The sequence below is a fragment of the Hibiscus syriacus genome, unplaced genomic scaffold (genome assembly GCF_006381635.1).
Source record: "Hibiscus syriacus cultivar Baekdansim isolate YM2019G1 unplaced genomic scaffold, ASM638163v2 tig00111947_pilon, whole genome shotgun sequence".
NCBI classification, from domain to species: Eukaryota; Viridiplantae; Streptophyta; class Magnoliopsida; order Malvales; family Malvaceae; genus Hibiscus; species Hibiscus syriacus.
The window spans coordinates 1317566-1461744 of record NW_024063219.1 but is presented as its reverse complement, the minus strand read 5'-3'; the positions used below and the strand labels follow the sequence as shown (position 1 = coordinate 1461744).

Below are 144179 nucleotides of genomic sequence, written 5' to 3'. Positions count from 1 at the left end.
TGGTCTTTTAGACATTCAATAACTTAAGTAAAAAGGTACAAAAATGTGACCTTTTACGGAGTTATCATACCCCCAAACTTAAGCTATTGCTTGTCCTCAAGCAATGGATAGTATTAAGCAAAACAAAAATATCATGGCAAGTTCAGAAGTAGAATAGTTTTATGGTATAAAATTTCAGCCCTCAGCACATATGACTTCAACATGCTAGACTAGTTTGAAAAATCAAGTACCGTCCCCTAGGGCAAGATTCTTTATGTGGGTGTGTGCGTGTTTGTATCCAGTCCATGCTTAACAAACCTAAAAATTTTATACTCAAGCTTTCTCAATTTACCATGACATTTTCAAATTACTACTCCCCTTTGTTTTCTTTGATTACTTCTGCTACGAGGAGAGTCAGCCCATCACTCTACCATCCCACACTCTAGATGAAAGGGAGCATACCTTTCACCCCCGAGCTAGTCAGGTAGAGTCATCCTGTGACTACTTTCATTCACTCATATGCCAAGACATAGCGGAGTGTTCCTCTACAGATATGCCAAGGCATTTATTTATAATTTATATTTCTCTCTTTCTTTCTTTTTCCTTTTTTTTATATGCGGGGTTTTCAACATTCACAGTTTTATGCCACGACATTTAAGAATTCTCTTATAAAAAATTTCTAAGTTTCTCAAGCATGGAAAACATACACTCGTGTTCAAGGGTTTCAAAGAAGCAAGTCCTAGAGTTGGTTCTATCATCCTCAACCAGTCATATACATTCTATCCTAGCCATCAAGAATTCTTCATCATCGGGCATCCTTAATTAATTCCAGAAAACTAATTCTATATTTACTAATGTCATGGCATATTCATTTTACTAATACTATCATACAATGATGCGAGAACCCTACTTCCCCCAAACTTGAGAGAAGCATTGTCCCCAATGCTTACTAAATCTAAGAAAAATGAAAACTACATGCTATGAATGCAATGCAATGCAAGGTACCTAGGCTTTATGGTGGTGGTGCATCAGTCGCACGGCGAGTGCGCTTGCGGAGCTTAGCGGGGCTGGAATGCTCGAAGTCAGAAGCTGGTGCAGCTGGAGGAGTGCTAGGGCCTTCTTGAACAGTTGGGAGCGGGGGCTCCTGATGTTGAGATGCCTTTCGTAGGCGACGTCTGCTCCTACGTAAAGGAGCTTGCCGTGGCATATCCGATTGTGACTCCTCGGCTGACTTAGTAGGTTGTGATACTTCGGGGTTGTCTGTTTCCATCGGTACAGTAGTTGGTGGCATTGCTGGATGTTCTTCTACGAATGGTTCAACAAATTGGGCAGGCTCCGAGAAATTAGCAAGTTGGAGGTTGGCTTCTCTGTCTACATCAGGCGAAACTGCGTGGATCGGATCAGGGTCCACTGGCTCCTCTACTTCAGCTCGCTGGGGACTGTCTTTACTCGATGAATGTTGAGCAGCAGCTGGGGCGGGTGGAGGTACTTCTGCAGATGCCTCGGCATCTCCATGCGATGGGACGAGCTCATCAGGAAAATGGGGAATTGTAAAGTTAGTGTGCGGGAGGAACTCCATCAGTGCGCTGGTGAGAAAGGCATCACGTTGTTTGGCATAAGCAAAATAGACCATTAGTTTGTTGGACAGCTGCCCAACATGCTGGTGAGTACGCTGGACAGCTTGCTCTAGGGCGTTTGAGGATGCCCTGACATGTGGTGATGAAGCAACGCGAGATGTGGTTGCCTCGTGTTCCTTTCCTTTGGCTTTCTTGTAGCCCAGCAACATAGGTATTTTCGCTTTGTTGAGTCCAGCAATGCCCGGTAAAATCTCATCAAACATTTATTCTCGAACTTTCTTCTTTCGGCATAAAGCAGTGATGAGATTTGGGAATACCAAGGCACTTGCCTATCGCTTTAGGCATAGATGAGCTTGTTCCACGATAATCTTCCCTATATTGATGGTTCGTCCGGCGATGATAGAGTGCAGCAAAAGCACCCGCTAGCATGATACAGTTGTATTGCGGAAGGTTGGCATAAGCTTGTGCTTCATGAAATGGTTCCACAATTTAACCTAGGGGAGCAATTGATCCCTATCCACGGTCTTTCTTTTTAGTTGCTGACTGTTCCACTGAGTACCGGGAAGACACAAGTCTTCCAGGATGCCTTGGTAAGTTTCATGGTCGGACTCTTGGGCAAAGCTCGCATGGTGGTCATCAGCACCCTGCAGTTTAAAATAACGGTTAATAGCGGTAGGAGTAAAACGAATAGAAATGCCGCGAACCATCACGGCATGCTGATTTGGCTCGGTAATGTTAGAATAAAACTCCTTCACTAATGTGGCGTTGACAGGGGCATGATGTTTGGCAAACTTCTGCCACTGATGCTTAGTGACCACGTCCAGCACTTCGCTGCCCAAATCGGCGCTCTCCTTCTCGAAGAAGACAAAGCCCAACTCGAAAAAGACTCGCCGGTTCTTTATGGTTTGATAGCGTTCCTTGGCAACCTCGTCGACAAAGCGTGGTGGTGAGGGTGGTGGGGCTGGTCGTGAGCGAACCATCGTGAGAAGACAAAAATGAAAGACGGGAGAAAGCTTTTTGAGGTGGCTGCTATGGCGGTCGACGGCAATTGGAAAGGAGAAGAGGAAACTAGAAAGTGAATGTAAAAAAAAGAAAGTGAAAAGTAAAACGTAAGTGGGGTAGGCTAGTTAAATGGAAATATTTTGGGGGGGGGAAATAGATGAGCGGTGAGGTTGGGCGGGAAAAAGACAAAATGAAAAAAATTCATTCCTAAGTCAAAAGTCAAAATAAAATTTCCCTCCTTTTTCCTTTTCATTTTGCCGCCCAAAGTGTTCTCAACTTTGTCAACACGCCTCACGTGCTTAGTGCGTGGGATTCCCTTACAAAAATATGAAATGAAAATAATTACTGAATAATGAGAAATATTAAAATAAAGGCTAAACAAAAATAATTTATGTACAGATGTAAGTTAAAAATGCCACGACATCCTTAAGATGTCGGACCAGTGTCAACGTCGTGCAAGAGCAACGCCGACTTGTCACGTGCAAGTGGGACTCCTTGATAAGCCTTCAGGCACTGTCCATTGACTTTGAAGATGGATCTATCTTCTAGGTTCTTGATGTCAACAGCACCATAAGGGTAAACATGATGAACTTCGAATGGTCCAGACCAGCGTGACTTTAATTTGCCTGAGAAGAGCTTGAGCCTAGAATTGAACAACAGTACTTTCTGACCCATATGAAATTGTTGTGGCAAAAGCATTCTGTCGTGCCACTTTTTGGGTTTTTCTTTGTAGAGCTTGGCATTTTCATATGCTTGCACTCGAAACTCTTCCATCTCATTTAGATCAAGTAATCGTTTCTCCCCAGCTAGTTGCTCGTCAAAGTTTAACTTTTTGATTGCCCAGTACGCCTTGTGCTCTAGTTCAACAGGGAGGTGGCAGGCTTTTCCATATACCATCTTAAAGGGCGACATTCCTAAAGGTGTTTTGAATGTTGTCCTATATGCCCATAATGCTTTGTCAAGTTTTGGGGACCAGTCTTTCCTTCGGGGGTTAACCACCTTCTCCAGGATTTGCTTAACTTCTCGATTTGAGATTTCAGCCAGTCCATTCGTCTGCGGATGATATGCCGTGGCAATATTATGTCGCACTCCATATTTCTGTAATGCCTTGGCAATCAACTTGTTGTCAAAGTGAGTGCCCTCATCGCTGATAATAGCTCTTGGGACTCCAAAATGAGTGAAGATGTTCTTATGAAGGAACTTGAGCACAGTCTTTGAGTCGTTTCTCGGCGTAGCAATTGCTTCAACCCACTTTGAAACGTAATCCACCGCTAGCAAGATGTATAAATCTCCAAAGGAAGATGGGAATGGTCCCATGAAATCGATGCCCCAAACATCAAAGAGCTCAATCTCCAGAATATTTTGCAGCGGCATTTCGTGTCGTCTGGAAATATTTCCAGTGCGCTGGCATCTGTCGCACGCCTTGCAAAATGCGTGGGCATCTTTAAATAATGATGGCCAATAAAAACCTGACTGGAGGATCTTTGCAGCAGTCCTCGAACCTCCAAAATGCCCTCCACAAGTTGATGTGTGGCAATGGTGTAAGATATCGCTTTGTTCTTCTTCGGGGACACACCGTCGAATCATTTGATCAGCACATTGCTTGAATAAGTACGGTTCGTCCCAAAAGTAGAACTTGACATCATGCATAAACCTCTTTTTGTCCTGGCTGTTCAGTTCATAAGGAAAAACACCACTAACAAGAAAGTTAACCAGGTCAGCGTACCACAGAATTGCCGTGGCATATAAAATTTTCTCGTCACGGAATTCTTCTTTAATATCAAAAATGTCATGGCATTCTGAAATATTTTCTAGCCTAGATAAGTGGTCTGCAACCTGATTTTCAGTACCTTTCCTATCAATTATCTCTAAGTCGAATTCTTGCAGAAGTAATATCCACCTGATCAGCCTAGGCTTGGCATCTTTCTTGTTCACTAAATATTTTATAGCTGAATGATCAGTGTGAACTATAACCTTGGTGCCTATCAAGTATAGCCTAAATTTGTCAAATGCAAATACCACGGCAAGTAATTCTTTCTCAGTGGTTGTGTAATTTAATTGTGCATCATTTAAGGTACGGCTAGCATAATATATGACATGAAAGATTTTACCTTTACGCTGCCTAAGCACAGCTCCCACGGCAAAATCACTTGCATCACACATTAGTTCGAATGGGGCCGTCTAATCTGGGGGAACTATAATTGGTGTAGAGATAAGTTTCTGCTTCAGCTCTTTGAATGCGCCATGGCATTTCTGATCGAACACAAAGGGTTGGTTCTGTTGCAGCAAGGTGCACAAAGGCTTGGATAGTGTGGAAAAATCTTTGATGAATCATCTGTAAAAACCAGCGTGGCCAAGGAAACTCTGAATGCCCTTGATAGAATTTGGTGGGGGAAGCTTCTCGATCACCTCGATCTTAGCCTTGTCGACCTCAATGCCCTTTGCAGAAATTTTATGTCCTAGAACAATGCCTTCAGTCACCATGAAGTGGCATTTTTCCCAGTTTAGTACGAGATCAGCCTCCTCGCATCGCTTCAGTACCTTTGCCAAATTGCCGAGGCATTTTTGAAAATCGTCTCCGGAAACAGAAAAAACGTCCATAAAAATTTCCAAAAAATCCTCCACCATGTCAGAAAAGATGGCTTGCATGCAACGCTGAAAAGTTGTCGGGGCATTACAGAGTCCAAAAGGCATTCTTCAAAAAGCGTATGTGCCATACGGGCACGTGAATGTGGTCTTCTCTTGGTCCTCTGGTGCGATGGCAATCTAGTTATACCCCGAGTAACCGTCCAAGAAACAATAATATGCCTTGCCAGTAAGTCGATCCAGTATTTGATCGATAAACGGCAATGGGAAGTGATCCTTCTTGGTGGCCTTGTTAAGCTTGCGGTAGTCCATGCAGATTCGCCACCCTGTGACCGTGCGAGTAGGTATCAACTCGTTGTCTTCACTCGTCACCACGGTCATGCCTCTCTTCTTTGGCACGCATTGAACGGGAATTACCCACGAACTATCCGAAATAGGGTATATTACTCCAGCGTCAAGCCATTTGAGAATCTCTTTCATCACAACTTGTTTCATGATTGGGTTTAATCTTCGTTGTGGCTCTATGGACTTGCCGGGGCATTCTTCCAGCAAAATTTTGTGCATGCAGATTGTTGGACTTATTCCCTTGAGATCTGCCATCGTCCACCCTAACGCTTTCTTATGCTGTGACAAAACACTTAGCAAACTAGATTCTTGGTTAGGAGTAAGGGTAGAGGAAATAATCACAGGCAAAGTGTCATTACTACCCAAATAAGCATATTTAAGATGTTGTGGCAAATTTTTAAGTTCAAGGGTAGGTGCATGCTGTAATGAAGGCTTAGGAGGAACAAATTCTTCGAATTTCAAAGGTTCAAAACGCGTACCTGGGCTAGCTTTAAGGAAGCTAGCCTGCTGTTCCTCGGATGAAAAGTCATTCGGCTCTTCAAGGAGCCTCTCATCAATATCCAGCTGAATGAAATTGTCGTGGCAAAATTGATATGCTTCTTTTATAATTTTCGTGTCTAGCTCAACAATGCTCTGACATTCTTCATAATCATCCATGTATTTGAGAGATCGGAAAATATTAACAGTGATCTGTTGTTCGGCCACTCGCATGGTTAGCTCACCCTTCTCGTAATCGATGAGAATACGACCTGTAGCTAGGAAGGGTCTCCCCAATATAATGGGCGTTGTGGCGTCAACCTCACAGTCCAGAATCAGAAAATCGATAGGGAAAACGAACTTGTCAACCCTCACGATGACATCTTCAATTCGCCCTTCGAGACGCACATGTGAACGATCGGCAAGTTGCAAGATGACTGAAGTAGGTCTCGCGTTTCCTATCCCCAGTTTTACGAAAATAGACTTAGGCATCAAGTTTACACTTGAGCCAAGGTCACACAGTGCTTTTCCAACAAATTTGTTTCCAATCGAACATGGAATGATAAAGCTGCCCGAATCACGTCTTTTTGGTGGTAGCTTGCTTAAAGAAGAGCAAAATTCTTTTGCCGTGGCAATTGTTTCGTACTGCTCAACCTTTCTCTTCTTGGTGACGATTTCTTTTAGAAATTTAGCATATGTGGGCATTTGTTCCATTGCTTCAAGAAAAGGAACATTGATCTGCAGTTGACCCAGAATGTCAACAAATTTTTTAAACTGAATGTCCTCGTTATGTTTCTTCAGTCTTTGTGGAAAATGAGGCGGGGGTCTGGCTTCTTGTAATGATGGGGTGCAAACAGAAGTTGCCGTGGCATTTCTATTTGCTCCCTCATCTTTGTTACTTGATGAACCTTCAGATTTATCTTCTTCCTTCGGTACTTCCTCCTGCAATTCTTTATCAACTTGACAAGTTGTGGGGGTTGAATCTTCCTTCGGTTTTCCCCCAGACTTATCTTCTATATTAATTTGTGTACCGCTTCGGAGAGTTAGCACATTGCATTATTCTTTGCTATGAGGTTTGGTGACTTCAGTGTCACTTGGCAAATGTCCGGGTTTGCGTTCTTGTAATGCCGCGGCAATCTGACCTACTTGACTCTCTAGTGCCCTTAACGATGAATTATGGCTCTGGAGTAGAGCTCCTTGATTTTTTATAGAGGTCGAGTGGTCTTGCAGCATTGTTTTTGTTGTTGCAATGAATTCTTGCATTGTGGCCTCCAAAGAACTAGTATTTGATGAAGATGGCCCTCCCTTGTTTTGATTATGCCATGGTATATTCGATTGATAGCCCTGGGAATCATTAAAATTCTACTGACGAGCTGGCTGTTGAGCAGTGCTGTTTCCTTGATTTCCCCAAGAAAAATTTGGATGCTGACGCCATCCAGGATTATAGGTGTTTGAATAGGGGTTATTATTGCCTCGATTAAAATTGCCAACAAAGTTGATGGATTCTTGATTGGTTGGGCAATTACTCTCATTGTGATTGCCTTGGCATGATAAACAAACTGAACAGGCTGCCTTTGCTTCCCTTACCTCACTTGGCCTTTTTAAATTCTTTAGCATGTTGGTAATGGTAGCAAGTTGGGCTGACACGGCATCATTAGAATCTAGCTCGAGAGCTCCATGTGTCTTACGCCCAAACCCATTCTTAGTTGAGGGAAACTGATAATCATTTTTAGGAATCCTATCGAAGATGTCAAATGCCTCTGCTAGTAATTTATCCAGTAACGTCCCATTTGCCGAGGCATCAAGCATCATCCTCGTGGGTGCGTTTACTCCATTATAGAACATCACTACTTGTGTCCAATCTTGAAAACCATGGTTTGAACACTTGCGAAGCAGTGCTTTGTATCTATCTCGGTACTCATGAATCGACTCATCATCAGCTTGACGGAATGAAGCAATGTCGTTCCTAAGTTGGGTGTTCATGTTCGGAGGATTATACCGCAGCAAAAAATATTTGCACATATCTGTCCACGACTCCATAGAACCCGCTGGAACTCCACTCAACTATGCCCTTGCTCTGTCTCATAGGGAATATGGAAATAGCTTTAATTTCAGAACATCTTCGTGCACCCCTTGTTGGCGAAAAGAATCGCACACTTCCAAGAAGTTACGAATATGCTGCCTGGCATCTTCATTTGGCATGCCCCCAAACTGCCCTATAGAGTTTAACATGTTGAACATGACAGGTTTCAGATCGAAATGGGCTGCTTGAATATCGGGTGCCACAATTCCTGGGTTGAGATCCTCTAAGATTGGATTTAAATGATCACGAATAGCCCGAGGCCTAGCTGCATTCCCAACATTTGGATTTGCCTCGGCATTTTGATCGCCCTCATGGCCAATGCCCTGATTTCTGAGTTGGTACATATTGACACGTTGTGCTCGTCTTCTTTGTCTAAAGAGCCTTTCAATTTCAGGATCAATAGGCTCCAATGGCTCTTCAGGGTTGCTTCTGGTCATAAACTGAAAAAATCTGAAAAATTAAAGAAAATATAAAGTAAAGAGAACTAAAAGAGAAAAATTTACACAAGTAATATAAAAATGCTATGACAAATCAATTTAACTTCTAGTTGTAATTCCCCGGCAACGGCGCCAAAAACTTGTCCGCTGTTTGTGAGTACTAAAATATGATGCGGATATGTGTGCAAGAATACACAATCGAACAAGTAATACAGTGATAAGTAGAGTATCGTCTCCACAGGGAATTGGGGAAATCAAATAGGTTTGTCAAGGCACTTTACTTTGTCACCTAAGTAAAGTTAGTTATGGTATATACAGATGAGAATGCAGTGGCAAAATGGAATGGACGTAGTGGAAATGGAATGGTGATAGTGTGGTAGTAGATGGATATGTCATGGCAAATTAAATTGCGATACGTGAAAACAAATGGAAATGTCAAGGCAAAATAAAAATGAAAATACTAGATTTAATATATGTAGGACTTTAGCTTTCTCACAAGACAAGCAGCAATGTAAATGAGTGATGGGAGACACAAGGAAAACTTAAGTATATTTCTCTGAATGGTGCTTCTTCTCTGCTTACCCTGCCCGATAGAGTCTACTGATGTGCCCTATGCTATCTCTAGTAAGGGACTCGACAGACTAAAGATGCCCTGGCAAAACCGATTGGCGTAAGCCCAAGTAGTGATCCTATTGACTCAGCTAATAGAATATGTCTTGGCAATACCTTTTTGCGGCAGCATTAACATCTAACCTATCGTTTATACACAACTCCTTTTAGTCGAATGAAATCATATTCTTATCTCTAAGGTGGATTAGGCCTAGTTACTATCTAGAACCCATTGTTTATGTAGTTCCTCCCTAGCTTCTCTCGAAGACTAAAGATAAATTGCCAAGGCATTCTCTCGAACCTCATGAACCCTCCTAAGGAAAGGCTACTCTCGTAGCTCCTACAACCTCAAGGCTTTAAGCATCATAAACAAAACAGAATAGAGCATGAAACAACAACCATTCATTAAAATAACAACTTAAATAACCATGCGAACTCCCACCAAATAGGATTAGTTCATGGTGGGGGTCGAAATCAACAAGCACAAAGCAAGATTCATTCGTTCCTTACAACCCAACAGCAAAATATAAAAGCAAAGACTAAGGGGAGGAGAGAAAGCCTTCGACGTGCACTTCCAAATGCCTTCCTCGGCCACCAAGGACTGCTCCCAGCGGACTAGCTCCTCTCGGATGCTTAGAACGCCACTCCCTTCTTCTAGTCAAAGAGAAATGCCACGGCAAGTGGGATTGACAGAGAAAGATGAGACTTTCTCTCTCTAACTTTTTAAGATCAAATGTGGCTGGAACTCAAATCCCCATCAATATGGCTTCCTCCTCTATTTATAGGGGAAAATAAATCCTAAGGTTTAGTGTTAACCATCCTAGGAAACCCCAAAACCATAGTTAAGTTGTTTGGAAGTCTGGCAGACTGGCATAATCCTGCTACAGGCGCCCTAGGACCGACAGGATCTGCATGGTCAGACTAGGCAATGTCATCAACAGAACCGGTGGTTGAAGCGCCATGCTGCGGTGGGTATCTCGGGCAGAGCATGCATAAAATCCGGGACAGCTGGCTAGAAAATATCTTCTCTCTCCTTGTACGCTCCTGAAATGCCATTTGAACTTGGCATTTTTATTTAGCTTAGCAATATCCTTATGTCACGGCATTTTAAATCCTCTTTTCATTGCTTTCAACACTTGCACATCATTAGACAAGTACCTTTCCCATAAAGCAGCACCGCTGTAAAAATAAAATGCCACGATAAACTGAAATCCACCACATGCAACTATATGCTCCTAAATACATCTAAATGGTTCTAAATGGTCTTTTAGACATTCAATAACTTAAGTAAAAAGGTACAAAAATGTGACCTTTTACGGAGTTATCACACCCCCAAAATTTACTTCATTTATCTTGTTTAAAATCTTTATATCTAATTATATTTTAAATATTTATAAAAACGGAAAAATCTTAATTATATCTCAAACCCAAAGTTGTTTATTGGTTTGTTTTTTTTTTTTTGTTTAAAATGAATATTAATATGATTGGTGTATAGCATGGAGAAATGCAGTTGTTCTGGACGCTAGTCCATATAGAGGCAAAACTTTCGAGATAATGTTATCGAATAAATTAATTCACGAGATAATGCACTCCCCATATTAATTGCTCAAATAGGGTGAAATCCACAGTGTTGGCCGTAGGTCGCCATGCCATCCGGGTGACCTACTACGTGGCCAGCTTCCCAACGAACACACATAGAGAATGAACGTTTTGCATGGCACATGCACGTCCCTAAGCATAGGTCGCCATGCCCTCCGGGCAACCTTGTAGGTCGCCATGCACTCCTGCTCCTCGTGTGATTCCTCTTGCAGCTGCTCAGGAGACCTCATGCATGCAGCTGTAATAGCTGCATTATTGCAGCATGATTTGAGCTGCAAAGTGTCCAAGCTTCGTGCCCTAGCTTCGAGACATAGCTGCTCCCCGTGCCATAGCTTCGAGGTTGTCCCCTCTCGTTATCATAGCTGCATTGTTGCAACGTAAAATCAACTGCTGCATGCAGCAATTAGTGTTGTATTATTGCAGCGTTCAACGGTTGAAAAATTTACAGCCTTCAACGTGAATTATACAGCTCAAATTGATTGTAGCTTACCAACCGTGCAAAGATCATTATATATTGGACATGAGGGGTTTAGGGTAGAATCATAAGAAAGAAAGAAAATTTGGCGAGAGAAAGGAAAGGAAATGAAAAGAAGAAGAAGAAAGGGAGATAAAGGCTCAAACATCATTCGTAATGTAATTTTTAATTGTTTAATTTTGTTTATTATATGAAATAATTAGTTTGTTAGTTTAGGGTTTAGGGTAAAACAAAAATTTAGTTAATTAGTTTGTTAGTATAAATTATTAGTTTGTTAGTTTAAGTTATATTATATTAATTTGTTAGTTTAAGTTATATATTAGATTCTATAAAAAATTAGTTAAGTAGTTTCTTAGTTTAAGTTATTAAATGTAAAAAAAATATTTAATTAATTTGTTAGTGTGTTTAAACGTATATTAGGTTGTTTGTTGAAGTTTAAGTTATATTATAAAAAAGTTAATTAGTGCTTAATTAGTTTGTTAGTTTGTTATTTTAACTAAATTATATTATAATAAAGAAATAGTTTATTAGTTTAAGTTATATTATAATATATTAGATTATATAAATTTAATTTGTTTAATTTATTGTTGTTTAAAGAAATAATTTTTTTACACGTACAGGACATTACTCCACAACATTTTCCCACTTACAGATTGATTCGAAGAAAGAAACAAGAAAGGAAAAGAAAGGAAAGGAAGAAAGCATAAATACGGGGTAATTTATTATTTTTTGTTGTTCATTTTTTGTTGTTGTGTATGTGTAAATTAGTTAGTTAGTTAGTTTATATTAGAGTATATAAAATTAATTTGTTTAATTTATTCTCGTTTAAAAAAATATTGTATTTAAAAATATTTAGTGTTTATTTTATATTAGATTATATAAAATTAATTTGTTTAATTTATTCCATTTAAAAAAATATTGTGTTTAAAAATATTAAGTGTTGTTTTAAAAAGAATTGTTTAATTTATATTAGATTATATAATCTTAAATTTTATAACAATTATTAACAAATTTGTTTGATATTTAAAAAAATAAAAATATTATCAAACTAATCATTACTAAATGATTTATGAAATTATCTTATCTATTTTTTTTAATCTAAATTTATTTATTTATTTATTTGTAGAGAAAATGAGCAACAACTTTTTCACAATTGTCCATTATAATGGACAGATTATGGAAAATGAGGTCGGAGTAGTTTTTCAGTCTGAAAAACCAATAAATATGATGGTTAAAAAAGACATCACATTTATAGAAATGAAGAATAAGATAGAAAGAAAAATTTGAGCTGCAGTTGATGGTTTGAGGTGTAGGTTTATGATATGTCCCAACCCAGTCAAATATGATGCAGTTCCACTTGAAGAAGATGATGATATTGGAACCATGGTTTGATTACATGAGTCAACCAATATAGCAGTTATTGAGTTATTTGTTGATGTGCGTAACATATGTGATGTTCCTGGGTCATCAAGAGGAGTGGCTCAAAATCTATCTGAAATGGCTTTATATAATCAGTTTGAGGAGCCGACATACAGGTTCCCAGTTTTATGGCACTATTGGAAAGTGTAAATGAAGTCAGGGGACATCTGCAGTAGCAGAGTATAAGACAAGAAATATACCAGAATTGGTTGTTGATATTGATGTTGAAAATCAATGGGGAGAAATTCATGATGATTCAAGCGAAGATGAAGAAACCGAAGAACCCGTTTTGGGCGACGATGAAAATATTTTCGATGGAGGTGCAATTGATGAAATTCCGACACCGTATGAAGCTACTCCTCACATGTATGAGATAGACTATGATGCAATGAGGGCACCTGAATTCCCAGACATGCCACATTTACCTTCGTACCAAATGACTGAATCATTCGATAATTCTGGTGAATTTTCAGTTGGGGTGCAATTCAGCGGAAAAATGAAGCTACGCTGGCGATTAAAGAGTACTGCATCAAATGTCATGTTGATGTCCATGTTGCAGAGTCATACCAGAAAACCCTGTACACGAGGTGTGTAAAATATGGCCCAGAGTGCAAGTGGAAGACCAGAGTGTCGAAAAATCAAAGGCACGATGTTTGGGTCATCACGAGGTACAATGGTCCGCACACATGTTTGCAAAACTCCATCAAACAAGACCACCGACTATTGAACTCCGATGTAATATGCAAATATGTGAAGGCGATGGTTGAAAAGGATCCAAGGATATCTTGTTCAGTGTTAGCTGCATCTATTCGAAGCCAATTTGGATATCAAGTAAAATATGGCAAGGTGTGGAATGCGAAGATGAAGGCAATGAAGCTGACGTATGGAGATTGGGATACATCGTACAATGAGCTACCACATTTGCTACAAACAATGAAGCGATTTATCCCAGGAACCATAGTGAATTCTCAAACTATGCTCGCATATGACGAAGAAGGTCAACTTCTGCCAGGGAAGAAAATATTTCATAGATTATTTTGGGCATTCAAGGCATGTATTGAAGGATTTCCATTTTGCAAACGTATGATCCAAGTAGATGGTACGTGGTTGTATGGTCAATATATGCATGTACTTTTGATGGCAGTTGCTCAAGATGGTGAGCAAAATATCTTCCCAATTGCATTCGTCATTGTTGAGGGAGAGACAACAGAGGCTTGAGATTTCTTTATGACCAATCTACATCAATATGTCGTTCATGAAGATGGAGTTTGCTTGATATCCGATAGAGGAACGGGTATTTTGGCGGTAATTGAACAACCAGGAAGTCGTTGGATACCTCCGTATGCATATCCGACATTTTGTATCCGTCAAATTGGCAATAATAGTATCGACCAGTTTCATAACGCACACATTCGTAGCGAGATATTCAGCATGGGTAAGTTTTATTTTCAATATTTGTGCATTTTTTAAGTGGTTTTTTTAATTGCGGTTTAACACAATATATTATGAAACAGGATACGAACTACGTCGACCAAATTTTGACAAGAGATTAGAGAATTTGAAGGTATTTTACGTTGATCAGCGTGTTTGGAAGTGGGCTTCAAAAATACCGCGGGAAAAATGGTCGCAAGCATACGATGAAGGTCGGAGATACGGGCACATGACCACAAACCTTGCTGAGGCCATTAATTCGGTACTAAAAGGTATACGCCATCTCCCAACAGCAAGTGTGGTGAAAGAGACATACTTTAGATTGACTAAAGTTTGATCGGATAAAGGCAAGGAAATTGAGAGTCTCATAAATAGAGGAAAAACTTGAGCTCCTACAGTGGTGGAATCAATAGAAGCAAATGAGTGATTGGAAACATCAATGGTTGTTCATAATTTCGATCGAGTTGGTCATATTTTTATCGTGTCGTGCATACGTCGTAACGTCGGAGGAGAAGACCAAACATTTAGAGTTGATTTACGACACAAATGGTGTGATTGTGGTCATTTTCTGGCATGGAAATATCCATGTGCTCATGCAGTCGTTGCATGTATGTATGCTGGTGTAAGCACATACACTTATGTTGATGAATGTTTTCACCTACGTAGGATATTAAATATCTACAGCTATGCGTTCAGACAGATCCCAAATGAATCATATTGGCCCAAAAAAGATCATAATGAATGGCTGCCAAATCCAATGCTTTGCAGAAGTCCAAAGGGTCGACCTGAGTCCACTCGTATTCATACCAGTATGGATTTCCATGATAGAGAGAGGTCAAGCAAAGAGATGCAGATTATGTAGGGGTGAAGGCCATTCAAAAAACAATTATCCTAATTTACCAAGATATAGGTTTCATCATTAGTACTCATATATGTATTTTTATGTATTTATCCGGATTTAATTTTGTAATGATTTATAATTCAAGGACTTGAACAGATTTGAATGGACGTGTGGTTCAATTAACATCATTTTCGTTACATAACTAATACTCATCCATGGAACACTTGTTTGATTTGTAATAATGATATGATTTGATTTAGTAATGATTTGCTAATCATGATTTAATAATGAATTTATATTTAAAATTATAATAATTATTTAGTAATGATTAGTAATAATGAAATTATTATTAATATTTAATGATTTGATAGTAATGATTAATAAAAATGAAATTATTATTAATATTTAATGATTTGGTAGTAATGATTAGTAATAATGAAATTATTATTAATATTTAATGATTTGGTAGTAATGATTAGTAATAATGAAATTATCATTAATATTTAATGATTTGGTAGTAATGATTTGTAATAATGAAACTATTATTAATATTTAATGATTTGATGGTAATGATTTAGTAATTATTAGTAATAATGAAATTATAATAATAATTTGATACTAATAGGGTGATAAATTATTATATCTTCATATTGAAGTTGAATTTATGTAATTTTTGTCGATAAATTATTCGAGCGGAGTTTTTAAATAGAGGGACCTAATTGATATGACATTTATAATTCGAGGACTTGAACAGATTTGAATGGATGTGTGCTTCAATTAACCATAAAAATGATTTAATAATGATTTAAATATTTAATGATTTAGTCATGATTTTAATATTTAATGAGTTGATGATTTAGTAATGATTTGATGATTTAGTAATGATTTTAATATTATGATTTAATAATAATTTAATAATGATTTAGTAATAATCATTATAATAATGATTTAATAATGATTTTAATATTTAATGATTTGATGATTTAGTAATGATTTGATAATAATCATTATAATAATGATTTTAATATTTAATGATTTGATGATTTAGTAATAATGATAATACTGATTTAATAATAATCATTATAATAATGATTTAATAGTAATGGTTTAATAATGATTTAGTAATGATTTTATAATAATGATTTAATACTAATGATTTAATAATTATTACTAATAATTATGGAATAATAACAAATGAGTGTACAAGTGTGGACTACTCGAATTTAAATTTATACATAGTCGAATTTATTAATGATTTTTAAATATTTAATGATTTGATACTAATGATTTACTAATTATTATTAATAATGATTTATTATTAATATTTAATTATTTGATACTAATGATTTACTAATTATTACTAGTAATGAAATTATAATAATGATTTGATACTAAAAATCATTGTTAAGGTTAAAAAACTAGTCTAATTTCAATATATAATTTGTAACAAATAGCAAACGAGTTTACAATTGTTGTCGATGTCGGGGTGTTGTTGAATGATAATGTCGGGGCGAACTTCTGATACGTTGTGGCCGTTGCGGTTGCTCAGGAGGTGGTACCCATCCTCCTCATTCATTAGGGGCATTTGAATTGCCATGTGTTCAAAGTCATACGTCGACGAAAACATGGGAGAGTAGATTGGTGCCTCAGGCTGCACAAACTCTGGTATGTATGTCGGGATAGTAGAATTATCAACTGCGTGATACAACGATCCCACATCGTCGAACGGTTGTGGTGCGCTATTATCCACATCGGTCATTTCCGCTTCAGGTTGTTGAGATGAACTCTCACTCCCACTCGGTAGAGAGTATTCAGCATTACAAATCTTTTCTTAAACCTCAAAAATTATCGCCTCTCTACCATTGTTGTTAGGAACGGCTTTTCATTATCCCAAAAATAAGCAAGGTAAGCCGAAGTCTTAAAATTAAAGTCGTCGTCTTGAATGTCGTCAAGAGTTGGCATGAATGAAGCCCTATTGTTCCGAGCATTAATGTAGGTTGCATGCTTCTCAACCCAATTAACATTCTCTTTACGACGACCATCAAATCTGTGCAGGTCGTCATGCGTCTCAACCCAATTCACCTGACGACGACCATCTAAGTTTTGGAGGAGGTCATGATCCCATGGACTCCGCGGAATATGTTGGTGGAAGTGGAATTGCCTCAACACTCTATCCCCAAATTAGATCTCAACAAAAGCAAAATTGATCAATGGTGTAACAGCACACCAATATTGAAACCCATCTAAAATATCGTGCGGTATCAACGCAAAAATTTCTTCATTCATGTATGGTCTCCAATTAAACTGTAAAATTACAAAAATAATAAAATTGATTTAAATCAAATAATATAGTTAATTTAAATAATAATTAAAAATAACAGATTATACATACCTCCTTTTTGGCTTTAATGACGATCTTCAGCCTGAACTCTTTAATGTTGTTGTGCACCAACCTCGTGCCTTCAATTTTATGCCTCCATCTATATATCAATTAAAACAAAAATATGAACATTTTGTTCAATAATTTTAATCAAAATAAATATTTTCTAATTAATATTTTATATTAAAATAGAGGATTCATATTACCTTCCAGCAAGTGGAAAGTCAACCGCAGTCCGACTAATTAGTGTCAAAAATGGAAGTCTATGCCAAGCCCATGATTGTAGCAGCAACAGACATCCACCGATTTCTGCTGTATTATTATCATTCACGACTAATGACGCCTTGCACATCTCACGATACAAGAATGCCAATATCGTCGAACCCCATCTATATTGCCTACTATTCTCAAAATTTGTTAAAAAAATAAGATACTGAGTGTGAAAATAACTACCAGATTTATCAGGCATCAAAAATTCCCCAATCAACTGTAATATATAAACTCGTGTTGCATATATAATTTTGTGCTCCGTACTATTTGGTTGAAGCTGAAATTCATTCTTCAACCATGACAACCTCACACGCCACCCTCTACACTCTGGTGGTACGGGCGCTTTCCCAAGAAACAAGTTGCAAAGTTGTGCCACATTATTAAACTCATGTGACATTACCACCGGCATCCCATTAGTTTGGACCCCGAGTTGCATTGCCACATCCTCCAGAGTTATCGTACATTCGCCACACGACAAGTGAAACGTGTGCGTTTCTGGTCTCCAACGTTCAATCAACGCACTGATCAAACCTGGGACCAACTTGTAATCTCGTACAAATGTTACATACCAAAATCCAGCCTCTTGCAAGTTTTCTTCTATCAATGGGTGTGGCTTGGGCACTTTATGTAGACGAAGACAAAGGACTCGCTGCTCGTCCTCCTACAATTAAATAATGCAAAAAATTTATCACAATCATCATAAAATAATATTCAAATATTTATTAATTATAATTCATTAAACAAATATTTTATTCACCATTATTCCCAAATGACTTGAAATATGTTCATTGTCAAGTCTCAACAGTGGAATTTGGTCAGCCATTGGAATGAATCTGTAAAAAAATTAAACACCAGTATTTAAAAAATCATTTAATATAATCTAATGTTAAGTAACTAACTAATTTACAACACAACAAAAAAAATTAATAACAAAAAAAATTAATATAATAACTTATAATATAATAAACTTATAAAGTAACAAACTAAACTTTTTAAAATATAACTTAAACATGAATTTTCCCTTAAACAACTAATAAACTATTCTTTAATATAACTTCAACTAATAAACTATTCTTTAATATAACTTAAACTAATAAACGATTTTTTAATTATAATTTACTACTAAAAAACTAATTAACTAAATTTTTTATATAATATAAATTCAACAAATCATATGACAACTTAACTATTTAACTAACACAAACTAATTACATATTTTTTTCTATATAACTAACTACTAACAAACTAACTAATTAAGTAAATTTTTAACCCTAACCCTGAACTAACCCTAACCTTAAACTAACAAACTAATAATTTAAAATAATAAACTAATTTAAATTAAATGAAATGAAAATTTACCTCGATGTTTGCTTGTCGAACTCCCTTTCTTCTTCTTCCTCTTATTCCTTTCATTTCTCTCGACACTCTTCTCCCTTTCTTTCTTATGCTTCCTTAACCCCATATCATACCCCATATATATTAAAGGGTTGGCTGCCATGCACCAATAATTGAAGAATCACGAGCCGTTGATTATCGTGGATTGCAATAATAATTGCTGCATGAAGCAACAAATGATGTTGCTGCATGAAGCATCGAAAATTATGCTGCAATAATGCAGCGATAAAGGTGCATGGAGCAGCGGGAGCAGGCGAGCATGCAGTGGGGAGCAGGAGAGCACTGCATGCTCGCATGCAGCGGGGAGCAGGGCGCAGGACAAGGTCGCCCAGCGTGCATGGCGACCTATCATGTCACCTGACGTGCATGGCGACCTACCCTTGCTTGAATGCCCTCGGATGCGCTCGGATGCTCTCGCATAGCTCGCTCGGATGACCTCGGATGCCCAGCGTGTTGGGACGTGCATGGCACATGCAAAATCTCTCGTAACTCGCCGGGAAGAAATGACAACCTAGTAGGTCACCCGGATGGCATGGCGACCTACGACCAACACTGTGGATTTCACCCTATTTGAGCTATTAATCTGGGGAGTGCATTATATCGTGAATTAATTTATTCGAGAACATTATCTCGAAAGTTTTGCCCCATATAGATGGGTGGTGATCAAGAATAAGAGCAGAGAGGAACCCACCAATAAAAAGAGAGAGAGAAAAAAAAAACGACTGATATTCTTATATACCAGCAGTTCAACCAAATCTGATTTGGAGAATATATATATGTATTACAGAATGAGAATTTTATTTATATTTCTCACTATCATGTTTTATCACATAAATTGTAACAAATAACCATATTTTCACGTGCCAAAAAACTAGATTTACAAAATATTTATAGCTTACGACACCTATTTTTAATTTTTTTTGGTACAACCTTTTTTAAATTTTTAACAAGGCATTTCTTTACTTAAAAAATAAATAAACCCGTTTTTCATTGTTTAAATTTTAAACCCATTTTTTTGAAGTGCTTTAAACGCATATTTACACGTGGATGAAGGGGGAAAATATATTTGCTCATAGTAAGACTCTAAATAACACTTTCCTCGTGTTTATGTGAGTAGAATGTGTTACAGAATTATTTCAAGTGTGCACGTTAATTAATATGGGGAACTTCTTTATTTTTAACCACTACCCAATCAAAGGTTTGCGATTTTTCAATTGCTTTCTCTAAAGCATCAATCTTTAATCTATAAAAGCATACAGCCTTCCTAATAAAATACCATTACTTTCTCAAAAGAAACCAAAGAGCCTCTCCTTTTGTTACATAATACTAACAAGTCGAAGTTACCCATTAAACTCTAAGCCAAGAATAGTTAACAATCTCGCACCAGAAGTAATTCTTTATATTAACCACAAGTTCAAACTTTCCGCCCAAAATACACAGGGACAAATCTAAAAATACTTTTTATGGTTAGTACATATGTTCTAATAATTAAAATTTTTTCATATAGAACAAATATAAATAAATTTTCAAAATGACATTATCATTAAAATGGACAAATAATATAAAAAAATATGTGTCCACCCTATATATATATATATATATATATATATATATATATATATATATGAGTAAATTATAAATTTCATTATTGGGTAAATTATAAATTTCATAACTAAAATTTACTATTTCTCCTATTTTGCTCGTGGAACTTTAAAAGTTATTAATTTCCTCACTAGACTTAATACATTAGGTTTTTTTTTGTTATTCTATCGTTAAATAGTTAATGGGTTAAAACGACGCACTATTTTTTAAAAAACAAAAATTTCACTAAAATGATGTCATTTTGCATCTATATAAAAAACTCATTTATAATGTTCTTAATTTGTGAGAAAACAATTGAGTGACAAAAAAACTCAATTTATTATGTTAAGTGAAAAAATTAAAAAAATTTAAAATGTAATAAGTGAAATAAAAACAATAGTAAAATTCAATTATTACCCTATATATACTCGCACGAGTTAGCCATTTTCCTATAATTAAAGGTGAAACCGGAAGAGAGGGTTAGGTCAAGTTGGACGACAACCCAATCCCATAGCAAATATCTCCGCATCTCAAAAAACATGAAGCCGAATTTGGTACAGCTGCTTTATATGGTTGGACCATCAATAACAATAAAAAGATTGTTGCAACACGTACGTTAGGTTTTATCTGCTTGTTTTCTGCCAAAACAGAACTTCACAAATCATAAACAAGAAGACCATCTTATATAGTACTAATATATATTCGTGGATGGATGAAAAAAACATATGTATAATGAAAAAAAGTAAATTATTAGACAAGAAAGATGGAGAAGTGAGAAAGGGAAGAGGAAGAAATATCCACATCAAGATCAAGCACAAGCGACAGTGATGCATAGTTATGTGAGCCACAGGTTGATTGAAAACGATGCCACGTCCCATACATCCCCACCCTTGCATTTGAAATCTCCTAAAAAACGACGGGTAATTTTACAGACTCAAGCAACTTATATCAGACATAATAATTAGGTAACTGATTTTGAGAGCCTTAAATGCCACGTCCCTCTATTTTTATCTCCCTATTTCACCCTTTGTCGCTATATTATTTATAATTAAATGATATTTTTCCTATATAGGACATTTTTCATTTACCTTTTTAGAATCCCATGTTAAAAATTCAATCCCTTGTCTGCAAGGACTTTACGTGCAAACATGGAATACGTGACGTTTTTTAATTTTAGGGTTAGGGTTTGGTTTTGTAGGGTCAAACAGTCTACACACATCCACAATGACTTTTATAATTAAAATATAAGAAAATTATTTGATATACACATAGTATAAATTAAGATTTTGGGTTCAAAATACTCGGATTGTGAAAAAAATATTATTAGATAATAACTTAAAATATATATTTTATATTTTGTAAGATATAATAATAATATAAATTAAATATAGGTTAAAAGTTAATATTATTGTTCAGCTATTCAATAAATATAACTATCTTTTGTTTTTGATAGTTGCAGACCCAACTTTAAATTTTGTTGTTCAACTGATCTATCTATTTCCAGAGTTTAATGGATCTTTCTTCTTCTTCCTGGAATAATTTTTTTATGCTGTAATTAATTGTATTATTTTATTACTAATACTGTATCGAATTATAATTTATATATTATATTAAATTTTTATAATAGTAAAATATATTTTTTCTACAAACCAAAAGTTTTCTTCTCTAAAAAGCAAAGAGTAAGGGGAGGGGGGAGATTAACTAAGAAAGGCCTTTCCCGCCTTCAAAGAAACTCTAGTTTCGTTTTATCCATAGATTCTGCAAACCAATAGATTCTGCGAACCATTTAGTTTTAAGTTCCTTTGTTTAATTTATTAGATGCCCTTTTGTTGGAAAGGCAGAGTAAAAAAGCAAAAACAAAACACTGTCTTGTGTTTCTTTGCAGATCAGAGCTTTAAAGACAACATGGGTACTTTCCGATAACTCCTCTTCCAGAAGATCTTCCTCTTTCTTCTCCTTTTTCTTCGTTTATATTGCCTTTTCATGCTTTGTTTTTGCTGTATCTTTTTTCTTCAATCTCTTCACCGTAAAAAAAGGGGGGGGACTCCATATCTGATATCTTTTGTCTTCCTTTTACGTCTTTCCTTGTTTTTGCTATCTCTGGTCTGTGTATCTCTTCTAATGGATTCTGGTAACAGTGGTAGTGTGCAATCTTCGAGTTGCGGCAGTGAAGAGTTTGATTCACGAGCTGACTCAATCTCAGCTTTTTTTAACAGTAACCCATCCACCCATATTTGTCATGGTCCTTCCGGTATCCAACCGCCGCCGCTGATGCAACCCCAAAGGCACTCTCCATCGTCTATGTTGATTGACCCTTTATCGAGCTACTTCGATCATCCTTTATCAAGTGCGACGAACCCAAATTCACAGCTCAACCTCGACTCGGTTTGGTCCAAAAATATAAGATCTGAGCCCAATTGCAATGATCTTGGTGGTGGGTTTATGGCCTCACAACAAGCACAAAGCGGAGCCACGTTTTCTTCTGTGCAGATCCCTCAAGGACCAGAAAGCGGTACAAAAGCTTCAGTTTCAGGCACAACTGACCAACCCGCCAACACCAATATGGTGCGTAACTCAAAGAAGAGATCCAGAGCTTCTTGGCGTGCACCGACGACTGTTTTGACGACAGACACGAGCAATTTTCGAGCCATGGTTCAGGAGTTCACCGGGATCCCTGCACCGCCCTTTACCTCCTCGCCTTTCCCAAGAACCAGGCTTGATCTATTTGGTACAACTCAGTTAGACCCTTGTTCTCCCCATTATCTTTTAAGACCATTTGCCCAAAAACTGCAGTATCCTCCCCCATTTATGTCTTCTTCTACACCTTCCTCTTCCATGGTCGATGCTATAGCTTCTACACCTAGCACTATTCCTACTTTTAGTACAACTTCCATTAACTACCAACTACCATCCGAGTTAGGCCTTTCAAAGCAGCTGCCTCAAAATCCACTCAACAACAACAACAGCATCAACATGCAAAACCTGATGCTTAATCTCTTTCAAGCCCCTCCAAAATACCCGATTTCCGATTCTATAGAGTCCTTCGGTTTTCCTTCGAACGAGTCTGCTCTCAAAATGGGTGTTTTTGAAGAGTTGGGTTTGAGTCAGGGGCATGGAAATACCAACCTCGGCGGGGTTCAAAACATGGTTCCTTCATCAGATATTGGACCATTGCCAAGGAACGAAAATAGTGCTATTCCTTCGAGCTGGGGAGAATCAACTGGGATTCGACAATATGATCGAAGTCTTTTGAGGTCCATCAATGGCAGCTACAACAGTAACACGCAAAAAGTACTTACAAATGGGGATTTTTATGGCGATAAAGGGTCAGATAGTGTAGCTACAAAAAGTGAAGGTATGGCGGGACCATGGATATGTTCATCTGAGTAGAATTATCTAATCATATTATCAACAGAATGATAAAAATCTTGACAAAGAATATCAAGGAAATGATGGTGAATATATATATCATCATGATGCATGAAAGAGATGGAATCTTTCTTGTTCACATTTTAACCATGATTTTCAAACATATATGTAAATCAAAACAGTACTCCCCCTTTCTTTGAAGTTTAAACTCCTCTTGGATTTATAAATTATATTGTAAATGCTGTGAAGTATCATTAGAGAATAAAAAGATCTATGATGAAATGGTGTAGACTATCCGAAGGAGTATTGAACAAGAAACACCTAATAAGGAACAAGAAACAATAAAATTAGGAAGTATAATTGGAGAAGAAAAATATCACTTTAATGAAATATAGAAAAAATAAATAAAAATAATATTATTAAAGAAAATATATATAAAATTTTAAAATTGGAGTCAAAGGTACATTGAAAAAATTAATGAAAATACTGTAATTAAATACATCAAAGGATGATTAACCAAAATTCTACTATTTACTAAAAATAAAATAAAATAAAAAACAAGACAAAAATATCTTCAAGTTAGGTATATATATTTAGGTGTCATAATGAATACAATAAGAACATTATATAAAAAAGACATGATATTCTAATATTGATGGTATTAATAAAATGTTTGAAAACCACATAAAAACACTTATAAGTGGAATTCAATCTAATAAGGGTATATTATCACTATTAGTTTCTTCTATTATAGAAAAAAATTAATTTATATTGTTTAGCTCTGATACCAATTGAAGGAGATAAGAGTGTGGAAACCATTTTATTACAAGTATTTTAAAAAGATAGATGATGGTTGTACAAAAAAAAAAGAAAATGAAATATTACAAGAAAACTTAAGAGACTAAGCTTGGAGAGGAGAGTTGATGCTAAAGGTGATTAGAGTTGTAGCGGGATAAGTTGATGCTAAAGGTGATGTTTTGCTTGCTCGCTTGCAAGCTTCTCCTTTTATAGGCTTCATTTAATAGCTACTTTCAAATTATTTTGAAGTCCGCCATGATAATTTTTCATGTGTTGTTGCTTTTAATTTCTGTCGTCTTGTAGTGTCTTTCATATCTTGTACTTTTTTCTTTGTGGTGACTTCTACGTCTTGTACTGTCTTCCTTCTTTTTAAGGCTCTGACAACTTTTCTGACTTTTTGTCATGTTCACCCTTCTAGCATGTTGTCCAAATTCATGGTCTCGATTTCGTCCAAGTTTAAAGATTGCGGTGATAATGATGGTGAGTTTCAATCGTCCCATGAGTAGTTTATTCCTTCGATTATATTGTTTGGGTAGTCCTCAATTTCCATGTTGTTGAAAACATTTTGATATTTCGATATAACAAATTAAGTTAAATGAATTTTAAGATTTTCCAAAATGATTTTCTAAGTATATTCGATATAATTATTCGAATATCAAAACATTACTCCAAATATTTCAAAAATCATTTTTAATCCTTACTTAAGTGTAAAATTAAGTTTTAATCTTAAAACAATTTCAAAATAATCTTTCAAAGTATTTCGAACCATTTCAAAGTCAAAAATTCCAGATTGCTCAGAGGGAACCGATCCCCCCCAACGGGGTACCGATTCCCCCCTGAATGGTTTGGCTCCGAGATTTCCAGAATGCTCGGAGGGAATCGATTCCCCCATAGGGGGTACCGATTCCCCCCTGTTCAACGGTCGAAATATTTGAATTTTACACTTAGGGAACCGATTCCCTATGAGGGGGAACCGATTCCCCCCACGCTCCAAGAATTTTTATTAAATGTTTTCACACTTAAACGGATATATTATCTTCATTAATTATCCCCAACGTTCAGAAGTGATTCAAGGTGTATTTAAACAAGTTCTGAAGCCCTTGATCAATAAGAAATTATAGAGAAACAAGAGAGAAAGCATCAAACACCAAGTGTGTGCAAATCAAGCCAATTTTCCTTTCAATATTCATTTTGCTTTCAAGAAAACCATTTGTGCTCATTTGTAATTATCTTTGAGTGTTCTGTTCTTGTTCTAGAATTGTGCAAACATCTTACCTTGTGAGGTTTTCCTTGTAAGTTTGCAAATTTGTAATATTCTCTTTGGGAAAGAGTGTTCTCAAGAATTGGGGTATATTCTTGAGGGTGTTGTAAGGTTATCTTTTTGGCCTCAAAAGAAAGAACAAATTAGTGAATTTGTTGGAAAATCCTTAGTGTGGATAGCTAAGGTAGTGGACGTAGACTTTGATTGAGAAAGTCGAACCACTCTAAATCACTGTGCAATTACTTTCAATTTTCTGCAAAAGCTTCCACCAAATTTTTAATTGCCAATTCATCCCCCTCTTGGCCAAATCCGGCAATCAATTAACTCAACAATTGGCATCAGAGCCTAACTCATTTGAATGTTTAATCGCCTCTTGAGTCGATTCGGGAAGAGTTATATCGATTATCAAAGTCATCAATGGCCTCCGCTTCAAACTTCGACTCCGGTCTCGATTCGATGCCCGTCAACAAGCCTCCTTTCTTCAATGGAGTTAACTATGCTTATTGGAAGAATATAATGATGTACTTCATTCAAGCAAGTGACATGGGAGCATGGAATGCTGTAGAAGAAGGATACATCAAACCTCTCACTCATCCAAGGTTGTGGAGTGAAGGAGTGACAAGAATGTTCCAGCTCAACTCCAAAGCCATCCATATCATTTTTTGTGCTCTTGGACCAGATGAATACGGAAGAGTTTCATCGTGTACAACCGCCAAAGAAATATGGGACAAACTTCAAGTCACTCATGAAGGTACCGATGAGGTAAAGAAATCTAAAATTAGTATTCTAACGCATAGCTATGAAAATTTCAGGATGAAACCAAATGAAGATATCAAAGCTATGACGGATAGATTTTCAACGATTGTCAATGGTCTCAAATCATATGGAGAGATCATTTAAAATGAAAAGCTTGTGAGGAAGTTAGTCTACTCCATCCCAAAATCGTGGCAATCAAAGAAGACGACAATCATCGAGTATAAGGACTTAACGTCCTTAACTCTTGAAGAGCTAATTGGGTCACTCCTTACTCATGAAATGATGCTTGAAGATGAGGTGGACCTCGACAAAATTGACGAGACACCAAAGGAGAAGGAGAAGAAGAAAAACATTGGAGTTGCTCTCAAATCCACAAAAGATGAGAGTGATTCGAATAACGATGACGATGACGAGGAAATGGCATTGTTTGCCAAACGGTTCAGAAAAATGATGAGACCTTATCGAGGAAGAAAATTCAAACGAAATGAAGGCCTCAAAAATGAACCGAAAGAGAATGACTCAATCATTTGATACGAATGCAAAAAGCCAGAGCATGTTAAATATGATTGCCCACAATTGAAGAAAAATGCTTAATCAAAGAATAAGCACAAGGCTCATGTGGCTACATGGAGCGATGAAGAAAGTTCCGATGAAGAGGAACAAGAAGTAGCTAACTTGTGTTTGATGGCATTTGGGGAAGATTCTAAGGTAACCTCTAACTCATCCGATTTTGATGATTTATCCTATGATGAGTTATTAGAGGAATATAATGGGTTGGCTTCGGATTATGAGAAATTATTTTTAAAATATAAAAACGATGTTTCAAAATTGAAAAATGAAAACAAACTCATATCCAAAACCAACAACGATCTTGAAAGTAAAATCAAAGATTTGCAAATCAAACTAGAAGAGTTTGAAAAGAAAAATTTAGATTTGCAAAATTTACTTTCAAAGATCAATGATGATCATCAAAAGAAAATTGATGATCTTAAAACTTCTTTTGATAAAGTTGGAACAAAACATTTTGAAAAAGGTGGAAATTCAAAATCCAACTTTGTTAGAAAAAGTTTTAGAAACTACAATCATAGAGGTCCCCAAAGAACCTCTAATGGAAAAATCGTTAGAAGTATGTGGGTTCCTAAAGAACTCATTACTACTAAAGATAAAAATATCCTACACAAATGGATACCTAAGGGGACTAGGATTTTGGAAACTAATGAATATGGACCCAAAAGAATTTGGGTACCAAAAATCAAAAATTAATCTATGTTTGTAGGGAAAGGAGCATTGCTACAAGGCACGGAAAACAAATTCAAATTCATGGTACCTTGATAGTGGATGCTCAAGACACATGACCGGAGACAAAAGCCGGTTCATTGAGCTTAACGCCAAAAATGGAGGAGAAGTGACTTTTGGAGACAATTCAAAAGGTCACATTGAAGGTATTGATACAATAGGTAATACCTCTTCCATACAAATTAAGAATGTTTTATATATGAATGGATTAAATCATAATCTATTGAGTATTAGTCAATTATGCGATAAAGGATTCAATGTCTTATTTGAAATTAATGGTTGTAAAGTTATTGACATTGCATCTAATCGGATTATGCTTATTGGTCATAGAATAGGGAACATTTACATGGTGCATTTAGATTCTTTTGATATGACTAGTTGCTAAAGATGAACATGATAGTTGGTTATGGCATAGGAGACTAGGACATGCTAGTATGAGTGTTTTGCAACGGCTTATTCAAGGTGATTTAGTTCGAGGGTTGCCTAAGCTTAAATTTGATAATGATAAAATCTGTGATGCTTGTGATAAAGGAAAACAAAAGCTTGTTTCTTTTAAATCCATTAATGACGTATCAACTAGTAGAGTATTACAATTGATCCATGTAGATCTTTTTGGGCCAACTAGGACTACTAGCTTGGGTGGAAAACAATATGCATTTGTCTTGGTAGATGACTATTCTAGATATACTTGGGTTCTATTTTTAAGTACTAAAGATGAAGCATTAGAACAGTTCATCACATTTTCAAAAATAATCCAAAATGAAAAGGGTTACTCTATAACTAGTGTTAGGAGTGATCATGGCACTGAATTTGAAAATCTTGGATTTATTGAATTTTGTAATTCTAATGGTATTAGTCATAATTTTTCAGCACCTAGAACCCCTCAACAAAATGGAGTTGTTGAGAGGAAAAATCGAACTTTAGAAGAAATGGCTAGAACCATGCTTTGTGAAAATAATTTGCCAAAATATTTTTAGGCGGAAGCCACAAATACTGCTTGTTATGTTGTTAATCGAGTAATGATTAGGCCAATTTTAAAGAAAACTCCATATGAAATTTTCAAAAATAAAAATCCTAACATTAGCTATTTTCATCCTTTTGGATGTAAATGTTTTGTTTTAAACAACGGTAAAGAAAACCTTGGCAAATTTGATGCTAAAAGTGATGAAGAAATTTTTCTGGTTTACTCCTTAAATTCTAAAGCTTATCGAGTATTTAATAAAAGAACTTTAGTTGTAGAAGAGTCTATACATGTTGTTTTCGATGATAATCCCCTTCCAAGGAAGGATTCTTGTGTGAATGATGATGTAGGTATTATAAATACAAATGATGTTAGACATGAAGTTGGAGAACCATCATCAAAGGAAGAAACGAAAAATGAGGAAACTCATGATCCTCTTGAGAATCCAACCATTGAAGAAAGGGAAGTATCTTATCCAAGAGAGTACAACTATGTCAAGGGTGGTGAGATTATAGGTGATCCATCCAAAGGGGTAACAACTCGATCTTCTCTTAGAAATATTTGTAATTATGTTGCATTTATTTCATGCCTAGAGCCTAAGAATATTAAAGAAGCATTAAATGATGAACTTTGGATTATGGCTATGCAAGAAGAATTAAATCAATTTGAGAGAAGTAAAGTATGGACATTAGTTGAAAGGCCTAGTAATAAATCTACTGTAGGTACTAGATGGGTATTTAGGAATAAGCTTGATGAGAGTGGTAATATAGTGAGAAACAAGGCTAGACTTGTTGCTCAAGGGTATACTCAAGAAGAGGGCATAGACTATGATGAAACATATGCTCCCGTAGCTAGTATGGAAGCAATTAGAATGTTATTAGCATTTGCATGTTTTCATGAATTTAAATTATATAAAATGGATGTTAAAAGTGCATTTTTAAATGGTTTTATAAAAGAAGAAGTGTATGTGGAATAACCTCCAGGTTTTGAAGATTCAAAATTTCCAGATCATGTTCTTAAATTGACAAAAGCTCTTTATGGTTTAAAACAAGCTCCTAGAGCTTGGTATGAAAGATTGTCAAATTTTTTAATTGAAAAAGGTTTTTCAAAAGGAAAGGTTGACACTACATTGTTTTTAAAGCATAAAGGTAAAGATTTATTAGTAGTTCAAATTTATGTTGATGATATAATATTTGGTTCTACTAATGATGTTCTTTGCCAAGAATTTTCTAAGCTAATGCAAAGTGAGTTTGAGATGAGCATGATGGGGGAGCTCTCATTTTTCTTGGGACTCCAAATCAAGCAAAGAAAAGATGGCATCTTCATTAATCAAGCTAAGTACGTCAAAGATATGCTCAAGAAGTTTGGACTGGAAAATGGGAAACCTTATGACACTCCAATGAGCTCTTCAACAAAGCTTGACTTAGATGAAGGAGGTAAATGTGTAGATGTTAAATTATATAGGTCAATGATTGGATCTCTACTTTATCTAACTGTAAGTAGACCAGACATTATGTTTAGTGTTTGCTTATGTGCTAGATTTCAATCATGCCCTAAGGAATCACATTTACTAGCTGTTAAGAGAATCTTTAGATACCTTAAGGACACTCCAAGTTTAGGACTTTGGTATCCTAGAGACTCTAGCTTTAGCTTGCATGCTTTTTCTGATGCGGATTATGGAGGATGTAAATTAGATAGGAAAAGCACCTCCGGTACTTGCCAATTCCTTGGAAATATGCTGATTTCTTGGTTTTCAAAGAAACAAAATTGTGTTGCATTATCTACCACTGAAGCATAATATATTTCAGCCGGTAGTTATTGTGCACAAGTTTTATGGATGAAACAACAACTTTTTGATTATGGAATTGAAGTAGGTACTATTCCTATCAAGTGTGACAATACTAGTGCTATTTGTCTCACTAAAAATCTCATACAACACTCTATAACTAAACACATTGAAATTAGACATCACTTCATTAGAGACCATGTCACTAAGGAAGATGTAGTTCTAGAATTTGTTGATACTTTGCATCAATTAGCGGATATTTTTACAAAACCCTTAGATAAGGAAAGGTTTTGGACACTTAGGAGAGAATTAGGTTTAACTGACCTATCTTCACTTAGTGTTTAAAATAATTAAGCACTTTTAATAAATACTGAAAAATGCTCATAATAGTAATTTTTAATTGCATTCATTGCTATTAGTTAGGGGGAGTTTATGATTCTTGATGAAAAATTAATTTTATGTTCAAATATCGATTAAAGATTAATTTAATTGTTTGAACATAATTATTTTTCAATATATGAGTTGCCTATACCACTAGAGAAGATTAATTTAGCATTTTGTGTGCTTAAAAATCAGATTTTAGCATTTTGGTGCAGAGGGAATCGATCCCCCCCATGAGGAAACCGATTCCCCCTTTGAAGAGGAACCGATTCCCCCCACAGGGGAATCGATACCCCCCTGGGGTTCTGTTAAAATCAGGCAGAACACCCCAAAATTCCCAAAACCCTTCTTCTATCTTCAAGCCGTTTCTCACCCTCAAACACTCAAATCTCTATTCTTGCCTCAAATCATTGATTTTAATCGGAATTCACTTCAAATATCATCTTCTAAACTTGCAATCATCATTAAAATTGTGCAAACAACATCTAAATCCCCTCAATCTTCATCTTTCAAGGTAAATTTTTCTAAACTCTCTATTTCATTGATTTTGAACATAGGATTAGTTTTAATTAGTTCTAGGTTGAAATAGTGATCGGGCATTGATTGTTTAGTGATTAGAAACTAGATGTTACAACTAATTTCATCAAAAACACAAGAATTTTCCAAAAATTTTAAATTTTCAAAATTAAAAAAAAAATTGTTTTTCAAATTATTGTGTTTTGATTAAATTATATTGTTGTTATGAAAACTATACATATATTGTTTCTCAAAACCATATTTTTCAAAAAAGATTTCAAAAACTTTGCCCATTAGGATTGATTTAGAGAACCTTGAAATATTGAGGACTCAATTGAGTTTTGGGATTAATTGAATTGCATACATTTGTTTTTAAAATTGCAGGTTATCCAATCTATTCCGATTTCCTTCACCATGTTTAATCCTAAACGTGCTAGGTCTTCATCTAGTCGTTCTAGTCGTCAACCAAATCCTCCTCCAAATCCTCCTCCTATTCCTCAAAATCCTATTCCAAATCTTGATCCTAACTTGACTATCCAAAATTCTTGTTTCAATCAACCGGGTCCTAAAGATTATCGTTATTGGTTTTACCAATATTTTGACTCGTATAAGATTAGGGAAGAACGTATCCCATCTCTTCAAGCTATGGTTGCTATTAACTTTAAATATCTCCCTATCTTGCACGAATGGAAATTTGATAAACTTTTCAAACTTGAACCCGTTGTCTATCATCAACTTGTCCGTATCTTCTATTGTAATGCCGTTTGTATCAAAAATCGTGACAAAACCAAAACCATAGGAGTACGTTCCTACCTCCTAGGTCAATATTTCCATCTTGATCCGGCTTACATAGCGAATGCCTTAGGCTTGGATAATGAAGGTTTATCAAATAAAAAACAAGTTTTAGGCTCACGATATAAACGAAATGATAGTGCAAGTGTTCTAGATCTTCATGAGCGCTTTCTTCATCTTATGATCACTTGGTGGTTTCGACCATCCGGGGGTCGTTATTCTACTCTCAGAGCTTTAGATCTTTGGTGGTTGCATTGTTTTGAACACAATATAAAAATAAACCTTTCCGAGATTATCTTTGCTGAGATTGTTGAAACCGTTAACCTAGTGCCAAATAAGAAACTTTGTTCTTCACTAGTTTACGGTTGTATCCTTAGTAATCTCTTTTCTAAAGCCGAGCTTCGAGTTGGTCTAGATGCCTCATTTCCTCTTAAGAAACAAATCAATCTTCTTTCTTTAACAAGAGCGGGATCGGTCAAAAATAAAGAATCCGGTGAATGGGTTCGATCTTCTGTAACTACTCTGGGAGCTAGTTCTTCACAAGCTCCACTCGAAGCTGACGAAGATCCTGAGTTTGAACAATTAATGAGGGATATCGATGAAGCCGAAGAAGAGCCTGAGCAACCCGAGGAGGACGGACAATAATCGACTCAAATGCCTCCATATTTTCAATCTTTTATGGAGACATTTGATTTCCGATATGCGACCATGGATTCGCGCTTTAATTCTATAGAGTCTCATTTATCCACAATGGGAGCTCAACAATTAGAAATTCTTCGGGAAATGCGTGTAAATAATGAAGCAACCAACGCACGTATTAATGACCTCACTAATGAAATGGCCGCTATGCGAGCTCATTTTCCTCCTCCTGATCCGGATATGTGATTAAATGTTTTACTTTGAACTCCAAACTTATTGTTTTAACATTTTAAATATTTTGGAATGTTTGAATTTGTGGATTATGAATTTGTTTAGATTTATGGATGGTGTGAACTTATATGTTTGGTGTGATTTATTCATTATTGCATCATTTAAATCATTATTAGCAATATGACCAATTTTACCATATCACATTGTTTATGAATATTGATTATGGAACTAATGGCTAACGTTTCTCTTGATTGTGATCTTAGCAGCTTATGCATACATATATCTAATCAATTGGCTAAATGTTTTTCACGTTTCTTTGAATCTTTTTGATTTAACAAAAAGGGGGAGAAGTGTGTGTTTTAAGTGTGTTTTAAAATGATAAATGGGAGAAGTGTTAAAGTAAGGGGGAGTAATTTCAAAATCTTAAAATTACTAAAATGTTTTGTTATATCAAAAAGGGGAAAATTGTTGAAAACATTTTGATATTTCGATATAACAAATTAAGTTAAATGAATTTTAAGATTTTCCAAAATGATTTTCTAAGTATATTCGATATAATTATTCGAATATCAAAACATTACTCCAAATATTTCAAAAATCATTTTTAATCCTTACTTAAGTGTAAAATTAAGTTTTAATCTTAAAACAATTTCAAAATAATCTTTCAAAGTATTTCGAACCATTTCAAAGTCAAAAATTCCAGATTGCTCAGAGGGAACCGATCCCCCCCCAACGGGGTACCGATTCCCCCCTGAATGGTTTTGCTCCGAGATTTCCATAATGCTCGGAGGGAACCGATTCCCCCATAGGGGGTACCGATTCCCCCTGTTCAACGGTCGAAATATTTGAATTTTACACTTAGGGAACCGATTCCCTATGAGGGGGAACCGATTCCCCCCACGCTCCAAGCATTTTTATTAAATGTTTTCACACTTAAACGACTATATTATCTTCATTAATTATCCCCAACGTTCAGAAGTGATTCAAGGTGTATTTAAACAAGTTCTGAAGCCCTTGATCAACAAGAAATTATAGAGAAACAAGAGAGAAAGCATCAAACACCAAGTTTGTGCAAATCAAGCCAATTTTCCTTTCAATATTCATTTTGCTTTCAAGAACACCATTTGTGCTCATTTGTAATTATCTTTGAGTGTTATGTTCTTGTTCTAGAATTGTGCAAACATCTTACCTTGTGAGGTTTTCCTTGTAAGTTTGCAAATTTGTAATCTTCTCTTTGGGAAAGAGTGTTCTCAAGAATTGGGGTATATTCTTGAGGGTGTTGTAAGGTTATCTCTTTGGCCTCAAAAGAAAGAACAAATTAGTGAATTTGTTGGAAAATCCTTAGTGTGGATAGCTAAGGTAGTGGACGTAGACTTTGATTGAGAAAGTCGAACCACTCTAAATCACTGTGCAATTACTTTCAATTTTCTGCAAAAGCTTCCACCAAATTTTTAATTGCCAATTCACCCCCCTCTTGGCCAAATCCGTCAATCGATTAACTCAACACATGTCATCTATTTTTTTAATAGCTTTATGGCTTCAATGTTTGTTGTGTTACCCATATAATTTTAATGTACACATATTCTTTGGCCATCATTCCAATATTGTTTGGTATTATCATTCAATATATTTATTGCTTCTACTTTTAGATCGGGTCCTGCTTAGATCTGATAGTAGAGCATATTATTATAACATTTTTCAATAGATGATTATAAGTTGTTTTTATCTTTATTTACTGCATAAAGTTTTGGTCCTCCAAGTACCTTAGTAAAAGTCCAAATTTAGTATGCATCAGTTAAATTTAAACCAAAACAATGGATAATCAAGAATTAATATGTGGATATGCATCAGGTAAATTTAAACCAAATGAAATTAATTTTGTAATTTTTGAAAAAGAATTGTTAGCCATAAAAATGGTATAAAAAATTTCTTATTTTTTATAACCTGATAAATTTGTAATAAAAACTTATAATCAAGCAGTTAAACAATTTCTCACCAACAAAAATTGGAGACAGTGCCAAGAAGAATTAGATGGTATAATAAATTATGTACATTTAATTTTGAAGTTTTATATATCAAAGGCACTAACAATGTTATTGTTGATTTTCTTAGCAGACCTAATGGATAGAAAAAAAAACCCTCTAGAAACAATAGGAGAATGGACAATTGTTCGGAAAAACCCCAACAAAGGGATTCCGAGACAACAAAATCCTAACCAAGGATTTGTGCCAGTACAACCTCTGGTAATGCATTATCCTAAACAATGACATTATATTTCTTATCCGAAAGAAGCTATATTACAATTTTCGGTGACACCTTCGGTAAATCAATTGCAGTGGTCACAAAATCCAAATTCAACATATCAAGAAAGCTATGCTGAAATTATAAAAAATGCTGAAGCACTATTGAAACCACAACAGTCAGAAACTAAAAAAGAAGAAATAAAAGATTTTTATAATCTCATTTGGAAGAAAAAATTATATAATTTGATTAATGATGTATGGAAAAAACCATATCACCAATAAAAGAGAAAACTTTAGAATATCACTTTCTAAACTTTATGAAACTTTAGTTGAATAAACAACTAAAGAAAATGAAGCTGAAGAACATTACTAAAAACCATAAGCTATAAAGATTGGGAAGAATTAGAAATAGGTTTTTTGAAAGAGGAGGAGAAAAACAATATTCTTGAAACATGTCAATATTTTCTTGATAAATGAATAACAAATTTTATTTTAGAAAAATTATATAGATTATGTTTATATAATAAGTCTAGAATAATATTTTCAAGAGAAATATTTTAAAAAAATAGATAGAACAATTTGCAACCAACAAGCTCTTTTCAAAAATGTTTTTTTCTGAATATTTTCTACAAGCTTATGTCTATACAAATATTATTGGAGAAAAAAAATTCAAATAATCAAATTTAGAATGGATCATGAACCATTCAATATAAAAAGTACTTAATGGGGTTTTGTTAGAGAAATAATTGTTTAAAATTTTTATTTTCATCATTTGAAAGATTTTCCAGCCTTTGTAAAATATAAGTTATATACTTATATTTCTCAAGATGATCATTATTATTATTTTCATCTTAATATAAATAATCTAATCGAGATAACTAAAAGATAAAAATTCTATTTGTCATACCAAATTTGGACTTTTACTAAGGTACATAGAGGACCCAAACTTTGTGTAGTAAATGAAGACAAAAACAACTTACAACCCTCTATTGAAAAATGTTACAAGAATATGATATACTATCAGATCCAAGTAGGACTCGATCTAAAAGCAGAAACAAGAAATATATTGAATGATAATACCAAACAATGTTGGATCGATGACCTTTAGCGTCAACTTATCCTATTACAACTCTGATCACCTTTAACATCAACTCTTTTCTCCAAGCTTAGTTTCTTAAGTTTTCTTGTAATATTTCGTTCTCTTTGTTTTGTATAACCATCGTCTACCTTTGTAAAATACTTCTAATAAAATCGTTTCCGCACTCTTATTCCAGTGTAATTGGTATCAGAGCTATTTTTTGTAAATAAAATCATTCCCGATGAATATCACATTTTAACATAGTATTAGTATGTTCATCATGCATAGTCATTTGGTTTTTGTTTGATTGTGGTGCAAGTATTAGAATATAAAAGTAAAATCAAATAGCATAAACCATGAAAAATTAAAGCTAAGAAATCGCAAATAAACCCTAATAATTTATTGTAAGAAAACAAATGGTATGTAGTTATGTCTGGTTCTTTTTTACGATTATTACATCTGAATTTAAAAGAAGAAAATTGCTTTGAATAAATTTTATTTTATTTGGGTTGAGAATTGAATAATTTAATATTATTTTAAAAAGTTTCTAATTTAAATACTATTATGGATGAAAAAGTGTTAACATCTTTTACTCTTCGTTTAAAAATTGATCTAATTCAGCTTTAAATATAGTTGCAATTTGTACGATTATGGAACACGTAGATTTCATGTATATAAAATTATGTATGATGGCTAGGGTCTATTTCCTGTGGGAATTTGTGCTTCGGTAGAGTTTTATATTTTCTTTACGTATTTTGATGATTGATTTTGAATTTACTCTTTTGTAACGTAGATAGAAAGTTGCGCATAGGTTTATAAAACTGTATAATAAAGTTCCCATTAAATATGTATAAAATAGTTGAATAATTGTCTGATTCCATGTGTTATTACTACTACTACCTCTACGTAAATGCATGTATTTGGAAAATTGATTATCAATGTGTGACAAAGTTTAGGGATATTATATTGATCAATTTTCATTGATTGGTAGATCATCTCTTTCACTTTACTAATATAAACTTTTTATTTTATTTTAATATAATATAAATAAATGAACTTAGTCTCAATAATTTTAAATAGTGTAATTGTTTTCTAAATATATGGGTTTGAATAATTGTGTATATAGGGTGTGTACATTGATAAAGAAAACCAAGAAAATTTTGATTATATACTCTCTTGTGTAATTAGTTTACATTATTAAAAATAATAAATAGGCCTAATAAATGTTATCAAAACTAAAGATTATACATTGTTACTATGTTTTTATATATAAATACATTTATAACGTATAAAGATATGAGTGAATACAAAATAATGAAACGAGCATAAGATATTGGGGAACTTTTATGAAGGAATTGTATGTTTTATTCATTGTTGTGATGGTGGGAATAAAAGGGGCAAGGCCTTCTGAGAGGAGAAAGTTGTGACATTTGTTTCAGAATATCATGGTGGCCCATTTAGCAATCATAGCTAGCCTCAGCCCACATGCTATCGATGTGGCAACCAAGAAACAGAAAAAAGAATATATCATGACAATACATACACTAAAATTAATTAATAATGATAATGAAGCATATATTCCTTGAATAACTGTAACTTATTACTACGTTAAAACACAGAGTAACCTCAATGGATAAATGAAATATTAGGGTCCATTTGGTTCAAAATATATAGGCTATTTTCATTTTTATTTTCTTAAAAAATAGAAAACATTGAATAAAGCATGTTTAGTGGTAAAATTAAGAAATGATTTCTAGAAAATGAAAATAAAAATAAGTGAAAATATGCAAACATAAAAAAGATGTTTTCACTGTTTTCATTAAAATTGTTTTGGAAATTCAAAAAATAGAAAAATACGAAATCTAGATTTTTAACTTAACTTACGCACGTTCAAATAATTCTAACAATAATTTTTTAATTAAATGGTATCTAAAACTCTCAAAATTTTGAAAAAAAAAATATTCCCTAAACTTTTTTTTACACTCAATACGGCCCTTAAACTATTTTTTTAATAATTTAATTTTTAACATTTTTATATTTAATTTATTAAATATCTTAATAATTATTTATGTTTTACATTTTAAATTTAAATATTACCTTAATTTTTTAAAAATTTAAATAAATCCTCAAACTTAGTAAAAAACTTAGTAAAACATCAATTAAACTTGTCAGAATGATCCTTAAGCTTTTTGACGGCTGGATGGGATCAACCCAACTTAATTTTGAAAATTTAGGGTCTAAGAAAACAAATTTGGAGTCGTCATCGACCTTTGGGTTAGGTAGGTCGAATATCTAAAAAATTTACCTTTCAATTTTTTTTAAACAAACAAATTAAAAGATAAAAAAAGAAACTAGTATGCATTGAACCAGAAATTTATTTCAAAACGGGGTTCGAGAGTCGATTATGCGGGGAAGGGTGAGCACCTCCACAACACCCATAATTGGTACCCAATTGATTATACATCATTTTTTATGTTTGAGAATTGTAAATTATAAATAGTATTTAAATTATGATATTTCTATACGGATAATTCTCGAAAACACACTTCCCTTGTATTTGGGAGACTTTTCCATAAATTCCTCATATAGATAGCAATGACTTTATTTTTATTAATAAATAATGTATATTAACTAAATTACATAGGTAACAAATATATAAGAATATAAAGTATAAGGACCAAAATGAAAACAAAATAGATTACATGCATTAGAAATGAAACAAAGCTCTAAAAATTATATGAAGGTCTAAAATTAAGGTAGAATAAGAATTCAAAGTTCAAACTAAAAAAACAAACAGAATAATAAATGCTAAAATTAAAAAGGATTGAAATATAAGTGCTGGAAATTTAAAGGACAAAAATTAAAGTACATAAAAGTAAATAACAAAATTAAAGAAAGGAAATAATAATAATAATAATAATAAAAGGTCAGAAATGTAAACAATAAAAAAATAAAGTGCATAAACATAAATAACAGAAATATAAATCGATTAAAAAAAGTTAGTGGTAAGTAATTTAGAAGTTAGTGGTTATTTTTAGAATTTTATTTGGACTATAAATAATGTAAATCTTAATCCAGAGCAACTTACCACAAGGTCGTAAAATGATATGAATGCGAAAATAAAAAAAAGTAAGCTAGCAGGTTAATGGTTAGTAGATCAGTAATTAGTAAATTAGAAATTAGGGGTTAGTAAGTTAGAATTAGTAATAAAATTAATATAAGGACTAAATTACAATAGATAAATAAATAAATTATAGTAAATAAATTCAAAATAAAAAAATAGTAACCAAACTGAAATAAACGAAAACAGAGAATCGAAATTGCAATAAATGAAAAAAAATAATAATTAACAAATTAAAATCAAACGAAAACAACACGTTCAATTGAAAAAAAATAAAGGAAAGGACGAACTAAGGACTAAAATATGAAAAAGCAAGAATTATTTGAGGACTTAATAGTGATTTAACCTAAAACTTGATATAAACCTAATCTTTATCAATATTAGTGGCATGTGGTAGGACTCTGCGAGACATGACACCAAACTATGTTATTAGGATGTCTTTGGGGTGATGCATGTATTCGAAAAATTGAGGAATAGAAGACTACGATGGTTTGGGGATGTCCTTAGGCGATAACTGTCAGATGCGGTTAGGAGGGTAGAGTCGATTACAGTCGATAGTGTCAGAAGGAGAGGACGACCAAGGCGAAAGTGGGAAGACTGCTTGAGATCTGATTTGAAGGATTTAGTCATTACCGAGGACATGACCTCTGATAGGAAAGTATGGAGACTTAAGACCAGGATAGTCGATTAGTGCGGGTCACATCCATAGGATGTAACATTTTTGTATTATTTTAATGTCTTTGTTGTAATTTCTATGACTTCTACTTTTTATATGTTTCTATCATTGAAATTAATGAAGGTTTAGAATTAAAGTAGCGGATTAGTGTTGTCTTAGTTTAAGTTTTAACTCATTTGATTTTATTCCTTCTCGTAGCTTGCTATCGTTGACTTTTGTGTATCATTCTCTTCATATTTTCTCTTTTTAATTTTAATCGAGTCTTACGTTTCTGTCTATATGCTGAGATTATTATGCAAAGAATTATTAGTAGGGATTACTTCTCATTACAGATACATATATAAAGACTGTATATAAAGGCTGTTCAAATATATATATATTTATTTATTTATATATGTATTTATTTATATATGTATTATATTTTATCATTATTTTAAAATTTCGGACTGTCGAAAATTTTTCACGACGAAAACTGCTATTAACCATACGTATATGATAATAGAATTTTATTGTTGTTTAACCTAAACCCATAAGGAGCCGCACCTTTCAGATTGTTTCTTCTCCAAATTCCTATTCTCACACGGCCACACACCTCACAGTAACCCACAAGACTCTGTTTAAACGCTAATCACCGGCCATGGAGTACCCTAAACATAAAACACAATCCTATTTGCTTACTTATGTTTTTACCCACCCCTCTCCTTTCACGACCATAAGCTCTCTAGAACCCCGAGACCCCAACGGCGATCTCCTCTAATTTTCCGGCGATAAATCCTAACTCAACATGGAAGAAGCTGAAGAGGCCCTACGCGGCACAGAAACCGTCGGTCCTGAGCGACATGGATCCCTAAAAGGAGATCTGAACGCCTCAGGTAAAAAATGGTCTCTCTTTTTCTTGTATTGCTTCCAAAAATATGAAAGAAAAATGGGATTGAAAAATGCTAAATACGATCGAAAAAATCTAAAGGAAACGCTTTGAAATCTGATATTTCTTGTATTGTTTCTATGTGGTTCGAAAGAAAGAAAAACTCTGATATTGCTCGGTTCTCTCAAATAAATGGGGAGGAACCAACCCCTTACATTTGCTTTGGTTCCGAAAATAAAAATGGGAAAATATGCCTCTTTTTGTTTTGTTTTTGGGGTCTTTATAATTAACCCAGGTTACAATCGGTAAAATAAAAAAAATACATTTTTTTTATGTTTGTAATTGTTGATAAGGCTTGTGTGCCACTGTGGAGGCTAGTTGGCAACGTTGAAGCTGCAGGGAGCGATGTTTGGGACCACCTCAAGTGGCCATGGGCGGTGGCGGCGGGAATGTTACACTAGGGGTTCTTCTTCTTTCTTTCCATTTGGGCCACTTCGTGTTAATTAATGGATCTGTAAATCAAATTAATATGAATTAGTATTATTTTATATTTAACTATTATATTTTATAAGTTTGATGTCTACCATATGTATATATTCATGTACCCGTGTATCATGTATCCATATGTATATAATATATAAATGCATACACATATTATATATGTACATGTATATATCACTCATAACAAACTTATATATATTCACACATAGGGTGATGGGGAAAAGAAGATTATCAGGGAAGTTTTTTTTCAAAATATGATTTTCATGTTTGGATTGCAAGATTCCCAATAAAGGGTAACAAGTCATCTTTAATAGTGATATTTTGGGGTCTTATTACCGAAAATATCATTATTCTCAATACCTTAAGTATTAATTTTTTTCTATAATTTTGGACTAAAATATCTTTAAAATATTTATTTTCAAAAATATAATTCTCTTAACAGTTGAATAAATATATTTTTATGAAGGATAAATTATTTTAGATTTACAAGAAAAATTAACAATTAAAATTTTATATAAAGTTTAGAGGTTAAAATAAATTAAACTTTTTCATTAAACTAATTTATCTTTTAGATTTTGTAAAAATATATATATATATAAATTTTATTAATTTAAAAATTTTAAAGAAAATATATAAATTAAAAATAATAAAATTATATTTTTTCTATGATCTTTTATATAAATATTTTCTTTTGAATATTTAAAATTCAACTTGTTTGAAAAACAAATATATAACAAAGATAATTTGGTAAAATATATATTATAATAATCTTTTATTTTTTAACCAAACATTATAATCTTACATTCGAATTAAACAAATCAAACACAACAATGTAACATTCTCAGTAATGTGTTAGGTAATGTTACATTATGGTAATCATATTTCCGGAGGTAATGCTACATTAAATGAATCAAAAGACCCATATAGTAATATATAAATTTACACACAAATACAATATATAAATATATATATATAAACGAACTCCTATACTATATGTACAAAAATAAACATAAAACAATAAACAATACCCCATAAACCTTTGTACTTAGATTATTTCAGAAAATAATTACATGTAAATCAAATAAAACTCAATTATAATCTCTGGGCAAAATGAGTATCTATAAAATTCATTTATCACATCATTATTCATTATGTACTGTTACAATAACATAATGAACAATTATATCAATATTGTAGATTATCATTATGAAATGTCATGTAATAGTCTTAACGGTTTGATTTAGTTGGTAAAAAAAATTAAATATATTTTTTGTGTTCTAATTTTTCTTATTAATTTAATTATTTGTTCATAACTCAAGTGTTAAATTTATATAATGATTTTTTTTAATAATTATATTTTAATTTCTTATCAACATGTTGGTTGAATTAATATACACTTTAGTTACATACAACGTTAATAACGAGGAAACAGCATCAAAACGTGAATCCTATTATTTGATACCCATACAAAGTGCAATTTAAAAATTAACTAATTCAGAAATTTCCCAGCAACGTAAAACTATTCGTAAAAGAAATCAAATCTATATCTTACACTGCAGTATTTATTTATTTTATTAATTGAATAAGTATCGAACGTATTAACTGGTAAATGAATCATCATGTTAGAAAATTAATTTGGAGGTTGTTGATGATTTTTTTCCCTTTTTCATTCTATTTGGTTGTTTATTTGTCTAATTGCTCGGTTAGGGGTGGCAAAAAAATCCGAACTCGACGGAAAAAATTGAAAATCGAATTAAACGAGTCGGGTTTAGGGATGATAAATGGGGACGGAGAAAAACCGTTTATGCTAAACGGGGACGGGTTTGGTAATCTCCGCCCCGATTACTCGGCCCGATACCTAGCCCGATAAATATTAAAAATAATTATTATATATATATATATATAATATTAATAAATTTAATTTAATTTAATTTAATATATATATAATATTTATATATTTAATTTAAATATATATAGCCGGCCCGATACCCGTTTAAATAACCGTTTATACTAAACGGGATACTCGTTTCTCCTCGGTTTTCCCTGATTACCCGATGGGGATCCTCGTTTAAATCATCGCGGTTTTTTAATCGGGGACGAGTACGAGTTTTTTAAACAGAGACGAGGACGGGAGGACTAATACCCGGCTCGTTGCCATCCCTATGCTCGATTCATGAAATACGAAAAAATGTTATGAAATTCGGAATTTTTAATATCAAATAAACTAATTTTTTTATTAAATTCTAAGTGCATATTATGTTGGTTTATATTACAAATAAGTAATTAAAGTATGTTATTTTTTCATCTAAATATTTAAAGTGTTTTTAATCAAAATTTGTACCTAGACTTATCTTATTGATCAAAATCGGTACATAAAATATTCAATCTTTTTCATCGAAGTTCTAAAAAATTGACACATGATATTATTTAAAGAATATTTTACATACTTAGATAAGAAAAGATTGAATATTTTGAGTTTTCATTTTTATTAAAAAATTGTAAGTATTTAATTTAACCAAAAAAATAAATTTATATATTTACTTTGATAAAAAATATTTTTAAATACTTAAATACTTTAGGTGTTTGTTTTGATATAAGCTTAATATAGATTGGTATGATTTAATTATATCCCAAATAATTGTTAATTATTTTTTAAAATTATAAATATACATAATTAAAATTAATATATATACTTATATAACTATGTGAATAATTAATCAGTACAACGATGCAACTTAAATCGTAATAAAATTTTAATTTGAAACACAATTTTCCTATATAATATTTAAATATGATAAAATTCGAAATTGATATAATAAGATTTAAAGTCTTAATTTCTTATTACAGATCCAACACCATAACTTTAAAAATACAATTAAATTTAGATTAGACCTCTAAAGCTAAAACAAGAAGTCATTGTCAACTGCAAATGGTAACTTTACAGAAAATAATGGTCTTTATTTAATTTCAAACTTATTCGGACATAGAATTGAAATTAAAAAAAATATAAAACACGACTTTTATGTTGTCATTTCTTCGGCCAATTTTGGGGGGAAATTTATTAAAACGTATATTGATAAAAAAACAATATATTAAAAGTAAAATACATTTTTAAATAATAAAAATAGGATGTAAAAGATTGAATAACCAGTTTGTTAAGTTAGGGATGTAAATGAGATGAGACATATTGCGAACTATTCGATATTGACTCGGTCAAAACTCGATAAACACTCGAATCGACTGAACTCGACTCGAACTCGAATTCTTAACGAGTTACTTAATACTTGATTCGAAAAGCTCGCGAGCAACTCGAAAAAATGTTGTATTATAATTTTAGATTTTTTAAAATTACATTATTAAAAATATATTAAAAATACATTATTGATAATTATAAATTTTAAAAAATATATTTTTAAATGTAATATAAGATTTTTGTAGGTTCATATTCGAGTTCGAGTTCAAGCTTGAATTGAGTTCGAGTTTGAATCGAACTCAAAATTGAGCTTCAATCGAGCTCGAGACTTTAGCTTCAATTGAGCTCCTGAAATTTTGTTAAGTTTGAGTTTTTTTCGAGTTCGAACGAGTTTTAATATTATATTTCGAGTTTAAATTGAGTTTGATAATTTTTAATTCGTGAATTTTTGAGTCGAGTCTAATTTTAAACTTTTTAAGTTCGAGACGAGCTCAATAACACCTGAGCTCGACTCGGCTCGTATACAGGTCTAGTTCAAGTAAGTTAAGATTAAAAAAAAATTGAAAAGGAAAGGAAATTTGTATTTACAGAATTTTTTCTCTTTCAAAAGTTTGAAGTACATATTAAAAAACTTATAATATAAACAAGGCGCCGTGAAAGACTCGTCATCATCTATCACATATCATCTGCCAGTCTCTCTCTCCCCCTCTTTCCTTGGAATTTTGTTCATCGCGTTCGTCTTCGATTTACCAAATATTTTCATAATAATCCAAGGTTTGAATGATTGGAGCGCTTGGCGATTTTATTGTTAATATTTTGAGAAAAATTCGTTGGAAATTTTAGTTACCGACTACCGGGAACAATTGATAGAGGTGAGGAGAGATGAGGATTGCAAAGATTAAAGCGGTTTCTATTATTTTGATGCGGTTGTGAGAGGCTTCTGCTGCTGCAGCTGCAGCTGCTCAGGTATTCTTCAACAGCTACTCTCTAGTTTTGTTTCTTTTCTTTTTGGATTATAGTTAAATTTTCTTTTTCTTCTTGTTTTTGAATCTGCGGTTTTGGTTAGTTCTTGGAGCATAAGATTGTCATGTTTTTAGGAAATAATTTCATAAAAGAATAGAAAAAAGGCTGTGGTACTATTTAAAGAAAATATGGCTGTTATGGTAAGGTATTAGATCAAATTATGGAAAGTTGAACTAAGTGTAGCTCTGAAAATTTAGGTCAGGATCGTTGAAGTTGTAAAATTTGATGCTACAGTGAGACTTTAGCTCTTCTCGGTTTAATTTCGGGAAAGTAGTGAATTGTAACCGTGTAGGGTTATTATATGTATAGATTGTAAATGTTCTGGCTACTATTGGTGTTAAATTGAACAACATTGACTCACCTTTAGTTCTGGCTACTGTTGGTGTTAAATTGAACAACATTGACTCAGCTTTAGTTCTGGCTACTATAGTTGTGTCTGATTTGGTAAATCTTGTGGTTAGGAATGGTGAATTTTATGCGGTATTTGTGTTTGAAACCAGTTTGTCTGGTTTGCAGCAGAGGGTTCAATGCCCCTATGTTATAGTGTGGCAATTAAGTATTAGAAATTCAGGTTTGTTGAATGGTGGACAACGAGCACAAAAGTAATTTAACAAATTGTTTAATGAAGAAGAGGTGGGTTGCTCAGATATTTGTTCACATTTTCAGATGAAGAATGTGCATTTTTTATTTTATTTTTTATTCAAGCAATGGAGTTTATTATTGATTAAGAAGGGTTCAAACTAAAGTACTAATTACTAAACCAGTGACAATATGTTTTCCTCCGTGACTCTTTTTTGGTCTTCATCTCTCCTAGTATGTCAACTTGTACAAGTGATTTAAATATGCTAGAAACTTCAGCTGCATCTTTTTCTCTATCAATTTGCATAGCTTTAAAAAAAATGTAATTTTTCCTTTTTCATGGTTATTTTATTGCCTACTTCCTATTCTCGTGAAGTAGGGAATATGCAATAGTTTTTATCAGTGTGACTACATTTGTTTATCATCTTGAACAACTTAAGGTGTTTGGATTCTGTAATTTGGCTGGATACTGTAATGATTTGATTTCAATGGAACTTGCTAAAAAAGAAAAAAAGATTGATTGGATTGTTTCACCTTTTGTTCTTCCCAATTTCTGATCACTCATTAATGATAGATCCGGATAAAATAAAACTAGTTCCTGAAAACATCATTGGTTTATACTTTTGTTAAGATAAGCTCTTAGTGTTATCTTATCCACCAAAGAACATTTTACTGAACTTCAACAGTACTCTTGGGTTATGATTTTTTTTTTTTTTGCAGTTGCTTTTTCTAATAATTTTTATTACACACTCCATTATTGTCATTGTTATGCTGGTGGTGCTTAAATAATATGTCTCGCATAAATGTTATGCTTGATTATCTGTTGAGAAATATTTTATAAGAAGTGCGTAGAAGTTTTCATATTACAAAAATTGAAGTATAATCTCTTTCCAACATTTACTTTTGGTGGAGCATGGTTATTGGTTAACACCATTGGCTTTCAAATTAGAATTTGTGAGAGCTCAAAACAACAGTTGTAAGAATGATTTTTTGTCCTTTTTCTACATAAATATTTGCCTTATCTTGTTAATCAACAGGTTGTGACTTTTGGAGAATCATCTTATGTTCCTTATACTATGAATTTGTTAAAATCGTTTTTCCTTCTCCAGAGCATTATCTTTCACTATGCTGCTAATTGCATTAGATGGTATTGCAACTACCCTGCTAATTTAGTTCCAACTTGTTGCGCATTGGCTGTAAAATTTTGGATATCTTTTCTTTTCGGGAATGGTGGGGAAGATTTGAGATGTTTTAGCCAATTATAAGAAATTGTTGCCTAAACCTTCTCTAATTTTGGAGATCTTTTCTTTTGGGGAATTACAGGATAGATTTGTGATGTTTTAGTCAATAATAAGAAATTGCCGCATAAAATTTCTCTAATTTGAAGTGTCCTTCCTAGATTTTATTTTCATATGTACTCTGGTATCCTATTTTTTGTCATTTACAACAAATCACATTATAGGAGTATACATGTGTCTTCTAAAACCATAGATATATACGTTTCTAGTGAAGTTTCTTCATTTTTTCTTGAAAGGGTAATAAATACTACTCTTGTCGACCCTCTTTCAATTTATTGGTTCCCAATGTTGTTCGTATTAGTCGGAAAAGCCAAAGTTGAAGCATTGTTATTTAACAATTGTTGTTAATGCATTTCAGAATCTTCCATCTTTGGTGGGTGGCCTTTCTTTGCTACCTTGCTGAGTTCCTCCTTCAACAATGCTTTCTCTTCAATTGTTGCAGTTAACTGAGCATGGCCAAAATCTTATGGCTTCTAGGAGGTATTTATGTATTTTTTGGTTGTATTCAGTTTAAATAGTTATTTTGACTCTTCTATATTGTGATTGAGTGAATTTATTGTTCGTACACATTATAAGAGTTGGTGCTTTCCTTGAACTGGTCTGTTAATGATGATGCTAATATTTTATGTTTCTTTTAGGGAAAATATTACTTTGTATTTTTCTCTTTCCTCTTTACTTTCTTAATACCTACTTCTCGATGAATGTGAACAACATAGAAAAAAAGTGTTCAGTTTTTCTGTTTGTTTGGGGTTTCTTAGTATATACTGAAAGTGAGTGACCTCATGGGTTGATGGCCTACACTTTACAAATGTCAGAAGCTTTAAAATTGTTGAAAGAATAATGTGACACATGGTCATTTTTCAGGTTCCATGTTTTTTACTCTGTCTTTATCTTGGGAACAGTCATTGTATAAAGACACACTCTATCAATTAGGAAAACCTTGCAAGTTGTTTCTTTAATTTTTATAAAAAATTCAATTTTTTTATGGATAATAATATAAGAGAAAGAAACTTATAATTTTTGATTGTATGGGGTGGTGACTGATATAGATATATAGGAACTGGTCTTCAGTAAATGTCTGTATTGTCAGGTTAATCATGAATAACCTCGAGGCTTTCCCCACCCGTGGTTACCCTTTTCTTCAAAGGATAAATGATTTTCTATGGGACTAGGATGTAATCGCACATTCCCTTTATCATTTTGGTCTCTGTCTCAATTACTTTAGTCCAAAAGAAAAATGTTAACTATGATTGTCTCTTAAATTTTTTAAATCAGCTAACTATTTGGAACAAACTTATTTTAAGTGTTTTGGGACAAAAGAAGACATCTGGGAAATTTTTAGTTTAGAGAATCCCTACTGGTTGGGGATATCCTTTCGTAGAAGAAGATGTTGGAGAACTTATCATCTTATTATTAGAACATACCATGTTGGATGTTCATGCTGTGGTATTCATGTTACAGTGCTTAAGTCACATAACCTTTGTCTTCTCTCCTCCTCATGTGGCTGTCTAGTATTTTACTCTCTCTTTTTTTTTAATGTTTTCACAGGAAAGCGCTACTGCTTGCTTCTGGTATTGCGGTTGCCAGTGGAACTGCTGCTTATCTAAAATCAAGGTTTAGCAATAAAACAGCTAATTCATGTAGTCATTCCAATGGGGTCCGAGGAAACAGAGAAAATTCAGATAATGTTCTTAAAAAGAAAGGCGGATTGAAGTCCCTTCAGGTTTTAGCAGCAATTCTTCTATCAAAGATGGGCCAAATGGGTGCAAGAGATCTGTTGGCATTGGTCGGCATGGTGGTAAGCCTTTTATATTGTGTATTTCCAACATACAAGGGCTTAATATTTTGCTTACTTTATGAATTTTTTGTCCTTTATATTTTATTTGCCACGTCACATTTCAAGCCACAAACTTTATTAAGATAGGAAACTTGAAAATTTAATGAGTATTAGGCTTGCAAAGATTGGGGTTATTTAGCATTTTCTCGATGTTGAATCTTTAGTGTAGAGATGTCACTTGACTGGGTGTTATGTGCACATATAACAAAAGGGATTGGCTCAAATCGATATTTATGCTAGACAGGGGCAATAAATTTTGCAATATGTAGAGCAGCTTGGTTGTCGCACCACAATTTTATAGGTTTGAATTACCAAGACTGAAGTCCCTTAGCAATCGACATGTCCACATAAGCTCACATGTAGCTTGTGCCGTGGCTCTATTCTCTAAGGTGGCGTTTGGTTCGCTGGAATGTTTCTGAGGGAATTGGAATCTGTGAAGGAATTGGAATATGTCAGGAATTGGAATCCAATTCCATATTCTGTTTGGTTGGCAGGAAATGGAATTGGAATCTAATTCCATATTCTGTTTGGTTCGCAGACATGTCAGATGAATTTGATTTCAGTAATGTAAAATAACAGAATTGCCCTTCTAGTTTTTTTGTTTTATTTTAGTTTGTTTTACAACTTACATGTAGTAATATATTATAAAAAATTAAAAAATATTAAATTTTCATTTTATTGATTGATTATTCATTTCAATAAATTATAAAAATCATTTTTATTCAATAAAAACATTGACTTAATTGAAAAAAAAATTATATATAGAGGGGTATTATTGTAATTATTCCTAAGTATATAAGGTAAAATTATATATTTTTTCGGGTCCGGTCCGGTTTTTTCACCCTAAACCCGAATCCGACCCGACCTGAAAATCACACTTAAAAAACCCGATCGACCCAAACAAAATAAAGTTTCACCCGACCCGACTCGAAATAATAAAAAAATTATTTTTATTCAATAAAAACAATGGCTTAATTGAAAAAAATTATATATAGAGGAGTATTATTGTAATTATTCCTAAATATTTAAAGTAAAATTATATATATTTTCGGGTTGGGTTTTTTTCACCCTAAACCCGAACTCGACCCGACCCGAATATCACACTTAAAAAACCGACCTGACCCGTCCAAAATAAAGTTTCACCCGACCTGATCCGACCTGACCCGAAATAATAAAAAAAAATATTTTTATTCAATATATGAATAAGTTATCAAAAAATTGATGAGGGTAGTATGGTCAAATTTCAATTCCTTCCAATAAGGGAATTGAATTCCATCCATTTTTGGATAGAATTCACTTTCCATCATTTGATGGAAAGTTGAAGCTATGAAGGATTCCAATTCCCTTGGAAAACTTGAACCAAACATGGGAAAGTAGTGGAATTGGATTCCAATTCCTCCTAATTCCAAGGGATTCATGCCAACCAAAAACCACCTAATTTTCCAATAAACAAGGATTCACCATTTTGCTTCTTACTCTTCCATGATGGCAAATTGCCTTCAACCAAAAACAATAAGTTGTGATATATCTTCTATCAATTTTATAATCTCATAGATTTGCACCTGAGAAACACTCACTACTATTGCTATATAATATGGCACGTCCTGGAGCATTTTTACCAGAGGGGTTATTGGTTGTAATATGGGTTTTGTAGCAAATCGCTAGGAAGCACTTCTTTGACATTTGACTGATATAATGGTCTATCACTGTAGAAATAAGAGAGAAACTGTATAGGTTTAACCACTGGCGAGAAACTACTAGAATCTTTGGTGTTTGAGCAGACCTTATAACAATAAAGGGCAGGTTGAAGTGAGCCATGAGGATTAACTTTGTCTACAAACAGTACAAACCAGTAAGCTCTTATCTTCTAGTGACTATGCTAGTTCCCTAGTAACATTATTGTCTTAAGCAGTACACAGCATATTACACAAGCTATAGAATAAAATGAGCGTAGAGAATCAAATGACTCTATGATTAAGTTTATATTTACTTGCTATATTTACTACACAAATAGAAACAAAGATAAGCCAAGGCACATGAGAAGGAAATTGGTTAAGGCAAAGAACTTTTTCTATATACCTTCATTATGTAAGCATTTGCACAGACAGGTGCATGCATGCCTGTGATTTTAGCTTGAACATCTTATGTGACATGCATCAGATATAGCAATTAGCACAGAAAATATTAAAAAGGGTGATGGAAATTTAATTTACTTGTACTTGGATGTGACACAGATGCTTTTGTAGCTTGAACTCTAGTGGTGGGTTTGCGCTCTTTTTAAGTAACATCTATTACCTTTTTGCAGGTGCTGAGAACTGCTTTGAGCAATAGATTAGCAAAAGTTCAGGGATACCTATTCCGTGCTGCTTTTCTTCAGCGTGTACCATCATTTTTCCGGCTAATTTCCGAAAACATTTTATTGTGCTTTCTTCTGTCGATCATTCATTCAACTTCAAAATACATAACGGGTACCCTAAGTTTGAGGTTCAGAAAAATACTGACGAAACTCATCCATTCACACTATTTTGAGGTAGTTTTATGCCTTTGATGTTGGGTTAATTCTTTTTATGGTTTTTATCATTCATTTTTAATCTGGTTCGATCAGGCCTCTTTCCCATCTGATTTCATTAATACAGCTTTAGTGTTCATATGTGCCTGCATAAGTGAACTATCATGTTTGCACATCTCTACCACTGCAGGTGGATTACGTGTTTTTGTTTAATATTGAATTGTCTTATATTTTTTTTATCTGGTATTTTTCATCGCTTTTAAAATATGCGTAATAACTTTAACCAAAGCCTTGTGGAGCTAAAGTCTTAAATCCAAGTAGACTTAAAATATGTGAAGTTCAGAATCTCATGAAATTTTCTTTCCTGAAACTGAGTGTATTTTCTAATGAGTGATGAAAAATTTTAGTATTCTGTTCTAATCTTGATAGCCAGTCATTTACTCTTCCCTCCAAATGCCTTTTTTTTACCAAATCCGTTTTTGCTTTAAACTGCAGTGAGATTTTCCATCTGATATATAAATTGCTAATACAATCTTCATTTTTAATAACGTTGCTTTACCTTCGTTTGTTCTCTCATGAAGTAAGAAGTACTCATCTATTAGTTTTACATACATAATAAGTTTTTTAAAATTACTATGTTTTATTTTTTATTGACTGACAAAATATTTGATTTCAGAACATGGCATATTACAAAATATCACACGTTGATGGACGGATTAGGAATCCTGAACAACAGATTGCAAGTGATGTTCCAAGATTCTGTTCAGAGTTGAGTGAGCTTGTACAGGATGATCTTACAGCAGTTACTGACGGTCTGCTTTATACTTGGCGTCTTTGCTCTTATGCTAGCCCAAAATACATATTCTGGATTTTGGTAATTTCTGTCCTATTCAATTGTATTGTTACTGGCTTACATAATTTCCTGGCATGTTTAATTGTGATTACATATTGTTTAATTCTGCTGATGTAGTCATTACCATATTGTTTAAATGTCAAATTAACACATTGCTTTTCAGGCCTATGTTTTGGGAGCTGGAGCTGCAATAAGAAACTTCTCTCCTTCCTTTGGGAAGCTAATGTCCAAAGAACAACAGTTGGAAGGAGAATACAGACAACTTCATTCAAGGTTAAGGACCCATTCAGAGAGTATAGCATTTTATGGTGGAGAAAGTAGAGAAGAATTTCATATTCAACAGAAGTTTAAGAACCTTGTTAGGCACATGAGGGTTGTACTTCATGACCATTGGTGGTTTGGCATGATTCAGGACTTCTTATTGAAGTACCTTGGTGCTACTGTGGCTGTTGTCCTGATTATTGAGCCTTTCTTTGCTGGCCATCTTAGACCAGATACTTCAACATTGGGACGGGCAGAAATGTTGAGCAATTTAAGATATCACACCAGTGTTGTAATTTCACTATTTCAGGCTCTGGGAACCCTTTCTATAAGTTCAAGACGGCTAAATCGTCTCAGGTATTTCTTTGTTCACTGTTGGCTTTCGAGATGTGTTAGTGATACAGCATACAGAGGAATATTAAACACTTGCTAAGCAACCTCTTAAATCTTACCAGGCCCATCCCTAAAATCCGTAATGAATCTAGTTGTTGATTGGTACAAAATTGAACTTCAGTGAGACAGATTGAGGAACATGAGAGAGAGATTTCTAATTAATCTAAAACTTAAGTTGTATTCTTATTATTGTTTCTCTTATTATCTTTCAGTGGCTATGCTGATCGTATTCATGACTTAATGATGATATCGAAAGAGTTAAGTGATGATGATAAGTCATCCCTGCAAAGTGCCGGAAGTAGGAATTACTTAACTGAAGCTAATTATGTTGAGTTTTCTGGCGTCAAGGTATTTGAGATGATATTTAACCATTTATGATTCTTAATATGCCTTGGCAATGTTTGTGTTCTAATGGTTGTAACCGTCCAGGTTGTCACTCCAACCGGAAATGTTTTGGTGAAGGATCTCTTTCTAAGGGTTGAATCGGGATCTAATCTTTTGATTACAGGTTCTTTTTCCCTAAAAAAAGATTGATTTTTTTACTTATGATATGCCTTATGTTTCCATTTCCTCTGGTTTTAGTTTTCAACATGCTTCTATTTTGCTATTTTTCATCCATTTCTATTATTTTTGAGGATTTATGAGTTTTTATTGGAAATGAGAGTTACCATAAATGGGTTGTAGATTTTGTTACATAGTGATGATTGACTTAAAGTTTTGGTCTGTTATGATGGGACTTTTTGATGGAGTTTGTTCTTAATATTTTTATATTAACCAAAGAGTGGCTTAATTTAAATATTAAGCCCAGTAACGATTCTATTTGATATAGCCATCTTGCTAGCTATATTTCAGTACATGTTTTATTTTGAAGAAGAATATAAATCACTAACTGGTGCACAACATTGAATTCATAGTTGTCTTTTTTTTAGAGTCCATAGCTTTAGCTTTTTAATAAAAGCAAGAGAAATGTTCATATTTCTCTGACATTTATGATTCTCTTTAATGTCATTGTTCTCTACTAAGATTCCTAAGACGTAAGCTCTTTGAGGTGCTTAAAAGATAAGGCAAGCTTAATAAGAGGACTAGAAACAGGTGTAGGGGAGAAAGAAAAACATACTATATGTTTAATTCCGGTTGCATGAAAAGGAGCAGAGTTCCTTTTTCTTTTTGAGTGAACATTTTCTTCTCAGATGAGGCAGATTGCTGGATTTATGCTTCTGTTCTGAAGCAAGAATGGGGTGAAGATGGAGAATATAGTCCTTTCTCTCCACCTTGTCCTCAACAGCCCTTTAGCACTCTTACCTGCCTTTAACTGTTGCCTATTATTAATATCCTTGTATTCATGCTTTTCCAGTGGAAAGTGAAAGTCTTTGTGTTCTTTGTTTATGCATGTGTGCGTCTGTGTGTGTATGTATGCATGCATGCGTGTGTGCGTCTATGTGCTTTGCATGCCTATGCTTTGTTTATGTATGTGATGCCCTTTAAGTTTATCTTCCTGAAAATTAGTCTGCCTGTGCTTAATCCTGTTTCAAAGTAAATCTCTTGTTTTTTTTCTTTGCTGAAGGTCCAAATGGCAGTGGAAAGAGTTCCCTTTTTCGTGTTTTAGGTGGTCTGTGGCCACTGGTGTCTGGCCATATTGTGAAACCTGGGGTTGGTTCTGATCTTAATAAGGAAATCTTCTATGTGCCACAAAGACCATACACAGCTTTTGGAACCCTTCGAGACCAGCTAATTTATCCTCTTACCGCAGATCAGGAGGTTGAACCTCTTACACATAGTGGAATGGTGGACCTTTTGAAAAATGTACAAGTTTAATCTCACAATACATTTCTTGTTTTCTCTTGCTTAATTGTGTATTGATTCTTTCTGTGTCTTTTTGAGTTTTATGGGCTACTTTTAAAATAATTATTCTCTTTGTTGTTCCTTTAGGTTGACCTTGACTACCTGTTGGATCGTTATCCACCTGAGAAAGAGGTGAATTGGGGTGATGAACTCAGTCTTGGGGAGCAACAGAGATTGGGGATGGCTAGACTGTTCTACCATAAGCCTAAATTTGCAATTCTTGATGAGTGCACTAGTGCTGTGACAACTGATATGGAGGAACGATTTTGTGCTAAGGTTAGAGCAATGGGTACATCATGCATAACCATATCACATCGTCCAGCACTAGTTGCATTTCATGACGTTGTTTTGTCCTTGGATGGGGAAGGAGGATGGAAAGTTCATTACAAAAGGTACCAAGCATTAAGTTGCATGTATTGCATATATTATCAGTAGTTGTGGTGTATTAATCGAATTTCTACAAAACCTGCAGTGAGAATTCTTCAGTACAAAGTGAAGGCGAGATTGATTTGACAGTTTCTGAGACACACCGCAAAAATGATGCGATTGCAGTTCAACGGGCATTCTCTGCTGCTAAAATGGTCTGAAAATTTCTGAAGCTTGGTTTCTTTGTTTTTTTCTGGATCTGTTTTATCTCAGTGCAAACTGTGGACTGATTTTTTCTAGGACTCTGAATTCTCAAGTTCAAAGACTCTATCATATGTGTCAGAGGTAATAGCAGTATCGCCCTCTGTCAATCACGATGCTAAATTGCCTATTGTTCCTCAACTCCACAAGGTTCCAAGAGTACTGCTATTGAGAGTAGCTGCCATGTTTAAAGTATTGGTATGTTTTGGGCAAGTTTTCTTTATTCTCTTAAACTAACCCCAGTAACTTAAGATGACGATTTTCTCATTATTGTGCTCAAAGAAGGTATTGGTAATTGACCTTGTGAAGTTCTAAATTTTACTGGAAAGCTCAATGATGAGTTTCCCGAAAGTATAGATTATTATGCCTCACTTTATGTAATTGGTCTTGCTTATTCCTAAAGTGATTTTTCAATGGATTTTTAGATCCTGGAAAAAAATCTCTATGAATGGTATCTTTGATTACTTGGCTTTTAGTATGGAGTTTAAATCCTAGAGAGCAAATGCTTAAAGTTATATCCTTGTGTTTTCTGGAAGTGCCGTTATGATTAGCAAAGACGGAGTCAACCACATTGCCACGTCTCTAATATTCCTATATAACCGTACCATAACTGATACAAGTAGCTTAAACACTGTTGTATAACATTTCTTGAGCGTATGGATGATTAATTTTTTTCTTTGTTGATGATATTTTACTTATCTTCAATATTTGAATTTGAGCAAATTTCATGCAAAATCCTTAATGTAAGTAATGAGAAAATGTTGCTTTTATCCACCAACACTAGGTTTTTAATTCTTTATTTGCAACCTTAAATTATTGTATTTTAGGTACCCACGGTATTTGACAAACAAGGGGCTCAACTACTTGCAGTTGCTTTTCTCGTTGTCTCGAGAACATGGATATCAGATCGGATTGCATCATTGAATGGTATTACAAATCTATTATTATGCTATTTATTCAATTTAAAATTCTGAGATATTATTTTATTGCTATTTTAAATCCATCAACTCCCAGGAACCACTGTGAAGTATGTTTTGGAGCAGAATAAGACTGCCTTTATCCGTTTAATTGGCATAAGTGTTCTTCAAAGTGGTGCATCTTCTTTCATTGCACCCTCCATCAGGTAATTTTTCCTAAAGAGCAACTATTGACCTCCATATGAAATACGAAAACTAAAAGAGGGTGTTACAAATCGAGAAAAGATCTATCAGTGTAATAATGTATTAAATCTACGCTAATATAATACTGTGTTACGTACTTATCTGCAATATAGGCATACATGTATGTATAGTTTTATCTTCCTAACGACTGTAGGTTTTGTGTTATATTAATGATTTAATGCTAGTGTATAACCCCAATAACGAAATTGATCTCTTCTTGCATAAGTTCCATTCTCATCCCTAGCTTTTTTCAACATCTAGATTCATGGCTTCTCAGTGAAAAATAATTTTTTAAATAGCCATTTTCTTGGTTTGCAGGCACTTGACAGCTAGGCTGGCCCTTGGATGGAGGATTAGGTTGACCCAAAATTTGCTTAAGAACTACTTACGAAATAATGCATTTTACCAGGTACTTTGATCAGCTAAGATACACCGATGCCTGTGTACTTGGTCGACATTGCACTATGTTTATAGTTTTCTCTACTATTACCAAGAATTCTGCAATGGCAAATTCACATCACACATCTCATTGTAGGTTTTTCATATGTCAAGCAAAAATATTGATGCAGATCAAAGAATAACTCATGATCTTGAGAAGTTAACAACTGATTTGTCAGGACTGGTTACTGGAATGGTAAAGCCATCTGTTGACATTTTATGGTGAGTACATTGTCTTGATTTATTTTGGTCATATGATTGGTTTCCTATCTAATCTTGAATCTCGACTTTGAAAGCATATGCCCCTTTCCTCCCTCATTTATCTACCCTTCTAAGAAAGATTCTTAACCAATGCTGAAAATTTTAGGTTCACCTGGAGAATGCAACTGTTAACTGGGAGAAGGGGTGTTGCCATTTTGTATGCATATATGTTACTTGGTCTGGGTTTTCTAAGGACTGTTACTCCTGATTTTGGTGATTTGACAAGTCGAGAACAACAGCTTGAGGGGACTTTTAGGTAATTCTAGTATCCATGTTACTAATACTAAGAATGCTAAACGTACTTACACACGGAAATACTTGCATGAACATTTATGTGCAAAGTGCCCTTCTAAACTGGTCTGGTAGTTTAATAAGAGAAGCTCTGGAAGCTAAAATGTGAAGATACAAGGTAAGAATGATATGTTTACAAACTGCAAAGATGAGTATTTGTTTTTGAGCAAACATGCTTACATGATGCAGTGGATTGATTAGAACAATTAAAATATCTAAAATGAGAGGAAAGTCATGTTGTTATCTCATTTTTACATTTATATTTAACAGTAAATTAATTATATCTAGGTTTATTCTCTTGACAATTTTTGCCTTGGTTAAACTTTTCAACTTTAGGCCTTCTCATACTCTTACTGTTCATTATCTGTAAGTTCTTAAATCATTGACGGATAAATATGAAAAACACATGTATCAACTTAGGTACTTTTGTGTAATTTTATGAATATATGTATATTGTTCTGTATATATCATTCTAATAACTTGCACTATATTTTAATTAGGTTCATGCATGAAAGACTGCGCACTCATGCTGAATCTGTTGCTTTCTTTGGAGGTGGTGCTCGTGAAAAAGCAGTAAGATATTTAACTCATTGTTGTATCTGATACGTTTGAATGCCTACTATTGTTTTCATCATTTTTTTACACTGATGTAGACATTTCCTTGTGGAAAATTAGATGGAGTAGTTTGATTCTTTTTATAAGCTGGAAGTTTGGATACACCTTATGTTTATATTGCACAACTATAGTTTACAGTTAGCATTATAGACTGAAACCAAAAGATAAACTCTTTATTGTATTGTTCCTACATTCCAAAGGCATATATTGTTTTATTGATGCCTTCCCTCTCTTGTTTTTATATATAGAAGAATGTTTTACCGTGAAATGACATGAGTTCTGGAATATTTTACGGATCATGGTCTACTATTCCCCCCCCCCTTCCATGGTTTGCAGCTGAGCATGCATTATGCAACATTACTATTTCTCCAGAACTTCCATCCCCTGTATCTAATTATATGTTTCTTAAATTTAACAGATGGTCGACTCAAGATTTAAGGAGCTTCTTGACCACTCTTTGCTTCTTTTGAAGAAGAAATGGCTATTTGGTATACTTGATGATTTTGTCACAAAACAGCTTCCACATAATGTTACTTGGTTTTTGAGCTTATTATATGCCTTAGAGCACAAGGGGGACCGAGCCTTGGTTTCTACACAAGGTTAGATATCTGACTCGACTTTGAAGTACTTTCTGGTTTTTCCACCACCCTCTGAAAGTACTTAACTAATTTTTAGGTGAGCTGGCACATGCATTGAGGTTCCTGGCATCTGTTGTATCTCAAAGCTTTTTAGCTTTTGGTGACATCCTAGAACTGCATAGAAAGTTTCTGGAGCTATCAGGAAGCATCAATCGAATTTTTGAGCTTGAAGAGCTTCTTGATGCTGCTCAGTCTGGTATATATCTAATTTACTCTATCCTAATGGTTGTTTATACCCTTCCATTTCATTTTCATGTGTTATCTCATTTATTTTGTTGAAACAATGGTATAAAAGGAATTTCGTCAAATCTCATAGTTGCTGCCATTCTTCCGAGTGTGAAAAAACTTTACAAAATACAAATATCATATGTTTGGAGGTATAGGTTTTCTGTTGGTATCTTCAGGGAGCAATTCATAAATTATAACAATTTAATAGTTGGGTCCATTTGCATGTAAGCTGCTTACAGTATGTCACTGCATTCATTGTTCCTCAGGACATTTCAGCAAAAAACCATAACACATCGGGCCTTACCAAAACATGGGATTCGTAATGTTTGTTGTGTTTCAATTGAACATACCTCTTCTCATAATATGTCACTTGAGAAATTCTTTCTCATGATGGATTTGCTTCTTTATGACACATCTATTTTGGCCTCCGTAAATATTTTTGTTGATCAGCTACTGCTCCGTATCTATCTGACTCGGATCAACTTCTTTTCTTAGTCATCTTTTGTTGTTCAATTTATTTATTTTGCGACTGACTGAGTTGCCTACACTTTGCAAATTAATCTAACAAGATTGTCATCTAACCAGGGGATTTGAGTGCCAATAATTTGTTGCAGTCTCAGAGGACTGCTCTCCCCGCTAAAGATGTTATTTCATTTTCCGAGGTGGATATAATTACTCCAGCACAGAAGCTTTTGGCTAGGCAGTTGACCTGTGATGTAGTCCCAGGAAAAAGCCTGCTAGTTACTGGTTAGTATAGGGATTTTTATTGTGTTCCTTGATAGGAGATTTGTATCTGACTTGCCTTTAATCTCTTAAGGTCCAAATGGGAGTGGAAAAAGTTCTGTTTTCAGAGTGCTTCGAGGTCTGTGGCCCATAGTGAGTGGAAGGCTTTATAAACCATCCCACTATTTTGATGAAGAGACTGCATCTGGTGGCATCTTCTATGTTCCTCAGCGACCGTATACATGCTTGGGAACTTTAAGGGATCAAATCATATATCCTCTCTCTCGTGAGGAAGCAGAGTTGAGAGAATTGAAGTTGTGTGGACAAGGTAACCTACTTGTATAAGTTGCATTGCTTTCCTTGTTTTTTGAATTTCTTATTTGATGTCACAATGTACTGAAGTTGTCTCTGTGCTTTTGGAAATTGTGAACATCTTTTTCCAGGTAAAAACCCAGCAGATACCACCAGCATACTTGATGCACGTCTGAAGACCATTCTTGACAATGTTCGACTGAATTATCTTTTGGAACGGGAGGAAGGTGGTTGGGATGCTAATCTCAATTGGGAAGACATCCTCTCACTCGGAGAACAGCAGAGATTAGGCATGGTGAGTTAAGCTAACTTCTGCACCTTTTGGACAACAATATTCTACTATTTATCGCAGGTGAAATTATGTTCTTTTGATAACGAACTTTCTGTTTTACCAGGCACGGTTGTTCTTCCACAAACCTAAATTTGGTATCCTCGATGAATGCACAAAGTATGCGACTAATCACCTATATATTTTGCTTCAAAACCGGTAACTAGCAGTCTAATTTACCTGGGTATTCTTCTCATGGCAGTGCCACGAGTGTCGATGTTGAGGAGCAACTTTATAGACTGGCAAAAGATTTGGGTATTACCGTTATTACATCATCACAGGCAAGTAATTTGATCCGACAAACATGCAACTGGTTGTTTTCAGAACATTTATTTTTAAATTCGATGGATAATAGAACATTTATGATACTCATCATGATTCCTAACACGAACATTGCAACAAAATTAGTTCCTTTGTATTTGAAGTCTTCCTTTTGCTATCTATTGTGTTTTCCCAGCGGCCTGCTCTAATACTGTTCCATGCTTTGGAGTTACGACTTGTTGATGGTGAGGGTAAGTGGGAACTACGGTCAATCAAACAATGAGTTGGGTGCAACGACGAGCTTTGTATTTGTGCTCCATATGATGGTATACGCAGGAGCCCGAGTGCGAGGGACAACTTGAAGCGAACTTCGCTGCTTCAAGAATCGGTTGACATGATTATGGAGACGGATAAATTCTTAACCACGCTCAGAACAAGGGGCAAGCCAATGAGAATTATAATTTACCTTTCATTAGAACAGATTGTTGCAAACACTGCTAGTTAGGGAATGATTAAATGAGAGGAATCGAAGTATAATCATAACTATAATCTATTTAAGCATAAAGAAAGCATTCGTGTACAGGTTTCTCATTTCCGCCACTATCCCTATTCTTTTTACCCTTTCTTTTATGGGATAAAAATTCATGGGTTGTAAGAATTGATTGATGCCCCACGAATAAATTCGAAGGGAATAGGTTATCAAATTTTTTATCCCTTATGATTATTGTTTTATCTACATGATTTTTAAGAGAAATATTATATGAAATTTTAGTTAAGTTTGGATTTAGTCCAATTAATAATATCTACTGGTGTGTGTCATCCCTATCACACCGTTTGCTTAGCAAACGAAAAAATGGATAAAGTTTTTTAATTTGTCAGCATCCGTCTATTGAAAAAGACAATGGTAAGCAACCCTCTTCTTCTTCTTAGTTAATCAAGCAAAAATTTAAAAAGCTGAATTACTAATCGTTTAGAGCTTATTTAACTTTTTATCAAACTGCTAATAGTCATCACCCTTGGTGGGGTGTGCGTGTTCTTCTCACATATATATGACTAACAAAATAACAATTCTCTCAGCAAGAAGATATACAGATCAGAATATGTCCATGTTGGACTAATATATACGTGATAAAAGTGTTTATGGATTGTACAAATGAATTTTTACTTATCAAACTGAGGTCAAATTGGAGAAAACTATGATGTCAATTAAAATGATATCAATGTTTTCTTATATTTATTTTTAATATATTTATATAAAATTTTAGAATCTTTTTTATTTTTTATTTTTTTAAATGGGAAGTTGTTTAGGACAAGTGTATGCTATAGGTGCAGTATTGGCATGTCAGTCGGGTGAGATCATTTTCAGCAAAACATACAAATCCATAATTGTCAAAGAAAAAGAGTTGTGTTTTTGCTGATCAAACTCAAAGGGCTTGGTCTTGGGAACAAAGCTTCTACTCGTTCACCAAAACCATTCTTTCCTTCTCTTCCAAGGCAGTCAAATTTGGTTAAGCTTTTGCTTACTTAACAAAAGAAGAAGATGAAGAGGAATGTGAAAAGAAGTTGATGGCTGAGTTGTAAATAAGGTCTGAGGGTTGATTGAGATCAACTCAAAGAGTTGTTTGATATAGAAATGTCGATTTCTGCTGGAGTGGCCATAGTATCTTAATGGCTACCATGGATTGTTGTTTACACTTTACAATGTCTTCAGTTAATTGCATTTGCTATTTTATCAGTCTTAAGTGGTATTAGCTCACTCTTTTGCACTAGTTTTATAGTATTAACATTACTAGAAAAATGTAAAATATACATTATGCAGTGATTTCGACCTCTGTGGGAGCTTCAACTTTTTTTTTTTGGGATAAGTGGAGCGTCAACTTTATTTCACAATGAAACCATTATGCAGTGATTGTTGAATGTGACTTGTTGGCCATTGATTAACATGTTACTGGTGAGTTAGTCGCCAGAATGGGACTCGAGGAGCGCCAAGGGAACTCTCGTTTTTCCTGAGAGAAACAAAGGCAAAAATTATTTTAAATTTGAACCTCTTAGACAGATCCGGCAAAGGCCAAAATGTAGACCAGCGTACTCTTCCTCGTTAGTTTCCTTTGCTGATAATATAGACGCGATATTATATTATTATTTCAATTATGCTGCTTTTGTAGCTGAATTTGGCAGAAGTCAATCAAAACCAGAAGAAGGGTCTTTTTTTTCTTCTTTCTTTCACTGAGAATATAAATGGAATTCAGAATCAGACAGCACTCAAATCGACAAAAAAGTAGGAATTGGTGGTGTAAAAATATCATCTCTTTTTGTGAATTGGGTTAGATAATAAAAGCAAGGAAATGGGGAAGAAAAAAATCACTAAGGAGCAATGCTGATCTCACCACTGGCCTTCTTAACCCTATCTCTGATAAAACCTCCACGCCTTCCCATCCTCCTGATGTAAGTTTCTCTCTCTCTCTCTGCCTTCGTTTACATATCTTGAAAAAAAGCTTCACCCCCCCCTTTTTAAGGTTTTGAATGCTTACGATTATCATAATTATGATGATCACGGCGATGTTTGCCCTTGTTCTGATGTTTGGTCCACATCTCAAATAATGTTTGGTTTTGGGTAGTTGAGATATTGGCTTTTTGTATACTTTTATTTGTTCTGTGTTTTCTAGTTCTTAAGGTATCTGATTGAGCTTTGCAAGGTTGCATCTTTTTCTATTCCTTTCTAATTATCATTTTTGTTTGTTTTGTTTTCCTTTCCCCTCGTTTGCCTTGGTTGATCCTCCCTTGACATTGGAATTATTCCACTGATTGTTGAAATTCATTGACTGAACTTCAGTTTTGGTTTTGAAACTGCAGGGTTTTTTGTATTGTCATTTGAAACTTATCTGCAATGAAATAACTTGCTTAAGAATTGCAACCTTGTAAAAAGAGCAAATGATTTTTGACTGATTAATGTGTTTTGAAGATTACTGTTTTACTCTCTTGACAGCCTGTGTTCACGCTCTTGTTTTAACTGTTCTGATTTTCTTTTTGGTAGGAAAATGTGAATGTCTCAAAAACAAATCAATCAGAGACCGAGTCAATCAGCAAGGAGGATGATCGAGATCTAATTGATGGCCCTGATACGTCTTCATTTACTGCGTTCCTGTATTCACTCTTGTCTTCTTCGGAATCAGGTCACAATTTGAACCAGGATGAGCAAAATGATAATCAAGAAGAAGCTGATGATTCGTCAGACAACAGAATGAAAGAGAATGGTAGAAGGAAAAGCTTGCTTTCTAGGGGTAAGCAATCGCTCAGAGCTCTTTGCCAAGCTACTAGGGTCATTGGAAACAAAAATCAAGACAAAGGTGATGATTCTGATGTCAAAAGTGACAATGAAGCCAAATTTGATGGACTCGAGATGATACATATCCAAAATGTTAAGGAGCCTTTGGCTCAGGGAGACCTTCTCGAAACTTTTGAACCGTCATTGCTGCTTACAGAGAAGACGAGAAATGCTCTTTATGAATCACTTCCTGCTATTGTTCATGGGAGAAAGTGGTTATTGCTCTACAGGTGAATGCCACTGGTTTTTGGTTTGATGGACTGACTTTGGTCTTTCATCTGGATATTTAGTTTTGCTTGTATTGAGAAACGGTTATTTTTTTCTTTGATATATTTCTATTTGCTTTCATAGTACATGGAGGCATGGTATATCACTGTCAACATTGTACCAGAGAAGCATGCTCTGGCCTGGCCTCAGTTTGCTGGTATGGTTAAATGACGTTCTCCTCTCTTTTTATTGTTTTTTGTCTGTTCATAGTATATTTTACGTCTCCGATGTAGCAATGATGTTATAACTCATAAATGTGAAGCAACAAATCATTTAATGGTGATAGGAGTACCATTTCCATGGCCCAATGCAGGATATTAGTTTGACGTTTCTTAACTTTATGATTTATTTATTCTTGAACTCTTTTCCCAATTCATATGTGATTTAGTTCTTGCATTTCATCTTTTATATCAGTGACGTTTAGATTTCAAATCCAGTTCTTTTTTGAGGTTATTTTCCCAGTGCAAGTCCTTTGACGAGGTTGTCAATTTAATTTTATGTGCACTAATGTCAAGGGCTGATGAAATTGATTCTACCTTAGGTTGTTGGAGATCGTAAAGGCGCAGTGTTTGGTGGTCTGGTTGAAGCACCCCTAAAACCAACTAATGAGAAATATCAGGTGATGCTAGAAAATACCCTTTCTCGTTTTTTGTATCCAGCAGGTTCCCCCCCTTTGAATATCTTGTTCGCAACACATTTGAACAGGGAACAAACAGTACCTTTGTTTTCACCAATCGACCTGGTGACACAGTTATATTTCGTCCCACAGGTATTCCCATCTTTGTCTACCGTTTCAAAATTTGAGACTATTAATTCCTCTCTGTTTAAACGTTAAGAGTATATGATGCTGAAAAATTTACTATCCAATGAAGATATGCATGTGTTTCACAGCGTGGTATATTGACTGCTGAAATGGCATTTAACCCTCATGCATGATTAACTGGTTTGTGAGGGTTTATTTTTCTCTTCCAGCGTCCTTTGGTATTTATAACAGTTTCTGAGTAAACTCGGTACATCTAACTGCAAATATGGAACAGGTGCAAATCGATATTTCACTCTGTGTTCCACTGAATTTCTAGCTGGTGGTGGTGGTGGCCATTTTGCACTCTATCTGGACAGTGATCTGTGAGATATCTGTCCCTTTGGTTCATTTTTATTATATGAAAATATCGACCCCTTTCCTTGTTTCCCCCATTCTCCCTTTTCTCTTTCCCTTCTTTTAAATAGAACTCGTGTTAATCACAACAATTTTTTAAATGAACACTGCTTTCTGATATGTTCATATTTTTATTTATGCTTGAATGAATCTAGCTCATTCTCAGAAACGTATGGAAACCCCTGTCTTGCGTTCTCTGAAGATTTTGAAGTGAAGGAGATTGAGGTATGCACTTTGCCATTCTCTCTCCCTCTCCCTCTCCCCTCCCCATTTAACAACCATCACTGTTCTATTTGCTTCATGAATTCATATTTTCCTTGTTTGTAATATGATCGTGAAGATGCCATCTTAACAGAACATGTTTCATTAAATTTACCCTTATATCACAGTTGTGGGGCTTTGTATATGGATCAAAATATGAGGAAATACTTGCTTTAAGTAAAACAGAGTTACCTGGAATTTGCCGATGGTAAAGACCCTTTGGGAGCATGAGGCTATATTATTTCTTCCTGCAATCATCGACTACCGGATGGTTTTGATCATCTTTTCACGTGTGCCGACAGAACCAACAACTGGAATCAGAATTTGTCAGTGTAAATGTCTTTACTGTTTACTTATGCCTGTACACATATCTGGCATCAAGCTGAATAGTTGACTAAATGTTACTGACAATATATGGAAGAGTGATTATCACTGTAATCTATTTCTCTTATATTTCATTAGTCATATCAGAATTATTACCATGGTTACCATATTCTTAGCAAATGTAACAACTTTTGGCCTTCACACGGGGGTTTCCTCAAAAAGGATTTGTATTACCTCAATCCTCAGTTTAATGCATCCTTCCAGTGTGACATGTAATGGATGTTTGAATGAGAATTGATGTATAATAGATGATGTGCTCCTGATGACCTTTCCATATTCCCTATGAACTTTGTAATGGGAAATGAGAAATTAAGACCAAGTGTTTAACCAATGACATTTAAATAACAATTGCAACGCAATATTACTATTGTTATCTTGCAGTTTCGACCTTAATTGGCACAGCCATGACAAATGAGATGCCACAGACAGCTGTCAAATAAAGTTTTTATTTTTTTATGCTGCTGCAATCTTTTCCTCGATTCCTTTTTGTATCTTCCGGGAAGGATTATTGATCAGATTCATGGCATTGGCATCCGCTGCTTCCTCATAAGCAGAAGCATGAATACCGAGAGCAGCACGACCGGAGGGGTCAGGATTTTTTGACCATGCTGCATCCCATGCTACTGCTTTTGCCGTGTTGCACGCCACACTCGGATCTCCTGGAACTGTTGATCTTGCAGCATTCTGCTTGGCATTGGATGATTAAAGCAGCAATGTCAAAGATAATCCAGCAATAAAGGAACAAACATAATTCAAGAATTGGACGATTAAATTATTTTTCATCACGTCAGGAAATAGTGCCATGCTCAAAATTGTCAAGTCAGCATCACACAAGTATCTAGAAATCTAATTTTCGGTTTATTTTGCTTTCCAAAAATGATATTTCTGTGACATGTCCTATACCCCACAACAATAATTAAAAAAAAACTAGAGAAACAGAAAAAGATGGAAAAACAGAAAGGTGAACAGCATAATACCTTGGGGAAAAACTTCTCGAAGATAGTTCTGTAATAGTATCCCTCCTTTGTGGTTGGGGTATTCTCAGGGTAATAAAAGCTCGCGTTCATCAACATTGCATCGGTGACCTGTTAAGTTTGGAAACAAAAGGTTGTTACAATTACTATGCAGCCTAATTTAGAATGTCTCCTATAAGAACCACATACGAATATGCCTACCTGTTTCTCGGCATGGTCCTTCAAACCATCAATCCACCTGTATCCAACTCCATCACTGAACTGCTCTTTCTGCCTGTATAAAATGTGCTGTAACAGAGGGAAAATGAAGTTTCAGTCTTCCCGGTAGGTTTCCATAATATATCATATTGAAATATTAATACACTGAAGAAATATAAGCAAAGGACCAGATAAAATGATAACACCCCATCAAATTATCTAGATTGCAGGAATATTTCAAAAGAAGATACACCAACCTTAGTCAGATATGGCTTCTGATCATCGTCAAATGCATTAACTATAAGTGTACATTCCTGTACAGAAAAAAATGGGGTCAAAATATGTAACTAAATTCTAAAACTCCACCTTTGACCAACATGCGATAGAAACTACTAGTGGTCAAGTAACTGACACCCCGTATCATTTGCATAAGCTCATTATCGAATAAAAGAACCTAGAAAACTGACTACCACCTTATACACCAAATGAAAGCACCAAAAGCCAGAACATATATTGCATTCAAGAGTGGAAATTGATGTCACTCCTACAATGTGAAATGTTATTCCCGTAAATGGATAAGTAGAACCAGGAAAGATAACATGCTGAGAAAAAAAAAGGCTTGTCTAGTTTATTCCAATATGAATGGACATGACATTCTTTTTCTCAACATTAAACTAAGTGTAGCAACATAATGACAATTTTAGAAATGTCGTACCATTTTCCACTCAGGATCTATACTCATTGCAACATTGATGAACTCTTTATCTTAAAAGGGTACACGAGCTTCAAGTCCCCATGCCGAAGTTGACTTGTTTGCTCTCAAGCAATCATAAAGATGAAGAGCTCTGATCCGTTGAATTAATAAAACATCATCACCAAAACGTGAACAATATATAACAGGTAACAGGTGAACAATATATAACAGGTGACAGGTGACCATGCCTAATATATGGATTCCTCCAACTCATTTTTCTAAAATCCAGAAAAAAAAGTAATGGTCAGCTGCAATACCTTTTGGCATGTTTCTTCATGAAACTCCTCTTTGTTAGAAGATTTATGGAAATACAAGTAACCTCCAAAGATTTCATCAGAACCCTCCCCTGAAAGAACCATTTTTACTCCTAAAGATTTGATTTTCTTGACATAAAAAACATGGGGGTGCTGGCTCTGATGGTTGTCACATCACATGTTTCAATGTGGTAGATAACTTCCTCAAGGGCATCTATCCCTTCCTGGCAGATCAAAATGGGAGAAAGAAAGAAAACATGAAAAATTGAAAAGAACATATATTTGTTATCCTTTCTTAAATCAAGCAGAAAATTACCTGGACAGTGAAATGAAACTCATGGTGAAAAGTTCCTATATAAGCTGATACCTCTCTTGCAGCTTTAAGATCAGGAGACCCCTGAATAATAAAATTTCAAAAATATTATAAATAAAGTGGTAAAGCAAAGTTTATGTCAAAAGAGTGTTATCTGAAGTAGTAGAAATTATCCTAACAACTAGATAGATATTTTGCATAGACCATTTACATAATACTAGTAGCAGCAGTTTATAATGCAATTGTACAGGCATTCTTCAATTAATAATTTGATTTATCCATCAGTTACCTAACCTGAACGATCATAGTGTTTAAGGTAACAACAAAAATATCCAATCAACAGGCATTTCCTTTACACAAATAATGACCCACGGAGCCAGGAAACACAATATAATACAAGGACATGTAATATATACCTTCAAACCAATACAGAAGGTATGTAACTGTGAGCCCCACTGGCAAGCAGCCTCTGAATAAGCTAGATAACGGGCAGCTACAGCAACAACAAGTGATGAGTCCAGCCCTCCAGATAAGAGCACTCCAAATGGTACATCTGTAATGAGCCTCTTAAGCACGGCCTATATGCAATAAATTCACAAGGAAAAGCTAGTGGTGAAACATAAATGGCATAGCACAAAAAGTAATACCAGCATCTACCAATTTAAGTATTTAAGTTTAACATGGTAATAATTAAAAATTTAAATCCCTTTGGCATATACCAAGAATCTTAAGATAGTTTTGTTGACAGTTTTCTTGGTCGAGCTTTACATGACTAAATAGGATGATATAGACAATAGAGAGGCAGTCAGACAGACAAAGAACTTACAGAAAAAGAGAAGACAAATTTATGGAAAGAGCCATACAGTTAGGATTAATGCTTCCAATTCTCGAGTAGAGGTCAAGCTGAATTCTTAGACCTAACATTGGGAGATATCCTAAAAGCAAAGAGTATATTAAATTAACAAGAAAAATAAGAACTCCATAAACTGAGCTCTGCTGTTGTTCTCGTCCAACAAAATTTCCAGATGACAAAGAGGCCACAAGAAAAGGAACATGGTAAATAAAGAAATCTTAAAATATAACCTGAGCCTAGCCAATTAGGAGGAGCGGGAGCCTGCATCACAGAGACGAAAAGACTTTAACCCGTCAAAGGATCTACTATAATTTATCGAAAGAGTTTTACAGAAGAAACATGGGAATGCAACACAGTAATGCCACGGTGGCTACTTAGTTAATACTGCTTAATTCACAAAATATTTTCAATTTCTATTTTTCTGCCAATTTGTGGGAAAAGGTGAGACGTAATGACATACAATTCCATAGTGCTAACAGCAAAAAGATAAAATTAATAAACAAGAAGGGAAGCAGAAGGTTTAAAGCATGCCTTCTCAAAAGCCTCTCGTAGGACTTTAGGATCATATGGAGTTGAAGGTATCTTTTCCGAGTACCATGGGGGGTTATACCATCTTCTAATCCCTTCAGCAGACATTTTGAAATCCTACAAATAAAAGGCATTGCATAGAACACTGACAAACAAATGTGAATTTAAAGAATTCATAGCTGAACCATTAACAAGAGAAGAATATCATATACCATAGAAAATCAGATTCTCCTTAAGAAGTTGTATAAACAATTTTTAAGCCGGTTAGGAATTAATATATTAAAAAAGGACTTTGCTTGCTTGAATATATATGCCCTGGAAGGAAAGACATAAATCGTTCACAATCATCACTCAAAGCTTTCATCTAAGAAGCAAACCACATAGAACCTGCAAAGTAATTAGAAATTAATTAGTAGAATGCATCCACTACAAGGAAGGGGTGAGGAATTTGATTTTGGAGAAAAAACCGTCATTTCTTTTTATTCAGGAATCGAAATTGGATTCGATGAATCCAGGACTTATGAGAAGACTTGGAGGTAATATGTTGCGGGGGTGTGCCTGGTCTCCAGCAGTTGGGGCAGCGAGAGGGCTTATTTCTATATAGGATGAGGTGGTATTTAATGTGCACTCTCAATCTTTGGACAGTAGGTATGTGGCTACTATTGGAAATATTCAGGGTTATTCGGGACAGTTTTGTTTCATTAATGTTTATGGGCCGTCGGTTGATGCAGAAAAGGAGGAGTTTTTCAATGATCTTCTTTCTTTCTTGGTGTAAGTAGATTGTCCGATTTGTTTGGGGGTGTGTAGATGCTCATTTTTATCCGAGTCTAGGTCGGAGCAGGCCCGAAGCAAACCAATTACATGCCCCATTCAAGCCCAACGGACAGCAGATATATGCACAAGAAGAGAGCAGTTTGAGGGTTGGTTTTTAGTAGTTTTGGTTTTTAGGAAATAACCACTCATCATCAGTAAAAGGAGATTAACTACTGGAAACTATAGAGCATGGGGGGGCATTACACAGAGAAAAAAAAAGGGAGATAGCAACAGAAAAATAAAAAGGAGAACGATAGAAGAGAAGAACCGGAAATCAACACAAGAAACAGGAGACAACACACGGGAGAACAAAAAAGAGAATGAGGGGAATAGAATAGAGAGGACAAAAACTAACCAAGGGGAAGTGAGAAGAGGATCATCAGCAGTAACCAGAGAACAATTCCAACAGAGGATTCAAGCAATAACTAAAAACAAAAACGTTCGTCAACGGAACTCTTCGAAAAAACATCCATTGCAATTAGAGTTTCATTCACCATTGTATTGAAATCCAAGAAGCAATTGAAAGCAAGGAGCAGTTTTTTTTGGTATTTTCTATCTTTATTTCGATTTCCAGTATTTCTTTATGGGTGTTCTTATTTTCAAGCAAATGAAAGATATGAGAAAAGAAAAAGTTTAGTTCGTTACCTTTTTTTTTCGTTGATTCTGTCCTTACCAAGTATAAGGAAACCGAGAGTTCTGGTTGGCCTTGGTTCGGTGTGGTTCCATTGGTCGTTTTAGAGGGAGATTGGTGTCTGAACGTCGCCGACTTATAGCTTGGTCCTTGTGAGGTTTAAAAAGGTTTGGTTAGGTTTAATTTTGGCCTTGGTGGCCGTAGTTTCTACGGCCGTTAGGGTAGTGAGCCGTGTAGGGTTGCGCTTGGAGCAGCGCCGTTCGTGAAGGGGAGGTTTATTGAGAGATAGACAGTAAACACTCATCAGCAAGAAAAATAGAACTATCCATTAGCAGAGCGAAAAGAAAGGAAACCAAAGAACTCATCACTAACAACCATCGGTGGAACCCAAAAACACAGATTACACCAACTAACACCAACCAAAAATTTCAGAGATCAAAACAACAATCCTTACCTTCCTGACTTGAAGAGGAGAGCCATTATCACCGCTTGAAACCCGAGCCTTGTTGTGTCGTCGAGGGTAAGATTTTCACCTTGCGAGTACTGTTGTTGCATGATATAGGGGTCGAGAAGTATGGGTTTTGAGGGCGATACCGAGTGGTTTTTTAGGGCAGCACGGTTTATGCTTTGAGTAGGACGTTCTCTTAGATGAGTGTCCAGTTTTGGAGGTGATTAGGTGATGAAATCGATTGGGTTTCAGGTATTTTAGTCTTAGATCTTGGCTTTAGGTTGGTATTTGGAGGGGAGAACGAGGTTAGGTGGCGTCTACGCTCCTCATCGGAGCCATTAGGCGGTAGAGGCCACGAGTGGTAGCTGGTGGGTTTCGTTTAAGGTTGTCGATGAGAGAAGAGACATTGAGAGTGAGAGAGAATGCGGCTGATGCTAGGGAAGGAGAAGTGAGGACAGGGTTTTATTTTATCTAGGTTTTAAATTTATAACGCTACCAAAACGACAGTGTTTTTGGGTTGATGCAATTTGGTCCTCAGATTAAATTTATTCAGGCTTCTATTTGTGTCTTTATATTTCATGTGTCTTTCATTTTGGTTCGTCCTTACGTTGTTTCGAGTTTTACATTAGTTTTATATTTAATCTGTACTTTTGTTAGTTGACATTTTAGTCCTAGGTCAAAATTTTCATGTTTATAATCTTGTTACTTTGTTTCATGCACATTTAATTTTAGTCATTTGTATGTGTAGACTTTATTATGTTTTTAGTCCATTAGGATAACAAGGGTTTCTTTTTGATTTCAATACTTAAAATGGTTTAATGTTTGTTTTATCTCAATTATTATTATTTCTATAATTAAAATAGTAAATTTCTGTTATGTATTATTTAGTATCTAGGTTAAGCATTTTACTTGATTTCTGAACTTTTTTTTTATGTTATGATTCGTTTTCTTTATTTTAGTCATATTTAGTTATTTGTGTTAATATGCATATAGTATATAATTTATATTTTAAAAGTATGCATATATATATATTATTTATTCATTTAAATATAGCATTGCACGATAATTTCATATATTATTTAGTAATTAGATGTAATATATCCTTCTTTAATTAAGTTTTCCATGGCATCATTTTTGCATAATTTGCATTAGCCTCATTTGCATAACTCGACATATTACATAATCGGATTAAGGGTAATACCCTTTTAATTTAAAATTGTATTAAGTGGGCAGTCATAACTGATTTGAGGTCCGCTTTTAATGATTTTAAAATAAAAGTGTATCTCGAAAGTGAAACCAAAAAAATTGATTCGTCACCTAAAATTTGGGAATGAAAGAAAAAGAAATGTTCGTTTATTTAAATATATCGAGAAAAGGTTGTTATATCTTTAAGATCTGGTATCGATATTTGTAAATAATCGAACATTCTTTATCTTTCTAAAATGACTTGGTAATTTTAATTTAATTCGTTTGAGTGTTCTTGAATGTTTTAAATTTACATTTTTGTTTTATGGGATCAAAAATCAAATTAAGTTCGAATTTGTAAAATTCATTGCAAAAACGTTAATTAATCGATTAGGTACCAATTTAGGGCGTTGTGGGGGTGCTAATCCTTCCCCACACGTAATCGACTCCCGAACTCATTTTTTGGTAACGCAGACCTTAATTTGTTGTTTTAATTAAAATTAATTTTTATTTAAAATAACAAAATATTTTTGGGTGCCCAATCACACCCTAATCAAAGATTGGTGGCGACTCTTTGAATATTTTTTTTTTACGTAAAGAGAATTTCAAAATTTTCGAAACGAGAGGTTTTTAAATCGTATTTATTTTTAAATTAAAAATCAATTGAAAGAGATAAGTTAAAAATTGATGTGGTTTTCAAAATCTCACTTTTTCACATTTAAGAAAAAAATCGTTTCGACAGCTTGGCGACTCTGCTGGGGACTTTTTTTAGAGAGTCAAGCCGATAGTCGATTAATTAATTGTCTTTGCAATTGAAAATTACATATTCGTTTTAATTTGATTTTTGATCCATTGTTCGGTTTTTAATAAGTTTCGTTTGTATTTTGATTTCTTTAATTTAATTCGATTAACAATTAAATAGTTGTACTAATTTGTTTGCTAATGATTTCAGATTAATTGTGTGAATTTAGGAAATTTTTGAGTGTTTTTATTGTGTTTTTTTCGCTTTTCCTCACACACTGCACAGTTGCATTTTCATGACATGAGCTAAAACCCCGCTCCGTCCTAATTAAGTAGGAGTGAGAGACTATGCCCTCGTGTGGTTTTCACCTCCGCATGGGATAGTGGATCGCTCCTGGAGCTCACGCCTTATGGTCCTCGTGATGGTAATCACCTCCGCATGGACATAAGGAGGTGTGTTCCCTCGAAATTGAACTCGATCTCCTAAAGCCTGTGATGGGCCAGGATTGAGGGTTCGGTAGCCCAATGGGGCACCGGCAAGGATAATTCGAGAACCTATTACTTTAGAACCTAACCAGGTATATAGTGAACGTAGAGCCTGAACTTAGGTTGAGCCAAACCCGAACCTTAAGAATCCCGTGAGGAGGGTACACAAGGAAAAGCTTTGTTGAGTCATTTATTTTCGTTTTTTTGAATGAGCATGCGAACTAGATATCATGCGGTTAGGTTTATTTTTTGAACAAGCATGCGAATTAGATATCATGCGGTTATTTTTGTGAATAACAAAGCATGGGGGTAGATATCATGTTGGGTAGGATCTGATAAAGCATGATTGGGTAGCCAGCATGTGGGTAGGATTCTTGAACAAATTATTATCCCGATTTAATTTCTTTATGTTTACTAACCGATCTTTTGTTGTCTTTGTCTTGTTTCTTTTCTGTTTTGCATTGCACTATCCATTACATGGTGTTGATTTGGGATCGATGTCCATATAGAACAGTCCCAACTGACCAATGGGGACAACGTGATGCCTGGATACGTGTCGGAGTTATTTGGTTATACTCACATCAACGTGCGTTAGAATGATCTAAGTGAGCTAAAGGAGATATGGGGAAGATGGACAGTAGTCGATAAGGAGATGTTTTATCAGTTGTACGGCGATATTCCTTATCTTCTGGATGTTCTTATTGACCGAAATCTGTTTAGAGCGTTGACACAATTCTGGAATCCGGCTTACAGCTGTTTCACATTTGGTAGAGTGGATCTAATACCAACAATAGATGAATATCAAGCTTTGGTCCGTTGTTCGAGGTCACAGATGGATAAAGTATATACCAAGCTGCCAGTCACTCCTTCATTTAAGAAGAAATTACTATTGATGACCGAAATGAGTGAAAATTGGGTAATCAGAAACATTAAGAAGAAAGGAGACAGTGAGTATATCTCTTGGGCTGCTTTGAAAGAAGTAATCGATCATCATCCTGATAAGAGAAAGAAGCTTGACTTGTTTGCTTTAGGGATTTATGGGCTCGTTATTTTTCCAAAGGTGCTAGGATATGTAGACGTATCAGTCGTTGACCTGTTTGAAAGATTAGACAAGCACGTGGATCCTGTTCCAGCCATTTTAGCTGAGACATTCTGATCTTTGAGTTCTTGTAGGTGCGAGGGAGAAGGACGCTTTATAGGATGTGCGCCTTTGCTACTAGTGTGGATTCTGAGTCATTTTAAACATGTTGAAAGAGCACCAGGACGAGTGTTTCTAGAGGGGTTTTCGCCTTTGAAAGATTTTCTTTCTAAATAATGGCCTGGGGGCTTCACCGAAGAAAAATGGATGGTCATCTTCAAGGATATTAGAGATGGAGATATTTTGTGGCGAGCTTCGTGGAATACCTCTTCGGATATACTTTACCGATGTGGAGAGCGAGATTGGGTTCCTTTGCCAGGTATATGGGGTTATGTTGGGTATGCACCGCTACTAGTTTCCAGACAGTATGGATCGAGGCAGTTCATCCCAGCCACGTGGGACTTGGTAGGATCGGATTTTGCATTCAAAGGAGATCAGTATAAGGGTAAAGTTAAAGGGGTTGCTGAGGCCTGGAAGCAAACTCGTCGCGTGAATTTGTTCACCTATGATCTCGAGTTATCTCAAGAGTACGAGCAGTGGAGAAGCAGTCGAGTAAACGACAACATCCCGATAGTGAATCCTGAAAATATTCAGCCGGTGGAGGAACAGCTGAGAGTGGTGCCATCTCCATTAGAGTTAGCCAAGCGCGATTTCGAAGCAGAACGGAGACAATGGAGAATGACTTTACAGAAGCTATAAGATGAAGTGTATCAAAAGGGATTGGAGATTGACATTCAGAAGAGTAGAGCAGATCAAATTGAAAAAGTAGAGAAGCAACTTCGGCTAGAATTTGACGATCTTCGGTCAACTTATCAGCGAATGGTAAAAGCTCAGGCAGGTTCTAGCTCGAGTAAGTCTGTCGAATTGAGGCAAGAGGTGGCGAGCCTCAAAAGAGTAGTCGGAGAGAGTCAAGAAGAGCTCAAACAAAACAGGCACCAAGTGAAGATTTTATCGAAAGAAAAGGATTCTTTAGAGCAGCGGTTACAAAAGAGTCAAGCCCAGAATGAGAAGTTGAAAGAGAAAATTTCAAGTTTAGAGACTGCATTACGACGATACCAAAACAAGGAAGGTAGCTCGAGCCAAGGGGAGGTTGAAAGTCTGAAAAAACAAGTGAGTGAGCTTGAAGCCATGGTTCAAGATTTTCAGAGGCAAGCAAGTGAGCTATCGATAGTTCCTTATGAGGGGGATATACAGTGGCGTTTTCAATGGGAGCGAGCTCAGGCGAGAGTTAAGCAAAGAGAAGATCTTATTGCTTGTTACCTAGGACACGCGCGGGGAATAGCTTAATATTTGGTCATTCTATCTGAGGAAGCTGCTGATGTAACTGAAGAACTGGATCCAGAGGCTGAAGAAAATCAGAAGATTGTAGAGTTGCTAGCACATGTACAAGAAATAGGAGAGATGGTGCAGATTTATTTGTGATATGTTTCAACTTTGTAATTGAACATCGTTCTAATATAAAGAGTTGTTCTAAGGAGTCATTCCAGGATCAACACCCTGCATTTTGCATATGCATTTTTAATACATTTAAATTTTTGCATCGCATTTTATTCATTCATATCATATGTTTCATATTCATTAATAAATATCAGTGATAACAAAATGACTCTGTGACAGAGTAATACTGGAAAATCCCAATTATATCTACAGAACCAGGAAGAATATGGAGGACAAACTTGCCCAAATTGAGAAGGCTCAGTTGGAGTTATAAGATAATATCAAGAAAATGCAAGAAGATATGATTAATGCCCAAAAGGAGATGTTTGCCAAGTTTGCGAGTATGTTGGAAGGAAGAAATCCATAACATGGGAAAAGCCCTATGCCAGAAGGTGTAACTGAAGACCCACTTCATCATCCAGGGTTAACCCCAGAACAATCTCAGAATGTTCAAGTGACCCCTGTTCATGTCGGGAAGGTACACATTAATCCAGTCGGTGCTTCTGTTAACGTACAGCCTGGATCTAGTTCGTATCAGGAAGAACATCAATATCATCAAGTTCCGGACCTTGATGAAGAAGCCAAGAAGGACCAAAACAATCTGTTGGATGAGAAATGGAAGCAGTTAGAAAGAGAGGTCAGAGCCATGAAGGAAGATACCAGTGTCTATGGATTTGACGCAAAGGAGTTAAGTCTAGTTCCTGATCTGGTCTTGCCTCCAAAGTTTAAAGTTCCTGACTTTGAGAAGTTTGATGGTACTAGGTGTCCCTCTGTGCATATCACGATGTTTTGTAGAAAGATGACCAGATACATAGGGGATGATCAATTGTTGATACACTGCTTTCAGGAAAGCTTAACTGGCTCGGCAATCCGATGGTATAACCAGTTGAGTAGAGCTAATATTAAATCGTGGAAAGACTTGGCTAAGTCCTTTCTTGAGCAATACAAACATGTGAAAGATGTTAGGCCCAACAGGATGATGTTGCAAGGAATGGAAAAGAAGTCTAACGAGAGTTTTAGACAATATGCTCAAAGATGGAGAGATGTAGCAGTGCAAGTCCACCCGCCATTGGAAGAGGAGGAAACAAATATGCTTTTTTTCAACACCTTAAAGGCTCCTTTTTTCTCGCATCTTATCGGTAATCCTTATCGAAGTTTTGCTGATGTGGTTACAGCAGGAGAAATGATTGAAATGGAAAGAAAATTGTAATGAATGTTAGTGAGGTGGTATCACCCATGAGTTGGGTGTGGTGCCAGATGGTCAAGGTAGATTGTTGAAGCCCAATTTGACGGGTGAACAGTTTAACAGTGGAGAGGTATGTCAGTATCATAACAGTGAAGGACACAGTATTCAGCAATATCCTGATTTCCTATCTTTGGTACAAGACATGATGGACAGTAAAGAAATTGAGTTCTTTAGAGAGATTGCTGAAGAAGAGGAAGCGGAAGTTTGCGCTTCAGAAGGATCGTCTAAAGGGGTATACAATGCCAGTTGTCCCCTAATTATTACTCCCAAAAATCGAGTTGCTGAGAAGGTAGCCCCGAAAGTGGTTATTACACCTCCATATCCATTCCCATATCGGAATAATAAACAAGTGCCTTGGAGATATGATTGCCAGATGGGGGATGCAACAAAAGAGAATGAGGAAATAGATGAGGTGGGACGCTTTACTAGGAGCGATAGGTGTTATTCTCTTAATCCACCTAATGAGTCTGAGAAGAAGGTTGCAGTTGATAAGGGGAAAAAGGTTGATGTGCGGATAGAAGAAGATAAGCATGTTATCAATGAACCAGTAACCGAGAGTGAAGCAATAGAATTTTTGAAGTTTCTAAAGCATAGTGAATACAGTGTTGTGGAACAGTTACACAAGTTGCCTGCCCGTATTTCTGTTTTATCATTACTTTTGAGTTCAGAGACCCATAGGAATGCTCTGTTAAAGGTTTTGAACCAGACTTTTATTTCGAAAGAGTTGTCCATTGAAAAGTTGGACCAGTTAGTTTCCAATATACAAGCTGATAATTTTTTATCTTTTTCTGAGGATGAAATCCCTTCTGGGATGATGGGTAGTCAGAAGGCTTTGCACATTACAGTTAAATGTAAAGGGCATATGTTGTCCCGGGTCTTGGTTGATAATGGTTCAGCTTTGAATGTGATGCCCTTAGTGACTCTAAAGAAGCTTCCATTAGATAGTACACTTATGAGAACCTGTCAAAGTGTGGTTCGAGCTTTCGATGGGACTAAAAGAGAAGTGTTGGGGCAAGATTGATGTTCCTCTGAATATTGTTCCAGCAACTTATGAAGTGGAATTTCTCGTAATGGACATTATGCCTACGTACAGTTGTTTGTTGGGAAGGCCTTGGATTTATCAGGCCGGTGCAGTTCCGTCCACATTGCACCAGAGACTGAAATTTGTGATTGATGGAAGGTTGGTATGTATTCATGCTGAAGAGGACATTATTGCTTCTGTTTCTACTACTGCTCCGTATATTGAAGTTGATGAGCAAGCTGTCGAGTGTTATTTCAGATCGTTGGAGTTTGTCAATGCTACATTTGTGGCCGAAGGCAGGAAGATACCAAAGCCTCGATTGTTAGACTGTACCAAGATGGGGCTCAAATTGACTCTTAGAAGAGGAGCGAAAGTTGGAAAGGGGTTAGGTCGACAGTTGCAAGGACCGGTGAATCCAATATGCCCTGTTACTAAAAGAGATCAATTTGGTTTGGGGTATCAGCCAACTCTGAGGGATAAGCTGAGAGGAATTAAGAAGGGTCAGGAAATGAGAAAGGCCAGATTGGCTGGTGAAGACCTTAGCTGGGAACCCATGATCTTACCGCCGTTGAGCAGCTTTTTCATATCTGGGGGACATATGTTTCAAGGGAATTCAAGGAACACTGAGGTGATAGTTGAGGATGCCTTGGGAGATTTAGGCATTAACATTATAATTGATGATGAATTTGAGGAAATGAGAGTTATGGGCATTTATCCTGCACCGCCGGGTTTCGTGTTGAACAATTGGACCGCGGAAGAACTGCCTGTAGTTTACAAATCTTTTACAGAGTAATGCACTGGAACTTTCTCCCTGTTGTTCATACCCTGGGGCAATAGGTGATTTTATGTAAAGGGTTAAGCTGTTTGTTTTTTCTTGCTTTCAATAAAATATGCATTCTGTTAGCTCCAAATGGCAAACATTCTCCCATGCATTTCATTCATTCATTCTTTGTTGTATATATGTATGTATTTATTTCTTTCTATTTATTTATATGGGAAAAGATCCTCCCATATGTATATATGTATATATCTTCTCTTTCATTATTTTTCAGGAGCTCAGATATCAATAATATGAATGCCAATGACTCTGACCCGGAGATTTCGAGAAGCCTATATGTCAAGGGGAAATCGAAGATTGTGATAATGATGAAGGATGTGAACTACCTTCTGAATTACTGAAAATGGTGGAGAATGAAGATAAGCAGATTCTGCCTCATAAAGAGCCTACTGAGATTTTGAATTTGGGGACAGATGAGGATAAGAGAGAAGTAAAGATTGGTACCACTATGTTAGTTGGAGGTCGACATGATTTGATAGAATTGCTTCAAGAATACAAAGATGTGTTTGCTTGGTCATATGAAGATATGTCGGGTTTAGATACAGAGTTGGTTGTTCACAAATTGCCAATAAAGCCTGAATATAAACCGGTACAACAAAAACTGAGAAGAATGAGACCCGAGATGCTGCTCAAGATTAAAGAGGAAGTGAAAAAACAATTTGATGCCGGGTTTCTTAAAGTGGCTAAATATCCTGAATGGGTGGCGAATATTTTCCCAGTACCGAAGAATGATGTGAAAGTTCGAATGTGTGTCGACTACAGAGATCTCAACCGAGCTAGTCCAAAAGATAATTTTCCTTTGCCACATATAGACACGCTAGTGGATAATACTGCTGGAAATTCTTTGTTCTCTTTTATGGATGGTTTCTCTGGCTACAATCAAATTAAGATGAACCCTGAAGATATGGAAAAAACAACGTTCGTTACCATGTGGGGAACGTTTTGTTATAAAGTAATGCCGTTTGGATTGAAGAACGCCGGGGCAACATATCAAAGGGCCATGGTGACGTTATTTCATGACATGATGCATAAAGAGATAGAAGTTTATGTCGATGATATGATTGTCAAAGCTAAGACAGAGGAAGAACATATTGGGAATTTGAGAAAACTCTTTAAAAGACTAAGAAGATGCCAACTAAAACTCAACCCAAATAAATGTACTTTTGGGGTGACAACTGGGAAGTTGTTGGGATTCATAGTAAGCCAAAAAGGAATTGAAATATACCCAGATAAAGTAAAGGTTATTCAAGACTTGCCAGCCCCACGAACACAAAAAGAAGTCAGAGGATTTTTGGGGAGATTAAACTATATAGCTCGGTTTATTTCACAGCTGACGGAAAAGTGTGATCCCATATTCCTCCTTCTTCACAAGAATAACTCAGGGGAATGGAGTGAGGATTGTCAAAGAGCTTTTGAAGCAGTGAAAAGATATTTTTCGAGCACTCCAATCTTAGCGCCACCCATCTCAGGCAAACCCTTGATTCTTTATTTGTCAGTTTATGAAAATTCAATGGGGTGTGTGCTGGGGCAACGTGACCAAACTGAGAAGAAAGAAATGGCTATCTATTATCTCAGCAAGAAGTTCACTGAATGTGAGATAAAATACTCACCCATTGAAAAGTTGTGTTGCGCTTTAGTATGGGCTACCCGAAGGCTTAGACAATACATGTTGTATCATACTACTTGGCTTATATCCAAGCTTGATCCCTTGAAATATTTAATGGGTGTGCCTGCATTATCTGGAAGATTAGCTCGTTGGCAGATCTTATTGTCCGAGTTTGACATCCAGTATGTAAACCAGACGGTAATTAAAGGAAGTGCTATAGCGGAATTCATTGCAAGCAGAGCTTCGGAAGAATATGTGTCGTTGAGCTTTGATTTCCCAGATGAAGATTTAATGGCTATTTCGGTAGAAGAAGCAGTTGCATCCACTAGTAAATATTGGAAGTTGAACTTCGATGGTGCTTCAAATGCCTTGGGACATGGAATCGGGGCGATTTTGGTCTCACCAGAGGGAGAGCATTATCCTTTCACTAGTCGACTTAATTTTGATTGTACAAACAATATGGCCGAGTATGAAGCTTGTGTTCTGGGTCTTAGAGCTGCTGTTGAACGCAAAGTAAAAATGCTTAAAGTGTATGGGGATTCAGCTTTGGTAATATACCAACTCAGGGGAGAATGGGAGACAAAAGATCCTAAGCTTGTAGAATACCGTAAGTTGGTTATGGAACTTGTTAAAGAATTTGAAGAAGTAACTTTCAATTACCTCCCCAGAGAAGAGAATCAAATGGCAGATGCCTTAGCCACACTGGCAGCAGCATTTAAGATGAACGAGCATTCAAATATGATGCCCATTGAAATGAAGGCTTATGAGTATCCAGTCCATTGTTTTAATATTGAAGAAGAAGAAGATGGACACCCCTGGTATTATGATATCTTGCAATATATAAGGTATCAGAGTTATCCAGAACAGGACACTAAAAATGATAAGAGAACCATTAGAAGAATAGCATCAGGGTATATGCTTGATGGTGAGACTCTATACACGAAAATTCTGGATCAGGTCTTATTAAGGTGTGTTGACACGAAAGAAGCCAAGTTGATTCTTGAAGAAGTGCATGAGGGAATATGTGGTACACATGCTAATGTGCATGCTATGGCCAGGCAAATTATGAGATTTGGGTATTATTGGTCAACTATGGAAACAGACTGTATCAATTATGCCCGAAAATGTCACAAATGTCAGATTTATGGAGATAGGATACATACTCCTCCTCATCCGTTGCATGTAATGACAGCTCCGTGGCCATTCTCAATGTGGGGCATGGATGTTATTGGATAAATTTCGCCCAAAGCTTCAAATGGTCATCGCTTCATTCTGGTAGCCATAGATTATTTCACCAAGTGGGTAGAAGCAGTTTTTTACGCAAATGTTACCCAATCTACAATATGCAAATTTTTGAAGAAGGAGATCATTTGTAGATATGGTTTGCCCGAGAGGATTATCTCCGATAATGAAAGCTTCAAATGGTCATCGCTTCATTCTGGTACCATAGATTATTTCACCAAGTGGGTAGAAGCAGTTTTTTACGCAAATGTTACCCAATCTACAATATGCAAATTTTTGAAGAAGGAGATCATTTGTAGATATGGTTTGCCCGAGAGGATTATCTCCGATAATGCGTTGAATTTAAATAATAAGATGATGGACTCGGTCTGTAAACAATTCAAAATAAAGCATCATAATTCCACCACTTATCGCCCAAAGATGAATGGGGCAGTAGAGGCGGCTAATAAGAACATCAAAAGGCTCATAGAGAAATGACTGAGACCTATAAAGATTGGCATGAGAAGTTTTCATTTGCTCTGTTTGCCTATCGAACTTCTATACGAACGTCAACTGGGGCAACTCCATTTTCTCTGGTATATGGGATGGAAGCTGTCTTACCTATTGGGGCAACTCCATTTTCTCTGGTATATGGGATTGAATCTGATTGAAGAAAAGAGATTGAAAGCTATTTGTCATGGTCAGATGTACCAAAAACGTATGATACGGGCACATGGTAAGAAAGTTCGCCTTCGAGAATTCCATGAGGGAGATTTGGTGCTTAAAAGGATTTTGCCTGTTCAGAAGGATTTCCGAGGAAAATGGATGCCAATTGGGAAGGACCTTATGTTGTCAAGAAAGCCTTTTCTGGAGGAGCTCTAGTCCTAACTGAAATGGACGGATCAAAATTACCTATCCAGTGAATTATGCGGTTATTAAGAGATATTCGCTTGAAGAAGAAATAAAAGAGAAAAAAGAAAAAAAATGAAAAATAATAATAAAAATGAGAAGAAGAAAAAGAAAAAAATGAGAAAAAATGAAAATGATGGAAAAAACGAAAAGAAAAAAGAATGAAAGAGAAAAACAAAAAGAGAAAAATGAAAAAAAAAAGAAAAAATAAAAGGAGAGTTCAAGATGAAAACCCGAAAAGGGCGACTTGAGTTGAATTTGAAATTCAGAATTCGTGCATGGTGGAGGTTCTGAATCAATTTTGGAAGTGGAAAGAGCTCCTGATATGGATAGTAACAATGATAGTTGGTGATCAGGGATGAGACTAAAGATTAGTGAGTCTCGATTGAAATAAACAAGAGAAATTGAATGCACATGAGATTCAATACTGGTTTAGGGCATCCAATGATAGAGATTTGGGAGTTTAGAAGTAGCTTCATACTCTTAAGCATCACAATTTTGAAGATCTTTTTGACAGAAGCTACGCTCGAGACATTCTAACGGTGTGCCAGTTCAAAAGCATTTGCATTATTGATATTTGAAGACGCCTACTCTTTTGTTCTTTTGCTTTTTCCAGTTAAAAGTTTGCCATTTAGTTGCCAAAAGTTCTCTATATTTATATAAATAAAGAGATGTCTTTTATTGTTCGTTTCCCTCTTGTAAACATCTTATTTTTGAAAGGTTAAAACATATAGCTTAACTTGAAGTACATGAGATCATTTTGTATTATTGTGCAAAAGGTTTTGGAAAATACAGGTATTCTGAAGCTGACAATGGTTTATACATGTAAGCGTGTGTGGCTACAGGAAACTAAAATCTTGAAATTCATAGAAAATCACAGCCAGTAAAAGATGACCCAAGGAGATTGTCATTAATCAAGAAGTTGGTTATGGGTACCGGTGGGTTTTCAGAAAACAAAGAAGTCAAGGTCCTGTTAAACCGAATGATATGGTATTGAGATTGTCAATTGGGGTGAATTGGTCAGACGTTCTGTGCCCAAGACGAAACCGAGTTCCATTGAGATCAAAGGAGATAGAGTTCATTCGAAGATGGACACACATTGAATTGCATAATTGCATACATTTTAGACATGAAAAGGATCATTGCATTCATAATTGCATGATGACTTAAATATTTGCAGGTTTCCCAATGATAGTTGAAGATTGAAGATATTGAAGCATCGAGATGAAGATAACTGGTCTTAAAATTTTGACAAGAATGATGTTCATACAAAAATTGAGTCAAAGCAGATTCACATATCCAATGGCTTCCAAACAAGTTTTCATTTGGCCTTCGAAACAAGTCAAACTTAAGCCTTCATGAAAGAGTTGTGAAGCAATTCAAACTTAAGCCTTCACGGAAGAGTGGTGAAGCAAATCATATATAAGCCTTCAGGAAAGAATAGTGAAGCAAATACGTTTGATGAAGATTGTTCGAGTTCTATACTCCCTGAATGAATAGGGAGCGGACCCGTTTTATGAAGATTGTTCGAGTTCTATACTCTCTGAAGGAATAGAGAGCGGACCCGTTTTATGAAGATTGTTCAAGTTCTATACTCTCTGAAGGAATAGAGAACGAACCCGTTTTATGAAGATCGAGTTCTATACTCTCTGAAGGAATAGAGAGCGAACACGTTTTATGAAGATTGTTCGAGTTCTATACTCCCTGAACGAATAGGGAGCGGACACATTTGTTGAAGATTGTTTGAGTCCTATACTCTCTGAAGGAATAGGGAGCGGACACGTTTATTGAAGATCGAGTCTTATACTCTCTGAAGGAATAGGGAGCGGACCCGTTTGTTTAAGATTATTCGAGTCTTATACTCCCTGAATGAATAGGGAGCAGACACATTTGTTAAAGATTATTTGAGTCTTATACTCCCTGAATGAATAGGGAGCAGACATGTTTATTGAAGATTGTTTGAGTCTTATACTCCCTGAATGAATAGAGAGCAGACTCGTTATTTGAAGATTTTTCAAGTATCACTTCTCTTGAAGTAACAGTGGAATGGTTTAATCTTTTGAAGTTCTCATGACCGGACAAACTCGATCATCTTTTGATCTTTGCTCTATTCTCGTTACACAACAATGAGCAAAGAGAAGCAGCTTTAGATGCTCATTTTTATCCGAGTCTAGGTCGGAGCAGGCCCGAAGCAAACCAATTACAGGCCCCATTCAAGCCCAACGGGCAGTAGATATATGCACAAGAAGAGAGCAGTTTGAGGGTTGGTTTTTAGTAGTTTTGTTTTTTAGGAAATAACCACCCATCATCAGTAAAAGGAGATTAACTACTGGAAACTATAGAACATGGGGGGGGGCATTACACAGAGAGAAAAAAAGGGAGAGAGCAACAGAAAAATAAAAAGGAGAACGATAGAAGAGAATAACCGGAAATCAACACAAGAAACAGGAGACAACACACGGGAGAACAAAAAAGAGAAGGAGGGGAATAGAATAGAGAGGACAAAAACTAACCAAGGGGAAGTGAGAAGAGGATCATCAGCAGTAACCAGAGAACAATTCCAACAGAGGATTCAAGCAATAACTAAAAACAAAAGCGTTCGTCAACGGAACTCTTCGAAAAAAACATCCATTGCAATTAGAGTTTCATTCACCATTGTATTGAAATCCAAGAAGCAATTGAAAGCAAGAAGCAGTTTTTTTTTGTATTTTCTATCTTTATTTCGATTTCCAGTATTTCTTTATGGGTGTTCTTATTTTCAAGCAAATAAAAGATATGAGAAAAGAAAAAGTTTAGTTCGTTACCTTTTTTTTCGTTGATTCTGTCCTTACCAAGTATAAGGAAACCGAGAGTTCTGGTTGGCCTTGGTTCGGTGTGGTTCCATTGGTCGTTTTAAAGGGAGATTGGTGTCTGAACGTCGCCGACTTATAGCTTGGTCCTCGTGAGGTTTAAAAAGGTTTGGTTAGGTTTAGTTTTGGCCTTGGTGGCCGTAGTTTCTACGGCCGTTGGGGTAATCAGCCGTGTAGGGTTGCGCTTAGAGCAGCGCCGTTCGTGAATGGGAGGTTTATCGAGAGATAGACAGTAAACACTCATCAGTAAGAAAGACAGAACTATCCATTAGCAGAGCGAAAAGAAAGGAAACCAAAGAACTCATCACTAACAACCATCGGTGGAACCCAAAAACACATATTACACCAACTAACACCAACCAAAAATTTCAGAGATCAAAACAACAATCCTTACCTTCCTGACTTGAAGAGGAGAGCCATTATCACCGCTTGAAACCCGAGCCTTGTTGTGTCGTCGAGGGTAAGATTTTCACCTTGCGAGTACTGTTGTTGCATGATATAGGGGTCGAGAAGTATGGGTTTTGAGGGCGATACCGAGTGGTTTTTTAGGGCAGCACGGTTTATGCTTTAAGTAGGACGTTCTCTTAGATGAGTGTCCAATTTTGGAGGTGATTAGGTGATGAAATCGATTGGGTTTCAGGTATTTTAGTCTTATATCTTGGCTTTAGGTTGGTATTTGGAGGGGAGAACGAGGTTAGGTGACGTCTACGCTCCTCATCGGAGCCATTAGGCGGTAGAGGCCACGAGTGGTAGCTGGTGGGTTTCGTTTAAGGTTGTCGACGAGAGAAGAGACATTGAGAGTGAGAGAGAATGCGGCTGATGCTAGGGAAGGAGAAGTGAGGACAGGGTTTTATTTTACCTAGGTTTTAAATTTATAACACTGCCAAAACGACAGTGTTTTCGGGTTGATGCAATTTGGTCCTCAGATTAAATTTATTCAGGCTTCTATTTGTGTCTTTATATTTCATGTGTCTTTCATTTTGGTTCGTCCTTACGTTGTTTCGAGTTTTACATTAGTTTTATATTTAATCTGTAATTTTGTTAGTTGACATTTTAGTCCTAGGTCAAAATTTTCATGTTTATAATCTTGTTACTTTGTTTCATGCACATTTAATTTTAGTCATTTGTATGTGTATACTTTATTCTGTTTTTAGTCCATTAGGATAACAAGGGTTTCTTTTTGATTTCAATACTTAAAATGGTGTAATGTTTGTTTTATCTCAATTATTATTATTTCTATAATTAAAATAGTAAATTTCTGTTATGTATTATTTAGTATCTAGGTTAAGCATTTTACTTGATTTCTGAACTTTTTTTTTATGTTATGATTCGTTTTCTTTATTTTAGTCATATTTAGTTATTTGTGTTAATATGCATATAGTATATAATTTATATTTTAAAAGTATGCATATATATATATATATATATATATATATATATATATATATATATATATATATATATATATATATATATATATATATATATTTATTCATTTAAATATAGCATTGCACGATAATTTCATATATTATTTAGTAATTAGATGTAATATATCCTTCTTTAATTAAGTTTTCCATGGCATCATTTTTGCATAATTTGCATTAGCCTCATTTGCATAACTCGACATATTACATAATCGGATTAAGGGTAATACCCTTTTAATTTAAAATTGTATTAAGTGGGCAGTCATAACTGATTTGAGGTCCGCTTTTAATGATTTTAAAATAAAAGTGTATCCCGAAAGTGAAACCAAAAAAAATTGATTCGTCACCTAAAATTTGGGAATGAAAGAAAAAGAAATGTTCGTTTATTTAAATATATCGAGAAAAGGTTGTTATATCTTTAAGATCTGGTCTCGATATTTGTAAATAATCGAACATTCTTTATCTTTCTAAAATGACTTGGTAATTTTAATTTAATTCGTTTGAGTGTTCTTGAATGTTTTAAATTTACATTTTTGTTTTATGGGATCAAAAATCAAATTAAGTTCGAATTTGTAAAATTCATTGCAAAAACGTTAATTAATCGATTAGGTACCAATTTAGGGCGTTGTGGGGGTGCTAATCCTTCCCCACACGTAATCGACTCCCGAACTCATTTTTTGGTAACGCATACCTTAATTTGTTGTTTTAATTAAAATTAATTTTTATTTAAAATAACAAAATATTTTTGGGTGCCCAATCACACCCTAATCAAAGATTGGTGGCGACTCTTTGAACAATTTTTTTTTACGTAAAGAGAATTTCAAAATTTTCTAAACGAGAGGTTTTTAAATCGTATTTGTTTTTAAATTAAAAATCAATTGAAAGAGATAAGTTAAAAATTGATGTGGTTTTCAAAATCTCACTTTTTCACATTTAAGAAAAAAAATCGTTTCGATAGGGTGATTTTAATGCTTATCTATCAAAGGATGAGAAAATGGGTGGTCATCAGAACGGGTTTTCAGTGAAAATATTTAGTGATTTCATTCAATAAGCAAGACTTAATGATCTTCTGTTGGCTGGGGGTAGCTTTACTTGGAGAGATAATAGGGAGTTATCAACCTTCGTTAGGTTGGATAGGTTTTTGATTGATCCTCGATTTTTATCTGTCTTTTCGAATGTCAGTCAAAGCTTACTACCGAGATCGATCTCTGATCATAAATTGGGGACCTAAGCCTTTTAGGTTCTTCAATTATATGCTGGATGAAGAATGATTCAAAGAGATGATGGAGCAGATTTAAAGAAGCTTCAAAGCGGTGGTAGGAAGAGAGGTATTTTCATTGTTCTGAAGGGGTCGAAAGAAGCTATTGAGAGGTAGTCGCAGAGTAGACATCTTGAATTGCCTGGGGCAATTTCGGATTTGATTCGGTCTATTCATGATATGGAGTTAAATTTACAACAGGGGTCTTCTACTTGTTCAATTGAAGAAGTGGCTAAAGCTAGGAAGGAGCTTTGGAAACTTTACAGAAAAAAAAGAGTAGATTTGGTTTCAAAAGTCCAGAGTAAAATGGTTCTTGGAGGGTAAAAAATTCCAGATTTTTTCATCAATGCGCGGAGAATAGAGGGAGGATTAATCTTATTAAATCCTTGAAGGTTGGAGATGAGTGGATTTCGGATCTTGGGAGATTAAAGGATTGTGTGGTAGAGTTTTTCAATGAGGCGTATAATATGGATAATTCGTTGGAGGTTGAGCACATGGATTTAAACTTCTCTAAGCTGTCCGTGGAGCAAAGCTCTTGTTTGGAGAAGAAGTTTTCATAAGAGGAAATTTGGGAAGCTATTGTTTCTACTGATAATAAAAAAGCCCCTGGTCCAAATAGATTGAGTATGAGATTCTTTAAGAAGTTTTGGCCACAGCTTAAGGAGGGCATTGTATGATTCTTTAAAGATTTTTTTCAGGGGGAAATAATGGGAAAAAGGGGTTAATCACTCATTTATAACAATCATTCCCAAGAAGGTAAATCCAGCTGGAGTGGAAGATTATAGGCCTATTAGCTGGTTGGTGGGCTTTATAAGATATCGTCTAAGGTGATGTCAAGAAGGTTAAGGGAATGCCTTGACTCGCTCATTGGTCCTTCTCAGTTCGCCTTTATTCCAGGAAGGCAAATTTTGGATTGTTCGTTAATTGCAAATGAAGGAGTAGACTATTAGAGGAAGAAAGGTCGGAAGGGTATTATTCTTAAAGTAGATATAAAAAGAGCCCGTGATTCCATAAATTGAAAGTTTTTGTTGAAAACAATGGAATTTATAGGTATCGGAAAAAGGGGGTGTTTCTAGATAGAAGCTTGTATTTCTTCGGCATCTATCTCTGTGTTAGTGAATGGGTCTCCTTCGGAGGAGTTTTCGATTTCTCGTGGCCTTCTGCAAGGTTGCTCATTATCTCCATTGCTATTCAATTTGGTAGGGGAAGTGTTGAGTCTTTTGCTGTCGAAAGCGGTTAATATTGGTTTATTTAGGGGTTTCAAGATTGGTGAAAATAATAATGCCTATATGTTGTCGCATCTGCAGTTTGCTAACGATCTTATTATTTTATGTAGTGCAGAGGGTGGTGAATTAAAAAATGTGTGTAGGGTACTATTTTTGTTTGAATTGATGTATGGGTAGTAGTTGAATTTGTATAAAAGCAGAATTTTTGGCATAAATGTGGAAGAGTTGGATTTGAAAGAGTGGGCTGAGTCGATCGGATGCTCAGTGGGAGTTTTTCTTTTAGATTATTTAGGGTTTCCACTTAAGCGAGGAAAAGTTCGGTGTCGTTGTGGGAACCGGTGATTCAGAGGTTCTATAAGAAGCTGTCGGGATGGAAAACAACCTCTCTTTCTATTGCAAGGAGGTGGTGTTAATCAAATCGGTTTTATGTTCCTTACCAATTTATTACTTGTATGTTTTCATGTTGCCATCTAGTGTCCTCTTGAGATTGAATTCAATAATGGCGAACTTTTTATGGGGTGATTCAAATGGGAGGAGAAAAATCCATTTGGTAAATTGGCAGTCTGTATGTAAGCCTAAGGAGTTAGGCGGGTTAGAGATTATTGATTTGAACCTCATGAACAGAGCACTCTTAGGTAAATGGTATTGGCGTCTTGCGACTAAATCTAGGTCGTGGTAGAAAAGGGTAATATGTTGTAAGAATGGCGTGGACCCAAGGGATCTATCTATCTATCTATCTATCTATCTATCTATCTATCTATCTATCTATCTATCTATCTATCTATCTATCTATCTATCTATCTATCTATCTATCTATCTATCTATCTATCTATCTATCTATCTATCTATCTATCTATCTATCTATCTATCTATCTATCTATCTATCTATCTATCTATCTATCTATCTATCTATCTATCTATCTATCTATCTATCTATCTATCTATCTATCTATCTATCTATCTATCTATCTATCTATCTATCTATCTATCTATCTATCTATCTATCTATCTATCTATCTATCTATCTATCTATCTATCTATCTATCTATCTATCTATCTATCTATCTATCTATCTATCTATCTATCTATCTATCTATCTATCTATCTATCTATCTATCTATCTATCTATCTATCTATCTATCTATCTATCTATCTATCTATCTATCTATATCTATCTATCTATCTATCTATCTATCTATCTATCTATCTATCTATCTATCTATCTATCTATCTATCTATCTATCTATATCTATCTATCTATCTATCTCTATCTATCTATCTATCTATCTATCTATCTATCTATCTATCTATCTATCTATCTATCTATATCTATCTATCTATCTATCTATATCTATCTATCTATCTATCTATCTATCTATCTATCTATCTATCTATCTATCTATCTATCTATCTATCTATCTATCTATCTATCTATCTATCTATCTATATCTATCTATCTATCTATCTATCTATCTATCTATCTATCTATCTATCTATCTATCTATCTATCTATCTATCTATCTATCTATCTATCTATCTATCTATCTATCTATCTATCTATCTATCTATCTATCTATCTATCTATCTATCTATCTATCTATCTATCTATCTATCTATCTATCTATCTATCTATCTATCTATCTATCTATCTATCTATCTATCTATCTATCTATCTATCTACCTATCTATCTACCTACTATCTATCTACTATCTACTACCTACCTACCTACCTACCTACCTACCTACCTACCTACCTACCTACCTACCTACCTACCTACCTACCTACCTACCTACCTACCTACCTACCTACCTACCTACCTACCTACCTACCTACCTACCTACCTACCTACCTACCTACCTACTATCTATCTATCTATCTATCTATCTATCTATCTATCTATCTATCTATCTATCTATCTATCTATCTATCTATCTATCTATCTATCTATCTATCTATCTATATCTATCTATCTATCTATCTATCTATCTATCTATCTATCTATCTATCTATCTATCTATATCTATCTATCTATCTATCTATCTATCTATCTATATCTATCTATCTATCTATCTATCTATCTATCTATCTATCTATCTATCTATCTATCTATCTATCTATCTATCTATCTATCTATCTATCTATCTATCTATCTATCTATCTATCTATCTATCTATCTATCTATCTATCTATCTATCTATCTATCTATCTATCTATCTATCTATCTATCTATCTATCTATCTATCTATCTATCTATCTATCTATCTATCTATCTATCTATCTATCTATCTATCTATCTATCTATCTATCTATCTATCTATCTATCTATCTATCTATCTATCTATCTATCTATCTATCTATCTATCTATCTATCTATCTATCTATCTATCTATCTATCTATCTATCTATCTATCTATCTATCTATCTATCTATCTATCTATCTATCTATCTATCTATCTATCTATCTATCTATCTATCTATCTATCTATCTATCTATCTATCTATCTATCTATCTATATCTATCTATCTATCTATCTATCTATCTATCTATCTATCTATCTATCTATCTATCTATCTATCTATCTATCTATCTATCTATCTATCTATCTATCTATCTATATCTATCTATCTATCTATCTATCTATCTATCTATCTATCTATCTATCTATCTATCTATCTATCTATCTATCTATCTATCTATCTATCTATCTATCTATCTATCTATCTATCTATCTATCTATCTATCTATCTATCTATCTATCTATCTATCTATCTATCTATCTATATCTATCTATCTATCTATCTATCTATCTATCTATCTATCTATCTATCTATCTATCTATCTATCTATCTATCTATCTATCTATCTATCTATCTATCTATCTATCTATCTATCTATCTATCTATCTATCTATCTATCTATCTATCTATCTATCTATCTATCTATCTATCTATCTATCTATCTATCTATCTATCTATCTATCTATCTATCTATCTATCTATCTATCTATCTATATCTATCTATCTATCTATCTATCTATCTATCTATCTATCTATCTATCTATCTATCTATCTATCTATATCTATCTATCTATCTATCTATCTATCTATCTATCTATCTATCTATCTATCTATCTATCTATCTATCTATCTATCTATCTATCTATCTATCTATCTATCTATCTATCTATCTATCTATCTATATCTATCTATCTATCTATCTATCTATCTATCTATCTATCTATCTATCTATCTATCTATCTATATCTATCTATCTATCTATCTATCTATCTATCTATCTATCTATCTATCTATCTATCTATCTATCTATCTATCTATCTATCTATCTATCGAGAGAAGAGGCTTTTCGAAAGATTCTTGGGTTTGGAAATGAGTGATTAATAGTTGTTTGGCTAAAGATGATTTTGGGGATAGTTTCATAAAGCATTTGAGCTTCAAGGTTGGGAAAGGGGAGGCTATTCTTTTCTGGCATGATGTGTGTGAGGGGAGTGTGTCTTTAAAAGACAAATTTCCAAGGTTGTATGCTCTTGCGATTAACAAATGGGGAACAACCTCTGAGTTCAGAAAGCATAGTCAGGCAGGGTGGACTTGGGACATTCAAGTGAGGAGAAATCTTGCGGATTGGGAGTTAGAGCTTTGGCTCGATTTAAACTCTATTTTATGTAATTCTATTGTTTATGATTCATTGGAAGACACCTCTAAGTGAAAAGGGAATGGGGAGGGGTTTATTTAATCAGGTCTTGTTTAAGATTAATGAATGAGCAAGAGAAGGTGGACTTAGATTGGCATAATCTTGTTTGGCTTGGGATGGCTCCTCCTCGGGTGGAATTTTTGTATGGCAGATTCTGCAGATGAAGGTAGGGGTTAAAGTTGAGCTTTTGAAACGTGGAGTTAATGGGATTGTGGATAATCTATTTCCCCTGTGTGGTATGGTTGCAGAAACAGTTTCGCATTTATTTATTGTTAGCCCGATAGTTTGGCAGTTATGGTCTTATTTTCTATTGCTTTGGGATGTTGCTTTGTTGTTCCAGAAAGTTTGTCTAATCTTCTTGCAGGGTGGAGAAGGATGTTCCCTCGTTCGAAAATATGGGCGTTTATTCCAGGAGCAATTATTTGGTCCATCTGGAAGTTCAGGAATGAGATTATATTTGATGGTAGGAAGATGAACATTGCTTTGTTGCATTTTCTAACAAGGTATATACTGGTTTCGTGGTTCGTTGTGAAATTTCTTGATGTCCCTATTATGTTCGATTGCCTTGTGGGGAATTCGACTTTAGTTGATTCCTATTTGTTTGATGTTAACTCTGGCGATTCTTCGTTTTCTTGGAATCCTCCTCTTAAGGGTTTTTTTTAAGTTTAATGTTGATGGAGCTGTGGAAAAATCTTGGTGTAAAGGGGGAATAGGTTGTATTTTGAGGGATGGATACGGGGTTGTGCTTGGATCTTTCTCTGAGAGAGTTGGGGGAGGCCCTCCAATTTTGGCCGAATTGTTGGCTAGTAAAGCAGGGTTATTATTCTTCTTTAAGTCAAGTTGGAGCTCGAGGGCCAAACTAATGGTGGAGAGTGATAGTAGTAAAACTGTGGATTTGATCAAGTGGTCGAGTTCTTGTCCTATGATTTTCAGCTCACTAGTCAAGGAAATTAGTTCATTGGTAGAAGATAGGAGTGTTGTAAAACATGTTAGTAGAATTGTGAATTGTAAAGCGGATGAATTAACTAAGATAGGAATTTGGTGAATTTCTGGTTTTAGGTTTCTATAGGTTATTCTGTTCTGTTGTTATTGTCTATTATGTACTGGTTATAATGTAATGGTTTGTTCGTTAGAAATAAAATTAAGAGTCACTCTTTTCCTCCTTCCAATGGTCGTTGAGATACCCTAGAGTTCTTGACGGTTATGAAAGGGGTTTTTAACGAGGCCTCCCTTTCTTATAAAAAAAGAAATGGAAAACTATTAATAAAGCAAAAGAAGAGGATAATCTCAAAGCATCGTGTTGTAACCGGTTTTCGTCCGGGCACGAAATATTAAATTTGGCGGGCAAATTGATGTGAATAAATAATGTTGAAAATAATTTGTGAGTCGCCATCGGCCTTTTGGATCAGGTAGGTCGAATACCTAAAAATTATTTTTTTTAAAAGAGTTTTAAGAAAACATCAATTTTTAAAAAAAAATGAACTGATCTGCGTTTTATAACCAAAAATTCGTTCTCTTTTTTTTAAAAAAATAAAAATAAAAAGGGATTCGTGGTCGGTTACGTTTAGGGAAGGATTAGCACCCCTACAACGCCAAAAAATTGGTACTTTTTAATTATAAATTGTCTCTATTATTAAAATTTTAAAGATTCAAAAATATATTTAATTTATAATCCTATTATTTCAAAATTATATAAAAAATATTTATTTATTTAAAAATATCAGAAAAGAACTTCTAGGTGCCTTAAGACTGCTCCTTTCTTTGATATTGATAAATATTAATTTAAATAATATTGTTTAATTTTAAATTTTAAAATATCAGAATAGGACATCCAGTTGTATTAAGACTATCCTTTTCTTCGATATTAAAAATAAATATTTAAAAATTACTATTTATTATATATATATTTATGAATACATAAAAATATTTTAAAATATAAATAAAATAAAAATACCACTAAAACAATATATTTTAAAAGCAGTAAAATAAATGAAAACATATAAAATAAATGACTAAATTATAGTAAAAATAAAATTTAAAAATCTAATTTATAATTAATCAAAATTATAGGGATTAAACATGCTATTTCTTTATTTTATTTATTTAATGACTAAAATAAAATTATCTAAAATTCGGATATTAGAATAAATAAATTAAAATATAAACTAAGGATTAAAATATTATTTATTAAAATTAAGGGATTAAATCTGTTATTTATCCTAAATATTATTTTAATATAAAGGACTAAAATAAAAGAAATTAAAATTAAGGATCTGAATTAAAAGTATTATAAAATCGATTTAGTGACTAGAATGTAAAAATTACAAATTGGAATGGCTTCGGACGGGGTTTACCCTTTGTGAAATTACAGAAATACCCTCCCCAAAACGACGTCGTTCGGGAGAGGGTATTTATAACCTAAACCGGCTGGCCCTACGGGCCAGCTTCTCATTTCATTTTCTCTGTTCTCTCTAACAGAGAGAACAAATTTCTCTCTGCCCTCTCTCTAGCTTCCCTCATCGGAGGGAAGCCGGTCACCGGACGGCAACCGTGTGCCGCCATGACTGTCACCGCCGGCCACCGCATCCGGTGGCTGGAAAATTTTATTCTTTACACCGTTAAATAGATCGGAACGTCCTAAGGACGTTTCCGGTGCTCTTTTTCCTTAAAAAGCTCCTAATCGGAGCAAATCTACAAAAGTACCTTCGGTTTTTTGTTGTATCCGGCGACGGTTGGGGTTCTCCGATGATAGTAAGTTTCTCTTCTTTCTTTTTCTTTTCTTTCTTTTCTGTTTCTTTTCTGAATGGTTGTTGAGATCGTTGGTATATATATATTTTTTTGTATCTTGTTTCTCTGTATCTCCTTTTTTTTGTCTCTCCTCCTTCCTTTTTTTTTTCAGGTTCGGGTGGTGGCTTTTATAGCCACCACCGGTGTGGCCATCGGACCGGTCCGAAGAGGGGGTCTCGGTGAGTCACCGGACTACCAGTGGTGACTCACCCCGTAGCCATGGCGTGGACGGCTGGCGTTGGAGCTTCTGGAGCCTTCGGTTGGGACGTGGCAGCGGCGGAGGCGGCGAGAACAGCAACGGCGGTCGCGTGGCCCTAGGGTATCATACCCTAGGGTTTCCATCTGGAGCCATCTGGACCGTTGGATCTTGCCAGATCCAACGGCAGCAAGCTGAGGCGGCTGGGATTAGGGTTTAAGAAACCCTAACTGAAACCCTAAATGTTTTTAGGTTTCAGTTTGGTTTGGGCCAGAAACTTGATTTGTAATTAATTATTTTTTTAATAATATTTATATATGTATTTAATATATTTAATAATAATAATAATAATAATAATAATAATAATTATAATTATAATAATAATAATAATTAATTAATATGGGTAAAAAATTAGTATCTTCAGCTGCCCCTCTTTGCTCATTCTTGTGTTAACAAGAATAGGGCAAAGATGAAAAGATAATAAATTTTTTTATCCATTTGGCTTCACTTGATCATAATGGAGATATTGAATAAATTCTTCTCTTTCTTCAAATGAGTTCTTCTCATTATGAACTTTCTGCTGGGGATGATGTTGATCTTTCTTTCTGTGATAGAGTCATTCAAAAGGTTGAATAAGCTTTTGATGAATTCTTCTCATTATGAACTTTCTCTAGAAAGGCTGATGCTAATCTATCTCCTTCTGTGATAGGATTATGCAAAAAGTTGTCTTCTTTCTTCTTCAGATGAGTTCTTCTCATTATGAACTTCTCTGAAAATGTTGATCCATCAATTGATGAATTCATGTAAAAGGTTGAACAAGCTCTTCTCATTATGAACTTTCTCTTCCTTCTTCAGATGAGTTCTTCTCATTATGAACTTTCTCTGGAAAAGATGATCCATCAAGTGATGAATTCAGACAAAAGGTTGATGAATTCTTCTCATTGTGAACTTCTTCTTCCTTCTTCAGATGAGTTCTTCTCATTATGAACTTCTCTGGAAAAGATGATCCATCAAATGATGGATTCAGGTAAAAGGTTGAACAAATTCTTCTCATTATGAACTTCTTATTCCTTCTTCAGATGAGTTCTTCTCATTATGAACTTCTCTGGAAAAGATGATCCATCAAGTGATGGATTCAGGTAAAAGGTTGAACAAATTCTTCTCATTATGAACTTCTTCTTCCTTCTTCAGATGAGTTCTTCTCATTATGAACTTCTCTGGAAAAGATGATCCATCAAATGATGGATTCATGTAAAAGGTTGAACAAATTCTTCTCATTATGAACTTCTTCTTCCTTCTTCAGATGAGTTCTTCTCATTATGAACTTTCTCTGGAAAAAATAATCCATCAAGTAATGAATTCAGACAAAAGGTTGAACAAATTCTTCTCATTATGAACTTCTTCTTCCTTCTTCAGATGAGTTCTTCTCATTATGAACTTCTCTGAAAATGTCAATCCATCAAATGATAGATTTGAATCTTTGCTAAAATCTTTGAAATTCCTGTTAAAAATTCAACATAGATGAAAATGAATGAAAATGCACCTATTTTTGAAAATGCCTAAATATGATGCATGAATGTTAAGTTATTTGATTTCAGATTGGTGAACTGAGTATTTCTTCAGTCGTAGAAACCCAATAGATCTTTCTTCTTCAAATCAGAGAATCTATCATCTTTGACAAATGTAGATATAATGTCACAAGATCTCTTGAGAATAACATTCAATAGTATAGGCTCTTGAAAAGCTTGTATTCAGGCAACAATGTTGATTCTGATAACAACTCATCTGATTATGAAATGACCTTTCAAGATGATTTCACAGATATCGATAGTTCTTCTAATACCGAGAAATCTTGAATTCTGATTCTGATGAGGAGAATAAACTGTTATACTTGACAGAAATGGGATTCTCAGAGGCTGAAACTTCAAATAGCCCTGGAGAAATGTGATCCAGATTCATCAATTGCAAAATTGATAGATTTTATATGTGCTGCTCAAATGACTAAAGATGCTGACGCACTTCTTCCGGTAAAAGATGGGAAGCCATTATGTGATGATCCCAATTACAAGAAAAGGAAAAACCTGGACTATGATTTTTGGGAAAGGAATAAGCAAAAGAAACTTGAAAAGAAACTTCTTAATGAAGACGATCATGCAGTTCATCTTTTAATTCCAATGATTGGTTCTGTAGTTCCTACCAAACCAGATCAGATAACTCAAAGAACACTTCCAGAAGATGCTATTGAGTCTCCTTATTTCTACTATGAGCAAATTCATCTTCCAAATTCCATGATTGGTTCTGTAGTTCCTACCAAACCAGATCAGATAACTCAAAGAACACTTCCAGAAGATGCTATTGAGTTTCCTTATTTCTACTATGAGCAAATTCATCTTCCAAATTCAATGATTGGTTCTGTAGTTCTTACCAAACCAGATCAGATAACTCAAAGAACACTTCCAGAAGATGCTATTAGCCAATTCATCTTCCAAATTCAATGATTGGTTCTGTCCAACCATATCAGATAACTCAAAGAACACTTCCAGAAGATGCTATGAGCACATTCATCTTCCCAATTCAATGATTGGTTCTGCCAAACCAGATCAGATAACTCAAAGAACACTTCCAGAAGATGCTATTGGCAAATTCATCTTCCAATTAATGTTTGGACTAAGATATCACAATGCTTATTCGATGTAGAGCCAGAATTTGTAGATTCGAAGCATTTCCATGCTACTATACTGAAAAGGGCTATATTCATAATTCTGTCAATTAAGAACAGATTTTCTCTTATTCTGCTTCTTCCATGTGCTGATGCTTTTCTATTGACAAAGAAATGATGACTTTCATGGGATCCAAGAACAAAGTTGAACTGTTTATAAACATGTACAGGAAGTGCCAAATTGACAGAAAGGATCTGTAAGACTCTTGAAGCTTATGACAATGAGCCACCTTCGAGTGTCCAGAAGTATGTTCTTGATGAGTGCTGAAAATGGAATCTAGCATGGGTTAGAAGGAATAAAGTTGCTCCACTTAAACCTGATGAGGTGGAAATGCTTCTAGATTTCCTTAAAAACCATACACAAGGATCTGTATAGAGATATTTTCCCAGTGATATCAATGTCTTGTTTTTTTTTTTTGCTGGAATCCGTGCTGCAAAGATCGCCTTTTATTGTCTTAGTATATCTTCGAAAATAGATGTGCAAGAACTGAATGGTGATTAGTTGAAGCAATTGATGAGTAGATTTGGCGGATTCGACCTTGTTGTCGGTAACATCCCGTGTAACAATCTTGATGTTCTTGGCTTTAAGATGGTGATGATTTTCTTACTTTATATTCCATGTATTTAAAAGTATTAACATAAGGTAATATTCAGAAATCTTTAAATTATTTAAAAATTATGTTAATTCATAGAAGAATAAATTGAATTTCCAAAAATAAATTGAATCTCAAATAAATTGAACTTGAAATAGATAGAATTGTATTCAAAGTTCTGGCAAGCATAAGAATGATAAAAATTCAAATGTCTCAACAAATTATAAGCATAAGTATTTCTAAATTAATCAAGTTGACACAATTTAGAAATGATGTAAGCTTTTGTCTGGAAGATCTCAAACGTTGTTGAAATGCTTGTAGATGTGAAGTTTCTCCCAAACTGTCAAAATATTAAGAGAGTTCAATTGTCAGATGCCTAATATCAATCTGCATTTGAGCCGCCTTTTCAGGTTTTCAACTCAAATCCTTCCTTTGGTTACAAAATGCCCTTTGCGGGTTTTCACCTTGACCCCCCTTTTTCTTTTTTTTCTTTTTTCCTTTTTTTTTCTCTTCAAGCATAATATTTCTTGACAGAATCCGAGTTTATTGGATTTCTCAGAATTTTTCCATCCATTTCTGCCAAGATCAATGCTCCTCCGGAAAAGGCCTTTTTCACAACGTATGGCCCTTCCCAATTAGGCATCCATTTCCCACGGAAATCTTTATATATAGGCAAGATCTTTTTTAGTACTAGATCACCCTCTTAGAATTCTCTTGGATGTACTTTTTTGTCATGAGACTTCATCATCCGTTTTTGATACATCTGTCCATGGCAAATAGCTTTCAATCTTTTCTCCTCAATAAGGTTCAATTGATCAAATCTAGCTTGGATCCATTCAGATTCATCCAATTTTATTTCTCTCAATATTCGGAGTGATGGAATCTCAACTTCAATTGGTAAGACTGCTTCCATCCCGTAGACTAAAGAAAAAGGCGTTGCCCCAGTAGATGTTCTAACAGTAGTTCGGTATGCATATAGAGCAAAAGATAACTTCTCGTGCCAATCTTTGTAAGTTTCAGTAGTCTTTGTAATAATTCTCTTGATGTTCTTATTTGCTGCTTCAACTGCCCCATTCATCTTTGGACGATATGCCACTGAGTTTGCATGTTTGATCTTAAACTGTGCACAAAGTTCGGTCATCATTTTGTTGTTCAGGTTCAGAGCATTATCTGTAATAATCCTTTCTGGTAGACCATACCGGCAAACTATCTCTTTCTTTATGAATTTGCAGACTGTGGACCTCTTAATATTGGTATATGAAGCAGCTTCAACCCATTTGGTAAAATAATCAATTGCCACAAGGATGAAACAATGTACATTCAATGCTTTTGGTGTGATTGCACCAATGACATCTATTCCCCACATAGAAAATGGCCATGGTGCTGTCATTACATGTAAAGGAGATGGGGGTACATGAATTTTGTCTGCATATATCTGGCATTTATGACATTTCCTTGCATAATCAATACAATCAGTGTGCATGGTAGCCCAATAGTATCCATATCTCATTATTTTTCTGGCCATGGAAAGACCATTTGCATGTGTTCCACATATTCCACTGTGTACTTCTTCAATCTTCAATGACGTTTCGAGCTTCGCTGGTATTTAAACATCTCAATAGCATTTGATCACTGCTTCTTCTATACATAATCTCTCTATCAAGAAAATATCCAGCAGCCATTCTTCTCAAGGTTCTTTTATCAATTTCCGATGCATTTGGTGGATAACTTTGATTTTTGATATATTGCAGGATATCATGATACCATGGTTTACCATCTACCTCTTCTTCCACACTATAACAATGTGCAGGAATTTCATATACTTGCATTTTGATTGGCATCATATCAACTTTCTTAGTTGCCTGAAACATAGCAGCTAATGTAGCCAAAGCATCTGCCATTTGATTTTCTTCTCGAGGGAGATAATTGAAGGTAACTCTCTCAAATTCTTTCACTAATTCGAGGGTAAAATTTCGGTATTCCAACAATTTGGGATCTTTTGTTTCCCATTCTCCTCGCAATTGATACACCACTAACGATGAATCTCCATATATCTTGAGAAATTTGATTTTTCTTTCTATAGCTGCTTTCAACCCCATGATACAAGCTTCATATTCCGCCATGTTATTGGTGCAAAAGAACTCCAGTCTACTTGTAAAGGGATAATAAACATTTTCTGGAGAAATTAACACTGCCCCGATTCCTCGTCCCAAAGCATTAGATGCTCCGTCAAAATAAAGCTTCCAAGTTACAAATTCATCATTTGTTCTGACTTCTTCATTCATGGATATGCACAACAAATCTTCATCGGGAAAATTGAAGCTCAAAGGCTGATAATCATTTGATACACGACTGGCCAGAAAATCAGCTATGACACTTCCTTTTATCGCTTTTTGATTGACATATATAATATCAAACTCAGATAATAACATCTGCCATCTAGCCATTCTGCCTGTCAAAGCTGGTGATTCCATTAAGAACTTTAAAGGATCAAGTTTGGATATCAACCAAGTAGTATGGTATAACATATATTGTCTGAGTCTTCGAGTAGTCCACACCAAAGCACAACGTAATTTTTGTATTGGTGGATATCGAATTTCACCATCAGTAAATTTCTTGCTCAGATAATAAATAGCTTTTTCTTTCCTTCCTGATTCATCATGCTGTCCTAGTACACATCCCATCGAATTTTCGAAGACCGTCAAGTAGAGAATTAATGGTCTATCAGGCATTGGTGATACTAAAATTGGGGCATTGGATAAATATTTCTTAATAATATCCAAAGCTTCTTGACATTCTTCATTCCAGACTTCAGGATTGTTCTTTCGAAGTAATTTGAACACTGGATCACATTTGTCAGTTAATTGAGAAATGAACCGAGATATATAATTTAATCTTCCCAAAAAGCCTCGAACTTCTTTTTTTGTGTTGGGTGGTGGAAGATCTTGAATTGCTTTTACTTTATCTGGATCAATCTCGATTCATTTTTTGCTGACTACAAATCCCAAAAGTTTCCCGGAAGTTACCCCAAAAGTGCATTTAGCGGGGTTGAGCTTTAATTGATACTTCCTCAATCTCTGGAAAAGCTTTCTCAGATTTTTAATATGTTCTTCTTCAGTTCGGGATTTGGCAATCATGTTATCTACATATACTTCAATCTCTTTGTGCATCATGTCATGAAACAAAGTTACCATGGCTCTTTGATATGTTGCCCCTGTATTTTTCAATCCAAATGGCATCACTTTATAACAGAATGTGCCCCACATGGTTATAAATGTTGTTTTTTCCATGTCTTCAGGATTCATTTTTATCTGATTATATCCTGAAAATCCATCCATAAATGAAAACCATGCGTGCCTGCAGTATTGTCCACCAATGTGTCTATGTGGGGTAATGGAAAGCTATCTTTTGGACTAGCTTTGTTGAGATCTCTGTAATCCACACACATTCGAACTTTCCCATTTTTCTTTGGTACGGGAACAATGTTGGCTACCCATTCTGGGTATTTAGATGCTTGTAGGAAACCTGCATTGATCTGTTTCATTACTTCCTCTTTGATTTGCAACAACATTTCTGGCCTCATTCTTCTGAGCTTTTGTTGGACCGGTTTATATTCTGGATTGATTGGAAGCTTGTGTATCACTATATCTGTGCTCAAACCAGGCATATCTTGATAAGACCAGGCAAATATATCTTTGAACTCTTGAAGGAGATTTATCAATTCTTGTTTTATCTGGATTGTCAGAGTAGTACCAATTTTCACCTCTTTCATTTCTTCATCTGTTCCCAAATTCACAGTCTCAATCTCTTCTTTGTGGGGTAGAATTTGTTTGTCTTCTTTTTCTACCAATCTTAATAGTTCAGTAGGAACATCACATTCCAGTTCATCCTCACAACCATTGATTTCTTCCAGACATATAGGATGCTCTAAATTTATCACTGAATTAAATTTAGGAATACACATGCTATTAACACGGTGACACCTGCAAATTTAAGTCGGACATATTTCTGAAAGAATATAGTAAATTTATGAAATGTAAAAATGTAATAAAATGTAAAGAATGATTGCCATCTGAAAATTTTAAAGAAAATTTCTTATATTTAACATAATTTCTTTTACAAGATAACAAAAAGTTTTCATATTTTTGAGCTAAACATAAAGATTAGTTATGAATATTACTCTGCGTTAATATTAAAAACTATAGGAAGATCTTCAGTGGTCCAATTGGTGAGTGTTTCTCCAGAAAGACATGGTCGAATCCTATCCAAGTATTTGCCAGTTTTGTTGTCATTCATGATCATGTTGATAAATAATCCATTCATAGCTTCTTCAACTATGTCTTGATCTTTCGTCAACTTTTCTTCTTTAAAGGCTTCAACAAGCTGCTGTTCTACATTAATTGTTCCCCCTGATCTGAATGTGGTCTTTAATTGTGGGAAAGACATGTGTTTCCAAAGGATTTCTCCCCCTTTCAATTTTGCCTTTCTGTCTTCACATCTTCTTTTCATCTCTTTGTTCTTTTGCTGAAGATTGGGCTTAAACCCTAACCCAAAATGGTCTTTTTTCATCTTTATACTGATAGGAACTGAAATCCCTTGAAGATTCTTTCCTAGACCTTTCCCAGCTTTAGCTCCGATTCCTAAAGTTTGTTGTACTGTCATCTTGGTGCAATCAGACAATCTGGGATATGGAATTTTGCTTCCTTCTGCAATAAAGGTTGCATTTACAAATTCAAGAGCTCGGAAAGAGCATTCAAGAGCATCATCATTGGTGTCGATATATGGAACATCACTTGTTACCGATGCAATGATTTCTTCTTCAGCTCCTACGCATATTAGTTGTCCATCAACAACAAATTTTAATTTCTGATGTAATGAAGAAGGAACGGCTCCTGCTGAATGAATCCATGGCCTCCCTAATAGACAATTATATGTGGGGTGGATGTCCATCACCACAAAGTCAATATTGTACACGACTGGGCCAATTAACAACGGTATTTCCATTTTCCCAAGCACTTCTTTTTGAGTACCATCAAATGCTCGTACTACATTCTGATAACTCTTCATGTGTGATTGATCCAGAGGCATTCTTTGAAGTGTGACTAGAGGCATCAAGTTGAGAGCGGATCCATTGTCAATCAATACTCCTGGCAACACATGACCATGACAATGTGTCGTGATGTTCAAAGCTTTTACTGACCCCATTCCGCCTTCCGGTATTTCATCATCTGTGAACGTTATGTAATTGTCAGCGACTATATGTCCCACAATTCTGTCAAGTTTATTGAGGGATATATCTTCAGGGATAAATGTTTGATTGAGAATTTTCATCAAAGCATTTCTATGTGCTTCTGAATTCATCAATAGATCAAGAATAGAAATTCTCGCTTGTTGTTTGTGTAATTGTTCAACCACACTATACTCACTGTGTTTCAAAAATTTCAAAAATTCTTGAGCTTGTTTTTCTGTCACAGGCTCATTGTATGCTGGAGAGGATTCATCATCAAATACCTTCTGAGGTATTGCCATGGCTTTTCCTTTTGCTTTCACTTGTTCTGAAGCATTGGATGTTTCGGGAGAGTAACATCTCCCACTTCTTGTAAAGAAACCGACTTCGCTCACTGCTTCAGACGTCGATGTTGTACCCAAACTCTGTATTTTCTCTTCTGTTTTTTCTAGAGAAACAGATCCTCCTACCATTGAAACATTGGTAGTATAATTCCAAGGTACCATGCGGGTATCTTTGTATGGAAATGGTAGAGGAGCGGTGATAACTACTTTCGGCTTTATTGGTGCAGGAATCACCGTAGATGATTTCACATTAATGATCACAGGATCATTTATTCTTTGACTCGGTTTAGAATCCTCTGATGAGCAAACATCATTTTCTTTTTTCCCTGGTTCTTCTTCAAAGAATTCTATTTCTCTGTTGTTCATCAATTTTTGCACCAAATCCCTAAATTCAGGACATAGTTGAATTTTATGCCCTTTCTCCTGATGATATTCACAATAATTCTTGCCTTCATTCTGCTTTGGCCTGAATTGTTGTGGAATTATACCGGCTAAAGAGAGTTGTTGGAATACCCAAACAAACGGAGATTTAATTTCAGAAATGTCATTTTTTTCTTTCTTTCTGTTCTCTTCCTGAATTGCATTCACGTTTTTATCTCCATGATTTGGCAATGGATGATTTGATGCAGATGGTGTATTGAATTCCAACTTCCCCGTGTTGATCAAATTTTGAACCACCCTTTTGAATGCCAAACAGTTTTCAATAGAATGACCCGTGATTCCTTCATGATAAACACAGTGTGCCTTTGTATCATACCAAGGAGGGAATGGTGGTTGCATGGGAACCAAAGAATAAGGCCGTATGACATCTGCTTTTAACAGTGAGTCATAGATCTAAGCATATGGTACTGGTAAAGGTGTAAAAGACAACCTTTCATTTTCCTTTCGAGATCCTCTGGAATCTGCTCGATTAGTGTTTGTTTCCTCTTTCTTAACCCTTGGCTGGGTTATTGTAACACTTTTCGATGAATCCTTGCTGTAAGAATTGGCATTGTTGACTTCATTCTCCTTTTTCCGGTATGTAGGTCTTTTGGAACTAGACCCTTCATTTGATTCAATTTTGCCACTTTTCAAGACATTTTCAATGAGTTCTCCAGAAATGACCAAATCTGCAAAAATTTCTGGTTGCATTCCCCATTAGATGATTTAAATAAGGAGCCTTCAAGGTATGAACAAATATTACTGTGGCCTCTTTTTCTGACAAAGGTGGTTGAACTTGGGCCGCTGTGTCACGCCATCTCTGGGCATACTGTCTGAATGTTTCATTATTCTTTTTCTCCAAATTTTGGAGAGTCCATCTATCAGGGACCATGTCTGTTACATGGCGATACTGCTCTAAAAATGCTTTAGCCAAATCTTTCCAGGATCTAATGTTGGCTTTGGTCAATTGAGTATACCATTTTAAAGCTGGTCCTGTCAAACTATCCTGGAAGCAGTGAATTAACAATTTCTCGTCCTTCACATATCCTGCCATTCTTCGACAAAACATAGTAATGTGGGATGAAGGGCATGTAGTACCGTCATATTTATCAAATTCAGGAGCTTTGAACTTGATGGGGAGGATTAGGTCTGGAACCAAACTCAACTCACTAGCATCAAACCCATAGAATGATTCAGTTATTTCCACGGTGTAATCACCATTTTTACCTCTCCATTCCAGCAGCTCCACGTTGTATTTCCAGCAATTTCCAGCAGCTGCAGCAGCTCCACGTAGCAGCTACAAACCGCCTCCAACGACGCTCGACCTGCTGCCTCGCCTCGCCGAAGTATCCAGAAGACTCAAAGTTGCCGTCCACGTCGCTGCCCTATGGTGAGTCACTACCATAGTTTGGTGACTCACCTCAAGGGCCATTCTTTACCCGGTTCGAATCCATCACCAATGATGGTTATAAAAACCATCGACCATGCCTGCAAACAGAAAAAAAGGAGGACAACAAACAACCAGAAAGAAAAAAGAGAGCAAGAACGAGAGAAGAAAAAAAAAAGAGATAGAAAAGCATATAAACCAACGATCCCAGACAATATCAAAACGAAGAACAAAAGGAGAAGAAGTCGAGAGCCTTACCACCAGCTTTACAATCTTCAAAACCCGCCGGAAATCCAGATTTAACCGAAGGTAACCACTTCGGTTTATTTAGATCTATGGTAAAATAGAGGGTTTTAAAAAAAATGCTATATTCGGGTTAAAGGTTTAAAAGCGAATCATTTGGGTTAATTTGTAATTTCCGGCCACCGGAGACGGTGGCCGGCAGTGGCGGTCGATGGCGGTCGATGGCGGCCGGTCGGAGACCGGATTCCACCCGGTGAAGGAATTTAGAGAGGGAACAGAGAGAGTTCTCATCTCTCTCAAATAGAGAGAGATTGAGAAATGAGAAATGAACAAGAATGGCCTTAAGGCCAATTGGAATAGGGTTTAAATACCCCCACCAAAACGACGTAGTTTTGGTAAGGGCTTCTAGGTAATTTCATGTATGGTTAAATATGTCCCGTAATGTCTGTAACTTTGTAACATTATATTTTAGTCACTTAAATCAAACTTCGAACCTTTTAATTCAAACTCTTAATTTTATTTTATTATATTATAGTCCCTACTATATTTATAAAATATTTAGGATAATACCATATTTAATCCTTTTAATTTTAAATATTTATATTTTAATTACCATTTAATAATTAAAGCTAATTATATTATATGTACCTATATGATATAATATTTCAAGTTATGTCTATTAACTTTAATATTTTTATAATTTAATCATTAAAAGCATATTTCTATTTATTTTAGTTTGGCATCTATATTTTATTTTATTTCCTTTTAGTCATTTATATTTTAGAGTAAAATATGATAAAGATGGTATGATTTTTTTTCCAGACATGTAATGATCATATTAACCTAGTTGTAGCATGATTTTGTTATATAATTTATGTATGTGGGGTATATAATTAAATTAATACTATTTGCACGTAGTTGTAGTTTGAATCATTGAAAGATTCCAAAAACATGCGTCCTAACTAAAACAATTCATTATTGTTTTCTATAAAGTACAATTTAGACTTATCTTGATGATATTATATTAAATCACCATGACCCCATTTTCTTTAATTTAACAAAATCTTCAAGAAAGATACCTATGTCTAGATGTATCAATAAATTGATTTTTTTTAGAATTTAGTATTTAAATTTTATTATATTAGTACATGTATACTATATTTTTAATTTCTCTTATTTTAATCATTATTCATTTGCACTATTATTTTTATATTTTAATTATTGCTTTAAGTATTATTTTATTTTTATCTTAGTCTTATATATATATATATATATATATTTGTTTAAATAATAATATTTATTTATTTTTAATATCACAGAAAATGACAGTCTTAAAGCAACTAGATGTCATATTCTGGTATTTTAAAAATAAATAAATATCCTACTTATAAAAACCATAAAACACATTGTTTTATTTTATTAAGGAAAATTATTATTTTTAATATTTATTTAAATATTAAGAAAGGGCAGTCTTAAAGCAACTGGATGTCTATTTTCTGATATTTTAAATAAATATTTTTCTTTTATCAATTATATATATTAATCTATACTTAATTATCTTTAGATAAATATTTTATTAATATTTATTTTTTAATATTAAGAAAAGAGCTTTCTTAAAGCACCTAGAAGCCCTTTTCTGATATTTCTAAATAAATACCTTATTTAAAAATATAGATATTAATATATTATATTAATAAGTTTGAAATAACAGGATTATGAATTAAATATATTTTTGAATTTTTAAATTTTCAATAATAGAGACAATTTATAATTAATAAGTACCAATTTTGGGCGTTGTAGGGGTGCTAATCCTTCCCTAAACGTAACCGACCACGAATCCCTTTTTATTATTAAAAAGAACGAATTTTTTGGTTAAAACGCAGATCAGTTTATCTTTTAATTGATGTTTTCTTAAAAACTCTTTTAAAAGATATTTTTTAGGTATTCGACCTACCTGACCCAAAAGGCCGATGGCGACTCCTAAATTATTTTCAAAACCATTTATTCACATCATTTTTCCCGCCAAGTAAAAATTCGTGCCCGGACGAAAACCGGTTACGACACACGGATTTCATTCGTTCTTCTAAGCTCTTGATCTGTCTGGTCAATTCTTCATTTACTTTTTGTTTCTCATTCAGCTCATTCAAATCTGGGATTAAATGCTCAGTATTAAGATCCCCTATTTTCACATCGGATATAAGCGGATTTTTGCTTGAAGATGCAGGATTCTCTTGTTGATCTTCATGTGGTTTGGCTTCTTGTAATGCAGATGTACGAGCATTGATTTGTATAGGTGTAGTACCAGAGTGATAAATTGGTTCTGGTGGAAAACCTAGAGGATATATGGGTTCTTGGTCGAAAGATACAGGATTTTCATGCATTTTTCCATTGATAGCCTGCCTTTTAAACATGTCCTCTATTTTCTTCATCATACTGTCTTGTGAATTTGCAATACTGGCTTCAATTTTTTCCAGCTTCATTCTCATTTCTTCTTGTTCTTTATGATGTTGTTCCTCAATACGCTGTATTTTATCCTCCATAATTCTCTTAGTAGCTTGTCTAGTACCGTAGTGATGTTGTATTTCTCTTTTGGCCAGAATAACTGCGATTGAAAAATCTTTTAATATTATTATTTCTCAAATTTTAATTAATGAATTTTATCTTAATAAATAAAATTATTCATAAAGAAAATTATGAAATGAATGATGTATGTATGCAGAATGTATGTATGCAAAAAAACATTGATCCCAAAAAGTTAATTGTCATAGAACAACTTTCATCGGCATATAAAAGTTTCTTTATAATAGTTCATAACTATATATAGGGCATAGCTTTCCTATTAAGTTCTATAACTTCTTTCATTAACCATGACACCTTCTTTCCGTACTTAGAAACTGGATCAACTTGATGCTCAATTATTTTGGCTTCAACAGCTAGTTCCCCAACATATCTAGCAACTTCGCTCATTTGAACCATGGCCTCGAACACCATATTACTTCTTTCTTCACTTCTTTCAACATAGAACTCAGTTGACTGTTGCCATTGTTCATTCGTTCCTTCAAGAGTTTGCTCTAACTCAGTGATTCTGACTTGACAATTGTGCAGAATTTTTTCAAGATCTCTAATGCGTCTTCGCAGTGAAGCATTTTCCTCACTACTTTCTTTGAGGTCATTAGGTCCTAGACGAACCTTTTCTTGGAACAATGATTCCTCAAGTTGCAAAATGTAAGCATTAAACTCTGAGTTTTTATTTCTAGATTGATCCAGATCTTCTTCAAGTTTTGTTCGTGCTTCTTGCGTTCTTTGATTAAGCTTCTGGATTTGAACATCCTTGTTTCTGCATCTTTGCATCCAATTTCTAGCCACTTCCTGCTCTACCTCAAGTCTGGTGTTGAAATTTTTTCTTTCTAGCTCCCATTTTTCTTTTTCAATATTGGATTCTTCCATCTTTTGGCCTCTGACTTCAAGTTCGGCAATCAACTGGTTCATTTCAGATTCAAATCCCTTGAACATGATATTTTTCTCGCCTTCAAATTTATCAAAGATGTCATTCTTCATCTCTTCTAAATCTTTGGCTCGATCCCTTTCTCTTTGCATTTCATTCATGATCTCGCGGTGTTCAGCCTTGTGTTTTATAATTCGCTCTCTTCTGTCGACCTCAAAATCTTCCATTTTTTGCTTTCCTTTCTCAAGGCTTTTGAGTAGACGGCTATTCTTTCCTTTCAGATTTTCAACTCGACTTTTCTCGATGTTCAATTCTCTGGTCATTTGTATTGTTGCTTGGCTTGATCCTGATGCTTTCCGGGATTTATATAACTCCTGGTAATTTTTCTGTAATGCTCTGAATTCATCATCAACTTTTTCTTTATCTTTTCTCAACATTGCACATTGTGATGAATGAAAGTCAATGTCCACACCCAACATAGCTTTATCTTGTCTCATTTGCTCTAATTCTTTCGACCAGCCTTCTCTTTCTGCTTTAAACTCAGCTCTCAGGATTTCAATCTCTGATGGAACCACCTTAATGCGATCTTCCATAGAGATATCCTCTTTTTGATCTGGTAGAGGAATATTTTCATTTTTCCTGGAAGATCTCCATTCTTCATAATCAGGAGTTAGCATTTCTTTTGCTGCTTTAGCTCGGATACAAAAAGTTATTTTCCAAGATGTAACGGCTTCCATGATGCTTATTTTATAATTTTTGCTATGGAATGCGAATTCAGATGACTGTAATCCAGCAGTGACAGGTACAAATTGACGACCTTCATACTGTCTTATGACCAGAAGTGGTGCATATCCAATTCCTCCCCATAATCCGAGCAGCATTATCCAGTTGTAATCTCCACATTTGTAAAAGAATTCCCTTTGGATTTGCCACGGGGCTCGCCAAATCACGTCATTGCTTTGTAGATTTCGAAAGGCATTAATCCACATATCTTTCTTAATTTCTTTCGGCCATTCCTGCTCCAGAAATTCTTTTAATGGTGAGTAATCCGTATTAAAGCGTCGTATGAAACCTTTTCTGTCCTCCAGAAATGACTACGGATCCAAACATATAACAACTGGGTACACCCTGAGAATCGTCCACCTCCTAACTTTCTACAAGCATTTAACGATCTGAAGGTCTCTGCTAGGATTGCAAAAGCAGGATTAATCTTTTTCGGTAGCTGTTCAAACAAATCTACCACTGCAGCTTCAATATATCCCAATACTTTTGGGAAAATGACCATACCATACATACTCAGAGCAAATAAATCGAATCGTACTTTAATATCTGGATGACTCTGAATAAGTTCTTTAATGTTGGTCCAAGCGATGCCTTCGCTTTCGCCTTTTTGTTTTGTACGGGATGCCACCCATTCTTCTCGTACCCCGGCAATCTTTGCTAATTTAACTCGAAATGGTTGAGTTTTAATTGACTTTGAATAGATTCGATTCTCCAAAGCCCCATCTATATGTAGCAAAGTTGTGTATTCTTCAATAGTAGGGACCAAATCCTCTTTATTGAGAGTGAAGCAATTGTACCCTGGATTCCAGAATTGAATTAGGGCTCTGAGTAATTCATCATCAACTTCTACATAGAGCAAATATGGGATGTCTCCGTAAGTCTGATAAAACTGCAATTTTTTGTTTGAATCCCAACTTTCCAAAATGCTTCGCAAATCTTGCATATCATTTCTTTTTAGTGAAACTGGAGCATAACTGGCCAAGTCAGATACATAATCATCCTGCAGACTGTCTCCTTCTTGTCTTTGTAAATCCTCAGCCCACTGTCTTACTTCTGAGTTTAGAATTACTTGATTTGAACACTTTTTATCCATAGATGAAGGCTTTCCAATGAGACAATTAACACAAGGTTCAATGTCTTTTATCCTGTATGATGCTATGTAAATAGAAAAATAAAGAACACACAAAAAGAAAATAAATTAGTTTACATAAAAAAAATTCAATAATAACATTTACATAAATACTTTTTATTTAAACATGCTTTTTCTAAATTTAAATAATTTAAATATACATGTAATTTAATCAGTAAAGAAAATAAATAAACAAGAAAGTTAGAATTCATTTCTCCTGTGTGTACTCCTATTTTAGGCAAAATTTCGGCATGACTTCGGATCGGAAGAGTTCCTAAGGTTTTTTATATGCAGGGTTTCAGATCTAAGAATAAAGGTACCCGAATTGTCCTTGTTAGTGCCCCCTTGGGTTGCTAACCCTCAATCCTAGTCCATCACAGACTAAAGTGGATCGAGTTCAATTCGAGGGGATACATTTCTCTATGCCTGACACGGAGAATAAATTCTCACGAAGACAGAGAGCATATGAACCCCGGAAGTTACTTGCTAGGTCTGACACGGAGAATAAATTCTCACGAAGACGTCGCTTTCACTCCCACTTAAAAGGGACAACTCAATTATAGAGCTTTATGTTATGCAATGCAAGTGTTGTGTGTGAGGAGAAATGTTCATACCTCTGACAAAATAAATAATGAAATAAAATACTTATAAATAAAACATGTAAATATTATGAAAATAATAAGTAAAATATAAAAATTTTGAAAAGAAAGAATTAAAAATTAAATATATAAATTTTTAATTTTTAATTTTTAATTAATGGAGACAAATTATAATTGATTTTTAAAAGTTTAACCAGAGATTCTGGGTTCGTTCCCCAGCAGAGTCGCCAAGCTGTTGTAACCGGTTTTTGTCCGGGCACGAAATATTAAATTTGGCGGGGAAATTGATGTGAATAAATAATGTTGAAAATAATTTGTGAGTCGCCATCGGCCTTTTGGATCAGGTAGGTCGAATACCTAAAAATTATTTTTTTTAAAAGAGTTTTAAGAAAACATCAATTTTAAAAAAAAATGAACTGATCTGCGTTTTATAACCAAAAATTCGTTCTCTTTTTTTTTAAAAAAAAATAAATAAAAAGGGATTCGTGGTCGGTTACGTTTAGGGAAGGATTAGCACCCCTACAACGCCCAAAAATTGGTACTTTTTAATTATAAATTGTCTCTATTATTAAAATTTTAAAGATTCAAAAATATATTTAATTTATAATCCTATTATTTCAAAATTATATAAAAAATATTTATTTATTTAAAAATATCAGAAAAGAACTTCTAGGTGCCTTAAGACATCTCATTTCTTTGATATTGATAAATATTAATTTAAATAATATTGTTTAATTTTTAATTTTAAAATATCAGAATAGGACATCCAGTTGTATTAAGACTATCCTTTTCTTCGATATTAAAAATAAATATTTAAAAATTACTATTTATTATATATATATTTATGAATACATAAACATATTTTAAAATATAAATAAAATAAAAATACCACTAAAACAATATATTTTAAAAGCAGTAAAATAAATGAAAACATATAAAATAAATGACTAAATTATAGTAAAAATAAAATTTAAAAATCTAATTTATAATTAATCAAAATTATAGGGATTAAACATGCTATTTCTTTATTTTATTTATTTAATGACTAAAATAAAATTATCTAAAATTCGGATATTAGAATAAAATAAATTAAAAATATAAACTAAGGATTAAAATATTATTTATTAAAATTAAGGGATTAAATCTGTTATTTATCCTAAATATATTATTTTAATATAAAGGACTAAAATAAAAGAAATTAAAATTAAGGATCTGAATTAAAAGTATTATAAAATCGATTTAGTGACTAGAATGTAAAAATTACAAATTGGAATGGCTTCGGACGGGGTTTACCCTTTGTGAAATTACAGAAATACCCTCCCCAAAACGACGTCGTTCGGGAGAGGGTATTTATAACCTAAACCGGCTGGCCCTACGGGCCAGCTTCTCATTTCATTTTCTCTGTTCTCTCTCTAACAGAGAGAACAAATTTCTCTCTGCCCTCTCTCTAGCTTCCCTCATCGGAGGGAAGCCGGTCACCGGACGGCAACCGTGTGCCGCCGTGACTGTCACCGCCGGCCACCGCATCCGGTGGCCGGAAAATTTTATTCTTTACACCGTTAAATAGATCGGAACGTCCTAAGGACGTTTCCGGTGCTCTTTTTCCTTAAAAAGCTCCTAATCGGAGCAAATCTACAAAAGTACCTTCGGTTTTTTGTTGTATCCGGCGACGGTTGGGGTTCTCCGATGATAATAAGTTTCTCTTCTTTCTTTTTCTTTTCTTTCTTTTCTGTTTCTTTTCTGAATGGTTGTTGAGATCGTTGGTATATATATATTTTTTTGTATCTTGTTTCTCTGTATCTCCTTTTTTTTTGTCTCTCCCTCCTTCCTTTTTTTTTTCAGGTTCGGGTGGTGGCTTTTATAGCCACCACCGGTGTGGCCATCGGACCGGTCCGAAGAGGGGGTCTCGGTGAGTCACCGGACTACCAGTGGTGACTCACCCCGTAGCCATGGCGTGGACGGCTGGCGTTGGAGCTTCTGGAGCCTTCGGTTGGGACGTGGCAGCGGCGGAGGCGGCGAGAACAGCAACGGCGGCCGCGTGGCCCTAGGGTATCATACCCTAGGGTTTCCATCTGGAGCCATCTAGACCGTTGGATCTTGCCAGATCCAACGGCAGCAAGCTGAGGCGGCTGGGATTAGGGTTTAGGAAACTCTAACTAAAACCCTAAATGTTTTTGGGTTTCAGTTTGGTTTGGGCCAGAAACTTGATTTGTAATTAATTATTTTTTTAATAATATTTATATATGTATTTAATATATTTAATAATAATAATAATTATTATTATTATAATTATAATTATAATAATAATAATAATTAATTAATATGGGTAAAAAATTAGTATCTTCACATCGGATGCTAGTTTATATTAGCATGTTTCTTGAATCTTAAGTACACCGAGCAACAAGCTTTCAAAAGATTTCAAAAGGGCAACGAAAAAGGTTGCTAAGATATTATTCAGGACATACATTTTCCTATCCTGCAAACTTTTCAGGGGTCAAGTCAAACCTTAGGGCTTTTGAAAAAGGGGAAAAATGTGGTCCCAAGGAGGTGGGACAACCATTGGAGCAACGACCAGGTTCACAAAACAGCCTCCTAATTAGCCTAGCTAGATTTTTTGCCGTGCAAAGTACAATTAAAATTAAGAGGAAAAAAAGTTGCTCAAATATTGAAGCAAATGAAAAGAGAAAATGTAGCTTCTTACGTCCACAATGCCCTACAAAGTACAATTCAATGAAGGTCTAACAGCCAGTGCCTATAAGAATGAAAACTGCATACCATCAAGGCCCCACCCGATATAAAGTGGGGGTAATTCCAATAGAATCTCGAGCTGCAATGAAACTTTTGTCACGAGTGTCAAGGAGGACAAATGAGAACAAGCCATCCAGCATGTCCACAAAATCTTCTCCATATTCTTCATACTGAAAAGAGTAAGTAGCCAAAATTGATATACAGGATGAGCAATCACTTCACAAGATGAAAATGTTCTGAATAACTAACTTAAACATCCACTCAAGTACTTACAATATGAGCAATCACTTTACAGTCACTTCCAGTTCTGAACTGACGGGACTTCAGCTTTTCTTTCAATTGATTATGGTTATAATCTCTCCATTAACCTATAATCTTCAAGCAAACATGAAAGTAAAATCAAACATTGCATTCTAACTATGGCTCCAACTGATTGTTATTTTTTGTTGCTAATTATTTTTTTCTTATTTACATTTTTTCCAATATTATAATATAAAGAAAAAGCAAATGACAGAAAATAAAACCATAATTGATAACAAAAAAACAAATGCAAAATCATATACTTATATCTACACGTCAAAATGAAAAACCAGTTATAACATAACACATGCATGAACCTTTGAATACTATATATAACCTTAACTTTAGTTATTGAAAATATTATTTACTTTCATGTCGAAAAAAAAAACATTTTACGCTAAAAAAGAATAGCATAATATTATAAACTAAAAAAAATAGATAATTTATTTTCATGATCATTCCATGGTCGAGAAAAAGAAAGTATACCATGACAACAATAGTCTTATCCTCGTTATAAAGGGGCTGGTCGCCTGAAGCCGGATCTACGATAGCTAAATGCTGATGAGCAAGGTAACAATCTCGATGGCAATATAGTCCACTCCAATTAGGACCTCTATGCCTCAATCTACACTCTCCATTTCAATCAAAATCAATAATCATTTTCGTCTAAAGACAAACAAAATTGCTAAAAGACTAAAATATCAACATCACCTTCGAGACAGTTCGATGATGCGGGAGCGTTTAGATTGAGAGTTGTCAACGTAGCCTAAACGGCAAGTATTCCACACATAGCTGGCGTTACGGAATGGAAGGCCAGCGGAGGCTGTTGAGAATGGAATCTGTAGGAAAACGCGAGTGGATTTTGTAATTTAAATAATAGAGGGTCCAATCACAGCCGCCAATTGTTTTTTGGGTACCAACAGCCGTTGATATTGACTAACTTTTTTATTTATATTCCCTTTCTGCCGTTCACCAAATTTATGGAGGGATTACGGATAAATTATTTATTAGGGTTTTGGAATGTTGAGGAATTTTTTTTTATTTTTTCTTGTGGATTCTGGATGGTAGGGTCAATGGTTTGTGAATTGGAATCTTGGAACTTTTACGTTATAAATTATCATCTGCTACGTGGAGTAATATCTACTTCGTGCACTTCATCACCTCTTGGTTCATGACATAATTTCTTAATTTTCACTTGCTTTTGACCGTTTGAACTAATAATAGTATCGATTTTAAATTTACTTAATAACATTATAAAAGTAGGGTAAAATAAAATTATGTCAAATTAAAATTAAAAAAAGAAACCTAAATTTCAGTGCACTAGAGCTTTCCTTTTAATGTAAAATTGAAATTTGGCAGGAAAAAAAAACATACTTGATAATAATGAGAGTTAGCTTTTTAGTATGCATATGATTCGTTACTCACTCATTGATAACTAACACAAAACTTAAGGGGAACACTGTAGCCCAAATTTTAGTTCAATCTCAAAGAATAGTTTAATAAAAGAAATTATAAAACAGAATCCATGAGGTAGTTTGAGCTAAGAATCAAAGTGGTACGTGTCTAATTCTTCATCTCCTTTTTCACCTCCTTTCCTATAAGATTCTTCATATTGGACACAGCTATCACAATATAATCTTACCTATCACTACAAATTTCAGCAACTGTCCCCTTGTGCAGTTGCGAGCTTTTGAAACTACAAGATGTTCTATGCAAGTCTCATAGTTCGAACCTCGGAAGCTGAATATACCAGATGGTGAATACATTTTCCCAGGCAGCCACACATTGTCGGTGTATACGATAAACATCAACTATCTCCTACTGCTTGCCGCCTTGTCCTTGTTCAAGTCAGCAAGCTCCTCAATAAGCTTCCTCTCTTCACTGCTCAATCGTTTCGGTATTTCAACCTGTACGCGGACCAACTGATCACCCCTCATGTTGCTTTTATTTAGAACTGGGACACCTTTCTTTGCCATTACAAGGGTGGTGTTAGGCTGCGTCCCAGCTGGTATCTTCAAATCAACCATACCATCCACAGTTGGAACCTTGATTGTTGTTCCCAGAATTGCATCTATGTAAGACACTTTGCAAGTATACAATATGTTGGTATCATCTCGTTTTAGGACAGGGTCTGGTATAACTTCAATAACAACAAAGAGATCACCAGGAGACCCACCTTTCTTTCCAGCATTTCCTTCAGACCGAACCCTTAAACGACTACCGGAATCCACACCAGCCGGAACTTTCAAACTGATTCTCTTTGTTCTCCTTACCCGCCCGTCACCAGAACATGTATTGCACGGGGTAGAAATTTCCCCCGTCCCACCGCAAGAAGAGCATGTCATTACCTGCTGGAAAACACCTAATGGAGTCCTTGCAGATGAGATAACCTGACCTTGCCCACCACACGAAGTACATTTCGACGCTGTTGTACCAGGTTTTGCACCTGACCCGTTACATGTTCCACAGCTTTCTAGTCGGGTTATCTCAATCTCCTTCTCAACCCCAAAAACTGCTTCCTTAAAATTCAAAACAAGACTGTAATATTCATCCTGCCCATCAACTGCTCTACTCCTGGAACTTGGGCCACCCATGCCCATGCCGCCCATGCCACCCATACCGCCCATGCCCTCAAACAGCGACTCAAACAGATCAAAAGGATTGCTAAAATCCTGAGAAAATAAACAAGCCATCAATGAAACAAAATGAATCATTGAGAGAAGCCAAGGAAAATAATTTTGAAATAAGTTCTCCTTTTTCAGAATTGTTCACGTTAACTTACCCCCATTCCCATACCAGCACCTTTAAGTCCAGCCTCCCCATATTTATCATAAAGAGATCGTTTCTCATCATCAGACAAGACCTAAGCAGTACATTGCACACCATGATCATTAGATGTCATATGACCATAGTCACATGCATTAATTGTATAAAAGAAGCCAATCGTAAGCACAACATGGAACTCTTACTTCGTATGCATTGCTAATTTCCTTGAACTTCTGCTCTGCCCCTGGATCTCTGCAAAATAACATATGATGATTAGAAATTGAACAAATGAAGGAAAAACAGATCAACTACTCAAACATGGATTTAAGAAAAAAAAATTTAATTAGCACCAACAAACTGTTTTGGAAGACTTCAGAGAAGATATCTGACCAGAAGGCAGAAATCTACTATGAGGATTCTACATTTTCTCCCTTTCATCAATCATATTTAGAAATATATGAAATATATGGATACAAACTCAACAAATATCGAAGTTGGGGAAATCTATGATTACTATCCTATTTTCTCTTTCTTTCAACAGCCACATTCACTTTATAACCATTATTACAACTAGCTGAGTCATCTCACAAATTTTTATCGGAACCATATACAACTAGAGTTCAAGTTTCCTGCCACTGAACATTACACGTGCATTTACCACATTATGTCAAAGCCTTTAAATATAATATGCAAAAGTGAACCGTACACGACCATAATAAAAGGCTAAGAAGTGCAAGGTTAACAACTGACTTGTTCACATCCGGATGATAACTCCGAGCAAGCTTTCGATAAGCTGCAGCAATAAAAACACTGAGATAATATAACACGGGAGATAAAAGCAAAAAGTAGCAAAAGAAACAAATAAACAGCTAAGCCACTTAGTTTTGGAGTACCTAAGAAAAAGGAAATCTAATTTACATAATTATCAGTCATTTGTACATACAAGTACACCGTTGAGTCATTTTAAATCAAAACAAGGAAAGCATAAATTTTTCTTATAGTTGGGACACCTAAAAGATACTTCCTTTTGAACAGCAGGAGCTTTCAACACAATATCATCACCACTTGCCAACTCATCCTATTAGACTTAGTCTTTCATTTCTCTCTAAGACTTGCAAGCACTCATTTTCTTCCTCTTGAAGAGTAAGAAAATGCCTCACTGTTATCACATAAAACAGACCGATTTTCAGCTTCTATACATGCCTGATATGTGTACCTACTTATATCATAGAATGTATCTTTAATTTCTCTTCAAATCCATCCATCCATCCATCCTCTCTAAATTCCTCTTCCCTTTATATCATTAAAACCTAACCTCCCTGAAAACTGAAGGTTCGGCAATAGTGTTAACTTTCAATGCAAAAATCCTTAAAGATGGATAAACTTTAATTTCAATAAGCTGCAAACCACAAACAGAAATAAGAAATAGACTAGCAAACTAAAATAAGCACATAAATACCCCACAATATCATATAGGAAACAAAATAGAACAGTTGCTGAAAAAGGTACGGTAAGTCATCATACCACTTTTAATTTCGGATTTACTTGCATTTCTTGACACCCCAAGGACAGTGTAATAATCCTGCTTATTACAATGCATGATAACATTAAATTGAGAATGGAACAGAAAGCAGGATATCAACTACAGCAAAAATAAATGTTTATCCCAAAATTTTCAAAATATATAATTAATGGAAAAAACCATTACAGCCCTCCACTTTCACACGCACATAGAAAAGTAGAATAAGTGGAGGTTTATACTCACAGTTTCAGCTCTAACAATGAACCGTGATCCCCTACGACGATGTGATGTTTGATATGGCCCCATATAGGATAATAATGGGAAGGAATCACGTGAAAATAAGCTTGAACTTGATCCTCCCAGATACCTCATTATACATGTTACTCTACAAAAGGGTAATAAAAACCTAAATTATTCTTCAATTAATACAAAAAGTTAGACCATTATGGGTGGCGATAACACAATATAAATCCCCACTTCTCTCTTTGGCACTCAAACTCATCCCCCCTCCATTTCTTTCTTTTTGTAGTCAATAAAACAATTATAGCCTAACAAAAGAGAAACTAAAAAGGTGGGAAATTTTTCATCTAATCATTATGTTCACCAAAATGATATGCATCAAAATTTCATAAATGCAATGCATATTGATGCAGAAACCATAAAATAAAAACCATAACTAGTAATGACATAGCAGATTCCGCAATTCCATGTTTATATAAAGCTCTGAAAGAAAATAATTGATGTCGAACAATCAAATTCAGTAATGTCCCTTCCATACAAAAAAAAAAGTTGACCAGAAAACTTACCCTGATTGGGCTGACACTATTCGATTTGCGACATTGGGTCGTACAATAAATTGAGGACGAATACCCCACTGGGCAACACAGGTACTTCCACAAGGTAATATTGCCATCCAATACGAGGATTGACAAACTGATCTCAAGTTTATGCCAAATGACCTTTGGCAGGCTGCAATAGGTAAAAACTTAAATTTCAGTGTAATCTAAAATGAAAGGTAAGGTAAGAAAAATCATAGATTGACTGCACCATCATACGATGTAAGCTCAATACAATGCATCCTTGAAAAAATAAAATAAAATAAAAAGTAAACCAATAAGACTTCCATTTCATCTATCATTGATGGAAATACCAAAAGGGTTCCATTTTCCAATCAAATTAACGCCAGAGGATATAACAGTTATTCTAATTAACAAATGTTCACATCAACTCAAACAATCATCATACGTATGACAAGACTAAATAAGATAAAACAAAATAAACTGGTAGAATCCTAGTATGGAATCTTAGCCTAAATGCTTGCTTTTAACAGGTCAAAAATCATAATTAGAAGCCGTTGTATAGAAAATATGAGCTTCTACTGTAAAGGCCATGTATTTCATTACTTGCCATGATACGCACGCTAAGAATTTTATCACTATAATAATTAATAAAGCCACTTCATTTTCGTACTTGAGGCTACAAAGGATTGAACCAGATCGCTGGAACTAAGACTCCAACATCCTACTAACAAACTACACAGCAGTTGGCAACACTTCAATAAGGCCACAATTACCCTTAACAGTGGAAAAGCCTAAGTGACCGAAACAAATATGAGCAGCAACATTCGAATGGTGTGCTTTGCTCACACTAAAAAAACTAGTTTCAAATACTGCAACATCAACAAAACTTTATCAACCATTTTCTGGCCCCAGCATTGAACAACCTATTCTGATTCAAGGTTAATGCCCAACTTGATTTCTTTTCTGGATTCATGCCGTCAAAAGCTTGTTTTCATTTATATGTATGTTTGTGTATTCATTTCCTTAAATATTACCAATGCTTGTTGAATACATGTTTTTCCCCAAATTATTCCTACTACTCAACCATTCTATCCAAACCCATTTCTTTCTTCCTTTAGTAGCAAAAAGGCTCTCCCTCCCCTTTTGGTGTTTCAAACAAAATACTTATCCAATGCTAACCAAATTAATGCAAGTTTTGTATCAACTAGGGTCAACAATCCATCAGCGAAAAACCAAAACTGTCAAACAAAACCTTATAAATAAAAGAATAAATATAATAAAAAAAAGCACAATAAATGAAAATGAGTGTCAGACATAAAATCGATATAATATTAAAATTCTCAATGCTTACGCCGTAGTTCAACAGCTAAAACAACCCGGTAACCCGAGTTTAAAGCAAAATAGAACTACAAATATAGCGATTGAATCAAAATTCAGGGGAAAAGGTCGAACCTTGTTGGCTCCAAAGTGGCTTGTTCTCTATGAGGAGGAGGAGGAGGAGGATAGAGAGGATACAGTGAGGCGCTTTTGCAGAAGAACAAAAGGCAGGAGAAGGATGAGGTTAGAGTCTCTAAATGTAGGGTTTTTATTCTCTGATTTGCTTGGTAGATTTGTGTCATGTTGCTCTATTCATTTTTCACCGTTGGATTGATGCAATGGATTATGACGTTTGCCAACGTTTTTCCCCTTAATTAAACGATTATATTTTCAAGGTGAAATTACATGCCGGGTCCCTCAATTAAACGATTAAATTCATTTCTAATCGGATAATTTGTACGAAGTATGTTAATAATTTAATGAAAATTAAAGCAAAAAAGAAACGTTCCAGAGAAATGGTGGGAGCCTTGGAGGAGTGGGCATTTCTCTATGAAGCAACCATTTTTATATACTAATCTTGGATCTAATCATAATCCTACTTAGATAGATGAAAAGGAAATAAAAATCTTATAAATTTAGAATTCGTGATTTGAAAAAATATAAAAGAATAAAGATTAATAACTGGAACAACAAACCAAATATATTTTCTGTATGAAGCAACAAAAATTTATATCAAAATTCTTCACCTTTGTCATTTTTGTTCAAAAGCCTACCAAGCTTGACTTATAGCACAAAGATTACAGGCAATTTATTACTCCCTCTTTTTGAATAAAAATTCAAAAGAAATGCATACATCAAAGTTGAAAGAAACCTCGCTCCCAAACACAATTAATAGAATATATAAAATCATTAAATATTAAATTAAAAATAAAATAAATATTCTTAAAAAATACGAGTGGGTCTAAAATAGAATTTGGATTAGACATTAACAAATATATATTAAATTCGATAGAAATTTGACGTCCATTTTTAGATTTAACCGATGAATAAAAATAAAATATAGTATTAATTTTATACATAAATGAGACCGACTCAACTCATGAGGAACTCTAACTAATTGAAAAGGAAATGTTACTATACTGTTTAGATAATATTTTTAATTCCAAAATTGTGTATTGAAATTTGATGTCATGAAAAATAGTTTATAAAAGAAAATAATGATATTAAATATAGGCGTTTTTACCCAAAAATACCCTAAAAATAAAATATTTCCGATGAGTTATCTATTCCCAAATATTTTTTAATCTAACACCTTTTTGGAAGAGAGAGAAGATTTCCCCTTGAAGGCGTATCCCCTTGGGAGAGCTTTACCCGAGTTTTGGATTCCTGGAAGGTGCATCCCTTAGGGGCGCCTTCCCATTTTTTATTATCTTATTAAATAATTTTTTTGTTCAATCATTTTTTATTATTTTTGTTTAATTAATTTTTGTATTCAATAATTTTTTTATTTTTTTATTATTTAATTGTAAATTTATTTAGTTTATATTTATTATTTGCAGTTAAAAAATGGAAGGTGGGATGTTGTGATTGGATGTTTATCATATTTCGAATCATTTTGCTAATATCATAAAAATATGAAACTATATTCTTTTCAAGTTTTTAAATATTAGGAAATCAATAATGTATTATTTAAATTGTTAGAATTTATTTATTAGAATTACAAGATATCTGATTACTCATTTACCAGAACCCGGGGAAAGGAAAACCTGGGGATGCGCCTTCTATGGAATCCAAAACAGGGTAAAGTTCTCTCCCGGAGATGCACCTTCAAAGGAAAATCTAAAAATTATATCCTCTCTTCTTCTAAGATGTTTTTCATCAAATGCGTCTCTTTCTCTCTGTTCCAAAAGGATGTTAGATCAAAAAAAATTTTAAAAATGATGAGTGATCGGAAATATTTTATTTTAAGGTGATTTTTTTGGTCAAAATGCCTTAAAGATAAACATACAGCATGATTAGATTTATAAATACACGTATAACTAGATAGTTTTATAATATAAAAAAATATACGTAAGAGTTTTTTTTTCTTTCGTAGAGTTGTTATATTTACAATTGCTAATGAGAAAGGATTTGAAAAATCCTTGAACTTGTCCCCTATTTTTGCAGGCTTGGACTCTGAGTTGCTCTGATTTTCGGCTTTATTAAATAAAAAAAAACTCCCAAAAATCATTTATTTAAATAATAATTCTCAAACAACATTAATTGGAAAAATATCTAAAGCCTTAACACGTCGAACTATCTCATCTCCTACAAAACGTGTGTCAATGCCCAGCGTTCTATAAGACGCAAGACTCCTCCAACGTGAAAGTACTTTTAGACGATGTAATTTAATATTTTAAAAAATAACCTCACGTTATGCACAACGTGAGACTCCCAAAGTATTCAATTGATCAAGTTTAGCAATCAAATAACTACCTACGTACTTGTTATGATTCTTGTTTTTTTTAATAATGGAGCTACTTTATTTTGTAACATATTACTTAGAATGAATTTTAACAAGTTTTGTTTGTTTACTACAATAGTGTTTTTTTGTTATTTTATTATATATTTTACAAAAAAATTAATGATTAATTTAAATTCATAAAGGAATTTATTTTTTGTTAATAACGTCGTTAGACCTCACGTTACACAAATTACGAGGACCTTTCAACAGACACGACTCGATGATGCTTCGAATTCTCTGAGTGTCGAGACGTTTCAAATTCTCGGGGACCTTGTTTTATGCATAACACGAGTATTTTTTTTAAATATTAAATTATATTTTCTGAAAAGTATTTTTACGTTGGAAAAGTCTCGCACCCTATATAACATGAAACCATGATACACATTTTGTAAGACGTGAATTAATCCTATGAGTACGGAGTACTTTAACGATCAATGTTGGTTGGGGTTGTTTTTTCAATAAAATAATAAATGGAATTTTTTATCTAATATCGCCATGATTTTACGCATTGCTGCTTGAAAAAGGCAATGGACAATGTCTGATTTCCTTTATTATACGATCTTCATTTGAATATTGTAAGGTGTATGTATTAGATATATATATTAGATAACCAAGTAAAGGCAATAAGAAATCGTGCCACCAAAACTGTAAATAACAAAGATTGCACCAGTGTTTTGACTTTTGATGATTATTGCATTGATATTTTATATATGATAGACAATTTTCTTCTGCAACTTTGATGCCAAAGCCAAACTAAGCTTGAGACTGGAGAATACATACATAAATTCCACATGTTTGAAGCATGCTTAATCTCTATAACGAATGCCTTCATCTGAATATGAAATGCTGCGAATGATTTTCTTCAATTTAATCGAAAAACATGGAACAAAAAATCTTACAAGACATTATCCTCTTTGTTTTTGCATACCTTTCAATCTGTTTTACAGCCATTGCTACAGTTTCGAAGCAGGAAGTGAATGAATAAGGAAAGATTTGAAGTGCTTGTATAACTCTTTAGGCTTCTCTACATTGATCGCATGCCCTGCATTCTTTATGATCACTAGTCCTGCATTGTCTCCCAGATGCCTGCACGAGCAGCTCACTATTACAACGAAAACAAATTTCAGACTCAGGGAAAAAGGAAACCCAAATACGATATTAGTTACCTTTTCAATCTGTTTGCCAATTCCAAAGGGAATATTTGGTCATGTTCTCCCCAGATTATTAGTGTTGGCTGCACATAAGAACATCTTTTACTCAGTAAAGACCCCAGAATAGAAGACCACCAAAATTGCAGGAAAAACCGTCATAATCTGAGTTATCTTTGGAAGATCCGACAGCTTTCGGTCCTTGTGTAATGCTTGGATCAATTCTTTTCGCTATTGAAAATACTCTCTGCACATTTCCTGCCAACAGAATCGAATTCCGGTATAAACTTAAGACGATCATGTTATAAGACCACTATTTCAGGGGAAAAACACCAGAAATGTGGTCGAAGAAGAACAATGATTCAAAAGAATTAGAGAAGCTTCACTTATATTGATGAAATCGTTTAGAAAGCAAGTGGGAACTCCTTTAGCAGGCTTATAAAACGAAATCTTCATCAGTTCCCTCATCTTTTCCGGCTTTTGGGGCAACAAAATACTAACAGCCTCATCCACACTCTTCACTTTAAACATCCCTTCGTCCATATCTTTCTCTTCCATACAAACCCCAGCGCAAACACAGCACCAACTTCTCCACTGTCTCTTTAAACTGCGCCGCCATACTATAACCGACAGAGCCGCCGTAACTGATCCCGATAACGTTCATAACGGTAATCCCATGGGCATGCATGACCCGCATGACACACTGATCCTGGAACTGCTCGGAACGTTCGGGTCGGGTTGTGTAGGAGTCGCCGAAGAAGAGAAGGTCCGGGACGTAGACGTTGAATCGGGACATGAGGGGTGAAATGAAGTCGTTCCATATTTCCATTGCCACATTGCGTTGGCGCCTATGCCGTGTATGAGGAATGAAGTGGGCTTGGATTTGATGTGAGCTTTTGGGGCCCAAACGTGCATGACGGTGCCGTCGCCGAGATCCGTTTTCGATGACCGGTGGCCGGCGTTGGAAAAGCTGTAGCGGAAACACCAGTCCCTCGTCGCAGTCAAGCTGAAACACTTGGTCATTTTTTTTTTTGTGAACGCAAAAATTAAATCAAGAAGAAAAGAAGACGGCTTTAAACCAGAAGTCGAGGGATTTTGTTGGTTTCAAGTAAAGCACCAACCTTTTCTATAGTTGCCCCCCCCCCCAAACAACGAATTCAGTTTACTGACAGACGAAGTAAAATGTCCCATTTCAGAGTTAGGTATAGATTTTAACTTGGCTAAACTACACAAATAACCATTAACATTTGAGTAAGTTTTTTGTTTTTTCCATTGGAGTTTCAAAAAAAAATTAATCACTAATGTTATTGATTTATAATAAATCGGCCACTTAACGTTAACCACCGTTATTGTGGGTGATGGAAAGTTGGTGTGTAATTAAATGCTGATGTGGCACCTATTTTGACTCCTACCACGGTCAATCTCCTTTTACCCAAAAGCTAATGTCTAAAACCCCTCATGTCAGTAGTTAACGTGCAATATCAGTTTTTTGTCACCCATAGTAACGATTGTTAATTTCAAGTGATTGATTTATTATAAATAGATAATATTAATGATCAATTTATTACTTTTGAAATTTTAGTAAGTAAAATAAAAATTTATTCAAACATGAGTGACCATTTGTTTAATTTACCATTTTAAGTTTCTACCTTGGTTTTGTCTATTTCAAATAGGACAAAAATTAAATAATTATTATTTGAAAATTACAAAAGACACCAATATGTATTTGGTATGATTAATTCTAAAAAGGTTTAATACAAAAATAAGTGTTTAAATTATGTCTCAAAAAATGTTTCAGCGCTAAAAGAATTTTTTGTTAAAAATAGTTATCTAATGTTTCCAATATTATATTTTTAGGTGCCCAGCTGCTAACTTTCGTTAATTGCCGTTAAAAATTTTCGTTAAGTGACATGTGTCACTTTTTTTATAATTTTAAGAATTTATTTAAAAATATGTTTTATTAGGAAAATAAAAATAAAAAACCCAAACAACTGACATGGGGACATTCTGATAGAATAGACCTTAAGTGACGTGTGCAAGATTAAATATACAAGTAGTGCCAGTGTAAGATTAAGAAACCCTTGGTCATATACAAGTATTGGATTGATTAAATAGAGGGACATTAAGATAGAATAGACTCTAAGTGATATGTGCATGACTAACTCTTTAGGCCAGAGTGCGAGGGTGAGTCGTATTAGCAGGCAGTAATTGTATGTTAAAAATTCAAAGTGATGAGTCTTGATGGACTTGATAGAATTATCTTTCGATAGTAATTTTTGGTATGGATTGGTTGCCTCCTACCATTCCATAATGAATTTTCTCTTAAAGTGATCAATTTAAAAGAACTTGAAAGTTTCTAATATTATAGTGGTTAGTAAATTCGTTATCTGATGTGATTTTAGCAGTAACTGCCAAGAAGTTGTTGTTACAAGGTTGTTAAGTCTTCTTAATCAATGTTGTAGACACCCGTTTTTGACCGGGCTTAAAAATATTATAAATATTAATTATATTGTTATTATTATTATTATTATTAATATTTATTATTTTACATTTGCAGACCCAATTTACAAACTCAAATTACAAGACCCGAATCCAGAATCGACCCGCTAGCCACCAGAGATGCATGTGTGCTTCATTTCTGCTCTTATCCATGCGTATGAGCTACCGCCAATCATGCCATATTCATCTCACGTGGAACCTGTAATCATCCCCTGAACGTTCAAGCAGCCACCAAGTCAATTCCAACTAATCCCAACTAAACCCATCAAAACTTCACCAAACACAAAGAAAATCAACAAAAGGACAAGGGGCTTTCGGTGGAATGAAATGAATAAAAATGAACAATCGGAAGAACAAAAGGGGGGGCAGCAACCGAAGGCCATCAAAAAAAATACAGGGAGTTAGCAAAACCACAATCAGAAATCAACTCGAGAAAAAAGAGGAACGATTGGGGAATTCATTGTAAAACAGGGGGTCTTCTTCCTCTAAAACAAAGACAGTGTAATCCCATTATTGAAAATCAGAAAAATAAGAGAACTACATATCTTTGTTTCAAGGTATCCTTCGTCAATTTCTTGTGTTTTCCATTTTTTTTGTGCTATTAGTATTTAAATTAAAATTTGAGAGAGATGGTTAATTACCTGGGTTGTGCGAACGTGTATGGGTCTTGTTGAGTCCCTTTAATCGTCTTTCTGGTTCCCTTATTGAAGAAGAGAAATTAAAGTTTAAACATATGAGAAGTAGAGAATGAAAAGATAGGGGAGAGGTAAACATGATAGAACGGCTGAGGGAGATGGTATAATGAGGGTTAGGTTTAGTCTAAAGTAAGTTTATATTAAGTTTTTAGGATTAATTGCTTTAAGGTCACTACACATTTGCCATATATTTTCATTCTAGTCCTAGAATCGAGTCTTTTCTATTTTTTAATTTGGTATTTATATTTCATACGAGTTTGATTTTAGTCCTGAATGCTAGTGTATGTGTTTTCTTTAGTTTGCACATTTAGTTTTCAAGTTTTTGCAGATTATATTTTAGTCCTCAATTAATTTTTTTTAATTTAGTTTTCAATTGTTGCATGCATTTAATTTTTGTCACTAAATTAAAGTTTCCAATTTTATAATTTGATCTTCACATTTGTCATCGTTTCCTTTTTAGTCATTAGTTTATGTTTTTTTTGTGGTTGTTGGTTTACGTATTTAGCATGTAATTTTGGTTAATTGGTGTTTTGTCCTTTAAATCTAATTTATTGTATTTTAATTTGGTCTTTGTATTTCATGTTTATTTAATTTTAGTCATAAATGTTGATTACTTTATTTTTGTCATTTATACACTAGAGCTCCAAGTTATTGTATGTTATGTTTTGGTCCTGTAGATATTAGGTTTATTCTGGTTTTAATCCATAATGATAATAGTAATTTATTTCAGTTGTTGGTATTCAATATGGTAATATTTTCATGTACACTTTAATTCTTATTATGTTTGTATTTACAGTAGTGAAGTTTGGTTTAATATAATTTAATCCCTATTTTAACAAGAATGGTTATTTTCTGAAGTTTGTATTTTTAACTTGTTATTTATTTATTTATTTATTTATTTTTTTTGCATTTTAGTCGTATTGGTTTACATATTAATATAGATATGTTGGGTATAATATGTGGAAATATAATATGCGTGTAATTGTTTGTATTAAAATAATATTGCATGATATTTAATTATATTATTGGTTTAATTAATTTTTACACGACATCATTTTTGTATAATTTGCATAATAGCCTCATGAGCATAACTCGACGTATTTACATAATTTAATTAAGAGTAATATCCTTTTAATTTAAAATTGTTTTAAGTGGGTTGTCTTAACTGATTAGATATCCGCTCTTTGACGATTTTAAATTAAAAGTATATCCCATTATTGACACTTTCAAAAAATTAATTCATCATTTTAAAATTCGGGAATGGAAGAAAAAGAAATATTCGACTATTTAAATTTATCGAGAAATGATAGTTAGAACTTATCTAAGATCTCGTCTCGATATTTGTAAATAATCGAATATTCTTTATCTTTCTAAAGGTTGGGTAATTTTAACTTGACCAATTTTGGAGCTTTTGAATATAATAAAGTTCGTATGTTGTTTTGTCGGGGATCATAAACCAAATTAAGCTCGAATTTATAAAGTTCATTGCAAAGACGTTAATTAATCGACTAGGTACCGATTTAGGGCGTTGTGGGGGTGCTAATCCTTCCCTACACATAACCGACTCCCGAACTCGGATTTTGGTAACGCAGACCTCAATTTGTTGTTTTAATTAAAATTAATTTTTATTTAAAATGACAAAGCATTTTTTGGGTGCCCAATCACACCCTAATCAAAGATTGGTGGCGACTCTTCAAACCCGTATTTTTATCGTGAATGAATTTTCAAATTTTCGAAACGAGAGGTTTTCTAAAATCACATTGTTTTTAATTAAAATTCAATCGTAAAGAGAATAATTAAAAATGACGTGGTTTTCTAAATCTCCCCCACGTTTAAAAAAATTGTTTCGACAGCTTGGCGACTCTGCTGGGGACGTTTTTAGAGAGTCAGGCCTATAGTTGATTAATTGGTTATCTTTACAATTGAAAGTTATAAATTCGTTCTAATTTGATTTTTGATCCCTATTTGATTTTAATTTTGTTGTTCGGAATTTGATTAACCAATAAATAGTTGTACTGATCTGTTTGCTAATGGTTTCAGATTAATTTTGTGTTTAAAGAGGATTGATTTTTTGAGTGCTTTGTGATTATGTGTTGTTTTATTTTCGCTTTTCCTCACACACTGCACAGTTGCATTTGCATAACATGAGGTAAAACCCCGCTCCATCCTATTTAAGTAGGAGTGAGAGACTACTCCCTCGTGTGGTTTTCACCTCCGCATGGGATAGTGGATCACTCCTGGAGCTCACGCCTTATGGTCCTCGTGATGGTATTCACCTCCGCATGGACATAAGGAGGTGTGTTCCCTCGAAATTGAACTCGATCTACTAAAGCCTGTGATGGGCCAGGATTGAGGGTTCAGCAGCCCAAAGGGGCACCGACAAGGATAATTCGAGAACCTAATACTTTAGAACCTAACCCAGCATATAGTGAACATAGAGCCCAAACTTAGGTCGAGCCTGACCCGAACCTTAGGAGTCCCGTGAGGAGGGTACACAAGGAAAAGCTTTTTGAGCCATTTAATTGCGTTTTCTGAGCAAATGTATGCGAACTAGAGATCATGTGGTTAGGTTGAATTAGGTATCATGCGGTTAGGGTTTTAATGTTCAGATAAAGCATAAGGGGTAGATATCTTGTTGGGTTGGAAACGATAAAGAATGACAAGGTAGTCAGCATGTGAGGGTAGAATTCTTTAACAAATTATTATCCGTGATTAATTGACTAATGTTTACTAACTGGTTTTCTTTTGTCTATGTTTTATTCCTTTTGTTTTGCATTGCACTATCCATTTCATGGTGTTGATTTGGGATCGATGTCCATTAGAAGGCCAGAATATGGAACGAAAGGTTCAAAAAGAGGTTGATGACAATGCAGATGTTTTGAGATGGTCGATGCAATCCCAGTTGTCCAACGGAGACAGTTTAAAGCTTGATTATGTGTCGGAGATGTTTAGTTACACTCACATCAATGTGCGTCAGAATGATTTGAACGAGCTTAAAGAGATTTGGGAAGGATGTGAAACAGCCGACCAAGAGATGTTTTATCAGTTGTATGGTGATATACATTACCTTCTCGATGTTCTGATCGATCGAAATCTGTTTAGGGCCCTGGCGCAGTTCTGGAATCCCGGTTACAGCTGTTTCACGTTTGGAAGAGTGGATTTGACGCCAACAATAGAAGAATATCGAGCTTTGATCCGGTGTCCGAGAGCTCAAGTGGACATAGTCTATACCAAGCCCCCAGTCATTCCTTCGTTCAAAAAGAAATTGCTATTGATCACTGGAATGAGCGAGGATTGGGTTGTAAAAAATATTAAGAAGAAAGGAGACAGTGAATGTTTTCCTTGGTCCGCTTTGAAGGAAGTAATCAATCGGCATCCCGATCAGAGAAAGAAGCTTGATTTACTTGCTTTAGGGATTTATGGGCTCGTTATCTTCCCAAAGGTGCTAGGATACGTAGACGTATCTGTTGTTGACCTGTTCGAAAGATTAGACAAGCATGTGGATCCTATTCCCGCTATTCTAGCAGAGACGTTTCGTTCTTTGAGTTCTTGCAGGCGAGAGGGAGAAGGACGCTTTATAGGATGTGCACCCCTATTGCTAGTTTGGATCCTCAGTCATTTCAAACACGTCGAGAGGGCACCGGGTCGAGTGTTTTTGGACGGGTTTTCACCTTTGAAAGATTTCCTTTCAAAAGATTGGCCTAGAGGTTTTACCGAAGAAAAGTGGATGGTCATCTTCAGGGATATCCGAGACGGTGATGTTTTATGGCGAGCTTCTTGGAATGTCACTTCAGATATACTTTACAAGTGTGGAGAGCGGGATTGGGTACCTTTACCGGGTATATGGGGCTCTGTTGGGTATGCACCTCTGCTGGTTTCCAGACAATATGGGTCAAGGCAGTTCATTCCGGCTACGCGGGACTTGTCAGGATCAGATTTTGCATTCAAGGGAGATCAATACAAGAGCAAAGTCAGAGGGGTTGCTGAAGCTTGGAAGCAGACTCATCGTATGAATCTGTTCACCTATGGTCTCGAACTATCACAAGAGTACGAGCAATGGAGAAGCAATCGAGTAAACGACAACATTCCAATGGCAAATCCTGAAAACATTCAACCCGTGAAAGAGCATTTGAGGATAGTTCCATCTCCATTAGAGCTAGCTAAGCACGATTTTGAGGCGGAAAGGAGACAATGGAGAACTACTCTGCAAAAGCTAGAAGATGAGGTGTTTCAGAAGGGGTTGGAGATCGATATTCAAAAAAGTAAAGCGGACCGAGCTGAAAAAGTAGAGAAGCAACTTCGGTTAGATTTTGATGATCTTCAATCAAATTACCAGCGAATGGTGAAAGATCAGACATCTTCTAGTTCAAGCAAGTTATCGGTTGAGTGGAGACATGAAGTGGCAAGCTTGAAGAGGGCAACCGGGGAGAGTCAGGAAGAGCTCAAGCAAAGCAGACACCAGGTAAGGATTTTGTCGAAAGAAAAAAGTTGTTTAGAGCAGCAATTACAAGAAGATCAAGCTTATAGCGAGAAGCTGAAGGGGAAGATCTCGAGTATGGAGGCTGCGGTGCGACGATACAAGAGTCGGGAAGGTAGCTCGAGTCGTGGAGAAGTCGAAAGTCTGAAAAGAAGAGTAAGAGAGCTCGAAGCCATGGTTCAGGAGTTCCAGAGGCAATCAAGTGAATTATCAATAGTTTCTTATGAAGGGGATGTCCAGTGGCGTGTTCGATGGGAGCGAGCTCAGGCGAGAGCCAAACGAGGAGAAGACCTCATCGCTTGTTACCTGGGGCATGCTCGGGGGATCGCACAGTATTTGGTCGATCTATCTCAAGAAGCTACTGCTATAGGCGGAGAGTTGGATCCTGAGGCAGAAGAAAACGAGAAGATCTTGGAATTGCTAACCCATGTGCAACAGATAGGGGAAACAGTGCAGATTTATCTGTGATATGTTTTAACCTTGTACTTGAACGTCGTCTCTAATATAAAGAGTTGTTCTAAGGAATCGCTCCAGGATCAACACCCTGCATTTTGCATATGCATCATTTTATTGTTTTTCGCAATGCATCTTTATTTTTCTTACATCGCTCTTTATTCATTCATAATCATATACTTCATATTCATTAAATAAGATGTAAACATTAACAAAAGGAACTGTGTAACAGAGAAATACTGGGAAATTCTAAGCATCACTATAACACAAGGAAGGCCATGGATGATAAAATCGCTCAAATTGAAAAAAATCAACTGCAGTTGCAAGATGATCTAAGGAAAATGCAAGAAGATATGCTTAAGGCTCAAGAGGATATGTTGTCTAAGTTGACAAGTATGCTGGGAGGGAGAAATTCAGAACATGGAAAGGCCCCTGAGCAAATAATTGAAGAACCACTTTATCCTCCAGGGTTTACCCCGGTGCAGTCTCCAAATATCCAAGGAACGTCAGTCCCTACTAAAGTACACATAAATCCTATTGGCATTGTTGTTAATCCGCAACCTGGATCTTGCTCGCATCCCGAAGAAAGTCCATATCACCAGGTCCCGGACCTTGATGAGGAAGCAGAGAAGAAGGAAAATAAGTTGTTGCAGGAGCAGTATAAGCAGCTAGCAAATGAAGTACAAGCTATGAAAGAAGACACCAGCTTGTATGGTCTCGACGCTAAGGAACTAAGTTTAGTTCCTGATCTAGTCCTACCTCCCAAGTTCAAAACTCCCGACTTCGAGAAATACGACGGTACCCAATGCCCTTCTGCCCATATCACAATGTTTTGCAGGAAAATGACTGGTTATGTAGGGCACGACCAGCTATTGATTCACTGTTTCCAGGAAAGCTTAGTAGGTTCAGCACTGCGGTGGTATAATCAACTAAGAAGGGCTAATGTTAAGTCCTGGAAAGATTTGGCCAAATTATTTCTTGACCAGTATAAACATATAAAGGATGTCCGGCCTAATAGAATGGTGTTGCAAGCAATGGAAAAGAAGCATAATAAAAGTTTTAGACAATATGCTCAAAGATGGAGGGAAGTAGCAGTACAAGTCCACCCACTGTTGGTAGAGGAGGAAACGAACCTACTTTTTGTTAATACCTTGAAGGCTCCCTTCTTCTCACACTTTATTGGTAATCCTTCTCGAAGTTTTGCTGATATAGTTACGGCGGGAGAAATGATTGAAATGGAAATTAAAAGTGGGAAACTCGACGGAGGAGAGTCCAACAAGAAACCACCGATGAGGAAGAAGGAAAACGAAGTTAGCAACGCTAGGCAGTATGATTCCCATAACATCACAATGTCTCGACCTCAAGGTATGGTGACACCACCACAAATGGACAATAGACAAGGGGCAAGGGATCCGAGGAGAGAGAGGCCTCAATTTGATCCGATTCCTATGACTTATAAGGAGTTATTCCACGAATTATACGATCGACATGTAGTCTCACCTTATCATGTGGACCCCATACAACCCCCTTATCCCAAATGGTATGATGCTAATGCTAAATGTGAATACCATGCGGGGGTTTCAGGACATTCTATTGAAAATTGTCCTGCGTTCAAAAAAGTCGTCCAAGCTCTGAGAAGAAGAAATGTCATCAATTTTGGTGACAGCGAACAACCAAATATAGCCCAGAATCCCTTGCCAAACCATGCAGGAGCCGGGATTAACGCAGTTACTGAAGGGAAAGGAAGAATGACTATAAAGAATGTTAGTGAGGTGATGTCACCCATGTCTTGGGTATGGTGCCAAATGGTCAAAGTAGGACTATTAAAGACCAATCTGCCATGCGAACAGTTCAACAATGAAGAGATGTGTCATTACCATAACTGCACAGGACACAATATACAACAGTGTCCTGATTTCTTAGAGCTGGTGCAAGAAATGATGGATAGTAAAGAAATCGAGTTCTTCAAAGAAGTGGCTGAGAAAGAAGAGGCAGAAGTTTATGCCTCTGAGGGATCATCTAAAGGGGTCTATGGTTCTGGTTGTCCCCTCGTCATTACTCCCAAAAATCGAGTGGTTGAGAAGGTAGCTCCAAAAGTGATTATTACACCTCCCTCGCCGTTCCCGTACAAAGATAATAAACAGGTGCCCTGGAGATATACTTGTCAAATAGGAGAGGTAGCAAAGCAACAAGAAGAAATAGACGAAGTGGGACATATGACCAGGAGTGGTAGATGTTATCACAAAGAGCCTGAGAAGAAGGTTGCTGTCGAGAAAGGAAAAGGTATTGACGTGCAGATAAAAGAAGATGAGCTCGTCGTCAATGAGCCAGTAACGGAGAATGAAGCAGTGGAATTTTTAAAATTTTTGAAACATAGTGAATATAGTATTGTTGAGCAACTGCACAAGCTGCCTGCCCGTATTTTTGTCCTATCACTTCTTCTGAGTTCAGAGGCTCATCGTAACGCCTTGTTAAAAGTTTTGAACCAAACCTTTGTCCCGAAGGAGATACCCACAGAAAAACTGGACCGACTAGTTGCCAACATACAGGCCGATAATTTTTTATATTTTTCTGAGGACGAGATCCCTTCAGGGATGATTGGCAATCATAAGGCTTTGCACATTACAGTTAGGTGCAAAGGGCATGTTTTATCCAGAGTACTGATAGATAATGGTTCAGCACTAAATGTGATGCCCTTGGTGACCCTGAAAAAACTGCCAGTTGATAGTACCCTGATGAGAAACTGTCAAAGTGTGGTTCGAGCTTTTGATGGAACAAAAAGAGAAGTTCTATGCAAGATTGTTATTCCTCTGACTATTGGTCCTGCGATATATGAATTGGAGTTTCTAGTGATGGACATCATGCCTACATACAATTGCTTGTTGGGAAGGCCCTGGATTTATCAGGCCGGTGCGGTTCCATCAACTTTGCACCAGAGGATAAAATTTGCAATTGATGGGAGGCTTATATGCATTCATGCTGAAGAAGACATTATCGCTTCAGTTTCGACTACGGCTCCATACATTGAAGTGGAAGAAAAAGCTGTTGAATGTTCTTTCAGATCTTTAGAATATGTCAATGCCACGTTCGTGGCGGAAGGAAAGAAGATCCCGAAGCCTAGATTGTCAAACTGCACCAAAATGGGGCTTAAACTAACTCTTGGAAGGGGAGCGAGAGCTGGCAAAGGGCTTGGACGTCAATTGCAAGGACTGGTGAGTCCAATCTACCCTATAACTAAAAGAGATAGGTTCGGTTTAGGGTATCAGCCGACTTTAAAAGAAAAATTGAGAGGCATCAAGAAGAGTCAGGAATTGAGGAAGGCAAGATTGACTGGTGAGCACCCAATCTGGGAGCCCATGACATTCCCGCCATTGAGTAGCATTTTCGTATCAGGAGGATATATGTTTCAAGGGACTTTGGAAAGAAGTAAAGTGATAGTTGAGGATGCCATGGAAGACTTGGGCATTAATGTCATAACCGATGAGGAATTCAAAGAAATGAGAGCTACGGGTATTTACCCTGCGCCACCGGGATTTATGTTGAACAACTGGACTGCGGAGGAACTGCCTGTAGTTTACAAATCTTTTGCAGAGTAATACACTAGAACTCTTCACTATTGTTCATACCCTAGGACAATAGGTGATTTGATGTAAAGGGTTAAGTTGTGTGTTTTTACTTGTTTTCAATAAAAGATGTGTTTTGATTCCCAAATGGCAAACATTTTTCATGCATATCATTCTTGGTTGTATACGTATATATTATTTCTTTCTATTTATTTATATGGGAAAATATTCTCCCGTATGCATATATGTATATATATCTTCTCTTCCGTTATCCTTTCAGGAGCTCAGATATCAATGATACGAATGCTAATGACTCTGACCCGGAGATTGATTTCGAGATGCCCATATGTCAAGGGGAAGTCGAAGGGTGTGATGATGATGAGGGATGTGAACTACCTTCTGAATTGCTGAAAATGGTGGAGAATGAAGATAAGCAGATTCTGCCTCATAAAGAGTCTACTGAGATTTTGAATTTGGGGACAAATGAGGATAAGAGGGAAGTAAAGATTGGTACCACTCTGTCAGTTGGAGGTCGACATGATTTGATAGAATTGCTTCAAGAATACAAGGATGTGTTTGCCTGGTCATATGAAGATATGCCGGGTTTAGATACAGAATTGGTTGTTCACAAGCTGCCAATAAGGCCTGAATGTAAACCGGTACAACAAAAACTGAGAAGAATGAGACCCGAGATGCTGCTCAAGATTAAAGAGGAAGTGAAAAAACAATTTGATGCCGGGTTTCTTAAAGTGGCTAAATATCCTGAGTGGGTGGCGAATATTGTCCCAGTACCGAAGAAGGATGGAAAAGTTCGAATGTGTGTCGACTATAGAGATCTCAACAGAGCTAGTCCAAAGGATAATTTTCCCTTGCCACATATAGATACGCTAGTGGATAATACTGCTGGAAATTCTTTGTTCTCTTTTATGGATGGTTTCTCTGGCTACAATCAAATTAAGATGAACCTTGAAGATATGGAAAAAACGACATTCGTTACCATGTGGGGAACGTTTTGTTATAAAGTAATGCCGTTTGGACTGAAGAATGCAGGGGCAACATATCAAAGGGCCATGGTGACGTTATTTCACGACATGATGCATAAAGAAATAGAAGTTTATGTCGATGATATGATTGTCAAAGCTAAGACAGAGGAAGAACATATTGGGAATTTGAGAAAGCTTTTTAAAAGACTAAGAAGATGCCAGCTAAAACTCAACCCAAATAAGTGTACTTTTGGGGTGACATCGGGGAAGCTGTTGGGTTTCGTAGTAAGCCGAAAAGGAATTGAAATAGACCCATATAAAGTAAAGGCTATTCAAGACTTGCCAGCCCCACGAACACAAAAAGAAGTCAGGGGATTTTTGGGGAGATTGAATTATATAGCTCGGTTTATTTCACAGCTGACGGAAAAGTGTGATCCCATATTCCGCCTTCTTCGCAAGAATAACTCAGGAGAATGGAGTGAAGACTGTCAAAGAGCTTTTGAAGCAGTGAAAATATATTTGTCGAGCACTCCAATCTTGGCGCCACCTATCTCAGGCAAACCATTGATTCTGTATTTGTCGGTTTATGAAAATTCAATGGGGTGTGTGCTGGGGCAACATGATCAAACTGAGAAGAGGGAGAGGGCTATCTATTATCTCAATAAGAAGTTCACTGAGTGTGAGGCCAGATACCCACCAATTGAAAAGATGTGTTGCGCTTTAGTGTGGGCTACCAGAAGACTTAGACAGTATATGTTGTATCATACTACTTGGCTCATATCCAAGCTGGACCCCTTGAAATATCTAATGGGTGTGCCTGCATTGTCTGGGAGATTAGCTCGTTGGCAAATCTTGTTGTCCGAATTTGACATCCAGTATGTAAGCCAGAAAGCAGTTAAAGGGAGCGCCATAGCAGAATTTATTGCAAGTAGGGCTTCAGAGGAATATGAACCATTGAACTTCGATTTTCCAGATGAGGATTTAATGGCTATCTCGGAGGAAGAAACAGTTGCGCTCACCAGTAAATACTGGAAGATGAACTTTGATGGTGCTTCAAACGCCTTGGGGCATGGGATTGGGGCAGTCTTGGTCTCACCAAATGAAGAACATTATCCTTTTACCAGTCGACTCAATTTTGATTGTACAAACAATATGGCTGAATATGAGGCTTGTGTTATGGGTCTTAGAGCAGCTATTGAACTCAAAGCAAAAATGTTGAATGTATATGGGGATTCAACTTTGGTAATTTACCAGCTCCGAGGAGAATGGGAAACGAAAGATTCGAAATTGGTGGAATATCGTAAATTAGTTCTGAGACTTATTGAAGAATTCGAAGAAGTGACTTTTAATTATCTCCCCAGAGAAGAAAATCAAATGGCGGACGCCTTGGCTACTTTGGCAGCGACCTTTAAGAAGAACGAGCATTCCAATATGATGCCTATTGAGATGAAGGCTTATGAGTATCCAGCCCATTGTTTTAACATTGAAGAAGAAGAGGATGGAAGACCTTGGTACTATGATATCTCCCAATATATACGATATCAAAGTTACCCTGAACAAGCAACTGAGAATGACAAAAGGACCATTAGAAGAATGGCAGCGGGGTATGTGCTTAATGGTGAGACCCTATATAAGAAAAGCATGGACCAGGTCTTATTAAGGTGTGTGGATACTAAAGAAGCTAAAATGATCCTTGAAGAAGTACATGAAGGGATATGTGGCACCCATGCTAATGGGCATGTAATGGCCAAACAGATTATGAGATTTGGGTATTATTGGTCGACTATGGAGACTGATTGCATCAATTATGCCCGAAAGTGTCACAAATGCCAGATTTATGGGGATAGAATGCACACCCCTCCTCATCCGTTGCATGTGATGACAGCTCCGTGGCCATTTTCTATGTGGGGCATGGATGTTATTGGGCAAATTTTTCCGAAAGCATCAAATGGCCATCGCTTCATTCTGGTAGCAATAGATTACTTCACCAAATGGGTAGAAGCAGCTTCCTATGCCAGTGTTACCCAGTCAACGATATGTAAGTTCGTGAATAAGGAAATCATCTGTAGATATGGCTCACCGGAAAGGATTATCTCCGACAATGCATTGAACTTAAACAACAAGATGATGAAATCTGTATGTGAGCAATTCAAAATAAAGCATCATAATTCCACGGTTTATCGCCCAAAGATGAATGGGGCAGTGGAGGCGGCTAATAAGAACATTAAGAGGCTTATAGAAAAGATGACTGAAACTTATAAAGATTGGCATGAGAAGTTGCCATTTGCTCTTTTTGCCTATCGGACATCTGTACGGACATCAACTGGGGCAACTCCGTTTTCTCTAGTTTATGGGATGGAAGCTGTCCTCCCTATTGAAGTAGAGATTCCCTCGCTCCGGGTTTTATCAGAGTTGAAGCTAAGTGAGGCAGAATGGGTGCAGGCCAGATATGACCAATTGAATTTGATTGAAGAAAAGAGATTGAAAGCTATTTGTCACGGTCAAATGTACCAAAAGCGGATGATACGAGCACATGATAAGAAAGTCCGCCCTCGAGAAATACACGAAGGAGATATGGTGCTCATGAGGATATTGCCCACTCAAAAAGATTTTCGAGGGAAATGGATGCCCAAGTGGGAAGGACCCTATGTTGTCAAGAAAGCCTTTTCCAGAGGAGCTCTAGTCTTAACTGAGATGGATGGGTCTGAATTACCTTATCCAGTGAACTCTGACGCGGTTAAGAAGTATTTTGCTTAAAAAATGAAAAAAGGAAAAAAAGAAAAAGGGAGGGTTGAAGATGAAAACTCGAGAAAAGCATCTTGAAGCCAAAGGAGATCTCAAGTTGAAAACCCGTAAAGGGCGGCTTGAGTTTTAAATTCAGAGTTCGTGCATGGAGGAGGATCTGAATTATTTTGGAAGTAGAAAGAGCTTCTGACATGGGTAACGACAATGACAGTTGAAGATCAGGAGTGAGACTGAAGACTAATGAGTCTCAATGAAAACAATCAGGGAGAAATTAAATGCACATGAGATTCAATACTGGTTTATGGTGTCCAGTAATAGAAGATTTGGGGGCTCAGAAAGAGCTTGCACTCTTAGGTGTCATCACAATTTTGGAGATCCTTTTGACAGAAGCTACACTCGAGTCACTCTAACGGCGTGCCAGTTCAAAAGCATTTGTGTTATTGATATGTGAAGACGCCTATCCTTTTGTTCTTTTTCCAATTCAGAGTTTTCCATGTAGTTGCCTAAAAATTCTCTGCATTTACATAAATAAAGAGATATTTTTCCTTTTCAACTCCTATTTTACAAACATCTAATTTTGAAAAAGTTAAAACATATAGCTTAACTTGTGGTACATGAGATCATTTTGTATCATTATGCAAAAGGTTTTGGAAAATGCAGGTCTTCTGAAGTTGACATTGGTTTTAACATGTATGTTTGTATGATTATGAGAAGCAGAAACCTTGGGGTTCATAGAAAATTACTGCCATTAATGGAGGACCCAAAGATTGTCATTTATCAAGAAGAGTGGTCAGGGGTACTGGCAGGTTTCAAGAAAGAAAGAAGTCAAAGTCCTGTCAAGACGAAAGTTATGATATTGAGAGTGTCAACTGGGGTGAACTGGTCAAGTGCTCTATGCCCTAAACGAA

General features: G+C 35.2%; 4 protein-coding genes and 2 pseudogenes across 4 annotated transcripts; 3 read left to right on the top strand and 3 right to left on the bottom strand.

Moving 5' to 3' along the window:
- Nucleotides 1–22265: 22265 nt before the first annotated feature.
- Nucleotides 22266–24100, top strand: LOC120173391. Its single transcript, XM_039180579.1, has one exon. The coding sequence runs from the start codon at nucleotides 22470–22472 to the stop codon at nucleotides 23874–23876; it is 1407 nt and encodes a 468-aa protein (XP_039036510.1). The 5' UTR covers nucleotides 22266–22469; the 3' UTR covers nucleotides 23877–24100.
- A 21532-nt stretch (nucleotides 24101–45632) lies between these two features.
- LOC120173381 (ABC transporter D family member 1-like) lies at nucleotides 45633–62021 on the top strand. The gene is made up of 26 exons (XM_039180572.1): nucleotides 45633–45915; nucleotides 48208–48329; nucleotides 49398–49647; nucleotides 51992–52216; nucleotides 52872–53069; nucleotides 53212–53666; nucleotides 53915–54050; nucleotides 54132–54210; nucleotides 55267–55505; nucleotides 55632–55936; nucleotides 56017–56125; nucleotides 56211–56369; nucleotides 56999–57098; nucleotides 57186–57294; nucleotides 57650–57740; nucleotides 57867–57991; nucleotides 58137–58286; nucleotides 58822–58894; nucleotides 59355–59535; nucleotides 59612–59770; nucleotides 60388–60549; nucleotides 60620–60853; nucleotides 60969–61132; nucleotides 61233–61285; nucleotides 61368–61446; nucleotides 61623–62021. The coding sequence occupies exons 2-26, from the start codon at nucleotides 48268–48270 to the stop codon at nucleotides 61707–61709; spliced, it is 3984 nt and encodes a 1327-aa protein (XP_039036503.1). The 5' UTR covers nucleotides 45633–45915; nucleotides 48208–48267; the 3' UTR covers nucleotides 61710–62021.
- Nucleotides 62022–63059: 1038 nt separating this feature from the next.
- Nucleotides 63060–66955, top strand: LOC120173339 (oxidation resistance protein 1-like). The gene is made up of 9 exons (XM_039180535.1): nucleotides 63060–63086; nucleotides 63755–63871; nucleotides 64461–64981; nucleotides 65103–65175; nucleotides 65560–65637; nucleotides 65724–65787; nucleotides 66056–66143; nucleotides 66315–66399; nucleotides 66564–66955. The coding sequence occupies exons 1-9, from the start codon at nucleotides 63060–63062 to the stop codon at nucleotides 66645–66647; spliced, it is 1137 nt and encodes a 378-aa protein (XP_039036466.1). The 3' UTR covers nucleotides 66648–66955.
- Nucleotides 66956–67267: 312 nt separating this feature from the next.
- LOC120173338 lies at nucleotides 67268–119566 on the bottom strand (annotated as a pseudogene).
- Nucleotides 119248–124434, bottom strand: LOC120173426 (chaperone protein dnaJ A6, chloroplastic-like). Its single transcript, XM_039180609.1, has 9 exons — nucleotides 124341–124434; nucleotides 122895–123057; nucleotides 122332–122473; nucleotides 122091–122148; nucleotides 121317–121359; nucleotides 120770–120818; nucleotides 120583–120663; nucleotides 119606–120472; nucleotides 119248–119543 (listed from the first exon to the last, which is right to left on the bottom strand). Exons 2-8 carry the CDS (start codon nucleotides 122999–123001, stop codon nucleotides 119612–119614), a joined length of 1341 nt encoding a protein of 446 aa, XP_039036540.1. The 5' UTR covers nucleotides 123002–123057; nucleotides 124341–124434; the 3' UTR covers nucleotides 119248–119543; nucleotides 119606–119611.
- Nucleotides 124435–127631: 3197 nt separating this feature from the next.
- On the bottom strand, nucleotides 127632–128910 carry LOC120173376 (annotated as a pseudogene).
- Between the last annotated feature and the right edge of the window lie 15269 nt (nucleotides 128911–144179).

Coding starts and splice junctions, on each gene's coding strand:
- LOC120173426 (XM_039180609.1), bottom strand. CDS start 123,001: ATGGCAATATTACCTTGTGGAAGTACCTGTGTTGCCCAGTGGGGTATT. Junction 122,474..122,894: donor ATAGTGTCAGCCCAATCAGG/GTAAGTTTTCTG, acceptor ACCCTTTTGTAG/AGTAACATGTATAATGAGGT. Junction 120,473..120,582: donor GTGCTGGTATGGGAATGGGG/GTAAGTTAACGT, acceptor TTATTTTCTCAG/GATTTTAGCAATCCTTTTGA.
- LOC120173391 (XM_039180579.1), top strand. CDS start 22,470: ATGCTTTGTTTTTGCTGTATCTTTTTTCTTCAATCTCTTCACCGTAAA.
- LOC120173381 (XM_039180572.1), top strand. CDS start 48,268: ATGCTTTCTCTTCAATTGTTGCAGTTAACTGAGCATGGCCAAAATCTT. Junction 57,099..57,185: donor TCGGATTGCATCATTGAATG/GTATTACAAATC, acceptor ATCAACTCCCAG/GAACCACTGTGAAGTATGTT. Junction 59,536..59,611: donor AGCCTTGGTTTCTACACAAG/GTTAGATATCTG, acceptor ACTAATTTTTAG/GTGAGCTGGCACATGCATTG.
- LOC120173339 (XM_039180535.1), top strand. CDS start 63,060: ATGTCGATTTCTGCTGGAGTGGCCATA. Junction 65,788..66,055: donor AGTTATATTTCGTCCCACAG/GTATTCCCATCT, acceptor AATATGGAACAG/GTGCAAATCGATATTTCACT. Junction 66,400..66,563: donor TTGAAGTGAAGGAGATTGAG/GTATGCACTTTG, acceptor CTTATATCACAG/TTGTGGGGCTTTGTATATGG.